At 39.3% G+C, this 144,179-nt stretch overlaps 3 protein-coding genes across 4 annotated transcripts; all 3 read right to left on the reverse strand.

Moving 5' to 3' along the window:
* Positions 1-2,219: 2,219 nt before the first annotated feature.
* Positions 2,220-14,059, reverse strand: golga7ba (golgin A7 family, member Ba). Of its 2 annotated transcripts, none has more exons than XM_067442584.1 (6): positions 13,938-14,059; positions 7,391-7,516; positions 6,716-6,868; positions 6,455-6,556; positions 3,966-5,482; positions 2,220-3,562 (listed from the first exon to the last, which is right to left on the reverse strand). In XM_067442584.1, the coding sequence occupies exons 1-5, from the start codon at positions 13,947-13,949 to the stop codon at positions 5,402-5,404; spliced, it is 474 nt and encodes a 157-aa protein (XP_067298685.1). In that variant the 5' UTR covers positions 13,950-14,059; the 3' UTR covers positions 2,220-3,562; positions 3,966-5,401. The 2 variants fall into 2 exon arrangements, with proteins under 2 accessions (XP_067298685.1, XP_067298684.1); XM_067442583.1 differs by lacking the exon at positions 13,938-14,059 and adding an exon at positions 12,177-12,384.
* Positions 14,060-14,370: 311 nt separating this feature from the next.
* zfyve27 (zinc finger, FYVE domain containing 27) lies at positions 14,371-29,528 on the reverse strand. Its single transcript, XM_067440753.1, has 12 exons — positions 29,320-29,528; positions 28,619-28,846; positions 28,338-28,408; positions 24,613-24,799; positions 22,926-23,021; positions 22,118-22,230; positions 21,812-21,933; positions 20,737-20,808; positions 17,147-17,288; positions 15,760-15,806; positions 15,587-15,668; positions 14,371-15,498 (listed from the first exon to the last, which is right to left on the reverse strand). The coding sequence occupies exons 2-12, from the start codon at positions 28,843-28,845 to the stop codon at positions 15,431-15,433; spliced, it is 1,227 nt and encodes a 408-aa protein (XP_067296854.1). The 5' UTR covers position 28,846; positions 29,320-29,528; the 3' UTR covers positions 14,371-15,430.
* Positions 29,529-37,957: 8,429 nt separating this feature from the next.
* Positions 37,958-103,178, reverse strand: LOC137072824 (NACHT, LRR and PYD domains-containing protein 3-like). Its single transcript, XM_067440780.1, has 13 exons — positions 102,972-103,178; positions 102,079-102,174; positions 92,604-92,702; positions 92,232-92,327; positions 88,039-88,137; positions 87,667-87,762; positions 76,471-76,560; positions 71,515-73,305; positions 58,017-58,187; positions 51,345-51,515; positions 49,230-49,400; positions 43,152-43,322; positions 37,958-38,132 (listed from the first exon to the last, which is right to left on the reverse strand). Exons 1-13 carry the CDS (start codon positions 103,157-103,159, stop codon positions 37,958-37,960), a joined length of 3,414 nt encoding a protein of 1,137 aa, XP_067296881.1. The 5' UTR covers positions 103,160-103,178.
* Between the last annotated feature and the right edge of the window lie 41,001 nt (positions 103,179-144,179).

A 144,179-nucleotide genomic window follows, 5' to 3' on the forward strand; every position in this document is an offset into this window, starting at 1 on the left:
TCACATTTTTTTTTTTTCCTTTTTTGTTTCCGGAATTCTTAGTTGACATCTCAAATCTTAATTTTTTTTTTTTCAGAATTCTCATTTGACATCTCACATTTATTTATTTTCCCCGGAATTCTTAGTTGACATCTCAAATCTTAATTTTTTTTTTTTCAGAATTCTCATTTGACATCTCACATTTATTTATTTTCCCCGGAATTCTTAGTTGACATCTCAAGTCTTAATTTTTTTTTCTTTTTTTTTCGGAATTCTCAGTTGACATCTCACAATTTTTTCCCCCGGAATTCTCAGTTGACATCTCACAATTTTTTCCCCCGGAATTCTCAGTTGACATCTCACAATTCTCAGATTTTGTTACTTTTTTAAACAAAAATGTCTCAGGATTCTCAGTTGACATCTTACAATTCTCTTTTTATTTTATTTTTTCGGAATTCTCAGTTGACATCTCACAATTCTCAGTTGACATCTCACTTTTTTTTTCTCGGAATTCTCTGTTGACATCTCACAATTCTCAGTTGACATCTAACAACCCTCAGATTTTTCTTTTTCTTTTTTTCTCGGAATTCTCTGTTGACATCTCACAATTCTCAGTTGACATCTCACTTTTTTTTTCTCGGAATTCTCAGTTGACATCTCACAATTCTCTCTTTCTTATTTTTTTCTTTTCTTCTCGGAATTCTGAGTTGACATCTCAAAATGATCTTTTTTTCTCTTTTTTCAGAATTCTCAGTTGACATCTCACAATTCTCAGATTTTGATACTTTTTTTTCTTTTTTTTTCTTGGAATTCTCAGTTGACATCTCACTTTTTTTTTCTTTTTTTTTTCGGAATTCTTAGTTGACATCTCAAATCTTATTTTTTTTTTCTTTCAGAATTCTCATTTGACATCTCACATTTTTTTTTTCTTTTTTTTTTTCCGGAATTCTCAGTTGACATCTCACAATTCTCTTTTTTTCTTGGAATTCTCAGTTGACATCTCACTTTTTTTTTTTTTTCCTTTTTTGTTTCCGGAATTCTTAGTTGACATCTCAAATCTTATTTTTTTTTTTTCAGAATTCTCATTTGACATCTCACATTTATTTATTTTCCCCGGAATTCTTAGTTGACATCTCAAATCTTAATTTTTTTTTTTTTTTCGGAATTCTCAGTTGACATCTCACAATTTTTTCCCCCGGAATTCTCAGTTGACATCTCACAATTCTCAGATTTTGTTACTTTTTTAAACAAAAATGTCTCAGAATTCTCAGTTGACATCTTACAATTCTCTTTTTATTTTATTTTTTCGGAATTCTCAGTTGACATCTCACAATTCTCAGTTGACATCTCACTTTTTTTTTCTCGGAATTCTCAGTTGACATCTCACAATTCTCAGATTTTATTTTTTTTCTCGGAATTCTCAGTTGACATCTCACAATTCTCAGATTTTGTTACTTTTTTAGACAAAAATTTCTCTGAATTTTCAGTTGACATCTCAAATTATTTTTTTTTCAGAATTCTCAGTTGACCTCACAATTCTCTTTTTATCTTTTTTTTTTCCGGAATTCTCAGTTGACATCTAACAATCCTCAGATTTTGTTACTTTTTTTTCTTTCTTTTTTTCTTGGAATTCTCAGTTGACATCTCACATTTTTGTTTTTTTCCTTTTTTGTTTCCGGAATTCTTAGTTGACATCTCAAATCTTAATTTTTTTTTTTTTCAGAATTCTCAGTTGACCTCACAATTCTCTTTTTATTTATTTTTCGGAATTCTCAGTTGACATCTCACAATTCTTTCTTTTTTCCCCCCGGAATTCTCAGTTGACATCTCACAATTCTCAGATTTTGTTACTTTTTTAAACAAAAATTTCTCAGAATTTTCAGTTGACATCTCAATTTTTTTTTTTTTTTCAGAATTCTCAGTTGACCTCACAATTCTCTTTTTATCTTTTTTTTTTCCCCCGGAATTCTCAGTTGACATCTAACAATCCTCAGATTTTTCTTTTTCTCTTTTTTCAGAATTCTCAGTTGACATATCACAATTCTCTCTTTCTTATTTTTTTCTTTCTTTTTCTTGGAATTCTCAGTTGACATCTCAAAACTTAATTTTTTTTTTTTTTTTTTTCGGAATTCTCAGTTGACATCTCACAATTTTCAATTTTGTTTTCAGGAATTCTGACTTGACAACTTGAAATTCTGACAAAGAAAAAAGTAAATTGAAAAAGAAAATGCAGAAGTGGCTTGTGTGACCATCATTGTTCATTTATTTTGCTACACAACAGAAAAAACATTCTCGACTTCTTTTTGTCTTTATCTTTGCATAAATAGGGGCCAAAGTTTCTCAGTAAGAAATGGAAGCTCATGATGAAGGATCATGTGAGGAAGCTCTGGCCCTTGGCAGTCACGTCATCAGGACTCGTTTCTGCTCTGAGTACGACGCGTTATGAGTACAAAGCGTGAACGATTAGCACACTGTGAAATAAAACAAATCAGAAATAAAATATAAATAGTACCCGTGGTATAAGATGGCAGTGTCTGGGGTCAGATATCCCGTCTTATCCTCTCATTAACTACTGTTCCTAGTCTAAAATATGACTTCTAGTCAATAAATCGAGTAAAAGTGCTCATCTCCAAATGCTCGAACAAAAGGTCAAAAATCACGGAAATGGAAGACTGTCAGGTGCCGTTTGGCAGCTACATCACATGGCGTTGTGAGTGAGATTGCATATTACAGTGACAGAAGCTTATGTGCGCTTTACCCAGAATGCTACAGTAGTATGGAAACTTGTGTCCGTCATGGAATAAGAAAGTGAAAAAGGTAATAGTGACTTTTTATCACGAAATTCTGACTTTTTCATCTGAATACTGAGTTTAAATCTTGCAATTCTGATTTTTTTTAATTCTGAGGCCCTGAACACGTTTTTGCAGTAAAGGGTGCTTTTTTGAAAGTTTTCAGTTGGCAGTGAGCGTTTTGCAAGCTGCTTATGCGCACTTCATGTTTTAGCGGCCTCCTGCGCCTTGTGTTTTTCTAGGGGAGCTCTGAGCGCCTGAAGTTGAAAAAAAAATCAACTCTGAGCAGAAAAGCGCCCGACTTTATTGCGCTGTGGTGACGGTTACCTTGATTAGACTGACAGGACAGCTGATTTGAGGGTTGCCTACCAACATAAAGAAACGCTGTGCAATGCTATTTTCTAAATTAAAACACGTCCATCAAAAAAAGGCAGTGCGGTGCGCTGCGTGTTTTTAAACCTGAAAAATGCCTTCTGTCTGATCGGGGCCTGAGCCGACATCTAACAAATCTGACTTTTTAAAAATCAGAATTCTGAGTTTACTCAGAATTTTGCCTTTTTTTTCAGAATTCAGAATTTTTTTTATTTGAATTCTAACGTTACATCTCGCAATTTAGACTTTTTTCAGTAAGTTTGAGTTCACATCTTGGAATTCTGACTTTTTCTCTGAATTCTGACTACTCAGAATCTCAGAATTGTGATTTTCTTAAATTTAATTTTGAGTTTACTCAGAATCTCAGAATTTAGATTTTTTTTATTTAATTTTGAGTTTACTCAGAATCTCAGAATTTTAACCTTTTTTTTATTTTGAGTTTACTCTGAATTTTGATTTTTTTAATTTAATTTTGAGTTTACTCAGAATCTCAGAATTTTTATTTTTTTTATTTTGAGTTTACTCAGAATTTTGATTTTTTAATTTAATTTTGAGTTTACTCAGAATCTCGGAATTTTAACCTTTTTTATTTTGAGTTTACTCTGAATTTTGATTTTTTTAATTTAATTTTGAGTTTACTCAGAATCTCAGAATTTTTATTTTTTTTATTTTGAGTTTACTCAGAATTTTGATTTTTTAATTTAATTTTGAGTTTACTCAGAATCTCAGAATTGTAACCTTTTTTTAATTTAATTTTGAGTTTACTCAGAATTGTGATTTTCTTAAATTTAATTTTGAGTTTACTCAGAATCTCAGAATTTTAACCTTTTTTATTTTGAGTTTACTCAGAATTTTGATTTTTTTTTAATTTAATTTTGAGTTTACTCAGTATCTCAGAATTTTGATTTTTTTTTCATTTAATTTTGAGTTTACTCAGAATTGTGATTTTCTTAAATTTAATTTTGAGTTTACTCAGAATCTCAGAATTTTGATTTTTTTTATTTAATTTTGAGTTTACTCAGAATCTCAGAATTGTAACCTTTTTTAATTTAATTTTGAGTTTACTCAGAATCTCAGAATTTTAACCTTTTTTATTTTGAGTTTACTCAGAATTTTGATTTTTTTTATTTAATTTTGAGTTTACTCAGTATCTCAGAATTTTAACCTTTTTTATTTTGAGTTTACTCAGAATTTTGATTTTTTTTTAATTTAATTTTGAGTTTACTCAGTATCTCAGAATTTTGATTTTTTTTTCATTTAATTTTGAGTTTACTCAGAATTGTGATTTTCTTAAATTTAATTTTGAGTTTACTCAGAATCTCAGAATTTTGATTTTTTTTATTTAATTTTGAGTTTACTCAGAATCTCAGAATTGTAACCTTTTTTAATTTAATTTTGAGTTTACTCAGAATCTCAGAATTTTAACCTTTTTTATTTTGAGTTTACTCAGAATTTTGATTTTTTTTATTTAATTTTGAGTTTACTCAGTATCTCAGAATTTTAACCTTTTTTATTTTGAGTTTACTCAGAATTTTGATTTTTTTTATTTAATTTTGAGTTTACTCAGTATCTCAGAATTTTAACCTTTTTTTATTTTGAGTTTAATTAGAATCTCAGAATTTTGATTTTTTAAAATTTAATTTTAAGTTTACTCAGAATTTAATTTTTTTTCTTTATTTTGAGTTTAATTAGAATCTCAGAATTTTAACCTTTTTTTTTAAATTTTGAGTTTACTCAGTATTAATTTATTTTTCTTGAAATTCTTGGTTTACAACTCACTTAAATTCAGAGAAAAAAGCCATAATTGTAAGGTGTAAACTCAGTTTGCATCTAAGAATTCTGACTTTTTCTTGGAATTCTTCTGCGTTTACACGTCTCTGTTATCAGATATCTCGCAGTTCTGTCCTTTTACTCAGAATTGCAAGAGAACAAAGGCGGATTGTAAAATAAAAAAGTCGTGATTACCTCTTTTATCTTTTCATTCTGTGGTGGAAACAAGCTTCCATAGCTAGTGACTCGGGATGTGCAACATCTGCAGACTGGTGAAGGATTGGAGGGTCGTGGTAACATCTGCTGAGATGACTGAGGTAATGACGTGCTGCTTTCAGCTCATGTGTCTTGTGGAGGCAGGTCATGTCAGGTGTGTGGCCATGCTGAGCGGTCAGCCTGTGTGTTCAGCAGGCGTCAGCAGGAAGGTGCCACACGTGGGCGAGTGTGTGTGTGTGTGTATGCGTGTGTGTGTGTGTGTGTGTGTGAGAGAATCATCGTCCGCTGCTGCTGGTTGTGCTGCTTCCTGAGCTTGAGCCGCTGGAGCCGCGATCCTCATACACACTGATCTCAATCTAACACACTCGGGTTAAGAGAAGACACACACAGTATTAAACAACCTTACATGCACAAACTACTAGAAATAACTTAACACATTCTCAGACTAGACTACCTGCCATGAATATGATAGTGTTATTTTAGTATCACTGATGCACTAATATAATAGTTTTTGATTTTAGATTTATTTTCTTTTTAATTTTTATTAAAAAGTTTGTAATTTTTTTTTGGTGTTTTTTCATTGCTATTAGTTTTTTTATTAGGTTTATTAAATTTTTAGTTTTTATTTTAGTATTTTAATAACAAAAAGTTGGATAAGGGAGAATTTCTTATTTTCATTTCTTTAAATGTTTTTGTGGTTTTAATTGTAATTAATGATAATGATAACACTTGTCCAATTACAATAAAGGCACAAACATGTGCTTATTAAATGAACAGTAAAAATATGAAATATATTTAAATATTACATTAAAATCTTAGAACTTAATTTGAACTTAAAAAAATACATTTAGTTTATTTGAAAAAACAAAACAATTATAATCTTAAAAATCTTAAATATTATATTAATATATTTATTAATATCAATTTATTGTAATATAATTTAAACAATATTTAGCATATCTGACTTGAAATACCTGTTAAATTGATATTCAATTAGTTTTTTTTTAAACTTAATTGATATATAAACCAAAAACAAATTTGCTGCTCAACATTTTGTTCTCAAACTTGTCATCAAGGTTGCATTAATTAAAAACGTCATACAAAATGAAAATAAAATATTGAAATAAATAATAATAAATTAATAAATAAATTGAAAGCATCATGAGAACATAATGAAATATTTCGTTTGAGCTCATAAGGTGGACTAACACACACACACACACACACACACACACACAGACACAGACACACACACACACACACACACACACACACACACACACACACACACACACACACACACACACACACACACAGTGTAAGGATACGACCCTCATGCCTCTCTCTATGGGGTCTGTGATGAGGAGCCCTCGCGGAGCATAGATCTTCTCATTCTGCTCCTGAATGTACCGCGAGATCTTCTTCAGCACCTGCACACACACACACATAACACACAAACACACATAACACACTTGACTATCAGCATCATTCTTACTCTGCATATTCTGCAAACATGTAAAGTAACTAATGAGAGTTAGCTTTCTGTTTACGTGTCATCTCGGGTGGGTTTATCTGAGCTGATATCGTACCTTCTCGTAGCGTGTCTCGATGCACAGGAATATGAGGTAGACCGTGAGGCAGGCCAGGCAGCCCTCGAGGTAGGACTGGCCTCCGATCTTCTCCGCCTCGGCATAGTAATTATTCAGCGTCTTCACCGTGTCCTCAAACAGCGTCCTCTCAATCTGAACAATCGGATGCAAGGACAAGATGAGTCAGCCAATCAGAGAGCGGCAGGGAGGTCATTATATGGCAGAAAACAGTGGGTTTTTGAATGAAAAACTGACTCATAATAGATAAAGAGATTGTGAGAATGGCCCTGACAGCTTCACGTGTTAATCTCTCTCTCTCTCTCCCTGCCTTTAACTCAGCAAGTCTTCAGTGGCCGTCTGTAACGTGATCTCACACCTTTAAACGGCTCCATTATCAGCTCTATTAGCAGCTCATTATGTGTGTGTTGTGTGGAGTGTGCCCACTCAGCAGTGCTTTTGCTGAAGAGCAGAGTTTCTCTGAGCCCTTTTTTATGGTCCTGTCCCTTTTTACTTGTGGTGTCTCTCTTTTGCTCTGCCACACACACACACACACACACACACACACACACACACACACACACACACACACACACACACACACACACACACACACACACACACACACACACACACACACACACACAAACACACACACACACACAAACACACACTTACCCTGCTGTCTAACTCGGAGGGGAACTTGGTCTGGAACTTGCAGATGGTGCCATCCGTGTAGTCTCTCTGAATGAAGACCTTGTTGGCTAGAGATGCGCTGTGTCTCAACTCCTGAAGGTTATGGAACTACAGCAGAGAGAGAGAGAGAGAGAGAGAGAGAGAGAGAGAGAGAGAGAGAGAGAGAGAGAGAGAGAGAGAGAGAGAGAGAGAGAGAGAGAGTTACAGTGCGCTACAGTCAGATCTAATCATTAATTACATTACCTTGGGCTGCTGGATGTTAAACAATCCATGAAAAAAAGGTTTGACGAATGCAGTTTTCTGTCCTCTGTTGTAGCCTTTTCTATTGAAAACAGAAGTTTGGGCATTGAAATTAGCCACTAGTGTTCAGTTACATAACTTCCATTCACTTACTTTCCAGTCAGTGATGCTAGATGGTGGCCTACAAATCTAGACGCACCCTAGCGGCAGCAAATCTGATCTGTCGCGAGTGTCGTCTAGCAACTCTCAATACCCTTCTGAACTGTAAACGCCAAACTCTGGTTGGGCCAATCACATTGTGTATAGAGTCAGTGGGCGGGGCTTAACATAATGACGGCCGAGTTGCGTTTGCGTGCTTCTAGTAAACACAGAAACTGGCGAACGGCGGCGGTCTTTCGAATCCGCTTTGACCGCGATTCTGGAAGACTTGGAGTTAAGCTTTCCTCTGAGAAAAGAACGGCACTGAAGTCATTCTTAAAAAGGGAAGATGTGTTCGGAGTTTAGCCGACCGGATACGGTGAATGTTTAATCAGTCAGCGAGCTCTGCTTCACCTTCGTTGCTCTGGTTGGTGTAGCGCTATCCTATCGCGTGCAGAGGGAGTTTGAAAGACAGCCGTTTATCCGCCCCTCAGATTGAGCTGTCAATGGGGAGTTTCCAGACCAAACATCTGGATGTGGGTCTGGCTTGTCAGGCTAGATCGACGTCATTTTCTTTCGTTCTTGAAGTGAACTTGTTTGCCTGTTTGGTGATTAGATTCAATGTTTTGCATTGATGGCTTCAAAATGATTATGTGTGTCTGGTGCGCGGCATATGGCACTTCAACAGCACAAACACAAATAGCAAAATAGCAAGTATCACAGTCAGCTACGTCTTAACAGAATGTAAGCAGGTGACAAATGAAATCGGGTGCGTGTCAGTATAGGATCCAATATTGTGCATTTGCTCTTAAAGTGACCACTTTAGCCTACCTCCTGCCATCATTTATTACAATACGATCGGTCAAAACAATGAAAACCAATATTACACATAATATTTTTTCAATGCACACCCTAAAGTAGCCTTGGCCACCCCCTGTATAACAGTCCCGCCACTGATCATAATGACACTGAGTTTTGATCATTAGCTCAGAAAAGTGCAGAGTAATGCCGTCCCTGATGTCATCATTAGTTCCTAAAGTAATGCAGCGATATTGTCACTAACTCATAGATTAATCCAGTGATGACCTCTTTATTTAATGGGCTGTTCATTGCCAGTGTGCACGGGCATGCACAAACACCAGAGACTGGCCATCTGTCACTGCCAACACACACACACACACCAGCAGGAGCTGTGGGTCCGTCCATCCTCCCACGCTTTCCCTGCCTTTTCACCGCTTCCTCTAGGCACCGATTCGCCGTTTTCACAAACCTGGGGTGCGTTTCCCGTACAACGGCATAACTCACTGCTTATCAACCTTAGTGTTAGGCATCGTTGAAGAAATCAACTAGCTAGTAGTTGTAATAAACCCTTGTGTTGTGCAAAAGAATGTAATGTCCAGTCTTGATTCTCAGCTCTTTGAACTTTTACGGCATCTTTTAGTGAACTCGTACAGCTGTGTTTGTAGCAGCTTCATTCACACACACTTCCTCTATACGTTCCCTTATGTCATATACGCAGGCGTCACTAACCATCATTCTATTACAGTGGTGATGGTGTCGTTCACTAAGAGCCGATTCTTTGTAGCAAACAAAAAGTGCTGACTCCCGTTGGGAGAGCCAGTCAGAGTCGGCATTGGTACAACATCAGTTCTCTTCAACATCTTCTCAAAAACAGGACATAAAATTGTCTGGCTATCACCAGACCAAGCTCACAGAATATGCTAATTGATGACTTGAAGATAGTTAACTCATAAATTCATCAACTACGTCTCATTCTACATGTGGTCACTTCTTCTTGAGTCTCTCCATCATTATCTGACTCCAGTTTGAGCACAAAAGGCTGTACAATTTCAGTGTGTGTCTACGTGAGGTCACCCCTTGAAGCTCCGCCCCTTGAGCAGCAGCTCATTTGCATTTAAAGGAACACACACAAAAACACCACGTTTTTGCTCACCCTCAAAAAGTGACAATTTTAACATGCTATAAAAATTATCTGTGGAGTATTTTGACCTAAAACTTTGACCTAAAACACACTCTGAGGACATCAGAGACTTACATCTTGTGAAAAGGGGCAATCAACCTCCCCTTTAAGAGAAAGCACCACCATCTTTCTCCAACGAAAGTGACTTGAACGCACTGACGTCGTAAACACGACTTTCCACCTCCTAAATACGAACTTCCCAGGAGGACTTGAGTTGAACGCACCATAATAACTGCTTTTAATGAATTAGTTTGAGATCAAATTCATGCTAGATCTTTTATTTCCAGATTCAAATAGGCTCGTTCTTGCGGACTAGAGCACGTCTGCACATGCGCACTCTTCAAACACGGTGCTTTAAATCTCTTGACAAACTAAAAGACATAAGTGACATCTGTATGTATTTGAAATAAAAGATATAGCTTGTTCTGAATGTCAGTTTGCTTATTTTGCTCCAGATAAGGATTTATTAAGTCCACATCATGTAAACAAGAAACTATGCTTCTAACCACAGGTCCAACCACACAACTCTGCGACGCTGTTTTAGAATGTGCGTTGGAGCGATGGTTTCGGGAAACACCGACTCATTTAAATATGTTGATAATGAAGGAACTTGCGATCCATAGTTGGCTAACAATGCTTGAAACGCACCCCTGAATGATCAAACCTATAATGACACATTGAAGAGAAACCACATTTCACGACAAACACAGCACAGCACCAAACTACACAAACACTGAAGCTCAGAGGGCAGTGTGTTTCTGCCATCATGCCCACATTTATAACACTACAGACACAAGGCCAACCGTATGTAACGCTTTATCTTTGGACATCTAAAGGTCAGATAAAGATTATTCAGATTGCAAAGGACGGTAGAATTACATGGGCAGTCCTGACAACCTGTTTATTTAAACACTGCCTCTGTTTTAGGAGCAGGGCCTGCCAGTTCATGACTCCCTCTGATATAGTAACAGGCTGAGACAGCACACACTGGTTCACACACACACACACACACACACACACACACACACACACACACACGGCTCTTCAGTGCAGAGTGGTCAATCTCTGGCACTGAACATTTGCACAGATCTCAAGAAATCTTGCAGCGCTCAGTTAAGAGGCAGATCCGGTGTCCAATAAATGCACAACAACACATTTACCTGTTGAAACACACTCAGAACGATCCAGAAGGAAAAGATCTAATGGGGCAATGGCCCTTTAATATAAACCAATGAGTGGAATAATTAGCCTAACACATTCATATACCACTGCCAGTGTTGGGTGTAACTAGTTACTAAGTTTGTAATTAAATTACTTTTCCCTTTAAGTAAAGTACGTGATTACCTATGTTTTCTGTAATTTAATTACAGTTACTTCTGTTCAATGTAATTTAACTAAATACTGTGCATAGACTGTAGAACAATTATATTTAATAATAAAATAGTCTAACTTGCTTTTATGTCACATTTGTAATGCTTTGTTCAGCTAATAGGAATAATTGATATAGTTTTATATTATTTATTTAAATTAAAAGAGCAATTTCATGTATATCCTTGAATCACTGAACTAGTAGAGTTTGATATAGTATTTAGAAAGTAATTAGTAATGAAATACTTTTTTTTGAGAGCATAATTTGTACAGTAACCGAATTACACTATTGAATATGTAATCAGTAACTAGTAATTAATTACTTTTTTAGAGTAACTTACCCAAAACTGACCACTACATGGTGCTTCAAAGAATACAATGGTCAAAACCCATGGAGCATGTGAAAGAATAGTACTTGGTAATACATTTTTATTATTATTTTCCATGGTGTTTGCAGTACTCGCAGTTCTACATAAATAGCATTGTACATGAATGAACGTGCCAATCATTCAGGCGTTTTCCTCATCTGATCCCACCACTGTTACGGCACTTTTGAACGGGTAAACCGAGACTAACCGCTCGGGGCTGTTGTTACTAAATGCTTTATTAATTATGCATGCAAGCCGCTCTCGGAAACTGTCTGAGAAAGATGAGAGACTCCCGCGAGCACAACCGATCGATCGCGAGGAGACGATCATTTAACACACACACACACCGCTGATACCAAAACCATCAAAACACAATCTAACCGGCCGGTGTAGCCTGTACAGAATGATTATTGATCGGTCCCGTGAGGAGCACGTTTGTTGTCGGCACGCACGAGATTAAACAAAGAGATCTCGCGCTCAAACATTATCACGCGCGCGTTCAAGGTTACTCGTCGGGACGGCGGACACACACACACATTTGACTCCTAAATAAACCTGAGAACAACTTGTCAAATCACATTTAAATCCCACACCACAGGAATGCACCGCAGGGAATCAAACACCGCCAGTTAAAACACTTTTTAAAAACGGGAAATGCAAATAAAACCCTTACAGACTCGTGACAGTACGGGAGTTTTGTTCGGTCCGTCGCTGTCCGCGGTGCTGAAATCATTCCTGAACCGGTCACCGACGAGAGAAACCCCCACACACACACAATATCTGCTTTCGCCAAAAGAGCTTAACGACCCGCGGACGGTCGCTTTTATCCTCTCTGATGTCCAGCTGCGCGCTCGGCCACGTCACAACACGCGCTGCTCGCGCTGATTTAAATACGGCACCAGATCCTTCTGCCTGTCCTGTCCAGTACACACACACACACACACACACAAAGCCTTCCTTGAGTGATGAACACAATGGTAAAGCAACCATCCAAGCAACAGCCTCTCAGACCAGCGGAACTACCTAATTAGCTAAAGAGGTCCAAATATTTGAGAGCACTTCTGTTTTGCACTCTTAAAACACTGTTCATTACAAAACTGTCTTAGTATCTCAACTGTCTAAGTATCTCCCTCTTTTGCACTCGATCTGACATTAACAAAACCTTCAATGAGTCACCTGTAACAACTTGGGAAATCTCAATCCTTTAAAATGGAGGTACCCAGCCAGTATAGTCAGTTTGATTCAGTCCTAATAAAAACATTGAGTGGAATAAAAAGAGTTAATTTAGATTACCACATGGTTACATTATCCATCCATCCATCCATCCATCCAAATTAGGTGGCTTTGACGGGCTTTGGCAGTTACAGATTTGCAAAATAAAAAGGCGGGAATAAAAAAAAAAACTAAACTCTAACACACAGAACCATTTCAGCTTATTAAGGATTCCTCAAGACCATAGGATGAATAGAATATAACTAGACGTGTAAAGAACCATTTCTATCTATCATCAATTGTTCTAATCCATCCATCCAAATCAGTAATGAGGTGCATTTTACAGTTGCAGATTTAAAAAACAAAAAGGTGGGAATAAAGAACCATTTGAGCTTAAAGTGTTCCATACCATGAACAGAACTGAAACTATGTGTAAAGAACCTTTAAAGAACCATTTTTAGAGTGGTCTATCCATCTATCACCAATTGTTCTATCCATAAATCCATCCATCCAAATCAGTAATGAGGTGGATTTGACATTTACAGATTTGAAAAACCAATAGGCGGGAATAAAGAACCATTTCAGTTTATAAAAGGTTCCTCAAGACTATGGTGAGTAGAATAGAACCGAAACTATGTGTAAAGAACCTTTAAAGAACCATTTTTTATAGTGATCTATCCATCCATCCATCCATCATCATTTTTATAGTGATCTATCCATCCCTCCACCTATCATCAGTTGTTCTATCTATCCATCCTATATCTAAATCAGTAATGAGGTGGCTTTGACAGTTACAGGCTTTTACAGATAAAGACAAAAAGGTGGGGATAAAGATCTATCTATCTATCTATCTATCTATCTATCTATCTATCTATCTATCTATCTATCTATCTATCTATCTATCTATCTATCTATCTATCTATCGCCACGGGCTCTATGCGCTTCACTTGTGGCTGGCCATGTCCATGTCTAGTTTACCCGGTGTATTGTATATTTAGTTTAATCATATGCATTACCGGTTGAGCAGTAATCATAACCGATTATGGTTTTAAAAAGCGACGCGTGAAAACAGAGACAGCTATTCGCGTTTGCCCGTAGCGTCACGTGATCTCCAAACCAGATATAAATCTCCAAAATGAAGCCGATTCAGAAGTGTCTTACAAAAACGACTCTACTGAACACAGCCGGTGCAAAAATGAGGTCGTATTAGGCGGTTTCTCACCTCTGTGGCCATGTTGCCATGCGAGGGCGCGACGCCTGTCCCGGGTGCTGAAGCGACCGGTTAACGGGAATAAACGTTTGGGCTCGGGGATAAAGAGGGGGCGGAGCCGGAAACAATCACACAGTGTGATGACGCGCGGGGGGGAAGGGGCAACGGAGATGCCGCTCAGATTCTATATGTCAGTCAGTCAAATGTTTTGGAGATATAGATATATTTTAACACACTTTTTATAAATCAAAGATGATTATGAGTTAACCAACAGACGCGCACGAAGAGAAGTTGTGTTCGCCTGAGGAGGTAACCATAGAAACAGTGCCTTTGCATGTCTTTAAGATAAATGGCAGTTGGTCAACTGTCATAACGGTTGCGGGGGAAGAACCTCAACTTTTAGGAACGGCGTAAAAATGATTCAATGAAACTCCACACGGCACAATTTATATCCAGATTATTTATTACTGTAACAGTATATTCAACCAAGGAAACCGATGGCATTATACGGATAACTTACCCAACACATTTGAATTTCATGTTTAAATAGCAGTAGTAGGACATTCATAGCTCTATAACCGTTAATACTCTGGTTTTACATTCAACCATAGCTTAAAGATAAACAGACGGAAAAATAAAACAATGCCACAAACATAGCTTGATGTGAACAGGAGAACTTGCGAGTGATGTGATAGACTAATATAGTGGCATTATGTTGATTATTATAAATGGTTACTGAGGAGGATGTCCCAAAAACAAACATTCATATATAAATAAAAAATCTTCCAGATAAAAACTATGCAAATAAATTATATAAACAACAATCATGGGTTAAAGCAGGTAAGCAGCTAGTAGAAGGTTTATGCATTGTATGGTTAAGTTATCAACAGGTTTATAAAAAAAAATTAATCAACTTATTTTCTTCATAAACCACTGATCAACTCAACTTATGAGATTTGACAGTACCTGAAACAATATGAACCTTCTGAAATGCTCAGAACCGTTGACTTTACCATCCTATGCAACAATGAAAAGGACCAACATCATTTACACGGCCTCGTTCTCTTCTATAGGATGATGTTGTCATATATAAACAGGGCCCTGGATGTTAACTTGATTTCCCACCAGGGCTCAAATTCTGGAAAGTGGCGTTATAATAAGGGTTGGTGAAACTACAGCATCTGATATCGCAGCAAGGTGAGGTCCAAGCAAACCAACTAAGAGTTGACTGGGGAAAGCAGCATATTCCAAGGAAAAGGTCACCATTTACCATAAAGGACCTCACATAGCAGGTCAGGAATATAAAACAGAAAAAATAAAACTCTGAGGACCCTTAGGAAGAGTGCTGAAGAAACCAAAGAGGAAACATAAGCTGCAGGATTTTGGTCCTCCATGTGAAATGAAGGAACCTCAAGAATCGCTGAAGCAGCCATCTTGTGGCCCACCTCTAGTTTCCCTTACAGGATTGCAATGGTGGAAGATTTTCTTCAGGATGATGGCCAATCCTACTTGGTGCTGAGGAATGTATTGCACATAGAACAAACAAACACAGTCTCTCTTTGGGCTTCAGGAGCTAAAGATTCAGAGAGAGTAAAAGAACAGGGTGTAAAATCGTCTTCAATAAAACATTATTTGCACAATTCACATTTTTCCACTCATACCTGTGGCTCCCATACTGGATTTGAACACTTTATACGAGCAACAGCGGGAGCAACAACTGGCACCACAGTTACTGCAGTTTCTCTAGAAAAATAAAATGATTATCGGTGAAACAATATCACGCAACAGTTAAACTGGAAAAGCATTATAACAGAACGAGGATCAGAAGCCATACCCTTTTCTTTAAAACAGAAAACGCTGAATTGCACTGAAAACAGTTTCCTGAAGAAAGACAAAAAGACGATATGGTTATAGAGAGATATACAGGCATGTGAAAAATAAAGGACACCAGTTTGAATTCTATGGTTTTGCGTATCAGGTCATAATCAAAAATCATCTGCTCCTTGGCAGGTCTTAATTAGGAAAATACAACCTCAGATGAACAACAAAACATGACCTATTCCTACATGTCATTATTAATTCAACAAAAACCAGGCCAAAATGGAGAGGCCATGTATGAAAAACACCCCTTACTGATTCCACCTCCATAAAAGCAGAAGTTTGGGCAGTTTGCTGGTCCGGAGCATTCAGGTGTGTGTTAACACAACGCCAAGGGGGAAAGACATGATCGTAGAGAAGCAACTGTTGCTGCCATCAATCTGATAATGGTTATATGGCCATTTCCAAACTATCTGCATGTTGGCAACAGTTAGCATGTTAAATATTAAAGTTCATGGCAGTACAATTAGAAAAAGACAGGACAATTACGCCATGTTTGGAAGGTTTACTAGGAGAAACAGTATTCGCTTGCATCTGAACAAATCTCAAGACTTCTGGAACAATGTTCTTTGGACAGACGAGAACAAAGTGGCGATGCCATAATACACAGCACCAGGTTTGGAGAAAACCTAACACCTCATGCCTCATACCAATGGTCAAGCACGGTGGTGGAGGGGAGATGATTTGGGCTGGTTTTGCACCCACAGTCATTGAGTCGACCTTGAACTCCTCTGTATACCAAAATATTCTAGAGTCAAATGTGAGGCCATCTGTCCAACAGCTAAAGCTTGGCCAAAACTGTGTCATGCAACAAGACAATGATCCCAAGAACACCAGCAAATCTATAACAGAATGGATGAAAAAGAAAAGAATCAAGGTGATGCCATGGCCCAGTCAAAGTCCGGACCTCAATCTGGGGCCTTAAGAGAGCTGTGCATAAATAAATGCCCACAAATCTCAATGAACTGAAGCAACATTGTAAATAAAAGCAGACCAAATTCCTCCAGAAAGAAGCGAGAGACTGATAAAGTCATACAGAAACGATTACTTCCGGTTATTGCTGCTAAAAGTGTCTATAAGCAACTGAATCATCGTGTGTACTTAGTTTCTCACACATGGCTTCTCCATTTGGGCTTTATTTTTGTTCAATAAATAATAAAAGTGTAATGTCATGTGTTGTTGTCATCTGAGGTTTCTTACCTAATTTTAAGACCTGCTAAAGACCAGGTGATTTTTTATTTTGTCCTGATATTTAAAGCCACAGAATTCAAAAGGGTGTCCTTTCTTTTTCACACGCCTGTATAATATGGTGAAAAACAAAGTATAAAGAGCTTTATAGTAACCGGTGGTGTTGGTAGGGACCCGCTTGCGAAGTTTTTCAGTAAGTTTGGACACTTTACTGCGGATGGGCTCGTTTCTGCTCAACAACCCGTTATCAGAGATGGTGTCAAACTCAGGAACAACTGAAGACACGTCCTCGTCATCCTACCGGAAATAAACACATATACACAGAGATAAATGAATCATATTCAACTTCTGAAGAGATGAGAAGTGACAGACCTGAACCCATTAGCTCTCATGTTCAGCTTGACACCAAAAGATCCTCCATCTTCCACCTTTACATGACAAAACCTGCCACCACCTTTAAAATACCACAATACTGACTGATATTTTTCACATATATATATATGGGTCAATGATATTCATTTTTTGATCAGACTGATTAGTTCATTAAGTTAAAAATCATCTGAATGCACATTTTTTACAATGAGCATACTTTAAATGTAAATTTGTTTGTTGGTCAAAAAAAAAAAAAAAAAAAAAATCAGTCTTATCTGTTCTGTTCAATGTTACTTTCATATTGAAGTTCATGGTTATAATTATTCATAAGTATGTAGTGTCATAACTACATCTCTGACATTTATAACAAACGAAACCGTTTGAAAATCGGTTGAAATTTTAGCAAGTTATGGTTATTTAAAAGTACATGCACCATTAAAACACTGTTACGAGTGCGCGATCTGCCTGTGACAAGATGGCCGCCAGTTGCGGACGGCAACCTCCATTGGCCAACAGCACAGCACGCACAAGACATCTAGCCTTTATTATGGATATCTATGATTTACTCACCTTCATGTTATTCCAAACCTGTGAGACTTTTGTTAATTGTCGAAACACAAATTAAGATATTTTTGATGAAGTCTGAGATTGCGGTCCCTCCATTGACAGCTACCCAGCTACCACTTTCAAGCCCCAGAAAGGAAGTAAAGACATCATTAAAGCAATCCATTTGACTCCAGTGGTTTAATCTTAATGTTATAAAGCGACACGAGTGCTTTGTTTGCACACACAAAACATAATTTACCACTTTATTTACAAAAGATGAATCTCTGATGCACGTTCACGGACCAACGTCTGCTTTCAACTCGACACGTGCGGTGCTCTTGTGAATGTGCGATGGAGATTCATATTTTGGTAATTACTTTAATGATGTCTTTACTACCTTTCTGGACCTTTAAAGTGGCATTGCATAGCTGTCAATGGAGAGTCGGAAACTTTCCGGAAACCTGAGTCTCAGATTTGAGTGAAAATCTCTTCATTTGTGTTCTGAAGATGAACGAAAGTCTTACGGGTTTGGAACGACATGAGGAAGAGGAATTAATGACAGAATTTTACATTTTTGGCTGAACTAACCCTTTGATTAAGTGATAAAAATATATTTCAGTCAATTAGACCTTTTTATTATTTGCACATCAAATAGCATGACCCAAAAAAACATGGATTCATGATTCTAATATTCACGATATATTTCATAACATTAAATGAAGATATTTCCAAGAACATATGAACATGAGTTTTAACCAATCAGATCATTTTTCAATGCATCATTGACCCACATATATAAATCAGTGCACTTTACTTTTGACGCTCACTGTCCTCGTGTGAGGGTTTTCTCTCGGTGTTAGTTTAGTTCTGTATGTAGAGGGCTCTGGATCTGGAGATCAGATTTACCGAAGTCATTACAAACAGAAAAATCCCTCCGCCTGTAGCGGCACATGTGACGACTCCTGTAAATCTGAGCCCATGTTTGTTGCTGCTGAGCTTCACTTCCTGCAGTCATCCAATGACTGGCGAGAGGTCTCAGATTTCTGTGCCGTACAGCACTTAACATCATTATAACACCACAAGCCCTCCAAATACAGACTCTAGTGAAGGTTGGGCACATTTCAGGTCAATCATTCCACTCAGATGCCAAACTGGACAAATTCATAAATGCATTTTGTAAGTCGGAGTACCTCATAAATGCACAATGAATCCGCCCAACTCCTCACTATGATTGTTAGTGGGCATTCCCAAACATTTTCAGCATGAGTTTGAACCTTATAAAGAAACCTTGACCCAAAGAAAGAAGCATTTCCTGTGACGTCACTGTTAATAGAAGCCACCGAAATGAATAAAGGCATGAGGGGGGCGTGGTTAGAGCACCATGATTGACAGGCGAGTGTGGGCACCTTACGGGCTCTCCATCTCCTCTGAATCTTTGGTAGCAAATAAGCTACAGGCCCCACCTACATTCAAAACACGGGCCGGACACTTTTACAACAGTCATGCCCCTTATAACAAGATACATTCAAGTATTATTCTTTAAAAAGAATTAGGTCTGGATAAGTCCACTACACATTTCATCACTTGAAACATTAATACTAACTTTTACTATTCTATTAATTATGTTTTAATTATTAAAAAGAAACCTTGCTCTGTGTATTGTGCTTGACTAACTGGGACGAGTCAAAGCACGTAGATATGGTTGATTTCATTACTATTATTTGTTCTCCTCATTTGTAAGTCGCTTTGGATGAAAGCGTCTGCTGAATGATTACATGTATTTGGAGTTCATGGGTTAGATGAGATGCATCTGAATTTAAATTCACACCTGAACACACACACACAGTCAAGACATACAGGTCAATCTCACAAACACATTTACAGGTCACATTTCACCCCATAATAAATCATATTCTGCTTAAAGAAAATGATGCATACATAAAAAGCATCACATTACAGTGAGTAAATGTGCATAATTATCATGGAAATAATGTCAAATACACTATTGGTCTTAAAAAGAGCATCTTTTTGGTTAAGCAAAATATATGATTTGATGTAATTTTATGGTGAAGTACGACTCGTTGACAGGTTTTGTGAGATGCACCCTACATTGGCCGACTAAAATCGAATAATCATACACTAATATCCACATCTTACATACATTAGCATGTGCACATGCATTCAGAGCATATACATTGATGCAAAAACATGCACACACACAAACACAGTTCAGTCCAGGATGTGTCTTCACTCGGTTAGAGCCACTGAATGTCAAAAGCTCTCAGTTACTCTATTACTCACCACTAGAGCCAGAGGAGGGTCCTTAGAGAGCAAAGTAGAGGTCAGAGGTCAGACATGTACACATACACACTACTAAATCTGTTTGGTTAATGAGAAGGCTGATATCTACTCATGTTCTCTCACACTCTCTCTCTCACACACACACACGCACGCACGCACGCACGCACGCACGGACGCACGGACGCACGCACGGACGCACGCACGGACGCACGCACGCACGCACGCACGCACACGCATACGCACACCCACACGCACACGCACACACACACAGTCTATGTTAATGATATGTCTCCATGCCACTAGAGGGAGCTACTTACCGGCAGCACAAGCTGAGATTCCTTGAGCGAGCAAACAGCAGAAATGAAAGAACATGTCAGAAGCAGAAAGCAGAGAAACAGACAGACAGAGAGATGCTCTCCTGACCTCTATGGCATCTTTAAACACATCGTCAGATAAATAGACAGACAAATGGATGGACAGATGATAGATAGAGACAGACAGACAGACAGACAGACGTTTTTCTGACCTCTATGGCGTCTTTAAACTCATCGTCAGGCTCCGCCTCCTCTGCCTCTTCAATGTTTCCAGGGGAAAGATCCTGAACAGGAAGTGCATTCACAGAATAAGTCGATCTGGATTTAGTAGCGCAGGCAGAAAATAATCTGTCATCTAAACAATTATCATTATCTGTAGGGGTGACCCCGAATAGTCGAAGATTCGATGCATCGATATGCGGAGCCTGATTCGACCACTGATCTCACTGTCGAATCTTCGCGGGTGTTATGAAACGAGGATCATACCATTTTGGCAATATGGGGGTGCTCAATATTTTAAAGACGTGTCGCTGCAGTGAGCTGAGCATCGGTGTGCGACCCCTTTAAGGGCGCTGAGCTTCGCACCGCACCTTTAGAACACGTTCAATAAGTGTGTGTACACACACCGGCGGCAGCATTCAGCGCCTGTCCGCGGCCACTCGGGAAGTTGTTTAAAATCCTGCCGCACCACAGAGCGCTTTCGTGCAGCTCATCTGTCAGTCAATACAAAATTGAGCTTGCGTGTATATAATGTGCGCGTCAGGTGGCGGAGTGAGATCCTGAGGCGCGGGGCTGAGCTTCGTGTCCTTCACCCGCTTTAGGCACGATCTGCTTCAGAACGAGCAGTAAACGCACTCAAAGTGTTCTTTTCCTCTCTAGGCAGGTATTTTTTAGGTTTATTTATCAAAATGTTCTTTTATATATTTGTGTGATGTTCTGTATTTCGATCGCGGCTTTAACATGTTATGAGAGAACGGTTTATGAATGTTTATCCACCACATTACCTTTTAGGCGATTTAAACCTAAATAAGAAAGCCATCGTCAGTTCGTCTGTCAGTTGGCAGGCAGTTTTGGTCACTTTATTAAAAGTTGTTGCTGTGTGCAGTGTGTAAAGGAAAATAAAAACAGTTTTACCCTTCTGCTGACAGTGTCGTGCTCCTCCCAACCCGCATTCAGTCGACCATATCAGTCTATCAGTCGACCATAGAGAGATTCTGATTCGATTGTCTAAATCCTTAGTCGAGGACAGCCCTAATTATCTGTCAATAATGTGCGGTTCTCTCTCACCTCTACACTGGATGGAGTGGGTGTGCGTTCCAGCAGGTGTGCCTGATCTGGGTCACACGGTTCGATCTCCTCCACGGGCTGGACGCGGCTCGGGTGAACAAACTCCTTCAGCTCCAAAACAACTAGAGGGAGAGAAAAGAAGAAATTAGGTGGAAATATCTAGCCAAATGAAACTGAATAAAAATACTGATGTGTAAAATCAGCATGACGTCTGGCCCACACTACGACACGCCGACTCAGACAAGAGCCCATCTGACCAGCTGTAAGGTTTATTACTGCCATGCCTGAGGCCTTGCCTTCACTGACCTCTGCAGAAGTCTCTGTTCCACAGAAAGAGGGCGCTGTTGAGCACACACAGACTCAAACCCACCGGGACCGTACACAGCAGGAGAAGCGCAGTCAGGAGGGAACCATAAAACCTACACACACATTTATCATATCACAAAAAACACTGCGCACACAATACAATAGCTGCATAAATAATATTACATTTATATGTAAACTGAAGGTGTCCATCAGTTAGTATTGCTGCACTCATCCCTTACACATGTATCATGGTAAGAATAATTTCTGAGAAATTCTCTATCAAATCAACCAAATTTAGAAAATGTTTTGATTTATTTAATATTTTTCCTGAAGAAAGACAAGCATAAACGAGGATGAAAGCGCAAATATCAAATGTCACTGATGAATATTTATTATTTTTGTTATGTAACTGAATAATTATTAAAATAATAATTAAAAATAATAATGTAAGCAAAATGTCAAACATGCTACTCATTTTTTTTTTTACTAAAACCTTAACATTTCCAGTTTTTCAAAGTTATTCTAAACGTTCAGACCTGGCTTTGTCAAACCACCGTCAATGTTTGTCATCAAACTTTACTCTTCAAAAACACTCAAATAACTTTTTTAATATTTTATGCCACATTATTATCATTATATGATCAATGTTTTTGTGGCTAGTGAGGTTAAAACCAAGTTATCACAGTTTCACTGAAGTAGCAAAGTCATAAAGTACAAAAAAAGTATTGATATTTTGCAGAAACTCTGATTACTGTGGCAAATCTCCCCAAAGGAAGATCTATACTTGTGTTTCTAGAGTGATACTCACATGGAGGACACGGCGTGGCTCTCCCAGTGCAACACTTTATACACAGACTCTGCGTACACACACGCCAGGTTCAAAAGGTCGTCTATTCGCTTCAGCCTGTAAAACACACACACACACGTTTGTTTTTGTGACATATGGGGACATTCCATAGGCGAAATGGTTTTTATACTGTACAAACCGTATTTTCCTTACACTGCCCCTAAACCTACCCATCACACTCACACTCACACACACACACACACTAGGCATGTGCCGATATCAATTTTTCATGTTGCGATTAATTGATGAAGTTTTATCACGATATACGATATTATCACGATATTGAAATAAGTTGCAAAAAAAAGTGTTGCCATAGCATAACAGCTTTAAGAACTATTATTGTAAGAACAAAAATAACTGAATGTTTAAATACAATAATGCACCAAAAATATATACAGCTCTGGAAAAAATTAAGAGACCCCTCATTGAGAAATCAATGTTAAGTGGTCTCTTGATATTTTTCAGAGCTGTAAAAGTACAATTTTCAAACAGATTAAAGTGCAAAAGAATTAGGCTATAAAGAACAACAGGTAGGCTTACAAATTGCAATAACGTCTCATTATTTAATGCATTAACTAAGATTGAGCAATAGCTACATTTGGTACAGAAAGTATAATGTTTTGGTAATGTTAGTTAAGAAATACTGATCATTGTTAGTTTTATCTTAGGTCCATTAAAAGTTATTTTGATTTTAATGTTATTAAACAGTAACTAAGAAATTAACATAGAATGATTCATTCTTTATAAGTATTTTTCATTGTCAGTTTGGTAATAATGAATTAACATGTTAACTAATGAAGTCGTATCTCAAAGTTTGACTGAACAATAACAAATAATCAGAACAGTTCTAATCATTAGGGCATGTTGTAGTCCAGATTAAAACATAAAAATGTTTAAGTTTGAAAATAAATAGCCTATTAAGTCTTTAAGTATTAAGTATTTGGTGCTGTGATGAACAACATAGACCTTTTAAATCTTTGATCTCAATGTTTGATCTCAAACCTCAGGTCTATACGGTAATTCTTCAACTGTGTGACAGCTGTTTTTACAAAAACAGCTTCTGCGGGGCGATAGTGTAAGATACAAGGTAACGGAGCCTTTTATGCATTGTCGTGTTTCTTTAAAAATAAACAATGGACAAATGGAGTCTTTAAACGTCTCAGATGTAAAGTTATTCACTGTCAAAGTGACTCAAAAATGAATGGGAGTCAATGGGATGCTAACAGCAGGTGATGGCTTGGTTAGCAATGGCAGCCCCTAGGGGTGGAACGCTTTCCGAGCGCTAGATTACCCGCTTGGTGCAAACGCACGTTGGGCTTGTTTATATCTGAGCTCGTGTCCCTTTGACGCAGAATACAGCGGTGTTGGGCATTTATACGGTTGATGGGCAAAGTATTCTTGAGTGCATTATAAAAAATGTATAAATTGTTAATAAATTATTATTTACGATATTTTAAAGTGCCCACGATAACAATATTGTGCATATTCATTATCGTAATAAATCGCATTATCGAAAATCGGCACATGTCTAACACCCCCCCCCTCACACACACACACACACACACAGCCACACCCACACACACACACAGCCCTTGATCTCTCAGTCTCAGTGCTGATGTAATCAGTCAGAGGTCACATGTCCACTCACATGCCCTTGACCTCCAGCATGGCCTCCTGTTTGCTCATGTGGACCGTCTGCAGGTCTCGCCGCTGGACCGCGTGGTGCTTCTTCTTCTGAACCGCCATCTCGCTGGTCGCGCCCTGGCAACGGTTGCCGAGGTAACCCAGCACAGCCGGAGCAGAGACGGCCAGCAGCAGCAGAGACACCCATGCTCCTGAGACAGAGGAGCGCTTGAGTTCATCTTCTCTTTATGATTACTGATGTTATAGCACAGCGCTTTCATGTTTCATGCTTTTTCTTGTTACACACAACACTTTTTCTTCTCAACTAATAAACTAATTTAAAGTTAAATCAATATTTAATGCACATTTATTTATTGTTTTGGAAAGCAGATATGTAATAAGCTTGATGAGATGTAGTCACATGGACATTATCACAAGAAATATATTCAGCTTTCCGTCTTAATTACCCTGTCATACAATTGTTTTTTATGTTTATATTCATAAACCACCAACCAACTGTACATGCATAACAAAAAGCAAACAAACGTCATGACTGACATTAAATTATTCAGATTTGACCATATAAAAAGGTTTAATGTTTGTTTGTTATTGAGCATCATATTTGATACATCAGGCTTTTATGATAATATGTAGGCAATAGGGGTGTCCATGGTTAACCGATTGACCGATTAACCGTTAAAAATTGCGTAACCGAGTGAAACATTTTGCTCGGTTAAGTGGTGTCAATGACGTGCTTTGAATTGAGTTGTAATATATTTTTGCACCCCTAGAGACCGCCAGAGCGCTCCCAGACATTTTTAATATCCACAAGAAGAAGTCATGAGCAGCTTTCTAAGCGGGCAAAGAAAGCGTGGGAGCACTTTAAAAATGAGAGTGACGGGGCAAAATGCAATAGGGCTGTAACGATACACCAAACCCACGATTCGATTCGTATCACGATTTTTGACCCACGGTACGATACAAACCTCGATATGGGGGGGACAAAACAGTTTTATTCTGTACAGTATTCTGTAGCCTATTTTGCCGTCAATACCATATATCTGTATGGTCAATAGGCTACTGCCGACGTTTTCTTTGCGGTACCAATAGGCAATATATATTTAACATGAAGTATAGGGCCTCCTGTACATCAATACCAACAGAAACGCCGCGTCAGACACGCTTCTGGTGTGCAAAGAAAGAGAAAACGCCACGCAGCCGCCCCGCGGATGACACGCAACAGAAACGCCACGCAACAGAAACACCACGCTCACACCACGTTGCCAGCCGGTTGGGGAAGCTTCTTGAAACACTTACGGCAAATTGTGTGGGTCTTGTCAACTACACGATTGCCATCCTTGTTCTCCACCGGGTTGCTGAAATGTTGCCATACTGCTGACTTAAAAGTTGGACCTGGACAGGAAGGATAATTCTGGCAGTTGGAAGGGGTGTGTCGCGATTCTGCCTCCTCACATCGCGATACAGGTTCGTGGACCTGCGTATTGCGATTTCATATCGCATATCGTTACAGCCCTAAAATGCAAGTATTGCAATGCAGTGCTTACCGCATTTTTCAGGCTATAAGTCGCTCCGAAGTATGAGTCACATCAGTCAAAAAATGCGTCATGAAGAGGAAAATAACATACGTCGCACTGGACTAAAAGTCGCATTAGGGCAGAAGCAGAGCGGGAGCAGCGCGCGTTGTGCATAATGGAGCAGAAGAAAGAAAGTTTGAAGTGAGAAACTTGTGAATGACTAGAGAAAAGCAGACGTTACTTTAACTGTAATGAAGAAAACAAAAAAGCTGATCGCGGACTGAAAGCAAGATGGCCAGAGCTGAAGGGACGAGTCCACAGATGCTTGAACTCTCTGCCGGGAGAGGCTCAGCCGCGCGAGTCAAACGCTGTGTGAAATGTGAATCATTCTCGGCTGCATATTTTACTACATGCCCTAATCGTGCAGCCGCCCTCGCAGCCACTCGCATTGCTCGTGAACTGGAGCGCATCTCATCCTAATTTAACGAAACTCAGCGTACGCCTCACAGACATGAAATAGATCTTAAGAAAGCTTGAAATGTCTTTTAACAATTTAAAACGAAAAGAAATAGGCTACTCTCTGATTATGTAGTCCATGATGTGCATTTCTCTCTATAGGCGCGTTCACTATGGAGATGGCGGTCGTCAAATTAATAAACTAAAAATAACCCTGACGCACACTATGGTTAACTGAGTATTAACCGCTAAGGGCCTCGGTTAACGGTTAATGAAAAACTTGAAAAAGTGCAGCCCTAGTAGGTAAAATACAGCTCAGTAATACAGATGAGAGAGAAAATGCACTTGGTGCAGACGCTGAAATGTAAATTTAACGAGATCTTTATGAAATGCATATAAATACCAGTCATCGCTCTGAGGGCCATGTCATACACACAGTGCAATGCGATGTCAGGTGTGACGCAAGTGTTTTGAGTTTCATAGTTTCAGCCCGATGTAGTTTTCATTTTCATGTTTAAAGAGCACATGCACCTGCGCCCATCGGTTCACCCATGGTTGTGCTGGTCTGAAAGCCAGGCGTGTTCAGGAGCATTGTTGGCATGTTGCTACTTTGAGGAACGGAAAACGACTGACCATTGACCAACACAAACCTGCTCTAAGGTCAATAGCGCAGTATTTTTTGTTATTTATTACAATAAATGAATCAAGTATTTCTGTGAAATACTTGATTCTGATTGGTCAATCACGCATTCCAGCGGTATGTTATTTCCAGATGACACCCGCTCATCCGGGTACTACGAGTTATCTTGACCGGCACTACTTCTGTGCTTAACGCTGGCGCCATCTTGTGGCTTAAACAGCCGTGGGTTACAATGGAAGACTTCAAGGCAGGTTTCCTTTATAACTTTTTTAATATAGATATTTTTCTCACACAAACGCATCGATTGGAATCAGAAGGCTCTATTAACCCATCGGAGTCGTGTGGAGCACGTTATTTGACGGACAGCTGCATTTTTTATGGACTTCAAAAACAGCTACAACTACTGCTGGGATTAACGTTAGCCTGGACTTTTTAAATATAACTCCGATTGTATTTGTCTGAAAGAAGAATGTCATCTACACCTATGATAACTTGAGGGTGAGTAAATCATAGGCTTGGTTTCATTTTTGGGTGAACTAACCCTTTCAGCATTCATTTTCAACATTTAGCAGCAATAGATAAAGGCTTAAAGCAGTCTGGAGCTGATTTTCTTCGTGGAAGCTTTGCGTAAGAGCTAATAAAATATTTAATCTCAAGACAATATTTTGTGTCTAATTTATTTGAGACTAGTAGCCGTGTAATAAGCAGGATAATGTACACCCAGCCGGTTGTTATCTCAGAATAAACCCCTTCAGAGTGATGCTCCGCTTCGTGTCGGGGTCCTGATCACTCTGTCGGGGTTTATTCTGCGATAACAACCGGCTGGGTGGACATGATCTCTTACTTAAAGGGCAACATACATGCACTCTGCTTATTACACACACACACACACACACACACACACACACACACACACGCCGAATATTAAAAATTAAAGCATTACAATGTAAAAGATTATTAATGTGTACACAAATGCCTACATGTCATAATGGATAGTCATTGCATGTATCAGAATTACCTATTTGCAGTAATGATGAATGACATTGGCTACTTATTTAACCAATTGTGGCGATACACACGTGTTTACACGTACTTTACGGCCATCTACTCGAGTCTCACCTTCACTCAGCGTGAGGAAGAGGATGTTGAGCAGAACGCAGCTCATCAGAGAGCACAGCGGCATCCTCCACCTGAAAACACAAAGAGCTGAACACTGGACACACACCGCAGCACAAATAACTCAGAGATTGGACACACACCACAGCACAAATAACTCAGAGATGCGTTAATCAGAACAGCACAAGCCTTCTGATGAATCACGATACAGTCACCTAAAGTACAGACAGAAGCAAAACATAAGCGAGATGTGTGTGTGTGATCAGTAAGGGCCGCTCTCTCACCCCAGCAGGTACCGCAGCACCTCCAGCGTGTCTGTGACGGGCTCCAGGAAGATGCCCATCCGCTTGAAGCAGATCACCATGTTCAGCAGGTCAAAGGTCAGAGCTCTGGGGCTGCCCAGCTCAGAGGCGCTGTCTATGGAGGACGAGTCTTTGGGCAGATGGGCGAGTTTGGCCCGATCGCCGCCCGTCTGCTGGAGCTCATGAGGAGAGGAGGCGGTGCACTGCATGCTGGGAGATCAGAGAACACACTTCAGGACTGAGTTTATCTCTACACACACACACAGACACACAGACACACACACACACGTGACAGTCAAGAGACTCACATCTGTGAAGCACATTAAACTCATGCCTGCAGAGAAAGCTCAATCAAAAGCTTCATCACATCAGCGATGTCACGTCCAGTTTATTATCATTCATTACTGAGAAGCTGCTTTGATACAATATAATATAGAGAGTTGTATTAATAAAAGTGACCAGATCTGACTGGATCACAATCAGATAAAACACACATGATGCTTTAAAACATTTGAAATTTCAATTTGATTTGAAGAGTCAATTCAACTGATGTTAAACTGATTATAGCACAGCTGATGATTGTTTAAAACACTGATATATTAACTTCTTATGACAGTAACAAAACGCAATTATTAATAAACACGTCAACATAAGAAGAAAACACGACAACGTCAACGACATACCTTTAAATCCTTCAAACAGTGTCTTCTGCCCGCTATAGAGTCATTCAACAGTCTTTAATGTTAATAAAGAGGGATAAATATTAGATTAATCAACTTACAAATATATAAAACGCTTTATTACCATTACAGCGGGTCTACAAATATCTACTTCCGCAGTTCGCAGGCAGGAGTGCAGATGTCAGAGCGCGAGGATTGAGTGGCAGAAAGAGGAGAAGAGCGCCGAGCACATCGATCGGTTTTATTCCCTTTTTTTCGTAAGGTTATCACAGAAAACAGAGAATATACTGTCAATAAAGTATTACACAAAATATTTGTGTGTTTGCCGTTCGGTGACTTTTTTAAAAGCTGAACTTATTTTCTTAAATAAATGTTAATAGTAGTGTTCACTCATGTTATTATTGCTCGGGTTATTTTTTGCGGCTACAATCTTAATTATTAAATTGACTGTTTTCTTAGTGTAGCCAAATCTTTCCTGCCATTTATTTACTAAATACAAACATCTACAATTCTGTGAATCCATTACTGCGAGTACCTAAATATCGCTGACGCTGACATGTAGTAATGTTCACTCATGTTATTATCGCTGACTTGTAGTAATGTTCACTCATGTTATTATCGCTGACTTGTAGTAATGTTCACTCATGTTATTATCGCTGACTTGTAGCAATGTTCACTCATGTTATTATCGCTGACTTGTAGTAATGTTCACTCATGTTATTATCGCTGACTTGTAGTAATGTTCACTCATGTTATTATCGCTGACATGTAGTAATGTTCACTCATGTTATTATCGCTGACTTGTAGTAATGTTCACTCATGTTATTATCGCTGACTTGTAGTAATGTTCACTCATGTTATTATCGCTGACTTGTAGTAATGTTCACTCATGTTATTATCGCTGACTTGTAGTAATGTTCACTCATGTTATTATCGCTGACATGTAGTAATGTTCACTCATGTTATTATCGCTGACTTGTAGTAATGTTCACTCATGTTATTATCGCTGACTTGTAGTAATGTTCACTCATGTTATTATCGCTGACTTGTAGTAATGTTCACTCATGTTATTATCGCTGACTTGTAGTAATGTTCACTCATGTTATTATCGCTGACTTGTAGTAATGTTCACTCATGTTATTATCGCTGACTTGTAGTAATGTTCACTCATGTTATTATCGCTGACTTGTAGTAATGTTCACTCATGTTATTATCGCTGACTTGTAGTAATGTTCACTCATGTTATTATCGCTGACTTGTAGTAATGTTCACTCATGTTATTATCGCTGACTTGTAGTAATGTTCACTCATGTTATTATCGCTGACTTGTAGTAATGTTCACTCATGTTATTATCGCTGACATGTAGTAATGTTCACTCATGTTATTATCGCTGACTTGTAGTAATGTTCACTCATGTTATTATCGCTGACATGTAGTAATGTTCACTCATGTTATTATCGCTGACTTGTAGTAATGTTCACTCATGTTATTATCGCTGACTTGTAGTAATGTTCACTCATGTTATTATCGCTGACTTGTAGTAATGTTCACTCATGTTATTATCGCTGACTTGTAGGAATGTTCACTCATGTTATTATCGCTGACATGTAGTAATGTTCACTCATGTTATTATCGCTGACTTGTAGTAATGTTCACTCATGTTATTATCGCTGACTTGTAGTAATGTTCACTCATGTTATTATCGCTGACATGTAGTAATGTTCACTCATGTTATTATCGCTGACTTGTAGTAATGTTCACTCATGTTATTATCGCTGACTTGTAGTAATGTTCACTCATGTTATTATCGCTGACTTGTAGTAATGTTCACTCATGTTATTATCGCTGACTTGTAGTAATGTTCACTCATGTTATTATCGCTGACTTGTAGTAATGTTCACTCATGTTATTATCGCTGACTTGTAGTAATGTTCACTCATGTTATTATCGCTGACTTGTAGTAATGTTCACTCATGTTATTATCGCTGACTTGTAGTAATGTTCACTCATGTTATTATCGCTGACTTGTAGTAATGTTCACTCATGTTATTATCGCTGACATGTAGTAATGTTCACTCATGTTATTATCGCTGACTTGTAGTAATGTTCACTCATGTTATTATCGCTGACTTGTAGTAATGTTCACTCATGTTATTATCGCTGACATGTAGTAATGTTCACTCATGTTATTATCGCTGACTTGTAGTAATGTTCACTCATGTTATTATCGCTGACATGTAGTAATGTTCACTCATGTTATTATCGCTGACATGTAGTAATGTTCACTCATGTTATTATCGCTGACTTGTAGTAATGTTCACTCATGTTATTATCGCTGACATGTAGTAATGTTCACTCATGTTATTATCGCTGACTTGTAGTAATGTTCACTCATGTTATTATCGCTGACTTGTAGTAATGTTCACTCATGTTATTATCGCTGACATGTAGTAATGTTCACTCATGTTATTATCGCTGACTTGTAGTAATGTTCACTCATGTTATTATCGCTGACTTGTAGTAATGTTCACTCATGTTATTATCGCTGACATGTAGTAATGTTCACTCATGTTATTATCGCTGACTTGTAGTAATGTTCACTCATGTTATTATCGCTGACTTGTAGTAATGTTCACTCATGTTATTATCGCTGACTTGTGTAAGATGCGATCTAATTGGCCTAATTTACATATAAACATGTCGTGTTTGTGCTGCTGAACGACAGATTCAATGCAAATACTCAGGTGTAGCACAAGCTGTTTCTGAAGAGATACAGGCTTTTTAAAATATTTTTTACATCAATGTCATACCATAACAGTGCAATAATACGCCAAATCCTTCAGGCAGCCACTGTCATAGCTTTTAAGATTTTAGAGAACCCAATGGATTCAAAATACATGCTTAAAAAAGAAAAGAAAAAAGCCTTGCAGATAGAAAATTTACATTTTTGAATATATTTGCTAACAGAAAATTAAGATTTTTCCATTTCAATAAATAAATCAAAAAGATCAATAAATTTAATTTTTCTTTTCACATTTACATTTACATTTACATTTACATTTATGCATTTAGCAGACGCTTTTATCCAAAGCGACTTACAACTCAGGAGAACAGGAAGCGATCCGTCAAGAAGAGGCAACGAAACACAAAAAGTGCCCTAAATACTAAGATTTGTACACTGCTTAGAGTAGCAAAGACCAGAAAAGGAAAGAAGAAAGGAGAAATAGAGGGGGAATTTTTTTTTTTTTTTTTTTTTTTTTTAATATAAGATTAAGTGCTCATGGAAGAGATGAGTTTTTACCTGTCTTTTGAACGAAGTGAGTGATTCTGTTGTGCGTATGGAGGACGGAAGATCGTTCCACCAACCCGGAACAATGAAAGAAAAAGTTCGAGAGAGGGATTTCATGCCTCTCTGTGATGGTACCACAAGCCTTCGCTCATTAGCTGAGCGAAGGCTTCTGGTGGGTGTGTAGACGCGTAGGAGTGAGTCGAAGTATGCGGGTGCTGCGCTTGTGGAAGATCCATAAGCAAGAGTCAGGGCTTTGAATTTGATCCGGGCAGCGAGTGGTAGCCAATGCAGAGAGATGAATAGAGGTGTGACATGAGCCCTTTTGGGCTCATTGAATACAAGACGTGCTGCAGCGTTCTGGATCATTTGCAACGGTTTGATTGCACAAGATGGAAGTCCAGCCAGAAGCGCGTTGCAATAGTCAAGTCTAGAAATGACCAGGGCTTGGACAAGAAGCTGTGTTGCATGCTCCGTAAGGAACGGTCTGATTTTCCTGATATTGTGCAATGCAAACCTGCATGACCGAGCCGTCTTCGAGATGTGGTCTTTGAAGGACAGCTGGTCATCAAAGATTACTCCAAGATTTCTGACCGACCCCGAAGGAGTAATCAGAGATGAACCTAGCTGGATGGTAAAATCGTGTTGTATGGTGGGGTTAGCAGGGAAAACAAGCAGCTCAGTCTTTGCTAGATTGAGCTGCAGGTGATGTTTTTTCATCCATGCCGAGATGTCCGCCAGACAGTTTGAGATTCGTGCAGCTACTATGGGATCATCTGGTTGAAATGAGAGGTAGAGCTGTGTGTCATCAGCATAGCAATGATAAGAGAGACCATGTGCCTGAATGATGGGTCCCAGTGATGTAGTGTAAATGGAGAAGAGGAGAGGTCCAAGCACTGAGCCCTGAGGAACCCCCGTGGTCAGTTGATGTGTTTTGGATACCTCTCCTCTCCAGGCAACCTTAAAAGACCTACCTGTGAGATAGGACTCAAACCAGTGGAGTGGAGTCCCTGTGATGCCCAGTGATGAGAGGGTGGACAGAAGAATCTGATGATTCACAGTGTCAAAGGCAGCAGACAGATCAAGGAGGATGAGGACTGATGATTTGGATGCAGCTTTAGCCAGCCGCAGGGCTTCAGTAACTGACAGTAATGCCGTCTCAGTTGAGTGGCCCTTTTTGAAGCCTGACTGGTTTACGTCCAGTTGATTAGACTGTGAGAGGAAAGATGAGACCTGGTTAAAAACAACTCTTTCAAGTGTTTTCGCAATGAATGGTAGGAGAGAAACAGGTCTGTAGTTCTCTACAAGTGATGTGTCTAATGTGGGTTTTTTAAGCAGTGGGGTTACCCGAGCCTGCTTGAATGTGGTGGGGAAGATGCCGGTGGAGAGAGATGTGTTGATGATGTGTGTGAGTGCTGGTAAGAGTGTAGGGGAGATGGCTTGTAGGAGATGTGAGGGGATGGGATCTAGAGGGCAGGTAGTGGGATGGCTGGAGAGGAGAAGCTTAGATACTTCGTCCTCAGTGAGTGTAGAGAAGGAGGAGAGAAGATGTTTGGCTGTGGATGTGGCTGATTCAAAAGTGTGTCTGTGTGGAGGTGTGAACTGACTGCTGATGAGTGTGGTTTTGTTTGTGAAAAAATTGGCAAGATCGTCTGCAGCAAGAGAGGTGGTGGGAGGTGGTGGAGGGGGACAGAGGAGAGAGTTGAAAGTTCTGAAAAGTGTGCGTGAGTCTGAGGTGGTGTTGATTTTGTTGTGGAAATATGCGGATTTAGCTGTATGGACGTCCTGTGAGAAGGAAATGAGCAGAGATTGGTACTTACTCAGGTCAGATGGGTCGTTTGATTTGTGCCATTTTCTCTCTGCTGCCCTAAGTTTGGTCCGGTGTTCACGAAGAACATCCGATAACCAAGGGTTAGAGGGAGTAGCGCGAGCTGGCCTAGAAGACAGAGGGCAGATAGTATCTAGACAAGTGGTTTTAATGAAGGTTTTCACCTTCATTAAAACCAAAAATTACATTTCTATATGTAAATTCAAAAGTAGGATTCAGATAGCATTTGATAAAATCACATAAATGAGACCAAAATGTCACTGTGAGAGCAAATCCACAATAAATGTAAAGTAGATTCAGGTTTCTCTAAACAGAAAGAACAGACGGTATTACAGTTTTTCTCAGTCGCTTTAAGTGCATTTCTCAAAACAATTTGTACAAATAGCAAAACACCACGGATAACCGGCAAAAGCCACTCTCTTCCTCAAAATCCTTCGTTCATATCTCAGAAGTAAATATCTGTGTCAATGAAGATGTCAGTGCCATCAGAATGACAAGTCCTTGTGTCCTTGTGTACGGATAAGACAGTCAAACTGTTTAGTCATGTTGTCAATATCCGCCTGGGACCCAGTAATAGACTTTTGTCCACTGTAGTAGACATTATATTTTAGTGAGTTTCTGTGACATCACACACGTCACAGTTTTGAGTCAGGATGTCCTTTATAGAGCACATTCAAGGCTTTGGACAGATACCAAATGTTTGGAGGTTTCACCAGGACAACAACAAGTTCTTGGTCTTTAAAAATGGCTGACGTTAATGTTTAGCACTCTTATGGAAATATGATAATATTTTGTCATTATATTTTAAATCTGATTAATTTTCTTATTGTTTGTTATAAATCAACATCTCAGGAAAATGCTATTGGGTTTCTAATCAAAATATGACTTTTTGTTAAAAAACATGGCATTAATTTTATAAATGCCCGCTGTAAAGGACACCAGGACATAAATCATGTTTATCAGCCATTTTGGAGACACAACAAGTAAATAGGGAAATAAATTACATATCAATATTCCTATGAAATATTACATATTATTAGGAAAACGTTGCCAATTAGTACTCCCATAATCACACTTCTTTTTTTCATTACATGTTGCACCAAGAACACAATAATATGCAAATGAGATGCAATATACCGATACATTGTATTGAATGGGAAGATCCAAGTATGGCCATTTTACCCACATATTGCATAAAGTAAGATGGTATATCAAAGCATTCAGTTATATCTTTTATAACATAGCTCAGAATCATCTCTAAAAAAAATGTGTTTTAAAAAAATCCTGAAACTTAAAAATGTATTCGTGAATTAAAAATAAATCCCATTGTTTTTGCCTATACATGCAATTTCATTTCATTAAAAAAATTTTGGTGTCTTCTGGTGTCAACTACAGAAGACATATCATAACATATGAATACAATATAATTTTCCCAAAAAAATTATGTGTCCATTTGTTTCTTATGCTCCAAACAATCTAATGACATGAAAAAATACAAAATTCGAAAAACTTTTTTTTTCTGGGTCCCAGGAGGAGGGATGTTCTGATGGAAACTATGGCTAAAGTTTTGTTGACAATTATTGTCAATTGTAAGTTACATCTTAGTGTGTGTGTGAGTGTAATTACAAGAGAATGGAAAATATTCAAATTCACACTCTTACTGTTTGTGCTGTATTTTATTGACAGAACATGTCATTGAGATACAGAAATGAAAAGACAGCACTGAATAGCGCTCACACACACACACACACACACACACACACACACACACACACACACACACACACACACACACACACACACACACACACACACACACACACACACACACACACACACACACGTATATATCTATCTGCTAGTTGATGTTTCATGAGAAGCACCTTCGTTAGAGAAAGTCAAGATTCACCTGGGAGCAATTTACCAATTCAGGACAAATTTAGAAAAAAAGTCTAATGGAAATATAGAAAGTATAGAAATATGCTTGACATATTATGATAACTTGTTCAACCATTTTGCATGTATAGACTTATGCTATGAGCTTGAGCCTAAATGTTGTGGGGGTGAGACTGTTCAACAGAGACCCAATATAATACATTTTGATCAACATGACATTATTCCTGATAATGTAGGAAACAACAGAGAATTGGACATAATCATTGGCATGGATGGACCAAAGCATTTGCAACTTGTTCAAAGAAATGAGAAACTGCTTTTTTGATGTGCACAAGTGACACAAGGATGTGAGAATTGAACAGGTAGTTTTGAGAATTTCAATTCTGATCTGAGAAAAACTGTAATATAATTCTTAAGTCTTTTGAGAGAGCACTCATTTCTGGGTCAAACCTATGAATTAACTTAAAGGTCATTTCTCTTATTTTGTCAGTTATCAGGCATTTGTGAGGCAATGTCCAAACTTTCTTCCAGGGAATATCACTTACAAAACCATTCCAGTAAGAAATGACACACGGCACAGAAACAGCTCCTCCTGAAACGAGACTCTAGTTTTCTTATTGATTTTGATTTAGATGTAGAAAGAACTGTTTACCAACAAATGTCTTCCACAGATCCACCGAGTGACAAAAGGATGAAAAAGAAAACCCTTTAGAAAGCACAAGATCTCCTTATGGCACTGCATCCGCCACAATGGCAAACTCTTTAGGAGTAACAGGAATCCCAAACTTTACCAAGAACTCAGAATCATTACAGATTGAACCATTTTGATACAGTTGAGATACAAAAATAATATAATTTTTAAACCAACTATCAAAGAAAAGAGATTTATGTTTATACAGTAGGTCCTGATTATTCCTAATTATCTATGAGTGAGATGTAAAATTGTGTTTAAAATGAGGGCTACGCTAATAACATTTGCCTAAGGAAAAGAGATAATTTGACAGGGATTTTACATTAAGTTATAATTACAGGTTAATAAGAATTTTAATAAATTAATGTTTTGTAATAATAAGAGATACAGACTAACTCGAGGTGATGTGATCATGTGATGACACACATTTGCACCTTAACCATTTCCCTTCACACACACCAACACAAAGACAGACAAATAATAATATGCAGATGGCAAATATCCTCTTCAGACGAATCTCAGGAGGACTTTTGACAGACATTAAAATCATCATAATCATCATTAAACCGTAATAAACATCCAGTTCCCTGAAACAGATGAAACTCAGCTCTGACGTTCATTGACTGTTAATGTAGTGATTGTGTTGAGCTGCTCACTTCACTGAGATGGCTGATCAAAAAAATCAGTTCACTAATGAATGAGAGGAAGACTTTATTAGATATAATACAGAAATAATGTACATTATATACAGTAAAGTCCAGTGAAGGTCCTGTGACTTCAGTGGTGATGATAATGTCTCTATAGTGGCTCCATATTCACCACCAGTCATATCTGTCAGTAAAATAAAACACAGTAACATATGCATTAATGCTGACACATCTGATCAGAGGATTGACTAGTTCATATGACATTATTATATCATATGATATGAATCAACACTTACTGCAGTGTCTCCAGTTTATGATGTGGATCATCTTTTAAAGCTGAGAGACTCTTCACACTCGCGTCTGTTAGTTTATTCCCAGTCAGATTCAGTTCTCTGAGGTGTGAGTTTGATCTCAGAGCTGAAGCCAGAGCAGCACAACCTTCATCTGTGATATTACAGCTCCACAACCTGCAGAACAACAACACACACTTTAATCTCTCAGTTCAGCAGGAACTACACAACCACAGAGAGACTGAGATATCAAATACTAAATCTGTGTGGGTTTAATGCTTTTATTACTTTTGTTGATTTTTTTCTGTATTGTGTGTTAACCCTCATGTTGTGTTCGGGTCATTTTCACCCGGAGAAGATTTTCTTTTTCTGTAAATACTAGTTAATGTTATCGCATCGGACTGAAACTCGCTGATGTTGTTCACACGGGTATAACTACTTACAATTTATTTAAAAATAATTGATCGAAAATGATCGACCTACAAAAAATTGCTTCTAAATCTCTCATTATGCTATATTATCACCAAATATTATATTCAATGTTTTTATCAACTTGTTTTCTTTCATTTAGGACTGGCTTTGTGTTTCTATTAGCATCTGATTAACCGTAGGCCTCATTTATCTGAGAGAAGGCTCTGGTCAAACGATGGACCGTTGTCCTGGTCTTCATTCCCACCTATGAGGCAAGGCAGGTTTTCTTCTGAAAATGTCTCTGCAAGATTCATCCTGCATTGCCTCCTCCTCACTAATATCTTGATCAATGATCTGATGAAGAACAGTTTAATCAAAAATTCTCTCTTTTTCTCAGTTTTTATCTTGCCCTGTCTCTTCATAACGCTGAGCTTTGACTGATATTTTGTCCCGTTTTTGTCAGTGAATAAAGTAAACATATGGTTTACATATTAACATACTGATATGTTTCATGAATAATATTCTTAGACACGTTAATTTCCTGTTTATTAAAGTTTTAAGTTTATTAAATTCACAATATGAACACATTCATTACTAATGCCCAATACAGGCTGAAAAAAGCCTCTATTGAATTTTTTATTTATTTACTGAATGTTACAAATAGAATTATATTAATTTACAATATATACACATTCATTATTAATCTTATGCCTAATCTGATGAAAATGGCTTTGTTAATATCTCTTGTTCGTTAAGACCTACATGAATCACATAGGCATATTTTCAGTTAAAAATGGCGAAATTAGACAAACGTTTATTTTTTTCTTTTGTGTAATATTTCTGAATTAACATGTCAAACATAAATGTTTAGTTTAGCAGCATATATTTATCTTGACGTCGAGTTGCTCTGCTAAAATTTACGCTCAGCCTCAGCAGTTTCTGTGAGACCATAAAGCCCGCCTACTCTGATTTGATTGGTTTTATCAAATAATTTGACATTGACGAGTGGTGACAGACCAATGACACTCAGATTTACGCATGCACGCGCACACACACACACACACACACACACACACACACACACACACACACACACACACACACACACCTCTGCTTCTGACGTGCACTGCGCTCTGCTCAGAGCCGCTGCGGATTGGAGACAGACTAAAAAAACGGGACGAAGCCGAAGCCTCCAGCCAGTTTTATATGTTTTAAAGGTTAATCACATATTTTTTTAGGGGGGCTGAAGCATAAGAAGCCTCCCTAAAAAGGGCCTAGCGACGCCCATGACACAGACCAAACATATATTGCCGCGATTGTGTGTTTATTGTCTTCAAACGTATCTATCTGCATGAAATAGCGATCTGACGATCTCTGGAAGCTGTTTTGGTTATGCCAGATACTTCCTGAATGTCACATGGTGTGTCTGTTCTTCATGAGCCATATATGGAGTGAATGTTCAGTAGTACAGCTTTCCAGCGCCCTCCGGCTGCCAGAATGAGCTGAAAACACAGCACATCACAGTCTACTGCGCTCATAATGATACATCCGCAGATTTTGAATAAAGATTGAATAAATAATACTTCTCTGTATAGAAATTTGACTCAAACATGTGAGAATCTATCAATATTTCTCCACATCTGCACACATTTAAAGTAAAAGCCCTGAGGGAAGTTAATTGTTTTGTCGAGAGTCTTCATGACGACCACAGAGGAGTTTTTTATGAATGGGAGCAAATGACGCGCATATTACAATCAAAAGGTAGCGACGCCGATGATCATATTCATAACTCCTGGCACATATTAACACATTACGGTCACTATAAGATTTTGAGAATAAAACAGAGGTAAAAAAATTAAACATTAGTCTTAGATCTTTTTAATGATGTATAGTTTGTCAAGGTAATTACATCTGATAGTAATTTTGAGCTAATTTAAGCAAAGAGAGCTTCAGAGCGTCCACATCCTCGTGAAGGTTAAGAGGTTTTTAAACAGTAACTAAGAAATTAATATTACTTAGAATAATTAATTCTTTATAATATATTTCATTGTCAGTTTGGTAATAATGAATTTGATGAATGTTAACTAATGAAGTCGTATGTCTCAAAGTTTGACTGAACAATAACAAATAATCAAAAAAAATCTAATCATCACAGCACCAAATACTCAATACTTAAAGACTTAAGAGGCTAATTATTTTCAAACTTAAACATTTTTATGTTTTAATCTGGACTATAACATGCCCTATGTTGTAGAGTCCAGATTAAAACATAAAAATGTTTAAGTTTGAAAATAATTAGCCTCTTAAGTCTTTAAGTATTGAGTATTTGGTGCTGTGATGAACAACACTGAGATTACAGAAAACGAATGGCAGTTTTAAAACTTCACTAGCAGCTGCTTTTGTTTGCGGGGTTTCCGGGGTAACCGCAGCATTCTGCAGTTCATCAGCGCCCTCTGCTGTCACTGAGCGGCACTTCATTCATTAGCATCAGTGCCGGCCTGTGAGGTTCTGGGGCTCTAGGCAAGATAAAAACATTGGCCCCATTGTAGTAAAAAAAACTTAAAACTTATCTTAAGATTGAGGGGCCCCCCAAGATAAGGCGGGGCCCTAGGCGGCCACCTATATTGCCTAATGGAAAGGCCGACACATGTCTAGTATCCACACATGCAGAAGTCTAAGGGCTCCATGTTTGCAAGCACACATGTACATATGTGTATGTGAACATGATCAACAAGCTCCTGAAAACTACATTTTTCTCTTATTTTCAGTCTCTCTCATTCACTTTCAATGGCCAGTCATTTTGGACCGTGAACACAAGTGTGACTCTGAGCCATTTTGTACAAATTAAAAGCATTTCAAGACAAACGTCCTGGTTAAACATTAAAGTAGACTAGTGTGAACAACAGTGCAAGTTTTATTATATTTTATTTCATATTTAGAGATTTCTTAATAAATAATGTTTATTTGCCTGAAAAAAATGAAGTGCCTACTGTCAGATAAATGAGGCCAATGATGGATCAGATGCAAATAGTTGACAAGTTGAAGGCTCTGTGTGGACATCCTCTAGCGAAAGAAAGAACTACAAACACCACGGAACAAACACACACACACGTCCGCGCGTGCTGCGGGACGTGAGAGCGTTTCAATGAGGTAGCGTTACATGGACGTAGGAAAATTAAGACCTGTTTAACATGGTTTAAGACCTAGAACGCAATGCTTCCGCGAATTTAAGACTTTTTAAGGCCTTATATTTTGATTCTGAAATTTAATACTTTTTAAGACTTTTTAAGACTCCGCGGGGACCCTGATAGTGTGGCCCCTTTAAGAGATGGAATATAGTGTGGCCCCTTTAAGAGCTGGGAAATAATGTGGCCCCTTTAAGAGCTGGAATATAGTGCGGCCCCTTTAAGAGCTGGAATATAGTGTGGCCCGTTTAAGAGCTGGAATATAGTGCGGCCCCTTTAAGAGCTGGAATATAGTGCGGCCCCTTTAAGAGCTGGAATATAGTGCGGCCCCTTTAAGAGCTGGAATATAGTGCGGCCCCTTTAAGAGCTGGAATATAGTGTGGCCTCTTTAAGAGCTGGAATATAGTGTGGCCCCTTTAAGAGCTGGAATATAATAGTGTGGCCCCTTTAAGAGATGGAATATAGTGTGGCCCCTTTAAGAGCTGGGATATAGTGTGGCCCCTTGAAGAGCTGGGATATAGTGTGGCCCCATTAAGAGCTGGGATATAGTGTGGCCCCTTTAAGAGCTGGAATATAGTGTGGCCCCTTTAAGAGCTGGAATATAGTGCGGCCCCTTTAAGAGCTGGAATATAGTGCGGCCCCTTTAAGAGCTGGAATATAGTGCGGCCCCTTTAAGAGATGCACATTCCCTCTTGAACTGCCGGTATTGTGTGTGTGTGTGTGTGTGTGTGTGTGTGTGTGTGTGTGTGTGTGTGTGTGTGTGTGTGTGTGTGTGTGTGGAGTCTAATAAAGTTAAGCAGAAAGTATGGTATCTTCTGTAGGCTAGGCTATAACTGCACTTGTTTCAGAGTAATGTTAATGTTAACTCTTTTCTTTCTCTATTAATGTTTGCTGCTCCATCCTTTACGTCTACGGCTGATCTCTTTTTCTCCAACTACGGGCCGCGGATCAAACAGAAAATGCGGAATATATATACAGTATATGTGACTTTTTTGTAATGAAAATGCGGGGATTATGAAATCATGCAAGTCCCGCATATTTTGCGCGCAGAAATCAGCAATTAATGCGGCGAAAGTGCAGCGTATTTGAAAAAATTCGGCCCCGCATAAATATGCAGACTTTGGCTGATTATGCATTGAATTCTGCGATCGCATAATCACGTTTTTCTGGAGGGACTGATCACTTATCTATTCTCATCAGACATCTTCGGCTCATAGGTATTGAAAGACTCTCTAACAAAATCTGCTGAAAATACCACAGGTAAAAAGCAATCAGCATCACAAGAAGTGTGTACTTATTATATCTGCAGACAATAAACAATACAACTATGAATTATTCTTATCATTAACATTACTAATCATAAACGTTGTCATCATATATTGAAAGGCTGTGATTATCTTTGGTGTTGGTGTGTTTCTTTTGTAGTGTTTGGAAGGCTGTGAAATATCTTTAGCACTACACATTCTTTGCTTGTTCGTATGTTTGGCTTTGGGTTTTGTATATTTCTGCTCCCTTTTGTCTTCCTTTACTATGTTATGTCATGTCTTTGGTCATTTACAATAAAAAAAAAGAAAACAAAAAGATGAATGTCTGATCTTACCTCAGTGTCTCCAGTTTACAGTGAGGATCCTTCAGTCCGTCAGAGAGCAGCGTCAGACCTTTACCTCCTATTTTATTCCCAGACAGATTCAGTTCTCTGAGGTGTGAGTTTGATCTCAGAGCTGAAGCCAGAGCAGCACAACCTTTATCTGAGATATTACAATCCCACAACCTGCAGAACAACAACACACACTTTAATCTCTCAGTTCAGCAGGAACTACACAACCACAGAGAGACTGAGATATCAAATACTAAATCTGTGTGGGTTTAATGCTTTTATTACTTTTGTTGACTTTTGCTTTATTGTGTGTTAATGTAAATTACAATCTGAAAAAAAATATATGGATATTAATCCCTTTTGTAGATTTGTTGTCCTGATTAGGGCTGTGTGATATATCGCTTTAGCGTCGATATCTTAATGAGCACATCCGTGATCGTCACATCTCAGGACGTGTGATGTCAAGCACAGGGAGTTGATCCGTGATCCGTACGGTTCAGAACGCATGTGATTCACGGATCGATTGCAAAGTTTAACCATCATAGAGTGAAAGTTTATCATCTGCATGTGTTGTGCTCGAGGGTCTGTGTGCCGCACTCACTGTTTTCTGTTCACACACACACACACACACACACACACACACACACACACACACACACACACACACACACACAGAGCTGCGTACATAGACATAGCTAAAAATGAGTATTAGTGTGTGCAAGAATAGTTGAATATTCGATCTGTAATTAATATATATATATATATTAGTGCTGTCAATCAGTTAAAATATTTAATCATGACTAATCGCATATTGTCACGAGTTAACTCGCAAATAATCACAATTTAATCTCACATTTTTATCAGTCCTAAATGTACTTTCAATTAATATGTTTCAAGTTTTTAACACTCTAATCAACATGGATATGGACAAATATTCATGCTTTATGCAAATGTACGTTTATTATTATTGAAACCAAACTCAGAGCATGAAGACTAGACATGTGTCAAAGGTCACAGATGCTTTTAAAAGAACTAGTTCATGTCTCTTAAACCGAAGCTTAACAATTCAGAATAAGCAGTGATTTCTCTCATTTTAAGAAGATAAATAAAGGGAGTTTTAACACTGGCAGTTTAATTCAGAACAGGGCACAGTTCATATGAAAAACTGGTAATGTGGAAGCTGTCATGCGGACCTGAGAGCGCACCAGAACCACACCATACCTGGAGGAGGAATATAGTGCGGCCCCTTTAAGAGCTGGGATATAGTGTGGCCCCTTTAAGAGCTGGAATATAGTGCGGCCCTTTTAAGAGCTGGAATATAGTGCGGCCCCTTTAAGAGCTGGGATATAGTGTGGCCCCTTTAACAGCTGGAATATAGTGCGGCCCCTTTAACAGCTGGAATATAGTGCGGCCCCTTTAAGAGCTGGGATATAGTGTGGCCCCTTTAAGAGCTGGAATATAGTGTGGCCCCTTTAAGAGCTGGAATATAGTGTGGCCCCTTTAAGAGCTGGAATATAGTGCTGCACCTTTAAGAGCTGGAATATAGTGTGGCCCCTTTAAGAGCTGGAATTTAGTGCGGCCCCTTTAAGAGCTGGAATATAGTGCGGCCCCTTTAAGAGCTGGGATATAGTGTGGCCCCTTTAAGAGCTGGAACATAGTGTGGCCCCTTTAAGAGCTGGAATATAGTGTGGCCCCTTTAAGAGCTGGAATATAGTGCGGCCCCTTTAAAGGGATCCCCTGGTGTTGAGACTTGTATGGCTTAATATAACATAAATGATGTCTCTTACTGAATTATGTAGTAGAAAACCCATGAAAGATCTACGTTATTTAAAAAATCGATTTTATATTTGGACCATGGGCGGCGCCATTTTGTTTGCGTTCTAGGTTGATGACGTAGAATGGTTGAACTCCTCAATCAGCTGGCGTTACCCGTAGCTATTTTTACCACAACGCAACTCGAAAATTGTTTCAGAGTTAAACAAAACCAATGAATTGCTTTGTAATTGTACTTAAAACACACTCAAACATACATGTGCACACAAACTCACCTACACAAGTCACAAACAGATCGGCGGCCGGGCACACACACCTGACAGACTACGCTGTCTCAATCGAGATTTTGGGCTGCTCAGTCTCCACGACAGGGGCTAAATCCGAAATCGACTCCCTTTACCTTGAAATAGGGCATTATTTGAAGGGACGGCCATTTGTAGTGTTGTCCGACACCATAGTGGACATGTTCGAGTGCAGTCATTCAGTCTCACGTTCACCGCAATAACGAGTGTACAGCCGATTTACACACAACAGCTGTCCGACTTCACGCACTCGATCGTCTTCATTCACTCCTTCAAGTTGTATTAGTGAACAAAAGTAGCGAAAGTAATTTGTGTCTTAAAAGTGAAAGTTTAAAGATTGAGGTTAATTCACTGAGCTTGTGCTCAAACTTTAATGCACAAACCAATCCCATGCATCATCACCAAAACATCCTGCCTCTCTTCCTCACGTTAACTTATCCCATCATCCTACCTAGATATTTCCCTCTGCTGGATACATTAGGCATTACAGTTAATCTACTGCATATCAACAGTCTAGATATCAACACAGGGAATAGTGATGTATGCGCGCACGCAGTGCGTGTGTGTTCGCGCCGATCTGTTGGGGTGTGTGTGTGTGTGTGTGTGTTCGCGCCGATCTGTTGGGGTGTGTGTGAGTCTGTGTGAGAGAGAGTTTGTGTCCACATGTTTGGGTGCGTGAAGTCGGACAGCTGTTGTGTGTAAATCGGCTGTACACTGCGGTGCAACGTGAGACTGAATGACTGCACTCGAACATGTCCACTATGATGTCGGACAACACTACAAATGGCCGTCCCTTCAAATAATGCCCTATTTAAGGGTATAGGGGGTCGATTTCGGATTCAGCCCCTGTCATGGAGACTGAGCAGCCCAACATCTCGATTGAGACAGCGCAGTCTGTCAGGTGTGTGTGCCCGGCCGCCGATCTGTTTGTGACTTGTGTAGGTGAGTTTGTGTGCACATGTATGTTTGAGTGTGTTTTTAGTACAATTACAAAGCAATTCATTGGTTTTGTTTAACTCTGAAACAATTTTCGAGTTGCGTTGTGGTAAAAATAGCTACGGGTAATGCCAGCTGATTGAGGAGTTCAACCATTCTACGTCATCAACCTAGAACGCAAACAAAATGGCGCCGCCCATGGTCCAAATATAAAATCGATTTTTTAAATAACGTAGATCTTTCATGGGTTTTCTACTACATAATTCAGTAAGAGACATCATTTATGTTATATTAAGCCATACAAGTCTCAACACCAGGGGATCCCTTTAAGAGCTGGAATATAGTGCAGCCCCTTTAAAGGGGGGGTGAAATGCTGTTTCATGCATACTGATTTTTTTACACTGTTAAAGACTTGGAATCCCATACTAAACATTGACAAAGTTTCAAAAGTTAAGGTGGACGTTTGATGGGAGTATTTCTTTGTCAAAAATACTACTTCCGGTTAGTCATAAGTTTCGGCAAGTTTTTTGAGATCATGCGTCCCCTTTGACGTTAACGGGGGCGGAATTTCCTTGTATGGGCCTTACGGACAATTCTACCGGAAGCGCGTGAGAGAGAGAGGGAGAGAGAGAGAGAGAGAGAGAGAGAGAGAGAGAGAGAGAGAGAGAGAGAGAGAGAGAGAGAGAGAGAGAGAGAGAGAGAGGGAGAGAGCGAAAGTAACAGGCTACGCCCATCAAAGCGCTGGCTCGTAGGCTGCGCTGCACAGGTGATGTGCACATAACAATGTCACCAAAAAGTGCGTTTTTGGTTGCCAGACCAAGACAGTCCTGCACAGATTCCCCAAAACCCCCGCGTTAAGGCAACAGTGGATGTAATTTGCTTTTCCGGATCAGCAACTGAGTTGCGCGAATGTTTATATCTGTTCACTGCATTTCGGTGCCGACTGTTTCATAAACAAGGCCCAGCTCGACGCCGGATTTTCCCGATCGCCTAATGCTGAAGGATGGAGCAGTCCCAACGATAGTACCACAGGCGGTGAGTGAGACTGCTTCAAATGTCTGTGTTTTTGCCTATGCTCATCAAGTAGCCCAAACATGATCACGTATAGTTAATTGATCAATGGAGCATGCGATGTGTAGTGCGTGTACATTTGTTTAGCTGGCCACTATATGTGTAACTTTATGTTTGTGTATTGTAAAAGCACTCCAAACAACAATACACAAAGAGGGGGGAAATATGTTGAACTAAATAAGCGCGCTTCTTCATTCAAATGCGCTACTATTCCGTGTCTTTCTATGTAAACACTAACTTAGCCTGCCGTGCAAAACCGGTCCGCTTACTGTCTACACAAACCACGCGTAAACACACAAACACACGTGCACAACTGCACTTCCCACATGTACACCTTCAAAGACAAAAATACGACGATATAATTCAAGTATAAATATGTAAATAACACAAGCCGCTAAGCATATTATATAGTTAGTGTATAACTTGTACCACATAGAGACGTCCTGCTCTAGTCGTTTTTGCTGCTGCTCCTGTTCAACTGCAGCCTCTGGGTCTGATTCCGGATCATAGATGTATGGCTGTATCTGATTAAAAGCCATATTTTTATTTTTATTAAAGTTTTTTTCCCGCTGTTAGGGATGACACAGCTTTACGACGCACTCGACTCAACACAATAGCAGCAGCGAGCACACGTCATTATTTAGCTCCGCTCACACGATACGCCCCCACCCGCTCGGCTTTTTTCGGAAAGACTCGGAACAGCGCATCTTTCTTATATAATTATTAAAAAAATTAAGACTTTTCGGAGATATGCAGGATGCAATGCTACTCTATAGGTACTCAAGATTGACATGACACTGACTGAAACTGAGTGTTTCACCCCCCCTTTAAGAGCTGGAATATAGTGCGGCCCCTTTAAGAGCTGGAATATAGTGCGGCCCCTTTAAGAGCAGGGATATAGTGTGGCCCCTTTAAGAGCTGGGATATAGTGTGGCCCCTTTAAGAGCAGGGATATAGTGCGGCCCCTTTAAGAGCAGGGATATAGTGCGGCCCCTTTAAGAGCTGGAATATAGTGTGGCCCCTTTAAGACCTGGAATATAGTGCGGCCCCTTTAAGAGCAGGGATATAGTGTGGCCCCTTTAAGAGCTGGGATATAGTGTGGCCCCTTTAACAGATGCACATTCCCTGTTGAACTGCCGGTATTGTGTGTGTGTGTGTGTGTGTGTGTGTGTGTGTGGAGTCTAATAAAGTTAAGCAGAAAGTATGGTATCTTCTGTAGGCTAGGCTATAACTGCACTTGTTTCAGAGTAATGTTAATGTTAACTCTTTTCTTTCTCTATTAATGTTTGCTGCTGCATCCTTTACGTCTACGGCTGATCTCAACTTCTCCAACTACGGGCCGCGGATCAAACAGAAAATGCGGAATATATATACAGTATATGTGACTTTTTTGTAATGAAAATGCGGGGATTATGAAATAATGCAAGTCCCGCATATTTTGCGCGCGGAAATCAGCAATTAATGCGGCGAAAGTGCAGCGTATTTGAAAAAATGCGGCCCCCGCATAAATATGCAGACTTTGGCTGATTATACATTGAATTCTGCGATCGCATAATCACGTTTTTCTGGAGGGACTGATCACTTATCTATTCTCATCAGACATCTTCGGCTCATAGGTATTGAAAGACTCTCTAACAAAATCTGCTGAAAATACCACAGGTAAAAAGCAATCAGCATCACAAGAAGTGTGTACTTATTATATCTGCAGACAATAAACAATACAACTATGAATTATTCTTATTATTAACATTACTAATCATAAACGTTGTCATCATATATTGAAAGGCTGTGATTATCTTTGGTGTTGGTGTGTTTCTTTTGTAGTGTTTGGAAGGCTGTGAAATATCTTTAGCACTACACATTCTTTGCTTGTTCGTATGTTTGGCTTTGGGTTTTGTATATTTCTGCTCCCTTTTGTCTTCCTTTACTATGTTATGTCATGTCTTTGGTCATTTACAATAAAAAAAAAGAAAACAAAAAGATGAATGTCTGATCTTACCCCAGTGTCTCCAGTTTACAGTGAGGATCCTTCAGTCCGTCAGAGAGCAGCTTCAGACCTTTACCTCCTATTTTATTCCCAGACAGATCCAGTTCTCTGAGGTGTGAGTTTGATCTCAGAGCTGAAGCCAGAGCAGCACAACCTTCATCTGTGATATTACAGCTCCTCAACCTGCAGAACAACAACACACACTTTAATCTCTCAGTTCAGCAGGAACTACACAACCACAGAGAGACTGAGATATCAAATACTAAATCTGTGTGGGTTTAATGCTTTTATTACTTTTGTTGACTTTTGCTTTATTGTGTGTTAATGTAAATTACAATCTGGAAAAAAATATATGGATATTAATCCCTTTTGTAGATTTGTTGTCCTGATTAGGGCTGTGTGATATATCGCTTTAGCGTCGATATCTTAATGAGCACATCCGTGATCGTCACATCTCAGGACGTGTGATGTCAAGCACACACACACACACACACACACACACACACACACACACACACACACACACACACACACACACACAGAGCCGCGTACATAGACATAGCTAAAAATGAATATTAGTGTGTGCAAGAATAGTTGAATATTCGATCTGTAATTAATATATATATATATATATTAGTGCTGTCAATCAGTTAAAATATTTAATCACGACTAATCGCATATTGTCACGAGTTAACTCGCAAATAATCGCAATTTAATCACATTTTTATCAGTCCTAAATGTACTTTCAATTAATATGTTTCAAGTTTTTAACACTCTAATCAACATGGATATGGACAAATATTCATGCTTTATGCAAATGTACGTTTATTATTATTGAAACCACACTCAGAGCATGAAGACTAGACATGTATCAAAGGTCACAGATGCTTTTAAAAGAACTAGTTCATGTCTCTTAAACCTAAGCTTAACAATTCAGAATAAGCAGTGATTTCTCTCATTTTAAGAAGATAAATAAAGGGAGTTTTAACACTGGCAGTTTAATTCAGAACAGGGCACAGTTCATATGAAAAATTGGTAATGTGGAAGCTGTCATGCGGACCTGAGAGCGTACCAGAACCACACAATACCTGGAGGAGGAATATAGTGTGGCCCCTTTAAGAGCTGGAATATAGAGCGGCCCCTTTAAGAGCTGGAATATAGTGTGGCCCCTTTAAGAGTTGGAATATAGTGTGGCCCCTTTAAGAGCTGGGATATAGTGTGGCCCCTTAAAGAGTTGGAATATAGTGCGGCCCCTTTAAGAGTTGGAATATAGTGTGCCCCTTTAAGAGCTGGAATATAGTGTGGCCCCTTTAAGAGCTGGATATAGTGTGGCCCCTTTAAGAGTTGGAATATAGTGTGGCCCCTTTAAGAGCTGGGATATAGTGTGGCCCCTTTAAGAGCTGGAATTTAGTGCGGCCCCTTTAAGAGCTGGAATAGAGTGCGGCCCCTTTAAGAGCTGGGATATAGTGCGGCCCCTTTAAGAGCTGGGTTATAGTGCGGCCCCTTTAAGAGCTGGGATATAGTGCGGCCCCTTTAAGAGCTGGGATATAGTGTGGCCCCTTTAAGAGCTGGAATATAGTGCGGCCCCTTTAAGAGCTGGAATATAGTGCGGCCCCTTTAAGAGCTGGAATATAGTGCGGCCCCTTTAAGAGCTGGAATATAGTGCGGCCCCTTCAAGAGCTGGTATATAGGGTGGCCCCTTTAAGAGCTGGAATATAGTGTGGCCCCTTTAAGAGATGCACATTCCCTGTTAAACTGCCGGAATTGTGTGTGTTTGTGTGTGTGTATGTGTGTGTGTGGGCATGTTTTTGTGAAATATGAGGACACAAATGTGTGTAATGACATATATGCGGAATATATATACAGTATGTGACTTTTTTGTAATGAAAATGCGGGATTATGAAATCATGCAAGTCCTGCAGATTTTGCGCTCGGAAATCAGCAATTAATGCGGCGAAAGTGCAGCGTATTTGAAAAAATTCGGCCCCCGCATAAATATGCAGACTTTGGCTGATTATACATTGAATTATGCGATCGCATAATCACGTTTTTCTGGAGGGACTGATCACTTATCTATTCTCATCAGACATCTTCGGCTCAAACAAAAAGATGAATGTCTGATCTTACCCCAGTGTCTCCAGTTTACAGTGAGGATCCTTCAGTCCATCAGAGAGCAGCGTCAGACCTTCATCTCCTATTATATTCTCAGACAGCTCCAGTTCTCTGAGGTGTGAGTTTGATCTCAGAGCTGAAGCCAGAGCAGCACAACCGTCATCTGAGATATAACAGCTCCTCAACCTGCAGAACAACAACACACACTTTAATCTCTCAGTTCAGCAGGAACTACACAACCACAGAGAGACTGAGATATCAAATACTAAATCTGTGTGGGTTTAATGCTTTTATTACTTTTGTTGACTTTTGCTTTATTGTGTGTTAATGTAAATTACAATCTGAAAAAAATATATGGATATTAATCCCTTTTGTAGATTTGTTGTCCTGATTAGGGCTGTGTGATATATCGCTTTAGCGTCGATATCTTAATGAGCACATCCGTGATCGTCACATCTCAGGACGTGTGATGTCAAGCACAGGGAGTTGATCCGTGATCCGTACGGTTCAGAACGCATGTGATTCACGGATCGATTGCAAAGTTTAACCATCATAGAGTGAAAGTTTATCATCTGCATGTGTTGTGCTCGAGGGTCTGTGTGCCGCACTCACTGTTTTCTGTTCACTCACACACACACACACACACACACACACACACACACACACACACACACACACACACACACACACACACACACACACACACACACACACAGAGCCGCGTACATAGACACAGCTAAAAATGAGTATTAGTGTGTGCAAGAATAGTTGAATATTTGATCTGTAATTAATATATATATATATATTAGTGCTGTCAATCGGTTAAAATATTTAATCACGACTAATCGCATATTGTCACGAGTTAACTCGCAAATAATCGCAATTTAATCGCACATTTTTATCAGTCCTAAAAGTACCTGTCACAGGGTAAGCCTGCGACTAGTCATGGACTACACACACACATACACATGCACGTAATGCGCACACACCGGCCTCATGTATTATCAGTCTGTTAGCTGACATACATTCATGTATGCATGGAACTGTGGAATATTTGATGTAACTGTGTGTTGTAAACTGTTGGTACGATGTCCTGTGTGTAGTGTTACCTGAGAAATGTAAACTAGCAATCAAGTGCAGATGATAGCATAATAAAACTGTTTTCTCATATAGAAATAAATCACCACCACAAGTATTTGCTTTATATAGTTTATTGAATACAGTGTGAGAGATACAGATGATGCTTACCAGATTTGAGTAGTCGTTGACCAAACCTGTTTGACAGCCAATCCATTTATAGTTGTTTGTCCTCCATCTTGTGCCGTCATTGGAGAGTCAACTCTCAGGGGTAGGAGAGAAAGGCTTCTCAAGTTATGTGTTTTCTTTCAATATGTATTTTTATGTATATTTGCAGATATGATTTCTTGTTTGCATCTTTATTTGTATTAATTATTATTGTTATTGTTTTGGTTATTTTTGATTATGTATTCCTGTGATGTGTGTGCAACATGTCACCTTCCAAAATGGTAGGTTCCAAAGTAGGAGGAGTCAGGCCTATAAAATGACTCCAGAAAGTTAGTTGGGCAGTTCAGAGATAGGAGGTGAGGAGAGGTCTAGGCAGACCATGGATAGTCTGAGTCTACAACTGGAGACTCTTAAGAGACTGTGTGAGAGTCTCTGGGAATGTGCTGCTTATGTAGTGCAGTTTGCACACACAGGTCAGGTTGTTTCCACTACTATATATTGTTGGTGCAGTTTATATTTTGTTGCATCTAAGTTTTGTTGTTGTTTTTTTTCTCCCACCTGAGTGTCTGTGACCCTGTGCCACAATAAAAACCACTTAACCCTGACCAACTGTTTCCTCTGTCCATTGGAGTCTCCAACCGCTCAAGGCGTTCATAACAGTACCTTATATTAATATGTTTCAAGTTAACACTTTAATCAACATGGATATGGACAAATATTCATGCTTTATGCAAATGTACGTTTATTATTATTGAAACCACACTCAGAGCATGAAGACTAGACATGTATCAAAGGTCACAGATGCTTTTAAAAGAACTAGTTCATGTCTCTTAAACCTAAGCTTAACAATTCAGAATAAGCAGTGATTTCTCTCATTTTAAGAAGATTAATAAAGGGAGTTTTAAAACTGGCAGTTTAATTCAGAACAGGGCACAGTTCATATGAAAAATTGGTAATGTGGAAGCTGTCATGCGGACCTGAGAGCGCACCAGAACCACACCATACCTGGAGGAGGAATATAGTGTGGCCCCTTTAAGAGCTGGAATATAGTGCGGCCCCTTTAAGAGCTGGAATTTAGTGCGGCCCCTTTAAGAGCTGGAATATAGTGTGGCCCCTTTAAGAGCTGGAATATAGTGCAGCCCCTTTAAGAGCTGGAATATAGTGCAGCCCCTTTAAGAGCTGGAATATAGTGCAGCCCCTTTAAGAGCTGGAATATAGTGCAGCCCCTTTAAGAGCTGGAATATAGTGCAGCCCCTTTAAGAGCTGGAATATAGTGCAGCCCCTTTAAGAGCTGGAATATAGTGTGGCCCCTTTAAGAGCTGGAATATAGTGCAGCCCCTTTAAGAGCTGGAATATAGTGTGGCCCCTTTAAGAGCTGGAATATAGTGCAGCCCCTTTAAGAGCTGGAATATAGTGCGGCCCCTTTAAGAGCTGGAATATAGTGCAGCCCCTTCAAGAGCTGGGATATAGTGTGGCCCCTTTAAGAGCTGGAATATAGTGTGGCCCCTTTAAGAGCTGGAATATAGTGCGGCCCCTTTAAGAGCTGGGATATAGTGCGGCCCCTTTAAGAGCTGGGATATAGTGCGGCCCCTTTAAGAGCTGGAATATAGTGCGGCCCCTTTAAGAGCTGGAATATAGTGCGGCCCCTTTAAGAGCTGGAATATAGTGCGGCCCCTTTAAGAGCTGGAATATAGTGCGGCCCCTTTAAGAGCTGGAATATAGTGCGGCCCCTTTAAGAGCTGGAATATAGTGCAGCCCCTTTAAGAGCTGGGATATAGTGCGGCCCCTTTAAGAGCTGGAATATAGTGCAGCCCCTTTAAGAGCTGGGATATAGTGTGGCCCCTTTAAGAGCTGGAATATAGTGCAGCCCCTTTAAGAGCTGGGATATAGTGTGGCCCCTTTAAGAGCTGGAATATAGTGCAGCCCCTTTAAGAGCTGGGATATAGTGCAGCCCCTTTAAGACCTGGAATATAGTGCGGCCCCTTTAAGAGCTGGAATATAGTGTGGCCCCTTTAAGAGCTGGAATATAGTGTGGCCCCTTTAAGAGCTGGAATATAGTGTGGCCCCTTTAAGAGCTGGAATATAGTGTGGCCCCTTTAAGAGCTGGAATATAGTGCGGCCCCTTTAAGAGCTGGAATATAGTGTGGCCCCTTTAAGAGCTGGAATATAGTGTGGCCCCTTTAAGAGATGCACATTCCCTGCTGAACTGCCGGTATTGTGTGTGTGTGTGTGTGTGTGGGCATGTTTTTGTGAAATATGAGGACACAAATGTGAGTAATGACATGGGTATGACACCGGTTTTACAGGAGAGGGTTTGCATTGGCCATGTCCTCACTTTTCAAAATGCTTATAAATCACACAGGATGAGTTTTTTTTAGAAAGTAAAAATGCAGAATGTTTCCTGTGATGGGAAGGTTTAGGGGCAGGGGGTAGAAAATACGGTTTGTACGGTATAAAAACCATTACGCCTATGGAATGTCCCCACATTTCACAAAACAAACGTGTATGTGTGTGTGTGTGTGTGTGTGTGTGTGTGGAGTCTAATAAAGTTAAGCAGAAAGTATGGTATCTTCTGTAGGCTAGGCTATAACTGCACTTGTTTCAGAGTAATGTTAATGTTAACTCTTTTCTTTCTCTATTAATGTTTGCTGCTGCATCCTTTACGTCTACGGCTGATCTCAATTTCTCCAACTACGGGCCGCGGATCAAACAGAAAATGCGGAATATATATACAGTATATGTGACTTTTTTGTAATGAAAATGCGGGGATTATGAAATCATGCAAGTCCCGCATATTTTGCGAGCGGAAATCAGCAATTAATGCGGCGAAAGTGCAGCGTATTTGAAAAAATGCGGCCCCGCATAAATATGCAGACTTTGGCTGATTATACATTGAATTCTGCGATCGCATAATCACGTTTTTCTGGAGGGACTGATCACTTATCTATTCTCATCAGACATCTTCGGCTCATAGGTATTGAAAGACTCTCTAACAAAATCTGCTGAAAATACCACAGGTAAAAAGCAATCAGCATCACAAGAAGTGTGTACTTATTATATCTGCAGACAATAAACAATACAACTATGAATTATTCTTATCATTAACATCACTAATCATAAACGTTGTCATCATATATTGAAAGGCTGTGATTATCTTTGGTGTTGGTGTGTTTCTTTTGTAGTGTTTGGAAGGCTGTGAAATATCTTTAGCACCAAGGTTATTTTCGTAAACGAAAACTGAAACTAAGACTAAAACTATTGGTCAAAAAACATTTTCGTAAACTGAAATAAAATTAAAAAATCTGAATAAATAAAAAACTAAAACTAGACGAAACTAACTACTCTTACTAAAAAAATAACTGAAATAAAATAATAATTAGCAAAAATAAGTATTCGTTTTCATTATTAATAAGCCCCTATATAATGTGTTGGAAATCTGACTGTGGCGGTTGAGGGAGTGTCTGTATATTGCGCTACTGCGCGTGAAGCGATCTGAGGAGATTAACCGCTGTCCTGTGACGGACGTGTGCAGACAGGCAACACATCCTAAACGGCAGTTCACAAAGAATCATTGCGTCCGTGGCAGTGAAATGGGAAATAACACAAGGTAATGAGATGCACGTTGAACTTCTTTTAACTTAAGCTCACGTGACGAGAGACGCCGGCGCAAAAGTCAGCAACTAACGTTAGTAACAAGTACTAGCCTACTGTGCGTTTGAGATTTCATGTTTGCATAATATTGACAGGCTCAAAGGTGTTATCATAATCATTTACTACTAATAATATTATTATCTGTGTGGAGACATTTCCCCACAAAGTAGGGAATACCAGGACACACACACACACACACACACACACACACACACACACACACACACACACACACACACACACACACACACACACACACAGCACAACAGTGTGTGTTTAGCTGTGGTCTTACGCTGCTAGCCTACATTGTACTACTGAAGAAATTAAAATAAGCTTTTAATTGTTTAACAATATTTCATCTTTGTTATGAATGAGTTTGTCTGGAATTTATAATTTTTACTTTTATATTTTACGTTGCATTTATTTTGTTCTTTAAGATAGATCCTCTGAGTATTAGCCTATGTCAAAAATATCAAGAAGATATAATTTTTTAATATCAAAATATAATGCATTTAATTTTTAATCTCCAGATCGTTGTTTGTATAGGTCAGAGTTTGACTCAAGCTTTTTTGCTCAAAGGTGAAGACCCAACTTTATGCATGTTTTGTAAGACCGTCCTGGGTTTAAACAATAATGCTCGTTTATCAAGTTTTTTCACTTAAGGAAGTACTTATAAACTCTAATCTGTGCAAACATTAAACTTTGCTGAAATTAAAAACCTTGATTTGGTCTCTACACTTCATTATGGTAACTCTGCTAAACTATAATTACTAAAACTAAAACTGAGGCCCTGTCCACACGAACACGGGTATTTTCAAAACCGCAGCTTTTTCTACGCGGTTTGGCTGTTCGTCCACACGCAAACGCTGTATCCGGTTACTAAAACCGGACTTTTTTGAAAACTCCGGCCAGGGTGAAGATCTTTAGAAACTCCGGTTACAGCGTTGTCGTGTAGATGGTGAAACCGGAGATTTCGGCTTTTTAAATTGAAGTGCGCGCCATTTTTTCCTTTGTGTGATATCAGATTTTCCACATCTCCTTTTGATTTACGTGAGTCGATTCTATGCGGTGGACTCCACTAACAGCGCTTATCACACGTATATAGATACATGTTCAGTTATGCAATAATGCAATAATACAAAATAGTAAAGCAAGTGTGTAAAGCTATTACAGTCCACTTCGGCCCTGCACCTGTGTATACGGTTACCTGTCACTGAGTCCAAAGTAAAGGAACTTGTAGGAAGTGTTTCACTTGAGCCCATGGCATCCCTCAGTCAGTGCAATGTGCATCGGTGCAGTGAATGGGACCCACATGGAAATCAGGCAGCCAATCATAGCATAGTTTTGCGTTCTCATGTGGACAGAATTTTTTGTATAACCGTGCTTGTGTGGACGCGATTGTTTTTTAAAACGGAGGAGGAAAAACTCCGGTAATAAAAATACCCGTGTACGTGTGGACTAGGCCTGAAACTAAATAAATAAAAACTAAATAGAAATGTATTTGCAAAATAAAAACTAAACTAAAACTAGCAAAACCATTTCTAAAACTAACTAAAACTAAACTGAAATTTGTAGCAAAATTGAAAACGATACTAAAATAAAAACTAATTTCAAAAAGCGAAACTATAATAACCTTCTTTAGCACTACACATTCTTTGCTTGTTCGTATGTTTGGCTTTGGGTTTTGTATATTTCTGCTCCCTTTTGTCTTCCTTTACTATGTTATGTCATGTCTTTGGTCATTTTCAATAAAATAAAAAATAAAACAAAAAGATGAATGTCTGATCTTACCCCAGTGTCTCCAGTTTACAGTGAGGATCCTTCAGTCCATCAGAGAGCAGCGTCAGACCTTTACCTCCTATTTTATTCCCAGACAGATTCAGTTCTCTGAGGTGTGAGTTTGATCTCAGAGCTGAAGCCAGAGCAGCACAACCTTCATCTGTGATATTACAGCTCCACAACCTGCAGAACAACAACACACACTTTAATCTCTCAGTTCAGCAGGAACTACACAACCACAGAGAGACTGAGATATCAAATACTAAATCTGTGAGGGTTTAATGCTTTTATTACTTTTGTTGACTTTTGCTTTATTGTGTGTTAATGTAAATTACAATCTGGAAAAAATATATGGATATTAATCCCTTTTGTAGATTTGCTGTCCTGATTAGGGCTGTGTGATATATCGCTTTAGCGTCGATATCTTAATGAGCACATCCGTGATCGTCACATCTCAGGAAGTGTGATGTCAAGCACAGGGAGTTGATCCGTGATCCGTACGGTTCAGAACGCATGTGATTCACGGATCGATTGCAAAGTTTAACCATCATAGAGTGAAAGTTTATCATCTGCATGTGTTGTGCTCGAGGGTCTGTGTGCCGCACTCACTGTTTTCTATTCACTCACACACACACACACACACACACACACACACACACACACACACACACACACACACACACACACACACACACACACACACACTCACACACACACACACACACAGAGAGAGCTGCGTACATAGACACAGCTAAAAATGAGTATTAGTGTGTGCAAGAATAGTTGAATATTTGATCTGTAATTAATATATATATATATATTAGTGCTGTCAATCGGTTAAAATATTTAATCACGACTAATCGCATATTGTCACGAGTTAACTCGCAAATAATCGCAATTTAAATCGCACATTTTTATCAGTCCTAAATGTACTTTCAATTAATATGTTTCAAGTTTTTAACACTTTAATCAACATGGATATGGACAAATATTCATGCTTTATGCAAATGTACGTTTATTATTATTGAAACCACACTCAGAGCATGAAGACTAGACATGTATCAAAGGTCACAGATGCTTTTAAAAGAACTAGTTCATGTCTCTTAAACCTAAGCTTAACAATTCAGAATAAGCAGTGATTTCTCTCATTTTAAGAAGATAAATAAAGGGAGTTTTAACACTGGCAGTTTAATTCAGAACAGGGCACAGTTCATATGAAAAATTGGTAATGTGGAAGCTGTCATGCGGACCTGAGAGCGCACCAGAACCACACTATACCTGGAGCAGGAATATAGTGCGGCCCCTTTAAGAGCTGGGATATAGTGCAGCCCCTTTAAGAGCTGGAATATAGTGTGGCCCCTTTAAGAGCTGGAATATAATGCGGCCCCTTTAAGAGCTGGGATATAGTGTGGCCCCTTTAAGAGCTGGGATATAGTGTGGCCCCTTTAAGAGCTGGAATATAGTGCAGCCCCTTTAAGAGCTGGGATATAGTGTGGCCCCTTTAAGAGCTGGAATATAGTGCAGCCCCTTTAAGAGCTGGGATATAGTGTGGCCCCTTTAAGAGCTGGAATATAGTGCAGCCCCTTTAAGAGCTGGGATATAGTGTGGCCCCTTTAAGAGCTGGAATATAATGCGGCCCCTTTAAGAGCTGGGATATAGTGTGGCCCCTTTAAGAGCTGGGATATAGTGTGGCCCCTTTAAGAGCTGGAATATAGTGCGGCCCCTTTAAGAGCTGGGATATAGTGCGGCCCCTTTAAGACCTGGAATATAGTGCGGCCCCTTTAAGAGCTGGAATATAGTGTGGCCCCTTTAAGAGCTGGAATATAGTGCAGCCCCTTTAAGACCTGGAATATAGTGTGGCCCCTTTAAGAGCTGGAATATAGTGCAGCCCCTTTAAGAGCTGGGATATAGTGTGGCCCCTTTAAGACCTGGAATATAGTGTGGCCCCTTTAAGAGCTGGGATATAGAGTGGACTCTTTAAGAGCTGGGATATAGTGTGGCCCCTTTAAGAGCTGGAATATAATAATAATAATAATAATAATAATAATAATAATAATAAGTTTTATTTATATAGCGCCTTTCCAGAGCTCAAGGACACTTTACAATAAACAAACAACAATAAAGCCAATTGACAAACAGAGTAGACAGAACAACAGTAGGCAATTGAGAGTGCAAGTATAATAATCCAGAAATCGGAGTGAAAAAAAAAAACAAAAACAAAAAATTTCTAAGACCTATAACATTCAGAAAAGAGGTGTGTTTTGAGCATGGATTTGAAATCAGAGATAGTGGCAACAAAACGGAGTGATCGGGGTAGGGAGTTCCATAATTTGGGTGCTATAACACTGAATGATCTGCCCCCCATTGAAGCCAGGCGATGCCGAAGGACAACGAGAAAGTTGGAGTCAGCAGATCGTAGAGAGCGAGTAGGGTTGAAGGGGAGAAGCAAGTTACAGAGGTAGGGGGGAGCAAGGCCGTGCAGAGACTTAAAAGTGAGAAGAAGAATTTTGAATTTAATACGGTAAGACACAGGAAGCCAGTGAAGATCATGCAGAATTGGGGAAATATGAGCAGAACGTTTGGTGTGTGTGAGTAGTCTGGCAGCAGAGTTCTGAATATATTGTAATTTGGAAATGGAGCTAGCTGGTAGGCCAATGAAAAGTGCATTGCAGTAATCAAGACGTGATGTGACAAACGCATGGATGAGTGTTTCAGCATCAGAGATACTGATAAAGGGACAGAGCTGAGCGATACGACGCAGATGGAAGAATGCTAATTTAGTGACGGAATTAATGTGAGAGTGGAAAGATAGAGAGGAATCAAAAATTACACCAAGATTTTTAACAGTAGTAGATGGTTTGATAAGAGTGCCAGCAGTCTCACAGGTGAAGTTGGTGGGAATTTTATTAGTGAGTGACGAAGGTCCAGTGAAAATAATCTCAGTTTTGTCCATGTTGAGTTTTAGAAAATTTGAATGAAGCCAATGTTTTATTTCATGTACACAAGCAGAGATTTTGTCAGTTGTGAATGATAAAGTGGATGTACAGGTAGTGTATAATTGAATGTCGTCAGCGTAAAAATTATAGTTAAAACCATGACGGCGTAGGATCTCACCAAGAGGTATTATATAGATTATAAATAATAATGGCCCAAGAATGGATCCCTGAGGGACACCTTGCTTCAGGGGGACAGTGGTTGAGCGGAAATTCTGAAGAGAAACGTAGAACAGTCTGCCAGAGAGATAGGAGGAGAACCAGGAAAGAGCAGCACCAGAAATACCCACATCCGAAAGGCGCAGAATGAGTAGTTGATGGGAGATGGTATCAAAGGCAGAGCTAAGGTCAAGCAGCAAAAGCATAGATAGAGAACCAGAATCACCAGAGAGAAGCAAATCATTAAGTACCTTAACTAGAGCAGTTTCTGTACTATGCAAAGGGCGAAAACCAGATTGAAAAGGATCGAAAGATTATTTTCAACTAGAAAAGACTGAAGCTGGGAGGCAACAGTATTTTCCAGTAATTTGGCTATGAAGGGGAGATTTGAAATGGGACGATAATTAGATAAAACTGTGGGATCAAGGTTGGGTTTCTTGAGAACGGGGGTAACAGCTGCAGTTTTGAGTGATAGAGGTAATGAAGCAGAGGTAAGAGATGCGTTGATGAAATGAGAGATGGGTGCAGAAATGACTGAATGGCAACGTTTTAGTAGAGTAGTAGGAGCAGGGTCAAGATGACAAGATGTAGGGTTAGATTTCAAGATTAACTCGGAGACAGAAGAGGGAGTAGACAGAGAAAAAAGCAGCAGGGATTGACCAGGTTGATTCGGCAGATTACTAGTGTTAGTGGCATCATTAAAGAGACACTGGTTTACGGCATCTGTCTTTTCAATCATGTGAGCTAAGAATGAAGTGCAGAGTTCATCAGAAGCTAGCGCAGCATGAGACGGAGGTTTGATAAGTTTGTTTATTGACTTGAACAATGCTTTTGGCCTGTTGCTTGATTTATTAATTGTAGCCGATACAAAACTGGAAAGAGCCAGATTCAGTGCAGATTTATAATTTTTCATATGTTCTTTGAATGCCGAATGGTGAACAGTAAGGCCAGTTTTCCTGTAGTAACGTTCAAGCCGTCTACCAATGGCCTTTAAGATACGGAGCTCAGGAGTGTACCAAGGAGACGAATGTGTGGAAGGGACACTTCTGGTCTTGAATGGAGCATGCTCATCTAAGATATCCGAAATTATGGAGTTATACTTGGATAGTATCAGTGAGGGTGAGGAGATATCAAAGACATCAGAGAGATTCGAAGAGGAAATAGAGGTACAAAATAATGAAATATCAACAGCTTTGAGATTGCGGTAAGATATGACAGTTGTAGAACAGTTTTTAGGGATAGGCAGGCTGAAACTAAAATCCTATATATAGTGCGGCCCCTTTAAGAGCAGGGATATAGTGCGGCCCCTTTAAGAGCAGGGATATAGTGTGGCCCCTTTAAGAGCTGGAATATAGTGCGGCCCCTTTAAGAGCTGGAATATAGTGCGGCCCCTTTAAGAGCTGGGATATAGTGTGGCCCCTTTAAGAGCTGGAATATAGTGCGGCCCCTTTAAGAGCTGGGATATAGTGTGGCCCCTTTAAGAGCTGGAATATAGTGTGGCCCCTTTAAGAGCTGGAATATAGTGCGGCCCCTTTAAGAGATGCGCGTTCCCTGTTGAACTGTCGGTATTGTGTGTGTGTGTGTGTGTGTGTGTGTGGGCATGTTTTTGTGAAATATAAGGACACAAATGTGAGTAATGACATGGGTATGACACCGGTTTTACAGGAGAGGGTTTGCATTGGCCATGTCCTCACTTTTCAAAATGCTTATAAATCACACAGGATGAGTTTTTTTTAGAAAGTAAAAATGCAGAATGTTTCCTGTGATGGGAAGGTTTAGGGGCAGGGGACAGAAAATACGGTTTGTACGGTATAAAAACCATTACGCCTATGGAATGTCCCCACATTTCACAAAACAAACGTGTGTGTGTGTGTGTGTGTGTGTGTGTGTGTGTGTGTGTGTGTGTGTGTGTGTGTGTGTGGAGTCTAATAAAGTTAAGCAGAAAGTATGGTATCTTCTGTAGGCTAGGCTATAACTGCACTTGTTTCAGAGTAATGTTAATGTTAACTCTTTTCTTTCTCTATTAATGTTTGCTGCTCCATCCTTTACGTCTACGGCTGATCTCAATTTCTCCAACTACGGGCCGCGGATCAAACAGAAAATGCGGCCGCCGCATAAATATGCAGACTTTGGCTGATTATACATTGAATTCTGCGATCGCATAATCACGTTTTTCTGGAGGGACTGATCACTTATCTATTCTCATCAGACATCTTCGGCTCATAGGTATTGAAAGACTCTCTAACAAAATCTGCTGAAAATACCACAGGTAAAAAGCAATCAGCATCACAAGAAGTGTGTACTTATTATATCTGCAGACAATAAACAATACAACTATGAATTATTCTTATCATTAACATCACTAATCATAAACGTTGTCATCATACCTTTCAATATATGATGACAACGTTTATGATTAGTGATGTTAATGATAAGAATAATTCATAGTTGTATTGTTTATTGTCTGCAGATATAATAAGTACACACTTCTTGTGATGCTGATTGCTTTTTACCTGTGGTATTTTCAGCAGATTTTGTTAGAGAGTCTTTCAATACCTATGAGCCGAAGATGTCTGATGAGAATAGATAAGTGATTTTTCTCTGGTGATTTTTCTTTGGTGTTGGTGTGTTTCTTTTGTAGTGTTTGGAAGGCTGTGAAATATCTTTAGCACTACACATTCTTTGCTTGTTCGTATGTTTGGCTTTGGGTTTTGTATATTTCTGCTCCCTTTTGTCTTCCTTTACTATGTTATGTCATGTCTTTGGTCATTTACAATAAAAAAAAAGAAAACAAAAAGATGAATGTCTGATCTTACCCCAGTGTCTCCAGTTTACAGTGAGGATCCTTCAGTCCGTCAGAGAGCAGCGTCAGACCTTTACCTCCTATTTTATTCCCAGTCAGACTCAGTTCTCTGAGGTGTGAGTTTGATCTCAGAGCTGAAGCCAGAGCAGCACAACCTTCATCTGTGATATTACAGCTCCTCAACCTGCAGAACAACAACACACACTTTAATCTCTCAGTTCAGCAGGAACTACACAACCACAGAGAGACTGAGATATCAAATACTAAATCTGTGAGGGTTTAATGCTTTTATTACTTTTGTTGATTTTTGCTTTATTGTGTGTTAATGTAAATTACAATCTGAAAAAATATATGGATATTAATCCCTTTTGTTGATTTGTTGTCCTGATTAGGGCTGTGTGATATATCGCTTTAGCGTCGATATCTTAATGAGCACATCCGTGATCGTCACATCTCAGGACGTGTGATGTCAAGCACAGGGAGTTGATCCGTGATCCGTACGGTTCAGAACGCATGTGATTCACGGATCGATTGCAAAGTTTAACCATCATAGAGTGAAAGTTTATCATCTGCATGTGTTGTGCTCGAGGGTCCGTGTGCCTCACTCACTGTTTTCTGTTCACACACACACACACACACACACACACACACACACACACACACACTAGGCCTGCACGATATTGGAAAAAAATTACATTGCAATATTTTTTCCCCAACGATATATATTGTGATATTGAGAGCCATCAATCCAGGCTAAAGTCAATAATTACCATTTCGTGATATTAATAATTTCCCTAATAGGCAAGTTTCATTACAAGTGACAAAAAGAAATGTTGGAAAGTATGTGCAAACATGAAACTAAACCTCCAGTAGGTGGCAGCAGGTGACCGTCTGAATGAGTGAGTCACTGAGTCGTTCATTCAAACGATTCATTCGAACGCTGAATCATTCACGCTTGTTGCTATGAGTGAGACGTGTTACGGGTATGCTGTGAACGATTTTCACTGCTGAAATAGAACAAAAACACTAAATATTGCATCTAAAATGTAAGCGTTCAGCGCCCAAGTCCCGCCCTCGAAAGTTCCTGAACTTTGAAAAAGTACTACCTCGCGAGCAGGGCCGTTTGGAGGGGGAAATATTTACCCGGAACTTCATTTAGACCCTGGTTCCTGCTGTCTAAACACACGAAGTACCACCCAAAGTTCCTGGTTCCTGGGTAAAGGTCCTGTGGTGGAAACGGGGCTCAAGTGATTGTTAATTAGTTGTTTATGGAGCTGTCATATGAAATCAGAGTCATTTTCAGTCGTGATGGTATTCAGGAAAACGCTCGTGTTGTGATTTCTCCTCGAGAGGCTGCACGAGCGTGAACAGCGCGACCTTATTATCGTCAGTTCATTATATATTATCCACTATCGATCGCCACTTACACTAAATAAATGCACAAACATTCCTGCATTTTGGTGATTCGCTAGTTATTTTTTTGTTTTAATCCGGCTCTTGTCCGTCAGGCAAGTAAAATTCTTTCACTTGTCCCTTCAAAACACCCACATGTCCTGGACAAGCGTTAATGTCGAGCCCTGCTTTGTATTCGTCGTAAAGAGCTTTGTGGTGCCGTTTTAAGTGATCAGACAAATTGAGCCCCGTTTCCACCACAGGAACTTTACCCAGGAACCAGGAACTTTGGGTGGTACTTCGTGTGTTTAGACCGCAGGAACCAGGGTCTAAATGAAGTTGCGGGTAAATATTTCCCCCTCCAAACGGCCCTGCTCGCGAGGTAGTACTTTTTCAAAGTTCAGGAACTTTCGAGGGCGGGACTTGGGCGCTGAACGTGCTGATTGGTTGAGCTGACGCAGCATTTTATTTCAACTCTGCATTTTTAAAAGTGTTTTGCGAGGTTCGGTCTACGTTCAGTAATAATCAGTCTTACACGCAGCGCTCATGTTGACAAGAGAGGAAAGTACATTTTTCTGAGGGGTTAACTTTTTATTTCGTAAGTTATGAAGATAATGTTGGAGTAATGACACAGCGTATATTGCCCCAGGCAGTTTTTACTTTAACTGCGCCTGATAGAAGAATTTTTTTTCTCTCAGATGATTATTTAAACAAATAAATAGCTTATAATATAATACGGTATTAGTCCTGGTGGCCGTTTAGAGTTGCTGTGGCTTCAGTTAACACACAGCTGCTGTTAACAACAGCGTTGACATTTTTGATGCGGCAGACAAACTGCTTATGTGACAAAATGATTGCGATTGAAAGTCATCACATGTAAACACCAGATCGGTTTAGATTAGAGCTGCAACTAACGATTATTTTTTCTGTCGACTAATCTAACGATTATTTTTTCGATTAGTCGACTAATCTAACGATTAATTTTTTTACCCTTTGAAATTTTTCAAAATTCTGTGGCACCCCCTCACATAAGTTACGCTAGAGGTGTAACAGTACAGACTGCTCACAGTTCGCTTTGTATCACAGTTTTAGGTTCACGTTTCAGTACAGTTTGGTATTTGCTATGTTCAGGGGAAAAAGGACTACTGTCAAATGAAAATAAAGAAAATAAGAACAGATAACTTAAATAGAAGCAGCAGCACAAATAAATACTATTGAGCAAAGATGAGAATAAAATAAACAATGCTTTTCAGGTAGGTCTAACATTAGTTTTTAGAGAAATTGAATGAAGTAATCAAAAGTAAAATAACCACACATTTAACTGTTTAATATAAAAAAAAAAAATCATTATTAAACTTACAAAAGCTATTCAGTCAGGAGCAGTGAGTGATGTCTTTATCTTTTGTTTGACATTAAACAGACAGAAGTGAAGGCTACTGCCCCTTTAAGACCCACGGGTAGTCGTCGTATTTTCTATATAAAGTTCACTTAAGGCATAGAGTAGGCTATGACATTTTGACATACTTTTTGTGAGTTTGTCCGTTTAAGCACAGGATTTGAAAGATAACTCAATATTTGCGCGCTTTGGGATGAGTGCACAAAGACAGATCTTCTCATTCGCGTCTTCTGGCTAACGTTACACGGGGGTGATGACGGTGAAAATGACTGCTCATACTCGGACGTACAGCAGCACTCGCATGCGTTTTATAAAGTTTACAAAGAGAGACCGTTTTGCCCACGTTTTTCTTTTATTATCGCTGTTGTTGTAGTGTATACCTGAGGAGTCAGCACGTATCCATCGACAGAAACATACATACAGCATTATTTTCAAGTTACAACCCATATTAAAGATGCGTCATCAGGTGTGAGATGAACCGAAGTGTAAGTGCGTCCCGGCATCTTTTGCTCGGGATCCCGGTTGGGAAACACTGGTCTGTATTGATTGACACCGCGCTGGTTTGTTTAGAATTATAATGAGCGCCGTGACCGCGCGCTGCCGCGTGATGAAGGCGTGTCGCAACTCTGTTATTCAACTGCTCTGGTTTTAAAAGCTATGTCACACTAAATGCGCCAAAATGCAATTAAACTTGTTTTACGGTCGATGCAACCCACGTGTGTGTGTGTGTGTGAGAGTGAGTGAGTAAGAGACGCGCAAAAGGGCGGAGACGGAGAGAGAACTTAAGAAATGCAGCTAAACGAATATGCGTGCGTCTTTTAAATAGCGTAAAAATGAATGAATGACGAATGTGGCGGCCGTTATTGATTATGTGGCAGTCGGCCACAAATTAGTCTATGTGTGGGAAAAACACTGTTTGGCCTCTGTTTAAAGTATTCCCATACTTTTGATATTCGCTGTCTAGGTTTTTGTGATAGAACCAGGAGCAGAAGCCAACAGGCTTGTTTGAGATGAGCAAAATCTGCGCAGAACCGATCACCGGTGATGTTTATTTTCATATAAAAGCAACAGAACTTAAATTACATCCAGTTTATCAGCAACAGAGCGCACGAGTGTGAATCCCGCGATATCCGCAACTGATCTCGCAGGTGTCTGATCCACTACGAGAGGAGAGAACTGTCCGGCTGGCCTGAACTTTATTCACTCCTCCCCTCACTGCAGCCGCCTAGTCTCGCCTTTTTTTCAGGCGAGGCAAGGCGCATCTCAAACAAGCCTAACATTACGCGTGATGAACGTCTGACACGACGCGTCGACGCATTTCACGAACGTCGACGTATTTCCGTAGTCGACGTCATCGATGACGTCGACGCGTCGTTGCAGCACTAGTTTAGATAACGTCTCATGTAAACAGTCCACTAAATCTTTCAATCGGTACACACACAAATGATTACTGTCCTTTAGGGCTGTCATTTTTGAAAAAAATCTAATTCGAACGGAATTAAAATATCAAGCAATGCATTCGAATATATTCAATTATCTACAACGCCGTCATCTCCAGCAGCTGGAATGTGTTTACGGATGCCATAGGTTTTATAAAAGCTATTCATTTGTTGTAAAGTGTAATAATCATCTCAGAAAAAATAAATTCTAATGTCAGGCGCAGTTGAAGAAGTTAATGATTGTTTGCTTACATAGGCTTAGGGACAGTGTCATTATGCCAACATTATCTTCATAACTTCTTATGAAATAAAAAGTTTATCCCTCGGAAAAATGTAATTTCCTCTCTTGTCATGCTTGGTGCATGAGCGCGACGTGTGCTCTTCAGTGGTGAAGGCGCGCGCTGTGTACATCACATAAGGACGCACACTCAAAAGTAATCCGGTCAGGTCATTTACATGGTGAAATGTTTAGTTTGATCGATTCATGAAAAGGTTTATCCACCCATCTCAAAACGATTACAATTTCATTCAGTTTGGGCATTTTTATTACGATTGATCAGGTGTTTATATGGAGCATTTTCCTTCAGATTTGACTTTTAAACAGATTACAGTTCTCCATGTAAACGCACCGACAGTAAAAACAATTGCGCTACATGGCACTTTAAAAACCGGATAGTTTATTTATAGTTCGATTACGGATATTTCACGTCATCTTCGAATGCATATCGAAAAGTGACAGCCCTGGTCCGTCACTGGCTTGGAGGAACAGTCGCGTGCAGTCCTACATCACCGGACTAATTTGCCTAATCTTCTCGGAACTTTATCGCGGTCGAAACGCAGACAGCTGCAGGTCTGGGGGGGAGAAAAGTTCCTGTAAAAAAGTTCCTGGTACAAATTGTTCCGGGTAATTTTGGTGGAAACAGGGCTTTGGTGGTGTTTTCTTGTTTTGTGGCCACAAGACACTCCATGCAAAGTACCTCTTTTTGTTCAACATCCTCCTTTATGTAGCCAAAATAGTCCCAAAAAGATGATTTCTGGTACGAACCTTTTTTTTCCCTCTTCGTCGCACATTTTAGCAGTGAATGTTTGGCCGTGAGCGGTGAGCAGCGGCACAGCGAACCAATCACTGTGCAGGCATGAGGAACGTGCATGTCACTCCAGCAACAAACTCGTGTTTACTGTGTGCTACCTTAATACACCATGGGCTACTACCATAAAAATACTACTACCCTTCACATCGCATGTTCCGGCGATGTGACTATCGCACACGCGCACATCGCGATGTCGATGTTAAAACAGAATATCGTTCAGCCCTAGCACACACACACACACATACACACACACACACACACACACACACACACACACACACGCGCGCACACGCGCACACACACACACACACACACACACACACACACACACACACACACACAGACATAGCTAAAAATGATACTATTAATTAGTGTGTGCAAGAATAGTTGAATATTCGATCTGTAATTAATATATATATATATATATTAGTGCTGTCAATCAGTTAAAATATTTAATCACGACTAATCGCATATTGTCACGAGTTAACTCGCAAATAATCGCAATTTAATCTCACATTTTTATCAGTCCTAAATGTACCTTCAGTTAATATGTTTCAAGTTTTTAACACTTTAATCAACATGGATATGGACAAATATTCATGCTTTATGCAAATGTACGTTTATTATTATTGAAACCACACTCAGAGCATGAAGACTAGACATGTATCAAAGGTCACAGATGCTTTTAAAAGAACTAGTTATCCACACTATATTCCAGCTCTTAAAGGGGCCGTACTATATTCCAGCTCTTAAAGGGGCCACACTATATTCCAGCTCTTAAAGGGGCCGCACTATATTCCAGCTCTTAAAGGGGCCGCACTATATCCCAGCTCTTAAAGGGGCCGCACTATATTCCAGCTCTTAAAGGGGCCACACTATATTCCAGCTCTTAAAGGGGCCACACTATATTCCAGCTCTTAAAGGGGCCACACTATATTCCAGCTCTTAAAGGGGCCGCACTATATTCCAGCTCTTAAAGGGGCCACACTATATTCCAGCTCTTAAAGGGGCCGCACTATATTCCAGCTCTTAAAGGGGCCGCACTATATTCCAGCTCTTAAAGGGGCCGCACTATATTCCTGCTTTTAAAAGGGCCGCACTATATTCCAGCTCTTAAAGGGACCGCACTATATTCCAGCTCTTAAAGGGGCCGCACTATATTCCAGCTCTTAAAGGGGCCGCACTATATTCCAGCTCTTAAAGGGGCTGCACTATATTCCAGCTCTTAAAGGGGCCGCACTATATTCCAGCTCTTAAAGGGGCCGCACTATATTCCTGCTCTTAAAAGGGCCGCACTATATTCCAGCTCTTAAAGGGGCCACACTATATTCCAGCTCTTAAAGGGGCTGCACTATATCCCAGCTCTTAAAGGGGCCACACTATATTCCAGCTCTTAAAGGGGCCGCACTATATTCCAGCTCTTAAAGGGGCCGCACTATATTCCAGCTCTTAAAGGGGCCACACTATATTCCAGCTCTTAAAGGGGCTGCACTATATTCCAGCTCTTAAAGGGGCTGCACTATATTCCAGCTCTTAAAGGGGCCGCACTATATTCCAGCTCTTAAAGGGGCCGCACTATATTCCTGCTCTTAAAAGGGCCGCACTATATTCCAGCTCTTAAAGGGGCCACACTTTATTCCAGCTCTTAAAGGGGCTGCACTATATCCCAGCTCTTAAAGGGGCCACACTATATTCCAGCTCTTAAAGGGGCCGCACTATATTCCAGCTCTTAAAGGGGCCGCACTATATTCCAGCTCTTAAAGGGGCCGCACTGTATTCCTCCTTCAGGTATGGTGTGGTTCTGGTACGCTTGCATAATTTAAACCAAAATGTGCAGTTACACAGTTTAACTTCTTGAACCTGATGTTGTTAAACTGAATATACAATATTCACATAAAAAAACAAATTGTCTACGGTATCTTTCTTCTATTGTGTGCAGATTCACTCCGCTACAAAAATCACAGATATTCTAGAATTATTCATTCTTTTCAAATAGAGCGATTCAAATAATGGTGAAATTGTATTTATAGCACAATATATATCGCAGAAAAACAAAATATCACAATGTACATTTTCCAATATCATACAGCCCTAATACTGATCCAGGTGTGACTTCAGTTTGAAAAAAAAAAATCAGGCCAAATTAGTATTACATTGACAACAAAGAACAGAAAAGCACATCAGTACACACACACACACACACACACACACACACACACGATCGTCTTCAGACTTACTGAGCTGATCTGGAGGCTTTAACCACAGGCAAGAGCTTCTGTAGTAATTCATCCGGTGTCGTGAGGTTTTGGCCTTGATTGTTGCTCATGTATTTCTCTAACTGAAACTCATCCAAACTCTCAGAGGTTAATAAAACAAAGACGACAGCTGACCACTGTGACGAGGACAATCTGGTGCTTGAAAGACCTCCAGATCTGAGACACTTCTGGATTTCATTCACGAGAGAGTGATCTCCCAGTTCATTTAAACAGTGGAACAGATTGAGGGATTTCTCTGGTGAGGGATTCTTTCTTATTCTCGTTTTAATGTATTCAACAGTTTTTCTTTTGCTGAGCGAGATGTTTCTAACATCTGTCAGAAGAGTTTTCAGGAGCTTCTGATTGGACTCTCGTGAGAGACCCAGAAGGAACCGCAGGAAAAGGTCCAGATGTCCATTTCTACTCTGCAGAGCCTTGTCCACGGCTCTCTGATGCAGGTCAGATATCGTACGACACTTAGGCTCTTGTTTTGAGGTGAGGTTTTCATTGAGCACATCCCTCTTGTCCAGCAGGAATGAAAGCAGCACATAAAGAGCCGCCAGATGCTCCTGAATGCTCAGATGAACAAAGCAGAAAACTTTCCCCTGATACAAGCCCAACTCCTCTCTGAAGATCTGAGTGCACAGTCCTGAGTACACGGACGCCTCTGTCTCATCAATGCCACACTCTCTCAGGTCTTCCTCATAGAAGATCAGGTTGCCCTTCACAAGCTGCTGGAACCCCAGTTTGCCCAGTTTGAGGATCATGTCTTCATCCTTCACTTTCTTCTCATAGTCCTTCTCATGCTTGATGTTGGACTGAATAATCAGGAAGTGTGTGTACATTTGAGTGAGAGTCTTAGGGATCTCTCCACTCTCTGCTTCACTCAAGATCTTCTCCAGAACCGTGGCTGAGATCCAGCAAAACACTGGGATGTGGCACATGATGAAGAGGCTCTTCGAGGACTTCAGGTGTGAGATGATTTTATCAGCCAGACTCTGATCGCTGATTCTCCTCCTGTAGTATTCCTCCTTCTGCGGCTCATTGAAGCCTCGTACCTCAGTCACTCGATGGACACACTCAGACGGGACGAGATCGGCTGCGGCGGGTCTGGAGGTGATCCAGATGAGAGCCGAGGGAAGCAGATTCCCTGCAATGAGGTTCGTCAGAAGCACGTCCACTGAGGCGGATTCAGAGATATTACACAGCTTCACATTAAAGTCCAGAGACAGACGACACTCATCCAGACCATCAAAAACAAAGACAACTTTATATCCATCACTGAATGGTTTCATTTCTTTGGTTTCAGGGAAAAAAACCTGCAGAAGATCTGAAAGGCTGAGTGTTTTGTCCTTCATTAGGTTGAGCTCTCTGAAAGCAAGAGGAAATATGAGCTGGATGTCCTGATTCTCTTTCTCTTCAGCCCAGTCCAGGATGAACTTCTGCACTGAGACTGTTTTCCCAATGCCAGCGACTCCCTTTGTCAGCACAGTTCTGATGGGTTTGTCTTGTCCAGGTAAAGGCCTAAAGATGTTAGTGCATTTGATCTGTGTGTCCTCTGTTACTGCTCTCCTGGATTGAGTCTCAATCTGTCTCACCTCATGCTCATTATTGATCTCTCCACAGTCACTCTCTGTGATGTAGAGCTCAGTGTAGATCTCATTCAGCAGTGTTGGGCTTCCCTGCTTCGCTGTTCCCTCACACAGACACTCAAACTTCTTCCTCACATTTGATCTAAATATCTTTACGGCTTCGGCATGTTGAGCGTCACGGCTGTAAGATTTTAAAAAAAGGAAAATAAATTATACATACATTGTATCAGGTTATTGTATTGTGTAAGGATCTAAAGCTAGTGTTATACTTTCTGCGTGCGCGAGGATCCACTAAGATCCACGTGAGGTAAAAATCGTCATTGGAGGGTGCCTCCTATTTTTGTCACTGAGCTGCAAAAGTACCAACTGCGCATGCGGTGGAAAAACAACATGGACTTTGAATTTAAAGAGAGACTGTGTGAAGTCTGTCACTACCCACACCTCTACAACCCATTGTTCAAACACTGCAAAGACAGCCAGATGTGCAATAATTTGTGTGGGAAGTGAAACTGGAAGTGTGTGAAAGTGTACACGCCGATCTACTGCGCCTGTGTGGAGCACGTCCACTGAGCCGACCCCAGCATGAACTTTCAGTAGTATAAACACAAGTAGCCTGCGTCCATGCTATCTGTGCGCTTCCAAACTGGAGAATAACCGAGGCTTCAGTCTCTTTTGATATATCTCAAATGGATAAATGTAAATAAAAACTAGGGGTGACCCCTAATAGTCGAAGATTCGATGCATCGATTTGCAGGACCGGATTCAACCACTCATCTCATGGTCGAATCTTCACGGGTGTTATGAAATGAGGATCATACCATTTTGGCAATATGGGGGTGCTCGATATTAGTGTTAAAGATGTGTCCTTTAAAATTCGAACACATACACAAAGTGGTGGCTGTGTGTCGTGTGTAAAAATAAAAAAAATGTAGTCTTAGCCTCCTGCTGACTAGTGTCCTGCCCTTCCCAACCCGTTTATACCGTTTATTTTTTACGGTGTATGGTTTATACACACACAGATGATTCTACTATCGGTCGACCATAGAGAGATTTGAAAATTCTGATTCGAATGTGTAAATCCTTAGTCGGGGACACCCCTAATAAAAACATGTATAAACAATAAATGTTTAGAATAGCGCTTACGTAATCTCATGATCAGTGTGTCCACTAACGTTAGGCAGAGGATCCATTGACCGGTCACTCTTCATGGACACACAGCTGGGTTCTGGAGGATCCGGTCTGTGCATTGAGATGAACACAAGTGAATGTAAATCACACACTCTTATTTTCATGATTTTTGTATTTAACTGATTCAGGTGTCTAAATAATCCCATTAACAGGGACGTGCACAGGGGGGTTGCTCAGGTTGCCCGGGCAACTGCCCATATGCCCTTCTCGACTCACGGTGCCCGTCCGAGGTGGAAAAAAATAAATTAAAAAAATCGTACAATGGATGCAGAATTTCACGTAGGCCAAGATACAAAAAAAAAAATCGCAAAGCCTCGTTCACTTCCATATTCGGGTACCCGTCCGAAAGTGAAAGTAAAGCAATTGCTTGGGGCACCGAGCTGGCCTGGGGCCTCAAGACAGCGACAGGTTAAGAATAAAATGCAACGACAAACTGCTTGAGCGCCCCTTTGATAGTCAATGCAGTAAAGTGCAATGACACTGTTATCGGAATCCCCCTCAAGGGGGCCCTCTCAGTCGTAGCTGACAACAGCCACCCAACCACGCAATCTCTGCCGGCAAAATACAAAACCTCCTCGGCGATAATGAAGCGGAATTATGCTTTAGGAAGCCAGAAAAGAAAAAAGAGAAAAAACAAGATAGTGGTAAGTGATAAATTACACTGTATAAAATAGCTTTATTTGTACAAAAATGGTGTAATTTTGCAGCAGGTAGGCTAGCAAAAATATGTTTATATTAGCTAACGTTACCTGACTGACGGCAAATGCTGCTTGTAACGAACAGTTAGTGCAACTTTGTTTTCGAACGGATGGAATACGGATGGATAAAGAAGACGCACATCTGTTCTAGAATAACTGTTTATCGTATTTAATGACATAAAATTGCTATAGCTTTGTAATAGGTTTTGATGAAAGTGGCATAGCATGCTATACTAACTATTTTTATGCTATGCATAAATAACCTGGAATAGTTAATATAGCATTAACTATTATTATAAACATTATTTAACCAGAAAGAGGCAGAGGAACATGATTTTTTCATAGCTTATCTTAATGTGCTAGAGTCGGGATATATGGTAGTAACAGTTTATGCAAATATGATATTATTTTTATAAGTTACCAATGGATCTTGAACAGTTACTTTATTCGGTGTGGCAATTTTTACACTGTTGCATTTTGAAGTACAGTATCAGGACAACCCACATGTTTTAACTGTTACTGTTTATTAACTATTTAACAGGTATTATAGTCATCTGTTGCAACTTCATAATAACCATACAGATGATGTTTATAGACAGTTTACAAACCAACTAGTAACCCTTAACAAAGTGTTAGGAATATTTGGTCTGTCTATCTATGCAATGTTTATAGATGTTTAAAAAATGGTTTCTTAAAGTTTTACAAACATTTTTTAATCATTACCCGTTTATCTGTAGAAAGTTAGCCATGTCCATTTTGCTTGGGACCCCCAAATTCCTTCTAACCGCCCTGGCTGAGCCTGCATGAGCGGCACTAGAAGGAGATTGTCGCGGTTGTCGGGTGAGACTTAAAGTTGTCGGAAAGGTATAACAAACGGACGATCATAAACTGTTGATGGCAGTTAAATTAATATTGTCTTTTTTTATTAGACTATTGATATTGACTGGTTTGAGTTCTTTATTGGTATAGGCAAGGGAAATGGCCTCAAACGCACCAAAATGCAGGAAATCACATCTACGAAATAAAAAAAATTCTTGGGGGAGAAACCCCCAGACCCCCCTGCAAAAAAATAGCACCACCTATAATATTTTTCCTGACCAGAACATAAATACCACTAGGGGGCATTGAAATAATAATGATAATGGCAATAACAATAATATGTAATTGGACAGATCATGGGGGGTGGTTTCGGTTGGGGGGGGGGGGTTCCCTTTTTTAGGTCAGAGCAACTGCCCCTCAAAAATCCTGTGCACGTCCCTGCCCATTAACATGTATTATACTGTTGAAGATTTTATAGCAAGTTCACATCCACATATCAGAGCTGATGATTAAGATCATTTAATTAACATCTGAAATGTGTTTCATACAGTCCCTTCAGACCCTTTACAGCATTAATGAACAGTTTTCTTAGTATCAGCACAGATGTAGTAAGATCAGTGGTTTAGTAAACTTACCTAAACCCATGACCAGTGTGTCCACTAAAGTTGCGTAGAGGATCCATTGACTGGTCACTCTTCATGGACACACAGCTGGGTTCTGGAGGATCTGGTCTGTGCATTGAGAGGAACACAAGTGAATGTAAATCACACACACTTAAAGGGATAGTTTACCCAAAAATGAAAATTACCCCATGATTTACTCGCCCTCAAGTCATCCTATGTGTGTATGACATCCTTCTTTCAGCCGAACACAACCAGAGTTATATTAATAAATATCCTGACACATCCAAGCTTTATAATGGCAAGTTAAGCCATGCGCTTTGTGTTAGAAAAATATCCATATTTAAAACGTTATAAACTAAAATAACTAGCTTCCGCCAGATGGCCTATACAATGATTTACAGCAAAAGAGTGACCTTTGACCTGACGCATATTGATGAATGCAGAAGCGCAGAGGATGAGCAAAACAAAACACCGGTCACGAATTAGACGTCCCATGAATTAGTTCATTTCATGACTGAATGTCTGTTTGTTTTATATTTAATACTGTAAAGATGTTTTCTTTAACGCAGTCTAATGTGCTATATTCTATCGAAACGCTTCTCAGCAACGCAGATGATGTCAGGATGTTAGCGAGCTCTCCGATTCAATGTTTCCCGAGTACTGGATTTAACTTGTCTATTTTGCAAACAAAATTACTCGTCGATTACCTTAGTGGCTTCTTTGTAGCTGAAGCCAAAATGAGTCCACACTTCAGCTCTGTTAACCGCAGGAGCGGAATAATTCTATCGTCTTGTGAGGTTTGCTAACGCTAATGCACACACACACATTCATTCACCTTGCGCTTCTCCGGCTCCGCGTCAGTTACGTTCTGAGATAACACTGCCATCTAGCGTTGCGTTGTATACAGTCTGTGGTTTAATTCGAACACAAAGCCACGAAATCTTGGATGTAAATAAATAAATAAATATCGATACAGTGTTTTTGAGAATCGATACAGTATTGCCAAACAAAATATCGCAATACTCACGTGTATCGATATCTTCTTACACCCCTAACTCCTACATCATATGCCATAAGTCAGGTCAGAGGTCACTCTGTTGGCATATGTTGACTTGCGTAGGCTGTCTGGCGAAAGCTATTTTAGGTTATGAAGGTTTAAATATGTGTATTTTTCTTACAAAAAAAACATTGCTTCACTTCAGAAGGCATTTATTAACCCACTGGAGCTGTGTGGAGCGTGTTTATGATGGATTGATGCACTTTTTTGTACTTCAAAATCAGCACCCCCATTCACCCATTATAAAGGTTGGCAGAGCCAGGATATTTCTTAAAGGGGGGGGTGAAACACTCAGTTTCAGTCAATCTCATGTCAATCTTGAGTAACTATAGAGTAGCATTGCATCCTTCATATCTCCGAAAAGTCTTTAGTTTTATTATATTTATAAAAGAAATATGGGCTGTACCGAGTCTTTCCAGAAAAACGAGCGCCTGGAGGCGTATCGTGTGGGCGGAGCTAAAGAATGACGATCGCGAACAAAGCGGTGACGTCCTCAAGCGTGGAAAAACCCATGGCTATCTCAGCTAATAGATACATGATCCAGAATCAAATTCGGAGGCAGAAATAAATTGAACAGGAGAAACGGCAACAGCAGGACGTCCGTCTCTGTGGTATGGACTGTATTTAGTGACCTGTCAACATTTGCGCTTGTTTACTCGCAGTTTATGAGGACATGATTCGGTTTATGGACTATTGTATGCGACTAAACCTGAGCAGTAGCAAGCAAAACGGTTTTGCACGTCAGACTAGTGTAACGTTATACATAGAACAGCAATAGAGTAACCGTTAGCGCATTTGAATGACGAAGCACGCGATTGTGTCGTTTACTGATGTTTACTCACGCGACGATAGCCAACAGCACAGACATTTGAAGCAGTTTTACTCACCGGCTGCTTCCAAAGCAGGACCGAACCTTTATCGCTGGGACCGCTCCGTCAAAAACACACTTCTTTGGTATGATTTGGTAAAGTCCTGACAGCAGTGGTGTGGAAATCCACTTTGAGACGCGACTGAAGCGATGTTGTGAAGCTTCCACTCATTTCTGCGTTCAAATCGGTTCAAATGCAGCGCTGCCTTCCCGGAATGCTGTGCTGAAGCGTTGAAGTCGCTCGACGTCACATAGGAATCATAGGAACCATAGGAATAAAGTGGAGCGCGGCGCGGACTATAACCGACATAAGTGTTCACGGACAACTGGATCTGCAGCTGAGTGTTTATGGGTGTGCATTTCCTCTCTCGCTCTAGTCACGCGCGCGCACCCTACCGGGAGAAGAGCCCGTACGGCCCACACAAGGACCTTCCGCTCTTATTAACGTCAAGCCAACCCATACTCGAAAAAAACTCTCCGAAACTTGTGAGAAACCGGAAGGAGTATTTTTAACACAGAAATACTTTAACAAACGTCCAACATTAGTTTTTGAAACTTTGTCTATGTTTAGGATGGGAATCCAAGTCTTTAACAGTGTAAAAAGCTCAGTATGCATGAAACAGCATTTCACCGCCCCTTTTAATATACAGTGGGGCAAAAAAAGTATATAGTCAGCCACCAATTGTTCAAGTTCTTCAACTTAAAAAGATGAGAGAGGCCTGTAATTTTCATCATAGGTACTGTGGCAAGCAGCGAGGTGAGGGACTGAGAGTGGGCCGTTGGCGAGTGATAATGAGCGCCAGATGTGCTCCACATCTGTCTCGTCTCTGGGAGAAGTGATGGGAGAATAAAAGGAGGAGCGACGACAGTGCAAGCCGAGAGAGGACCAGGCCTGGAATTTGAGTTTTGTGTGCAGGCAGTCATCCGTGAGAGGCTCCCCACGTTACTTTTGTTTTGTTTATTATTTGATTCAAGTTTTTTTGTTGAACGTTAGCCGGTTCCCACCTCCTTCTTCACTGAACATCTGAACATACAAACCTTGCTACAGGCACACTTCAACTATGATAGACAGAATGAGAAAAAAAATCCAGAAAAGTCAAATGTCTGATTTTTAAAGAATTTATTTGCGAATTATGGTGAAAAAAAAGTCTTTGGTCAATAACAAAAGTAAATTTCAATACTTTGTTATATAACCTTTGTTGGCAATTGCAACGGTCAAACATTTTCTGTAAGTCACCGCAAGGTTTTTACACACTGTCGCTGGTAGTTTGGCCCATTCCTCCATGCAGATCTCCTCTAGAGCAGTGATGTTTTGGGGCTGTCAATGGGCAACACAGATTTTCAACTCCCTCCAAAGATTTTCTATGGGGTTGAGATCTGGAGACTCGCTAGGCCATTTCAGGACCTTGAAATGCTTCTTACGAAGCCAATCCTTCGTTGCCCGGGCGGTGTGTTGGGATCATTGTCATGCTGAAAGACCCAGCCACGTTTATCTTCAATGCCCTTGCTGATGGAAGGATGTTTTTACTCAAAGTTTCACGATTCATGGCCCCATTTATTATTTCCTTTACACTGATCAGTCATCCTGGTCCCTTTGCAGAAAAACAGCCCCAAAGCATGATGTTTCCACCCCTATGCTTTACAGTAGATATGGTGCAACTCAGCATTATTTCTCCTTCAAACACGACTAGCTGAGTTTTTACCAGAATGTTCTATTTTGCTTTCATCTGACCATATGACGTTCTCCCAATCCTCTTCTGGATCATCCAAATGTTCTCTAGCAAACTTCAGAAGGGGCTGGACATGTACTGCCTTAAGCAGGGGGACACGTCTGGCACTGCATGATTTGAGTCCCTGGCGGCGTAATGTGTTACTGATGGTAGCCTTTGTTACTTTGTTCCCAGCTCTCTGCAGGTCAATCACTAGGCCCCCCGTGTGGTTCTGGGATTTTTGCTCACCATTCTTGTGATCATTTTGACCCCATGGGGTGAGATCTTGTGTGAAGCCCAGATTGAGGGAGATTATCAGTGGTCTTGTATGTCTTGTATTTATCTCCCAAGGTTTATTTTTCTCCATCATGCCCTGATGGAGTTTTGGTTCCTTGCCACTGTTGCCTTTGGCTTGGCTTGCTCAGTTGGGGACACTAAAATTATGATCTAAGTTATTTAACTGAATATTAGGGATGTTCCCAGCTAAGGATTTACACATTTGAATCAGAATTGTCGAATCTTTCTATGGTCAACTGATAGTCGAATCATCTATGTGTGTGTGTGAATTGGTTGGGAGGGGCACGACACTAGTCAGCAGGAGGGTAAAACTGTTTTTATTTTCCTTTACACACTGCAAACAGCAACAACTTTTAATAAAGCGACCAAAACTGCCTGCCAACTGAAAGACGCACTGACAATGGCTTTCTTATTTAGGTTTAAATAAAAGGTAATGTGGTGGATAAACATTCATAAAACTTTTTCTCATAACATTTTAAAGCCGCGATCGAAATACAGAACATCACACAAATAGGGCTTGACATTACATTTTTTGCTCACCAGCCACTGTGGCTGGTTTTCCAAAGTTCTAGCCACTGAGCAGTTTCACTGGCCAGAATTTTGCTGTTTGGAAATTACATTGTATATGTTTAAAGTTGACTTTGGCATGCTTAAATTACATGAGTTTGAGTAATTTCACTTTATTTAGAAGATTTAAAACCCTTTCAAACTTTCAAATACAGAGTGACCCCCAAATCAAGACTACATTATTTTAGGGTGCTTTCACACCTGCCTCATTTAGTTCGGTTGAATCGTACCAGAGTTCGTTTCCCTCTTTGGTGCAGTTCGTTTGGTCAGGTCTGAAAGCAGCAATTGCACTCGGGTGCGCACCAAAAGCGGACCAAACAAGCGTACCGAGACCTCCTTGAAGAGCTGGTCTCGGTACGCTTTCAAACGAACTCTGGAGCGGTTTGTTTGTGGTGAGAACGTGATCCGACCTCGAACAGAACCAGCTGCAAAAGTACTGATCATTTTTGGACTGAACCAGCTGCCGTAGTTAGCTGCGCTGACATTGTGTGCATGATATTATTACCTGATAGATCGTTGGCAATATTTTCGGAAGATGAGCATGTCAAGAGTTAATAATTAATGCAGGCCTACTCTTGAAGTGACGAGTGATGTGCGCTCGCAGTCTGCAGTTTTCCCACACGTAAATACTGACCAATCGAAAAGCAGTTTAGGAAATACGCCATGGCCAATGAGTGATGTGGATGTTGTAACGTGCCTGCGTTTTGGTTCGTTTCAACTGGTTCGGACCAAAGCAATCAGTGTGGTGTGAAAAGGAACCAAAAAATCTGAAAAATGCAACAATGTATAATTGTTTGCCCTTGGTTCGGACCAAATGAACCGAACTAGAGATGTGAAAGCACCCTTAGTTAGGCTATATAAAAAAACAAATTAGCAAATTACAAAAACAATAGTAAATTAAAAAAAAAATTCAGATACTAATACATATGTATTTAATATGTATACATTTATTTAACATTTGATTAACATTAATAACAGACAGGTAGCCTATATAATTGGGCTGCTGAATGCATGGATGTAATATTCTAACACATATCCAGTTATTACCCACCTGTTTACCCACACTTAAGCCATAATCGACTGTGTTCATGCGAGATACTCCATGCGATGGACTTTTGACATCAGTGTGCGTGTGTATTTGACTATTCAGGAGCAACGAGAACTGATCACGCCTATCTTTCCTTCACTAACTGATAAAGAATTTAAGTTGAATTGTAGCTCATTTTGTGATACGACGGTCTTGGCATTTTATTTGGCTGTAAATTACATTCAACCCACCAAAGTGGCTAGTGGGAGGAAAAATACCTGCCTAGAGAGGAAAAGAACACTTTGAGTGCGTTTATATGCACGTTCTTAAGCCGATTGTGCCTAAAGGGGGCCGCACACCGGACTGAAGCACCGTGTCTCAGGATCTCACACCAGACGCGCACATTATATACACGCAAGCTCAATTTTGAATCGACTTCTGACAGAAGAGCTGCGCGATGGGTGTATGTAGCACAGGGTGAAATCAGCATGTACATTGACGATTTGAGAAAAATTATAAAATACATTTAATATAAAACCTTTAAAGGTCCTATTCTTCGCGTGTTTTCGAAGCTTTGATTTTGTTTACAGTGTGCAATATAACATGAGTTCATGTTTCACGTGTAAAAAAACACAGTATTTTTCGGCCTGATGATTTCCTTGTTCTATGAAGTCCCTCCTTCAGAAACACGTAACGAGTTCTGATTGGGCCAGCGCTTCCCGCGCTGTGATTGAACAGCAACTTAGCACTTTGCCCGGAAAGGTCCCGCCTCTTACCATAACATGGAGATGCAAGCGCTGAATGCGCGCTCTTCTCCACGTGGGAGAGCAACGAGACCACGCCCCCTATTTTGCGCTCTTGTGGGCGGAGTCAACAAACGGTTCTAGTGACGTCATCACAGCAGGAAGTGCAGCGGTGTAGTCCAAACCGGTCGCTCGCTGTAGGCTTTGAAAGGGAACTTCTGTTAAATAAAATATCTCACTTGGCATTGAACTTTGAGCTTTATAATTTTACAGGTATTATTTATGCTCTAACAGCAACATTACACACTAACTAAAGTTTGAAAGATGGAATCGCGAAGAACGGGACCTTTAAATGGAGCTCTGTGGCGCGACAGGATTTTAAACAACTTCCTGAGTCGCCGTGGACAGGCGCTGAATGCTGCCGCGGTCAAATCCGGCTCTGCATATCAATTCATCAAATCTTCGACTATTCGGGGTCACCCTAACTAAATATACAAATACAATTAATTATAAACTATAATACTGATCTGCCAACATTGTCGCTATATGATCAATTAAAATAAGCTGATAACATCACTGTTTTCTCCAGTACGACTGTACAGCCAAATCAAATTCTGTTGCAATATTGTCCTGTTTAACCCTGTGAAGCTGCTTTGAAACAATCGGCATTGTAAAAGTGCTATATAAATAAAGTTGATTGATTGATTGATTGAATGTCTTCCATTTTTTAATAATTGCTCCCACAGTCTTCCCAGCCTGGTGCAGGTCTACAATTTTGTTTCTGGTGTCCTTTGACAGCTCTTTGGTCTTTTTTATGACCTTTTTAAGACCATTAAGAATTAAATTTAAGACCTATATTGCGCAATAAAAAAACCATGCATAGCAAATACAGAATCACTAAAGTACTTGCAAAGCGAATTCATTTATTTAAATTGAACAAAGTAAAAAAAATATATTCACACATTTGTTACTTTTTTTAAAATAAAAAATATTTTTTATTTTTATTTTGTGGTAGTCACTTCCATACATTTTTCATAATTAGGATGACACATTAACCATAAAAATAGTCACACATGGCAATAAAACAAACAAAATGCATGAATCTGGTTTGTATTACAAAACAAAAAAGGCTGGTCCAGTGGTGTGCTATCTATCTTTATAAACACGATCGCTTGGGCTGGGAAATATGACTAACATCTTACAAGTAAACCACAGCAATAAGCATTTGCTGAATATAAGCAAAAAGTTTTCAAGTAATTAAGTAATCAAGTAAACTGGTCAGTAATAAAATATATAGGCTACTTATAAACAAATGACAATAGACTATTGTCAGAATAGGACAAATTAATACAACAAATACATATCTACGAACAGTGTTTTAGTGAAAGTGCTGTTTTCCCCGTTTGTGTTGTTGTTAAGCTATTGTCAGCTATTGCTGCTTTTGGATGAATGCAGGGGAATGCGGGTGGAATGAGCCACGACAAGGAGATTCTTTCACAAGCTTTACTGAACTTCTTTTCTTCACAGATGTAAGTTTACAGCGCACTCACCAACAGTGTGACATTCATGAACACAGAATTGTTTAGTTGATGCAGCTGATATAGGCGCTCTTGCTCCGGCACTGACGGCAATGTTCAGACGTGCGATGAGCATGCGAGCTACCTCTCAAGCGTAACTTCACAGTATGGGAAGCCAAACAATCCAAAAGTGGGACGAGACAGCGGGCTGTTAAAAAGCTTGCGCCGCGTGGACATGTCATCTGCGCGGTTCAATAGGCCAAGCCGACTCGTGCGTTTACTAGCGCTACCCAATGGGCAGCTCGAACCATATACAGGGCTGGACTGGGGCTAAAAGTCGGCTCTGGCATACCCAGCACATCCAGCCCACGAGTTCCCCGTAAATGTTTTTGCTGGGGTTGGGGCCTTAAATTGGAGTATATAAATAAAACTAGGACAAGGACAAATAATGATAGATATTATCGTATTTGCTGCAAATGTAGATAAACTTAATATTGCTTTTTTTCACACAGAAATGCCCTTGGCAGTAAATCACTGATGGTTTTGAGCTAGGATGCAGTAAAGTAAATTTACTTCTTTTAAATGCTGTCATCATTTACTGACTCTCGTGTCATTCCAAACCTTTATGACTTCTGTGAAACACAAAATAAGATGTTTTGAAGAATGTTGGCAACCAAGCCATTTTGGTTAGGCTACCCTTTGAATATTGTATGAACAAAAAAACAGACTCAAATTATTTTATTTTATGCTACACAGAAATAAATTCATTTAGGTTTGGAATGACATTAGGGTGAGTAAATGATCACATTTTTGGGTTGAACAATCATATTTTTCAAGAGTTAACACATCATTTAAGTAAGACACATCTATCTTTCATGAGGCTATTAAATTTCATTAAATCTATTAAAAAAAGTTAATAAAACTTTTAAAGAGGAAAAAAAAAGCTTTGTCCTTAATTCATGGGATCCAGACTTTAAAAATGTTTTATAGACTGTAATTTACCAGATTCAAAAATGTAAGATCATGGTAGGGTAAAAAACATAGACTGTAAAAACCTGTAACGCCACGCCAGCAGAGGGAGCCCTCTCCCGAGTACTGACTTCGTGCCACTCCCTCTGCTTCATTGATTACTTGCTGTTTGGTGGACATTTAAGCATGGCCATGCCATCATTCCTGTGCGAAGTATTGCCAGTTAACCTGCCTTACCGAGCGGTTCTTTCTATATTGGTCTGCTATCTTGTTATTGACCATTGCCTGTTTATTCTGTTTCTGCCTTTTGGATTTCCCTTTGTATAGTTGCTTGGATTGGACTGCCTTATTGTGTTTGAACCTCTGCCTGCCTCATGTTTATGTCCATTGCCTGTCGATTTGGAATTGCTTGCTCTAGCCTATAAATAAACACTGCATATGGATTCTAGCGCCGCCTCGGCATCCTTACATAATACTTCGCCAAAGATGAATCTAGCACAAGTTGCCAAGCTACAGGCCGCACTCACCTATCAAGGCGATATGCTCAAACAGTACAGAGACCAAATGGCTAAGGCTCAAGCGGCTAATGAATATCTTACTCAACACCAACAATCGCTACCACTGCCAACGCCTCAGAAGATAAGCCTTGCTTTACCAGATAAATTCGATGGTTCAGCGGAGCAATGTAAAGGATTTCTCCGGCAAGTTGAAATCTATTTTATGCATCAAGGATGTGATTTTGAGTCTGATGAGAAGTGTGCATTTCTCATGTCTTCGCTAACTGGTAAAGCGATCGAGTGGGCCGCGGCAGTCTGGGAATCTGACCGTGTGTTTCAAACATCTTACACATATTTTGTGAAACAACTTAAAGAGGTGTTTGAGTATTCAGCAGGTGGCAAAGATATTTCTACCCGCCCCTGCAACTGACCCAGGGCCATAGGACAGCCGCTGATTATGCCATTGAGTTCAGAACGATCGCTGCCAGAGTGGCTGGAATGATGTTTCACTCAAGGCCATGTTTCAACGCAGTCTGAACTTACAGCTACAGACAGAGCTTGCTTGCAAGGGTGAGGATCTCTCTTTTTCAGACCATGTCAATCTTGATAGCTAGTGCAACAATCTCATGCGTAGCAACCTTGCTCAAATCAAGTCAACCTCTTTGAGAAACATGCCTATCCAACCAGTAACGCAGATTTCCAGCTCTAACCAATCTAATGATCATGCCAGTCCTGAACCCATGCAACTAGGATTCACCAGGCTATCTGATGAAGAAAAATCACGACGGCTAGTCCACAACCTGTGCTTCTACTGTGGAGAGACAGGCCATCGCAATTCTGTTTGCCCACTCAAAGCCCAGAGGAACACCATTACAAACAGCCGGGTGAGTGTCGGCAGTCTTTCACTGACTAACATCAAGTCTCTCACTATCACAGTAAAGATTTCTACTGAAAATGACTCCTTTGAATTTGCAGCGCAGATTGACTCGGGTTCAGCATCAAATTGAATTCATCAAGACCTCATCACAACATTCAATATCCCCACGCAACCCTGCAATCCTCCAATCATGGTTAACGCTGTCAATAACAAACCCATCGGAGACGTTATCAGTCAACAAACTCTGTCCATGCAACTTCAAGTAGGACTGTATGACTTTTTATGCCTTAGATTTGTTTTTATGTTTTTATGACCTTAAATTTTTATTGTTAAATTTATGACTTTTTATGACCCCGCGGAAACCCTGCATGGTGGAGTCTGGTGTCTGACTGTTTGAGGTTGTGGACAGGTGTCTTTTATACTGATAATGAGTTCAAACAGGTGCCATCAATACAGGTAACGAGTGGAGGACAGAGGAGCCTCTTAAAGAAGTTACAGGTCTGTGAGAGCCAGAAATCTTGATTTCTTGTAGGTGGCCAATACTTATTTTCCACCATAATTTGTAGATAAATTCTTTAAAAACCATGTGATTTTTCTGATTTTTTTCCTTCTCATTTTAGCTCTCATAGTTGAAGTGTACCAATGATGAAAATTCCAGGTCTCTCATCTTTTTATGTGGGAGAACTTGCACAATTGGTGGCTGACTAAATACTTTTTTGCCTCACTGTAACTCAGGTGGTTGTTTGTCTGAAAGAACAAAGTCATATACACTTAGGATGACTTGAGGGTGAGTAAATCATTCTTGGATGAAATATCACTGAAAATTGAAAATTCACATGATGAAAATTCATGGCTCTTGTAATGAACTGATCCAGATGACCAAATTATTCCATTAACATGTATTTTGTTGTTGGAGACTTTACAGAAAGTTCACATCCACATATCAGAGCTGTTGATTAAGATCTTTTGATTAACATCTGAAATGTGTTTTTTATACAGTCCCTTCAGTCCCTTTACAGCATTAATGAACAGTTTTCTTTGTATCAGCACAGATGTAGTAAGATCAGAGGTTTAGTAAACACTTACCTAAACCCATGACCAGTGTGTCCACTAAAGTTGCGTAGAGGATCCATTGACTGGTCACTCTTCATGGACACACAGCTGGGTTCTGGAGGATCCGGTCTGTGCATTGAGAGGAACACAAGTGAATGTAAATCACACACTCTTATTTTCATGATTTTTGTATTTAACTGATTCAGGTTTCTAAATAATCCCATTAACATGTATTATACTGTTGAAGATTTTATAGCAAGTTCACATCCACATATCAGAGCTGTTGATTAAGATCATTTAATTAACATCTGAAATGTGTTTCATACAGTCCCTTCAGACCCTTTAATGAACAGTTTTCCTAGTATCAGCACAGATGCAGTAAGATCAGTGGTTTAGTAAACTTACCTAAACCCATGACCAGTGTGTCCACTAAAGTTGCGTAGAGGATGATCCATTGACTGGTCACTCTTCATGGACACACAGCTGGGTTCTGGAGGATCTGGTCTGTGTATTGAGAGGAACACCACTGAATGTAAATCACACACTTAAAGGGATAGTTTACCCAAAAATGAAAATTACCCCATGATTTACTCGCCCTCTAGTCATCCTATGTGTGTATGACATCCTTCTTTCAGCCGAACACAATCAGAGTTATATTAATAAATATCCTGACACATCCAAGCTTTATAATGGCAGTGAATTGGGGGGGGGGGGGGGGGGGGGATATTATGAAGCCCAAAAAAGTGCATCAATCCATCATAAACATACTCCACACGGCTCCAGGGGTTAAAGGGGGGGTGAAATGCTGTTTCATGCATACTGATCTTTTTACACTGTTAAAGACTTGGAATCCCATACTAAACATAGACAAAGTTTCAAAAGTTAAGGTGGACGTTTGATGGGAGTATTTCTTTGTCAAAAATACTACTTCCGGTTAGTCATAAGTTTCGGCAAGTTTTTTGAGATCATGCGTCCCCTTTGACGTTAATGGGGGCGGAATTTCCTTGTATGGGCCTTACGGACAATTCTACCGGAAGCGCGTGAGAGAGAGCGAGGGAGAGAGCGAAAGCAACAGCCTACGCCCATCAAAGCGGGGCTTGTAGGATGCTGGACAGGTGACAATTACACATAGCACATAACAATGTCACCAAAAAAGTGGGTTTTTGGTTGCCAGACCAAGACAGTCCTGCACAGATTCGCCAAAAACCCCGCGTTAAGGCAACAGTGGATGGAATTTGCTTTTCCGGATCAGCAACTGAGTTGTGCGAATGTTTATATCTGTTCGCTGCATTTCGGTGCCGACTGTTTCATAAACAAGGCCCAGCTCGACGCCGGATTTTCCCGATCGCCTAATGCTGAAGGATGGAGCAGTCCCAACGATAGAAGGGTGAGTGAGACTGCTTTTAGTCCGCTTACTGTCTACACAAACCACGCGTAAACACACAAACACACGTGCACAACTGCACTTCCCACATGTACACCTTCAAAGACAAAAATACGACGATATAATTCAAGTATAAATATGTAAATAACACAAGCCGCTAAGCATATTATATAGTTAGTGTATAACTTGTAACTTACCACATAGAGACGTCCTGCTCTAGTCGTTTTTGCTGCTGCTCCTGTTCAACTGCAGCCTCTGGGTCTGATTCCGGATCATAGATGTATGGCTGTATCTGATTAAAAGCCATATTTTTATTTTGAATAAAGTTTTTTTTCCGCTGTTAGGGATGACGCTCGACTCAACACACAGCGCGCTGCTGCACACGTCATTATTTAGCTCCGCTCACACGACACGCCCCCACCCGCTCGGCTTTTTTCGGAAAGACTCGGAACAGCGCATCTTTCTTATATAATTATAAAAAAATAAAAACTTTTCGGAGATATGCAGGATGCAATGCTACTCTATAGGTACTCAAGATTGACATGACACTGACTGAAACTGAGTGTTTCACCCCCCCTTTAATAAAGGCCTTCCGAATCTGAAGTTAAGCCATGTGTTTCTTCTTCTTCTTTCGGCTTTTCCCTTCAGGGGTCGCCACATCGAACCATCTGCCACAGTCCTGACACTTTTCTCCACCCATTCCAACCTGCCTGCACACGCTTCTTCACCTCTTTTCCACACTCCCCATTGCTCTGGACTGCTGACCCTAAGTACTTAAAATCCTGCACCTTCTTTACCTCTTCTCCCCGTAACCTCACTGTTCCACATGGTCCTCTCTCATTCACACACATGTATTCTGTCTTGCTGCGACTAACCTTCATTCCTCTTCTCTCCAGAGCAAACCTCCATCTCTCTAGACTTTCCTCCACCTGCTCCCTACTCTCACAACAGATCACAATGTCATCCGGCGTCAAAGCTTTTGCTACTCCTACATCATACACCATCTGTCAGGTCAGAGGTCACTCTGTTGGTGTATGTTGACTTGCGTAGGCCGTCTGTCGGAAGCTAGATATTTTAGGTTATAAAGCTTTGAATATGTGTATTTTTCTTACAAAACACCCATTGCTTCACTTCAGAAGGTGTTTATTAACCCACTGGAGCTGTGTGGAGTGTGTTTATGATGGATTGATGCACTTTTTTGGAATTCAAAATCAACACCCCATTCACTGCCATTATAAAGCGTGCAAGAGCAAGGATATTTATTAATATAAAGTGGGGCAAAAAAGTATTTAGTCAGTATTTTATTTTAGCCGATCACAAAGCTCTCCTGTCCACCGTGGCGTGAATAAATCACAATCCGAATGCACGAGTTTTAGGTTTTTTCCTATAGTTTTATCACTGAGGTGGCATGCACAAGTGCACTTTTATTTTGTCGGATTTCCATGAGTGAAACAAGCGAAGGGCGCATGACATGCGTCACGACCAAACGATAGCGATTGGTTATGGCAGATCGAGAGTGGCTCAGGGCAGATCCAATAGTTTTAAACCTCAACAGGGTGCCCACCTTCACGGAAATAAACCCTTGTCAATGGAGAGTGGCCATACTCTATGTACAAATGAAATGTACGAGAGTCTGGTAAAACCAGGCTACCTCATTCCTGGGATACAGCATCAGCTATCAAGGTGTGGAAATGGATAACTCCAAGATCACAGTGGTTACGGAATGGCCACAACCCAACACAGTTAAGGAACTTCAACGCTTCCTGGGTTTCGCCAACTTTTACAGACGTTTCATCCGCAATTACAGCATGACAGTCGCACCACTAACATCATTGCTCAAAGGTAAACCGTCAAGACAAAAATGGACTGATCTAGCCTCTCAAGCATTCACTAATCTAAAGAGTAGCTTCACTACAGCACCCATCCTGAAACATCCAGACCCTAACCTACCATTCATTGTGAAAGTAGATGCTTCTGATTGTGGGATAGGTGCAGTGCTCTCGCAACGCCATGGACAACCAGGCAAGCTGTTTCCCTGTGCATATTTTTCTAGGAAGCTCACCGATGCAGAGTGCAATTATGATGTCGGCAACAAGGAGCTTCTAGCCATGAAAGCGCCCGTTGAAGAATGGAGACATTGGCTGGAGGGTTCCATTCGAATTTTAGCCCCAGTCCAGCCCTGTTTATGGTTCGAGCTGCCCATTGGGTAGCACTAGTAAACACGTCCGCACTGCACTGACGAGTCGGCTCGGTTTATTGAACCGCGGCGCGAGCTCTTTAACAGCCCACTGTCTCGTCCCACTTTTGGATTGTTTGGCTTCCCATATTCACGCTCTATAGACGAGTTTTCTGAGCGTGAATATGGGAAGCCGAACAATACAAGATGCATGCTGGTCTCATTTGTAGTTGTAATACAGCGAACAATAGTTGGATTAGCAAAATAAAGAACTACAACACCACGGAAACGTGCGCTGCGGGAGGCGAGAGCATTTCAATGAGGTAACATTACATGGAAGTAGGAAAATTAAGACCTTTTAACATTTATTTAAGGCCTAGAACCCAATGCTTCGGCGAATTTAAGACTTTTTATGCCTTAGATTTGTTTTTATGTTTTTATGACCTTAAATTTTTATTGTTAAATTTATGACTTTTTATGACCCCACGGAAACCCTGCATGGTGGAGTCTGGTGTCTGACTGTTTGAGGTTGTGGACAGGTGTCTTTTATACTGATAATGAGTTTAAAACACTGTTTTTTTTCCTTCTCATTTTAGCTCTCATAGTTGAAGTGTACCAATGATGAAAATTCCAGGTCTCTCATCTTTTTATGTGGGAGAACTTGCACAATTGGTGGCTGACTAAATACTTTTTTGCCCCACTGTAACTCAGGTGGTTGTTTGTCTGAAAGAACAAAGTCATATACACTTAGGATGACTGGAGGGTGAGTAAATCATTCTTGGATGAAATATCACTTTAAATTCATGGCTCTTGTAATGAACTGATCCAGATGACCAAATTATTCCATTAACATGTATTTTGTTGTTGGAGACTTTACAGAAAGTTCACATCCACATATCAGAGCTGTTGATTAAGATCTTTTGATTTACATCTGAAATGTGTTTTATACAGTCCCTTCAGTCCCTTTACAGCATTAATGAACAGTTTTCTTAGTATCAGCACAGATGTAGTAAGATCAGAGGTTTAGTAAACACTTACCTAAACCCATGACCAGTGTGTCCACTAAAGTTGCGTAGAGGATCCATTGACTGGTCACTCTTCATGGACACACAGCTGGGTTCTGGAGGATCCGGTCTATGCATTGAGAGGAACACAAGTGAATGTAAATCACACACTCTTATTTTCCTGATTTTTGTATTTAACTGATTCAGGTGTCTAAATAATCCCATTAACATGTATTATGCTGTGGAAGATTTTATAGCAAGTTCACATCCACATATCAGAGCTGTTGATTAAGATCATTTAATTAACATCTGAAATGTGTTTCATACAGTACCTTCAGACCCTTTAATGAACAGTTTTCTTAGTATCAGCAGAGATGTAGTAAGATCAGTGGTTTAGTAAACTTACCTAAACCCATGACCAGTGTGTCCACTAAAGTTGCGTAGAGGATGATCCATTGACTGGTCACTCTTCATGGACACACAGCTGGGTTCTGGAGGATCTGGTCTGTGTATTGAGAGGAACACCACTGAATGTAAATCACACACTTAAAGGGATAGTTTACCCAAAAATGAAAATTACCCCATGATTTACTCGCCCTCTAGTCATCCTATGTATGTATGACATCCTTCTTTCAGCCGAACACAATCAGAGTTATATTAATAAATATCCTGACACATCCAAGCTTTATAATGGCAGTGAATTGGGGGGGATATTATGATCATATTATGCATCAATCCATCATAAACATACTCCACACGGCTCCAGGGGTTAATAAAGGCCTTCCGAATCTGAAGTTAAGCCATGTGTTTCTTCTTCTTCTTTCGGCTTTTCCCTTCAGGGGTCGCCACATCGAACCATCTGCCACAGTCCTGACACTTTTCTCCACCCATTCCAACCTGCCTGCACACGCTTCTTCACCTCTTTTCCACACTCCCCATTGCTCTGGACTGCTGACCCTAAGTACTTAAAATCCTGCACCTTCTTTACCTCTTCTCCCCGTAACCTCACTGTTCCACATGGTCCTCTCTCATTCACACACATGTATTCTGTCTTGCTGCGACTAACCTTCATTCCTCCTGGGGGTGGCTTTCCCCCATTCACTGCCATTATAAAGCGTGCAAGAGCAAGGATATTTATTAATATAAAGTGGGGCAAAAAAGTATTTAGTCAGCCACCAATTGTTCAAGTTCTCCCACTTAAAAAGATGAGAGAGGCCTGTAATTGTCATCATAGGTACTGTGGCAAGCAGCGAGGTGAGGGACTGAGAGCGGGCCGGTGATGAGTGATAATGAGCGCCAGCTGCGCACCACATCGGTCTCGTCTCACGGAGGAGTGACGGGAGAATAAAAGGAGTGCAAGCCGAGAGAGGACCAGACCTGGAATTTGAGTTGTGTTTTGTTTATGTGTGTGCAGGCAGTCGTCCATGAGGGGCTCCCCACATTACTTTCGTTTTGTTTATTATTTGATTCAAGTTTAGTTCAACGTTAGCCGGTTCCCGCCTCCTTCTTCCCTGAGCATACAAACCTTGCTACAGGTACACTTCAACTATGAGAGACAGAATTGAGACAAATATATTCAATTTGTGTTATCTGAGGAATTTTTGTCCAGAGGCTAAAGACTACAGACAGTAGAGGAGCTATTTCCGCATGTTTTCAACCCGTGCATGGGCGGTGGGATCTCACTCACAGCTCATTTTGCAGCCGCGGGCATTCAAGTAAACAGAACGGTGCAAAGTGAGTGTTTCAACTTTTCAAATTAATTCCTATGAAAGTTAAGCTTCCAAAGGCATGAACTGAAAACACACCAGACTGAACACACACTGAGAACGACTGCCTCGGACACGCTTATCTCAGCTCTCGTGATGAATGTAATTTGACTACTGCAGCATTTGTCAGGGTATCTGCAGGTTTCACCAAGTCAAATTTAAGACTTAAGACCTTTATGAATTAAATTTAAGACCTATATCACGCATTAAAAAAAAAACATGCAAAGGAAATGCAGAATCACTAAATTACTTATTATACTTATATTATTTAATTTATTTAAATTGAACAAAGTATTATTAAACATATTATTCATGGCTCAATCCCACCAGAATTAGCGTACATATAATTAGGGCTGGACGATATGGCCAAAATTGATATCACAATATATTTCTTAATTTTGGTCGATACGATATAATTTCGATATCGATATGAACTAGGGCTGGGCGATATGGCCAAAATTTCATATCCCGATATAGCTCATTTGATATCCCGATAACGATATACATAACGATATAGCAATTTTTCTGTTAATTTAGTTTATGAATAGTCTATACAAAATTGCAATGTGGAAATGCAGTTTGAAATGATATACAAAACAAATAAAGGTAGTATGGACTACATTTTTATTTTATTTAGAACCTTTTTTTAAAGCAAGACTGTTGGTAAAGTTAACACCTGCCTAGGGATGTTAACCGATGACCGTTTGACCGATGGCTGACCGTATCAACGTTAACCGATCAAAGTTGTCGGTTAAAATAAATAAAAAAGTGATCTCTAAATTAGGCTATTATAGACAGTGGACTAAACGCTACTACAGTTGGCCGTCTCATTCCAAAATCTTTTTGTGTGATTGAACATCCCTCGCACTCAATTTTTCATAACTCGCCTGTTTGTACTTAATAAACCATTAAAAACATTTGGCGCGAGGTCACAGCGTTTGGGTTTGCGCGCTCACAAGGTTTGCAAAAAGTAAACACTCGAGGTTAGAGTCAGGGCAGACGACAGGATGAAGCGTGCATTTCGCTTAAGATGGGCTTACATTTGGAAATATATTACATCTACATTTCAGTGGAAACACATAAGGTGTTGATCGTCTTTCTTTATTATTGTTAGCACTACCTCAAACTAAAGCGGCGTCTCTTCGGAGCGGTCATTTTCTTAAATGAGCCGCGGCAATGATTCAAATGAGCTATAACGCTGGACAAACCACAAACGCCTTTATTTACAATGCGCTCACCTTGTACCTATACCATTTCGAAACTAAGGAGCCATTTGTCCTCTGATTACAAATAAGCTCCTCTGCGGCGCGTTTGCGGGACTCGTGTTTTGTGCTGTGGGGGATTTTAAAAAAGTGACGTGAGTGGAAGGGAGGCGGCAGCGCGTGCGTGTGTGTGTGTGTGTGTGTGTAAGAGCGAGAGAGAGACAGAGGGAGCGCGGCTCGCGGCTGTTATTTTAAATAGCGCAGCATATTTTAAACTAATCGGTTAACCGGTTTCAACCGGCTAATGAGGCTCGGTGGTCGGTCAAGAAAATGTTTAGTTTTCGCCATCCCTACACCTGCCATTAAAATATTTCAATATATGGCTATATGGTGTGCCACGCGTAAAAGCCCGTTGCAGCGTCTGTGTCTGAAGTTTGTTTTGAGCGCTTATGCCACTATTCTGGCATAATTACTCTGAGAATTGCCCTGGTCTGAACCGCGTCTACTACCGTCTTCCTCCATGTTTGTTTATGTATTGCAGCGTGCATGGGCAAGCCGTGGCGTGAGGTGCATCTTGACGTAAAATTCTGCCATAAACGCCTTATCGTGGCATAAGCGACAGAGCCTTATATAAAACGATAGACATTTTCTATCGTCCAGACGATATATTTCGTCATATCGCCCAGCCCTAATATGAACTATATAAAAGCTTTAGAAAAACTACCAAGAACTGCCACAAGGGATTTCTGTACCTACAAACTTCTTAAAAATTAATTTGCCAAGTCTATGAAACCTCCTCCTATAAAACTATATAATATTTTAGAAATAAAAACGGTACAAATAAATGAATGTTCACCTTTTATTTGTATTTAGCCTTTATACGAACAAGAAATGTGAAATCACCATCAAATAAACATAAGACTCTCACTTCGCAGACACAGTTTATTGAGCATTTTCTTTTAAATTTTAAATTTCAGTGAAGAACGATTCATAGCGCTATATTCTCCTTTTATGCAAAACTATACCTTTATCTACTGATGCACAAAAAATAAATAAAAGAAGACTCAATTCAGTGGCCTATTTGTGCTCTGTTTGAGATGAGTGCACGCTGTTTTTTTCAAGGCTTTAAACACGAGCAAATGATACATTTTCGTGAAGCCATGTCTGACCGTCTTTCACAAGCTTTGAAAGGTTATATATCTGAGCTCAGATCATGGCGTCTGTTCACTAACTGAACGAAATTATATTTATTTATTAGGCTACTGTAAAATAATCAAAACAATATCGATGCCTGTTTATGATTTCATACAGCTATATATCTATAACGAAGTCTTGACATCATTTCCGGGAGAAGTCAGTAAATTCGAGTAAAATCACTGGCTTTGCTTATCCCGTGCGAATGCGCCACGCAAAACTCAGATGTGGAGGAGTAATTTCTAAATCACAGAGGTCCCTAGATAATACTAATCATTCAGTCACATTTGTGTTGCGGTCAGGGAAACTCTTTGTAGCTAAAACGTGCCGCGTTGGATCTATCAGCCTACTACTGCTGAGCACTGGCTGTGTCCGTGGTGTACGTCATCGCGCAAGAAGCCAATCGTGTTCTGCTCTTTCTGATGGCTGCGCCCTGAACGTCAGTCAGTGAGGAATGCTGTAATGTATATATCGAAATATCGGAAATGTGTTTAAAAATCATATCACCGTTATTGAAAAAAATTATATCGCGATATATATTGATATTGAATTATTGTCCAGCCCTACATATAATAAATATATAAATGTGTATATGTATATATGTTAGTGTTAATTTCGTCAGACGAGACGAAATATGTTCGTCAACAACCTTTTTTTCCATGACTAAGATGAGACAATAACGAGACTGCACCAATGTCCAAAAAGACTGACTAAGACTAAATTAACACGCATTATTGTTGACGAAAAAGGACGAGACTAAAATGTTTTGCATAAAATAAAAACTAAGATAAAATCTCTCTTTATTTTCGTCAACAATCGTCTCTGCTTTTTTAAATCTGAGACAAGAGCTGAAATGCCTTGAGAATATCCCGAATGAGTTTGCCCTGTTGTTTAAAGGTGCCCTAGAATGAAAACTTTAATTAACCTTTCCATAGTGAAATAATAAGAGTTCAGTACATGGACATCACATACTGTGAGTCTCAAACATCATTGCCTCCTACTTCTTATGTAAATCTCGTGAATCCAAAACACAATGGGAAAAAAAGTGCTTCTCAACATAAACCCAACAGTGACGCAAGCGTTGGGAATCATTTATATGCACGCCTCCAACATTTGCATCTGTTTGCGTCACAAAACTACATGAAACAGAAACCATTTGCCATCTGTCGCACATTTTGTGTGAGGCATACGCTTTCAGGCTCTGACCCTATGGCTCTGACTTACGCTCTCACTCTGGCCAAGTAATCTCACGCCAAATTTGTAAAGTTTTAATACAAAATTCAAACAATATATAGAGTTTTGGTGGACTTAAAGCAGCACTAGGTAACTTTTCAACCTTCATAATATATTTTTTAAGACTCTTGTGATGATAAATCGACTTACAATAGGTTGAATGACACGTCTGCCATAGCCTGATGGGGTCTGTATCGTTTTTAATCGTACTTTTAAACTTCGGGTTTCGGGTAGTAACCCGAGAACAAAAAGAACTACAAAATTCGACTGCTTTACGGCATATACGTCACTTCCACCAACACACACACTTCCTTAAAGGGGGGGTGAAACACTCAGTTTCAGTCAGTGTCATGTCAATCTTGAGTACCTATAGAGTAGCATTGCATCCTGCATATCTACGAAAAGTCTTTATTTTTTTTATAATTATATAAGAAAGAGGTGGGGGCGTGTCGTGTGAGCGGAGCTAAATAATGACGTGTGCAGCAGCGCGCTGCTATTGTGTTGAGTCGAGTGCGTCGTAAAGCTGTGTCATCCCTAACAGCGGGAAAAAAACTTTATTCAAAATAAAAATATGGCTTTTAATCAGATACAGCCATACATCTATGATCCGGAATCAGACCCAGAGGCTGCAGTTGAACAGGAGCAGCAGCAAAAACGACTAGAGCAGGACGTCTCTATGTGGTACAAGTTATACACTAACTATATAATATGCTTAGCGGCTTGTGTTATTTACATATTTATACTTGAATTATATCGTCGTATTTTTGTCTTTGAAGGTGTACACGTGGGAAGTGCAGTTGTGCACGTGTGTGTGTGTGTTTACGCGTGGTTTGTGTAGACAGTAAGCGGACTGGTTTTGCACGGCAGGCTAAGTTAGTGTTTACATAGAAAGACACGGAATAGTAGCGCATTTGAATGAAGAAGCGCGCTTATTTAGTTCAACATATTTTCCCCCTCTTTGTGTATTGTTGTTTGGAGTGCTTTTACAATACACAAACATAAAGTTACACATATAGTGGCCAGCTAAACAAATGTACACGCACTACACATCGCATGCTCCATTGATCAATTAACTATACGTGATCATGTTTGGGCTACTTGATGAGCATAGGCAAAAACACAGACATTTGAAGCAGTCTAACTCACCGCCTGTGGTACTATCGTTGGGACTGCTCCATCCTTCAGCATTAGGCGATCGGGAAAATCCGGCGTCGAGCTGGGCCTTGTTTATGAAACAGTCGGCACCGAAATGCAGCGAACAGATATAAACATTCGCGCAACTCAGTTGCTGATCCGGAAAAGCAAATTCCATCCACTGTTGCCTTAACGCGGGGGTTTTGGGGAATCTGTGCAGGACTGTCTTGGTCTGGCAACCAAAAACGCACTTTTTGGTGACATTGTTATGTGCACATCACCTGTGCAGCGCAGCCTACGAGCCAGCGCTTTGATGGGCGTAGCCTGTTACTTTCGCTCTCTCCCTCTCTCTCTCTCTCACGCGCTTCCGGTAGAATTGTCCGTAAGGCCCATACAAGGAAATTCCGCCCCCGTTAACGTCAAAGGGGACGCATGATCTCAAAAAACTTGCCGAAACTTATGACTAACCGGAAGTAGTATTTTTGACAAAGAAATACTCCCATCAAACGTCCACCTTAACTTTTGAAACTTTGGCCATGTTTAGTATGGGATTCCAAGTCTTTAACAGTGTAAAAAGATCAGTATGCATGAAACAGCATTTCACCCCCCCTTTAAATTCAGACGTGCGAGCCCAACTTTGTTCGTCGGATAATATAGTCATGTCCGAAGCAGCAAAGCAATAAGAGGAAACTTATTGCTTTTTATTATTGCGGTGAACGTGAGACTGAATGACTGCACTCAAACATGTCCATGATGTCGGACAACACTACAAATGGCCGTCCCTTCAAATAATGCCCTATTTCAAGGTAAAGGGGGTCGATTTCGGATTCAGCCCCTGTCGTGGAGACTGAGCAGCCCAACATCTCGATTGAGACAACGCAGTCTGTGTGTGCCCGCCCGCCGATCTGTTTGTGACTTGTGTAGGTGAGTTTGTTTGCACATGTATGTTTGAGTGTGTTTTAAGTACAATTACAAAGCAATTCATTGGTTTTGTTTAACTCTGAAACAATTTTCGAGTTGCGTTGTGGTAAAAATAGCTACGGGTAACGCCAGCTGATTGAGGAGTTCAACCACTCTACGTCATCAACCTAGAACGCAAACAAAATGGCGCCGCCCATGGTCCAAATATAAAATCGATTTTTTAAATAACGTAGATCTTTCATGGGTTTTCTACTACATAATTCAGTAAGAGACATCATTTATGTTATATTAAGCCATACAAGTCTCAACACCAGGGGATCCCTTTAAAACAATAAAAGACCTGAAATATTTCAGCTGGTGTGCAATAAATCTAAAATATATGAAAATTTAATTTTTATCATTACATTATGGAAAATAATGAAGTTTATCACAATATGCTAATTTTTTGAGAAGGACCTGTATATGAAGTGTTTCATTAAACAAAAATCATTCATCAAGTGTAGTTTGTTTGTTAATTATGACATTTAACCAATATTTGAGATGTGTGAAACACTATTTGACTGAAATGGTATTAGAAATAATTTGTGTAAAAAAAAAAAGACTAAAATGTTTTAACTTAAACTTGACTAAGAAATATTGAGTTCTTTTGACTAAAACTAGACTAAATAAACAAAGGACATTTAGCTCAAGACTAAGACTAAATTAAAAATAGGGCGAAAAAATTAACGTGTTTATATATATATATATATATATATAAATAAATAAAATGCACGTTACATTTTTTAAATTTTTTTATTTTATGGTGGTCACGTCCATAAATTTGCAAACATTTTAATTTTTTTCATAATTAGGATGCCACATTAACCATATTATGTTAGATGCACAATAGTCACACATGGCAATAAAACAAACAAAATGCATGAATCTTGTTTGGTAGGCCTATTACAAAAAAAAGGCTGGTCCAACATCTTAAAAGTAAACCACAGCAATAAGTGAAATGTTTTCAAGTAATTAAGTAATCAAGTAAACTGTCAGTAATAAAATGGCCATAAAACTTATAAACAAATGCCAATAGGACAAATAAATACAACATAAAGATGCATATCTACAAACAGTGCTTAAGTGCTGTTTTCCACGTGTGTGTTGTTGTTAAGCTATATTAGTTTGCTTTCACTTTGAGAACTTGCTAATGCGCAGATCCAGAACTTACTGACACGTCCCAAACTTTTTTTACTCAAGTCAGGATATGGACATATGCATAATGTGTGTATTTGATCGTTCAAGAGTATAGCTAGTGAGCCTAGAAAATAAGACATTTGATACACTCGCGTGAGCGCTGACAGGCAGCAAACACGCAGTCTGACATCAGAGTTTGCAGTTTATATCACTGTTATTAACTCTTTTAGTGCAATCGGTTATATTATACTTTTATTTGGTCATTATGTAAGATGGTGAGAAAGACTCGCTTTCGCTTTCACGATCGCAGAACTGGAAGAACCGTCAGCTGAAGAATAAAATCCGTTTTACCCCTGTGGAGTTCAATCTGAAAGAGGCTTGTGCCAATAACATGAAAGCTGATTGGCTGAAATACAAGATGCATGCTGGTCTAATTTGTAGTTGTAATAGAGTGAACAATAGTTGGTCTAGCGAAAGAAAGAACTACAAACACCACGGAACAAACACGCGCGCTGCGGGAGGCGATATCGTTTTAATGAGGTAGCGTTACATGGAAGTAGGAAAATTAAGACCGGTTTAACATTATTTAAGACCTAGAACGCAATGCTTCCGCGAAAATAAGATTTTTTAAGGCCTAACATTTTGATTTTGAAATGTAAGACTTTTTAAGACTCTGTGGGGACCCTGGTTTGTGCCGTGACGCTCGCTCAGCGGCTACATCATATTATGTTGAACGGACATCCAGTTTTTAGTTGTAGTGTCTGTTCTCTAACTGAACTGATTTTATGAAAATGAACGTGGTGGGCAAATGATCCAGTAATCTAGTAGCGGTGGCTTTGGGAGTGGCCTCGTAGGGCAGCGAAGCATTCTGGGAATTGTAGTCTTTCATCCCCATGAGACAAAAATACATTTTCTGTCTTTTCTCAGTTTAGAAGGCACCAAATTTAGAAATTATTTCACATTTCTACTACATTAATGACCCAGTTTAAATACAGATTCATCTCCCCAGCGCTGAAGTACCCCTTTAAGACTTTGAATACCTGCCAACTGTTTGCATGGCAAAGTTTTGAGGATGAATCTATGATCAGAAATGGCCTAAACTAGCAAACGTCGTCGCACTGCACCAAATTATTTAGTCTCTGTGAACAGTGGCCCTCCAGGACTGAGTTTGGAGACCCTTACTTTATTAATAATGAAGAATTATCTTTGTTTCAACACAGATGTAATAAGATAAATAGTTTAATACAGTGTTTACCTAAACCCATGACCAGTGTGTCCACTAAAGTTGCGTAGAGGATCCATTGACCGATCACTCTTCATGGACACACAGCTGGGTTCTGGAGGATCCGGTCTGTGCATTGAGAGGAACACAAGTGAATGTAAATCACACACTCTTATTTTCATGATTTTTGTATTTAACTGATTCAGGTGTCTAAATAATCCCATTAACATGTATTATGCTGTGGAAGATTTTATAGCAAGTTCACATCCACATATCAGAGCTGTTGATTAAGATAATTTAATTAACATCTGAAATGTGTTTCATACAGTCCCTTCAGTCTCTTTACAGCATTAATGAACAGTTTTCTAAGTATCAGCACAGATGTAGTAAGATCAATAGTTTAATACAGTGTTTACCTGATCCCAGGATCAGTGTGTCCACTAAGGGATAGTTCACCCAAAAATGAAAATTACCCCATGATTTACTCGCCCTCAAGTCATCCTATGTGTGTATTCTTCTTTCAGCCGAACACAATCAGAGTTATATTAATAAATATCCTGACACATCCAAGCTTGATGTGAATGATGCGTTTGTGTCAGGAAAAAAAAATCCACATTTAAAACGTTATAAACTCAAATAACTTTATAATGAGCCTAGAAATAAGACATTAAATACACTCGCGCGAGCGCTGACAGGCAGCAAACACGCAGTCTGACATCAGAGTTTGCAGTTTATATCACTGTTATTAACTCTTTTTAGTGCAATCGATGCGTTTGCGTCAGGAAAAAATCCACATTTAAAACGGTATAAACTAAAATAACTAGCTTCCGACTAACGGCCGTACAAAACGGGCCTGTGGGACAGAGCCGTAGAAAAACACAAAAATAACATTTAAGCGAATACTTAAACTTTAACTGCAGACTCACCTGTGTGGAAATGTATCTTTGACCAGGTCATGCGGATCATATTGATGTTCCATTAAGAAAATCCCAATTATTTTTGATGTTCTCATAAAACGGCTGCGTATGTCGATGAGTTTACTTTCACTTTGACGGACCGCCTCAGATGAACAGGAAAGGGGCAGAGTCTGATGGGCTGGCGCAATAAAGTTCATTTTCTGCTTTCTTATGAGGAGGAACAGTTTAAACACACGATTGGAGACTGTCATTAAAACAAAAGACAACGAATATATGGAATCAACAACAACCTGCGTTTGGACTGCTAAGTTAAAAAAGTAAAAGAAAGTTCGTGCTGCCCTCTGCAGGTCAGATCAAGAATCACACAAGCAGGAGCAGTGAACATCCTCATCAAATAACCATTATAAATAACCGGTTTTCAAACCTTATAATGCAAAGGAGCCCAAAATATGATGAACCTTTATGAGGGACCCCCTTCCTATAAAATCTATCTATTTTCATGTAAGAAAAAAATTAAGAAATTTTGTATGTAAGAAAAAACTTTTTTGTGAGAACATTTAAAATGTTATATAAATAGTAAGTGTGACAGTACAAATGCAACATATTGTTTCCCAACTTAAATTGGCTATAGTTAATGTTGGATGTATAAGCCGGAAGAAGAACATTTTCAATAAAAAATAAAAAAATAAAAAAATAAATAATAATAAAAATAATAATAATACATTTTATTTGTAATGTGCCTTTCTCAAACTCAACGCTGGCGCAATAAAGTTCATTTTCAGCTTTCTTATGAGGAGAAACAGTTTAAACCATAGACGGTAAAGGAAATGGACACAGCGACCCAATAGACTTCAACGGCGAAAAGTGAAGCAATTTAGAAGCACTCATTCCTGATGGCTAAGCGAACTGTGCAGGCTTATGGAGCTAGAAATGTGACAGAATGATCTGAATTTGAATTGTATAAATCTGAATTATTGACAAGTGTAATCTAACAAAATTGAATATTATGTTGCATTTTACATAGTAATGAATTTGAATTTTTTTAAATGTTGAATATAGAACCTTTGAAATTGAACACATCTGAAATGTTTTTATGTCAAAATTATTTAGACATGTATTTTCAAACAGCAGAAAATTTGTACTGAATTAATAGACTGTAAATATTCAGTTTTTGAAAATACAGATTCAAGATTTCAGATGAAGAAGATCATCAAATTCAATATTCTAAAATTTAGATCATCAAATTCAATATTCTAAAATTCCGATCATCAAACCAACTTTTAAAAAGTGAATTAGTATAAATTAGTTATAGTAATAATCAGTATTCATCTCCTCTCCGCTTCTGCCGTTACTGTTTTCTGCATCTTTCATTTAGGAGCAATAATATGCCTTTAAACTTTAAAGAAATAATGATTTTACATTTATCAGGATATTTATTGATATCGATTGATATGGAAAATTTTATCATGAGAATTGTTTTGGGCCATATCGCCCAGCCCTAACCAAGAAGAAAGATCAGTCTGTTCCATGATTTCAGTGACTCGATTAGCTACAAAAACTTTATAATGGCAGGAGAGGGAATGCAGCCAGGACCAGACAGTTGTTGAGTCAGACCATAGTATTCAACAAAGTGAGAGTCAGTTCCAGATGTAACAAGTGTTATGCTCGAACACCGGTAACACAAACTATCGCAGCATGCCTATTACCAGTTATTATCAATCTAAATGAATCTACTGCGAAATTACTGGGCCGTAACAGACCTTTGTGTTTTGCATCCCTAGTGCAGTGTCCGTTTTCTGAGCATATAAGCCCTGCCCACGTGAGGCATGACGCGGCGCTTCCCAAGATTCGTCTTTATTAGAGAGAAGAAAATGTTCAGCCCCCTCCCTCCAAAGCTTCCAATATTCTGCGTTGATTACTACCGAAGCTCAAAATGCTCAAAAATGGTATTTGGTATTAAATGGTATTTACTGCTAGCCTAGAAATCTAGACACACCCTAGTGGCAGCGTCTAGGCACTCTCAATACCCTTCTGAGCTGTATTCCTCAAAATCTGGACGGCCCAATCACATCGTGTATAGAGTCGGTGGGCGGGGCCATAATGACGACGGCAGAGTTGCGTTTGCGTGCTTCTAGTAAACACAGAAACTGGCGAACGGCGGTCTTTCGAATCAGCTTTGAGCGCGACTCTGGAAGACTTGGAGTTAAGCTTTTCTCTGAGAAAAGAACAAAGAACGGCACTGAAGTCATTCTTAAAAAGGGAAGATGTGTTCGGAGTTTAGCCGACCGGATACGGCGAATGTTTAATCTGTCAGTGAGCTCCCCTTCACCTTCGTTGCTCTGGTTGGTGTAGCGCTATCCTATCGCGTGCAGAGGGAGTTTGAAAGACAACCGTTTATCCGCCCCTCGGATTGAGCTGTCAATGGTGAGTTTCCAGACCAAACATCTGGATGTGGGTCTGACTTGTCAGGCTAATTTACTGCTGTAACTGTGTTTGTTTGTTATGCCAAGGAAAGCCACAACAGAATGCATCCAGGTGATGTTGGTTTGTTATTAAAAGGATAGTTAATCCAAAAATGAAAATGTGATGTTCCCTTTCGAGAGAGGTTCCTCGTATTACGTATGGGAAAAACTCGTTCCTCTCTCTCAGGGAACCGAGGTTACGAAAGTAACCGAGTACGTTTATCTGCTTACCCCCATCCAACATGTAGGTGTGTTTGTTTCTTTAGCAGAACACAAATGAAGATTTTTAACTCCAACCGTTGCTGTTTGCCAGTCATAATGCATGTGAATGGGTAACAAGGCTATGAGAGCAACAAAAAAAAAAAAAACATGCTTAGACAACATGCACAAAAACCTTGCTGCTCATGACAACTGCTATATATATATATATATATATATATATATATATATATATATAGATAGATAGATAGATAGATAGATAGATAGATAGATAGATAGATAGATAGATAGATAGATAGATAGATAGATAGATAGATAGATAGATAGATAGATAGATAGATAGATAGATAGATTCATCATTAGTGCCTGTGGTCGAATGAGGCATCTACATAATATATATCTATGAGCGTGTCGGTTTGACCTTCTCTAGCAGAAGTAACGACAGATGGGAACACTAGATGAGATTCATTTGGATATGAGGTAAAAAAATAACATAAATACTGTTGGGTTTCTCACAGAAACCGATCGGTTCGTGTTTTAAGACATCAATGTGTCGCCACGAGCAGCAGGGTTTTTGTGCATGTTGTCTAAGCATGTTTTTTTTTTTACTCTCATCTAATTTTTACCCATTCACCCATTTACATGTATTATGACTGGCAGACTGCAACGGTTGAAATTAAAAATCTTCTATTGTGCTTCAACCTCCACAAAATACCACATTTGTCCATATTTGATTTAATATTACCAGTTGTCTGTCACTAACGCCAGTGAAGTTTCCACCAGCGGCCACCAGAGGTCGCACTTTCCAGAGTGCTGAGCTCATACAGACTACATTTCCCATGCACCCACATTCTGGGAGTGATTTTTATTATTTTTTTATTTTTTTATTCAACATTATAAAACATTACAATATCAAAGCATTACATATAGACATGGAAACACACATAAACAAAAAAAGACAAAAAGATACAGAGACAAATAAGCTGCCAGGGTAATATTAAAAAAATTAGGCCTACATTAAAAAAACTTACACCTTAAGAGGACAATAAGGCTGAATATAGAGATAGTTTTAATTGCTTTGGGATTAACAGAGCTTTGGATAGTTTCCATATACTTCTCTAGATCATCTTTGAATAGAAAAAAGAGAGGTTTAGCCAGAACATTTTTGTTTATGTATATGGAATTTAGCTAGTAAGAAAATGAAATTAATGATGTCAGTTTTTCCTATGCTCTCTTTTGAGTAGTCAAACAAACCAAAAAAAAGTCTTTAAAACAGAAAGAAAAGTCACTCACAAAATAAGATTGAATAAACACAAATCTGACCAAAATTTCTCTGTGTGGGTACATTGCCAAAACAAGTGAATGACATCTTCCTCAGAAGAGTGACATAAACTGCAATCCATGCAATATTATTCCAGTATGGTATTACATAAGGAATTGTTATTATCTCTCTCTGGAAGAGAGCTCTGATTTTACAATTCTTTTTTTGTTGCTCTAGAGAAGCATACATTTCCGACCATTGTGTCAGTTAGGTTTAAAGTGTAAGTACATGCCCATGGAAATGCAGAACCTTGCAGAAGAAAACTCACTCCAGAGGGAATACCATTGAAGACAACAGCATATTCAGTAGCAGTTATAGGAATGTTATATGTCTGCAAGAAATCTGAATAATTATAAAGTCTGTCCTGTGAGTTAAAAAGCTGTCCAACTAAAAGAAGGCCATTTTTGAACCAGTTGTCAGAGTAAAGGGATTTATTCTTGTAGAGAATATCCTTATTGTTCCATAAGTAATAACTGTGTGGAGAAATGTTATGTTTGGACATTAGGGACCATGCCAAGAGCATCTGCTTATGAAAATTAGAAAGTTTGATACTCTTTGTAACATTGTAGTTACAGAGTAGAAGAAAATTCAGGCCACCAACTTTCGAGAAAATATAGTTGGGGATAATATTCCAAAGTGAAGAGGGATTATTATTATGGGTTTTATTTTTCCAAACAATATTATTTAACATGCTATGAACCTTTTTTAAAGTTACTTTATCAACCTCCAAGGAGAGAGCCGCATACGTTAGTCTGGACAATCCTTCAGCTTTAGAGAGTAAAATTCTTCCTCTTATTGACAAGTCTCTCTGCAGCCAAGAATTTAGCTTCTTTTGGGTTTTCAATATTAGAGGGTCAAAATTTAGTTTACATCTTGTTTTTTGGTCTTTATTAATTAAAATTCCTAAGTATGTAACTTGATCTTTCACAGGTATGTTGCATATTGAGGGAATATTACAGCCCTTAGTTGCCATTAACTCACACTCGCTCTGGAAAAGGAATAAAGCAATTCCAAAGCTAAAGGTATTTGTGAGGAATCATTCAAAAATAAAGTGGTGTCATCAGCCAGCTGGCTAATAATAATTTCCCTATCGTCAATTTTGATACCTTGTAAATTACTACTGGAAATATGCAAAGCTAAAAATTGAGAGGCAAGCAAGAATAAATATGGAGATTTAGGACAGCCTTGTCTTACTCCACGTGACAAGTCGAATCTTGGTGAGGTTCCAAATTTTAATTTAATAACACTATTATTATTTCTATATAATGTCCTGATGGCTCTACAAAACGGATCTCCAAACCCAAATTTGGCAAGAGCTTGAAATAGGCTTTGTAGAAGTCTAAGAAAAGCAAGTAGCTGTCGTTAGGGATGAGTTCCTCGTAATCTAAAATATCTAGAATTAATCTTATATTATTCGAAATGTGACGTTTTTCCATAAAACCTGATTGTGATTCATCAATAATACGATTAAGAACATTTTTAATTCTTTTTGCTAAAATTAAAGCTAGAATTTGGTAATCATTATTTAAGAGGGTAATTTTTTTCTAAACATTCTTTATTTTTATTGGATTTGGGTATCAAAGCGATGACCCCTTGTGTCATGGTTGGTGGAAGCGCTTCCGATTCTAAACTTTCCTCAAACACTTTTAGTAAAAAGTGAAGGCGATAAGCTCTCAGCAAACATCTTGTATAGGTCAGAGGTTAACCCCTCACAGCCGGGGCTTTTATTGTTCTTTAAACTCTTAATAGCCTGTAGAATTTCCGACTGGGATATATTGTTATCACAAGCTACTTTATCTTCCAATGAAATTACTTTATTGTGATTAATAGATTCAAAAATGTTTTGGCTGAATTTTTTTAAATATCTTGAGGTTACAGATTGTTATAGAATTTAGAGCAAAAAGAAGCTATTTCTCTAGGATTATCCAGAATGCCATTATTTGTACTGAGACGATCAATAGAAACATTTATTGCATTGGATCTTTCCAACCTAAAAAAATAGGCTGAATTTTGCTCTCCTTCCTCCAGCCATTTTTTTCTGGATCTAACATAGGTTCCTTTAGCTTTGGATCTATACAGGTCATCTAATTTACTTTGTAATTTCGAATATTCAATTCTTTGAATATCTGTCAAAGGTTCCTTAAGTGATTAGGCAGATAGTTGTGAAAGAGCTTCATCCTCTATTAATCTATTTTGCTTTGCTATATTACTTCCAAATTTTCTTAAGAATTTCCCTTATTCATATTTTAAGAGCTCCCAGTTACGTCCATAAGCTTTTTGTGATTCGGCCCTTTCCCAATAAGTTTGGATTAGTTCAGTTATCTGTTGCTTGACCTTTACATGTTTAAGGAGGGAGTTATTTAATTTCCAGAGCAACGGTTTGGAGGTATTAGTTGCAATATTTTTTTATACATTTACTAAAATATAAATGGCATTATGGTCAGAGAGTGGACTGTTGCTAAAATTAATAGAGATATTATTTTTACTTAATGTTTTAGAAATCAACCAATAATCAATCCTAGATTGCCTCGAACGGTCTTTGTTGCTCCATGTATACTGTATTACATCCGGATACATCATCAACTTTTATTCAAGACACATAGGTCCATAAAGACAACACAATACAAATAATAATACAAAAAAAAAAAATTGTTAAAAATGAGCACATCAGGAGTCATTTCTAAAACATATACAGACTTTGGGTCCAATATTTCCAAAAGCAAGATGTGTACCTTGTATCACTCTTAGAAACATAATTAATACATTTCTCTCCAGATGTCAATCAAGTCAAACTTATCCATAAGTGCAACAAGATTTGAGTTTGAAGAAACTGCTTTCCTTGGAGGGTGCCTATCAAGCATGTCATTCATTGCTATATTAAAATCACCACCTAAAATCAGAAAGGCAGTAGGATATTTGCCTAATGCATACGAAAGTTTTTGGGCTAGTGTGTTAAAGAAAGTGCAGTTTTCTGCAACAGAATTGTATCCATAGACATTGATAATAATTAATACAAATTGATTGACAACAACTACCATTAGTAAGAAGTGTCCTGAAGGATCAATACTGTTTTCCAAAATACTACCATTGAAATTATACATCATAATCCCTACTCCAGCTGAGTGTTCAGACCCATGTGATAACCATATATCATTGCCCCACTGTGACCTCCAAAATTTGGCATCTTTAGATGTGGAATGACTTTCCTGGAAAAAACAAAAATCTACTTTGTGCCTCTTCGAAAATAAAAATAATTTTGACATAATTTTTCAGACCCCTGGCATTTAAAGAAAATAAAGACAAAGACATAAAAATTAAACAAGAGTGTAATACCTGAAGAACTAGGTATATAACAGGATCTTAATTAGAACAGAAGAAAAAAAAACTGCAATAATTCGCCTGACTCTGCAACATAAATTAATATAGAACAAATAAAATATAACGAATATAAGGGCATGAGTAAAAGTCTTCTTCGTTTTCATTTCTTTTAACCCTTTGTTTGTTATTTTTTTGACTTTCTGACACCTTACTTCTTCAGAACGAGCGCCCTCCTCAGCAACGGTTTCAAACGTAAATGTTCTTTATAAACATTGTCATAAAGTTCGCAAAAAATAAAACAACTGCGTTAAAGATCCAATGTGTGAAATAAAAATAGATGTGTAACGCTTAAGTCTATTCTGTCTGATAGAAAATGGCGCAGTTCGTGCCTACCCGTGAGTACCACAGAAGTCATTAGGTGTGCTGAAACTTTGACGAGGATGCCACAGCATCATTCAGCCTTTCTGATAGTGATGGGCAGACCGAGGCTTCGTGAAGCACTGAAACAGTTGGAGCAAATGTGCCGAAGCTTCGAAACAACACCCGACACCCGTCTCCATGCCGCCATCTAGTGGACACTTGCGTGTTTTTATCTGAAATAACCTTGACAGTGATCTATTACTAACAAAACAAAACAAAAAACATGTTTTTAATATCTGTCTGACAACTACTTGGCAATTTGCCTCCTCATTGTAAATAAATTTAGTCTTTTGTTTTTTGTCATGAAAAATTAAGATTATTAAAAGTAATAAATTGTGTCATTTGTTACATAACATTTTTATTCAAAAATATGGAATATATTCCATAATATGGAAATATGGTGAAGGATTTAGTCAACATATATATATATATATATATATATATATACAAGGTGGGACACTTGTTGATGGCATGCACAAATATTTTTTAGCAAGTACATACAAATGAGGGAAAATTCCTGAAAATTAAGTTAATGGATCATGCATTCTGGGCCAATAAAATACACACTACACACATCTCACTTTATGTGGTGTTTCCAAATGGAAACGCTCCCACACCAGATGTAGTGTCTATGTGACATCTCTTATGTGGAGCCTCCATATCTAGACTATCTATATATATATCACTTAAGAATATCTTCTATATCTATATCTTCTATATTATATATCTATAAGTCTGACGTAGCCTATCTGAATGCGTCACTATATCTATCCTATCTGTCGCTGTCTATACCTATCAGTCAATATATCTCATTTAAATCTAGCCTAAATATAACTAACCAAAGTGCACTATAAATCTCACTTATATCACAAAATGTATCTTCTCTCACAAAACCCATGAGGTGAAGATGGATTAACTTCACTTTTAAACTGTGGGGAATGAGGTTCATTCAGATGTGTGACTGTGTGGTTTGTTCCCGCCCCTTTTAATCAAAGCAGTTTCGACAGGCGCACCTGATGAAACACCTCGGTGCTTCGTTTAGCTGTAGTCACGTGACATGGGTGTTTCGAATCAGATCTCGGAGCAGTGTTTCGAAACATCTGCGCTTCGGGATCTCGACACAGCGTCGAAACGTCAGGTTCGCGTCAGCCATCCCTACTTTCTGATCGTCTGTAGAGATCCTTTTACCGTCGATATAAGCAAACGGGCCTCTGAAGCCTGCTCTCTTCGCCTCCTTTCTTGCTCGCTCCACAAGTGGCCAAAGTTTATTCCTGGCATTTTTGGAGCTTTGCATCTTAAAAAATCCGGATTTTCCGTTCTTTGAGAATGTTCGCGGTTCTGGCATCCCTCCAGATCTTATCTCGGACATTGCGTGACAGAAACTGCACGATAATGCGCCGGCTTGCGCGAGCTCCCTCCGAGTGCGGGCCCAGTCTGTGGGCGATGTCGAGTGCGTACACGAGCTGGTCTGCGATCTCCGGAGAAACTGCGCCGAATAGATCGATTAGAATTTTCTGTACATCTCCTCGCTGCTCCTGAATACCGGACACGCGTAGATTCCACCTCCGTTTGTAAGCGTAAAGCTCCTTGCATTTGTCCCGTAGCACACCGTTCTCCTTCTCGTGACTCCACGCGGTTCTGTAGCGAGCTCACCTTGACTGACACTTCTTCTCTTTGGTTGCTCATAAAGCCAAGCGCTTCAGTCACACTGTTTAATGTGCCCGTGATGTCTTTCACTGTCGCTTCGAGGGACTGCATACGATGCGTAAAGTCCAGTTGCATTTTTTCAACTCTCTCCAAAACTTCCATCAGTTGCAAATTGGATATCGCCTGATTATCCGACGGCGATCTCTCGCCAAATTTTGACTTTTTGGACGGCTGTCTAGGAGTTTCAGGCAGGGGAACTTTAAATCCTGAGGGATTCTTAGCATCGTTCTCTTTCAGCACGGCATCCAGAGATTTCTTTGCGTAAGAATGCATGGCACCTCGAGTGGGCTTATCTTCGTCCATCGCGCTCGTTGAAAGTTAGGAAAACGAAAGAACGAAAAAAACTTACTCAAAACAATAAAAAAGTAATTATTTTGTGCGTTTTACATATTAGTGTTAAGTAAATGTGACGCCCCAACTGATGGTTCTTCACAGTTTAAGTATGCAATATATTCCCTGTGTGTGAAAATGCATTGACGGAAACAATAGTACTTCCATGCTGCTAGAGGGCGCTATGTGAGTGCGGTGGATCGCTATATAGTCTGCTGCGAACTCTTCTGAACTCTGAGCTCTGAACTCTTCTTTATCGCTAAAAACATCGAACAAAGCCATGAGGGTGAGAAATTGTAAGTAGAACTGGGGGATGAAGAGGGGTGTTAGGAGTTTGTAAATGGGTTTTTGTGTCGTAAGAACCTGATGTGTAGAGAGGATGAGAGAATGGCTGTGTTACTTCATCTGAGAGACAAATTTCACAGATTACTCAATCCCAACATGCAGCAGTACACGAAGACAAAGCACATGTCACAAATACAGGCCAAACTCAGGCTCATTATGATCACATAACGCCTGACACAAACACAATGACTAGTCACACTGGCTCAGACACTACAGACACTGAATATCAGAAGATGCTGAAGATGTATGACGAGCTAGGCCGGAAGATTCAAGCTACAAGGCCGTATGCTGCACCACCACAGCCCAGCTCTCTCCCACATTCTTCTCAAACTTATCATACCCTGCATAATACTGATGATCATATGTTTAGAAGAGACCTTCCATACCTCTCACGGAGAGAGTTTAAAGTTCATGGAGGTCAGATTGGCAACTCTTCTTCCGAAATTAGCTTTAATAGCTTATGTAGAGGGCGGACAAGAGCATTTCAGTGAGTGAAATTATCAGAGGAGATTGAAAATCACTAAATTTGGTAATTTTAAGGAAATGTAAATGGAGAAAGAGGATTTGACCATGCAAGATGTGTGCACGTCAAGGAGAAAATGAGAATCCACAGCAGTTTCTGTATCATGTCATTGGTCTAAAACAGAAAATCCAGTTTGCGTCGAAACAAAGCACAGTTGATATCAGATACGATGTGAAGACCATTCAAGAAGTGTTTCTTTACACAGTTTGTCAGGGTCTGGGGCCAAAGTATAATGAGATTCGTCATGAGTTTAAGCAACTTATCGCTGCAGGTGATGTAACTGACGGCGTGCTTCTCAGACAGCTTGTAAAAGTTACAAGTGAAGAGGAAGAAAGACAACGTCAGCTACAGTCACTGGCACGTAGCAAAATTACTCATGCTCGTTGTGCTCAGGTTGAAAAGGATCCAGAAAATAAAGCTGCTGCTACAAATGATCAGACTGATCGAGAGATTCGCAAACTGATAACTCAAGTAGAGACGCTGACAAATGTTGTTAATTCCTTACAACAAACTAAAACAACAAAACGACAGTGTCAGTGTATATCAAAAGTTCCTGAGAAAAGAAGACGAGGTTGTTTCAACTGTACTGAACGAGGGAAAGAAGAGACTTGCAATCATTGTTTCGTGTGTGGTGAAGAGGGCCATAGAGCTTTTGGCTGCCTGAAAAGACAAAACAGGTCAATGCTGAACATCAGATCAAAGAGCACCCCACAGACTGCAGTTTTCAAGCCAGGGTCACACAGCCGTAATTTTACAGTTAATGCTGGGTTGTGGAATCACACAGGTTGTACATCAAGGAAACCAAGTGGACGACAAACACAGGACTCTGAGGAGAAGGTTGTTCAGTTTGTTGGAAAGAAATGCCTACTGGAAGGGGAAATTGGAGGCCATAAAGTGAGCATGCTTCTCGACACCGGGGCACAGGTGAGCATCATTGATCAGAGCTGGAGAGAAAAATACTTACCAACATGTGATGTTTGGCCCTTATGTGAAATAGTGGGAACTAATGCTGGTCTGGAGGTGTTTGCCATCAATGGTAATGCAATTCCATTCAGTGGATGGGTCGAAGCAGCCGTAAGCTTATCTGGACAGGATGGGAGTCGCTATTCTGTTCAGGTTCCATTTCTGGTGAGTCAGATGAAGTTGGAGAGGCCACTATTAGGATTTAATGTAATTTTAGAGTTGGTTACAGAACCAGGGGATAGCACAAGCATTCTTATCACTCTGCATTCACTGATGAGTAGTACTGGAAACACTCCAGATGAGTTTGTTGAGGTGTCTGTTGGGTTCATCCGTGCAGATAAAGTATCTGCAGACACTGCTCGAGAGAGGGTAGGACCACAGAGATACATTATTCGGCCTGGGCTAGTGGCTAATGTGAAATGTAGAGTACCTGCTAACTTCAATGTTACAGATTCCACAGTGCTGTTTGAACCAAGTGATGAGGCTTTACCTATGGGAAGGTTTGACTTTGGAGAAGGATTGATGGAGATTCAGAAAGCAGGTCAGTCCTTTATAAGAGTTCCAGTTGGAAATCATACAAAGCACAATGTGACCATTCCAAAAAGAGCTATACTGGGAGAAATAGCAGCTATTGCTAAGATCATTCAAACTGACCAAGTTGAAACAGGCAGTTCAAACAGTTCAAAGGGAGTGACTTCATTGCAATTAGGGCAATTGGATGACAGTGGTATGCTGTGGAATCCTCCTGTAGATCTGAGTCATCTGAAATCCAGTCATCAAGCAGTCGTGAAACAACTACTTTACAAAGAGTCTGCTGTATTTGCACGTGATGAGAACGACATTGGGAGCATCCCCAGTCTTCAGATGACGTTGAATTTGAAAGATAACATTCCTGTTCAGAAAGCTTACACTTCAATACCCAAGCCACTCTTGAAATAAGTGAAGGAGTATGTGCAGGATTTGCTAGCTAAGGGTTGGATAGTGAACTCAAAATCACCTTATGCTGCACCGGTAGTGTGTGTTAGAAAAAAGGATGGTGCACTACGATTGTGTATCGATTACCGACAGCTTAACAAGAAAACTGTAGCTGATCGCCATCCTTTGCCACGAATTCAAGACCTCATGAACACCTTGGGTGGGTACCGTTGGTTCTCCATACTGGACCAAGGAAAGGCCTACCACCAGGGGTTCATGGCTGAAGGACCAAGACACATGACTGCGTTCGTGACGCCTTGGGGATTATTTTAATGGTTACAGATACCATTTGGACTTTCCAATGCCCCAGCCGCATTCCAGCGAAGCATGGAAGAGATGTTAGATTCCATCCGTGATGAGTGTTGTCTACCTTACTTGGATGATGTACTGTGTTTTGCCAAAACTTTTGAAGAGCATGTAGAGAAATTGCGAGTTGTGTTCAGAGCTCTGCGACAACATGGAGTAAAGCTACGTCCAGCTAAGTGTGAATTGTTTAAGCAGGAGGTCCGGTACTTGGGTCGTCTTGTGTCTGAAGATGGAGTAAGAGTAGATCCAAAAGATTTGGAAGCTGTGAGAGTACTCCGTGACAAAACACCACAAAACGTTGGAGAAGTCCGCCGTCTTGTAGGATTCCTAAGCTACTATCGAAGCTATATTCAAGATTTTGCTAGGCTGGCAAAACCAATGAGCTGCTTCAGGGCAGTGCGTCAGAAAGTCCATTACAAGTAAATCGGCAGAAGGAAAGAATCAGTCAGAAGGTCCCGCCGAGAAAGAAGGCCTGCTCAGAGACAGACTTACCCATACCTTGGACAACCTACATTCCAAACACTCCCTACACTACACACAGTAACAGTAAATTCATCTTAGTCACTACCACTGATACACACAACTACACCCAGATGGTTAGGCCATAACAGTAATGCATATTAAGTAATGCCAATCACGGTTATGGTTCTAACTTAAGTGATGTTTAGAAAAAAAGAAGAAAAAAAACAGATTCACCTTTTGTGGTGGGGAGAGTGTGACGCCCCAACTGATGGTTCTTCACAGTTTAAGTATGCAATACATTCCCTGTGTGTGAAAATGCATTGACGGAAACAATAGTACTTCCATGCTGCTAGAGGGCGCTATGTGAGTGCGGTGGATCGCTATATAGTCTGCTGCGTGGCACATCAAAACACAGCAAGACCGGAGCTGATCATACACAACTTTTGTCTGTCTTTCTTTCACCTTTGCATAGGTTAGTCAAGTGTTTTAATGTTTCAATTGAACTTGATGTTAAAAGTATGTTAGTCCATATTAACAGGTGGAAGTTGAGTATATTTGGTAGTTTAACAACCATTAACATTCTCCTGCAATTGAATGCTATGTATGTATGTTTTGTGACACGTGTTGACGGTGAATGTTTGAATATGTTTCTTATGAGTCAATACTACTTTGAGATGCTGGTGAAAGAGCTATAAAGTGAAGAAACGTTGTGTTTGAACATGATGTTGTGAGTTAATTTAATTGTGAAAACAATACAATGATTGATTAATTAATTAATAAACAAATTTTCATCGATGCATTATGTAAAAACAAGGAGATTGAACCAATGAAGATTTAAATATAGGAAGTGGTTTATTGAGACTTGTATTTGTACTACTGTGAATATTTTTGTGAAAATATAAAACACAGCAATACCGGAGCTGATTATACACACAATTTTGTCTGTCTTTCTTTCACCTTTGCACAGTTTCTGGGCGCTGAACATCTTAACTGATAGCAGATGCAGAGGTCCTGTACCCGCTACATAAACTATAAAATGAGTGCAGAGCCTCGGCACATGGATGTTACTCAGTCGCCATCTTGGCCCGCACTCCTTAACACTCCTGGGAGTGATTACCACACACCTGTTCTTCATCACACAGACAGTCAGTTTGAAGTCTCGTTTGGCCTGGCTGCATTACTAAGCGTTATTTTCCCTGTGTTACCGTTACCTGTTTACTGACTCTGCCTTGGTCTTCGGTGACGATCCTGTAGTGCCTGCCTTTTGTTCATTGTTTGCCTGGATTCTGAACTCTTGATTGCTTGCCGCCTTGACCTCATGCCTGTTTTGACGATTCCCTCTGCCCTGTCTCTGACACTGCTTCTCTGCCTGGTGCTTCAACCTATAAAATAATAATAACCTAAATAATAATTATAATGAATAAATTGTGGCACAATGTGAAGGGGGAGGAGAATGAATGTGTGCATGACGTTTAGTCGCTAAAACACTTCTGCAGAGTACACACCTGAGTATCCTCGCTCATGACTCCTCAGGGAGTTCCTCACTCCTCCATCCTCGCAGTGCAATTAGAGAATTGAGATGTCATACAAGATGGCTGAGCTCCATCGGTTTCCGGGTCATAGGATGGAGGAGGGATATTGAGGAGCACCCAGAGAGGGTGCTGTGAGGTCACTGAGATCAAATTGTTGACTAGTAAAATTATGGCACTTGGCATTTCAGTTTCAATGTGGAAAAAAATAATGGAAATTCATGTAATTAGCAAAACAAAATGGGCCTGGGGTGGGACATAGCAGTAGAAAAACACAAAAGTAAAATATAAGCGATTACTTAAACTGTAAGACTCACCTGTGTGGAAATGTATCTTTGGAAAGGTCATGCGTAGTGATGTTACGTCTGACACCGATGCTCCGAAGCTTGCTTCAAACTCGAACGGTCCTTGAAATGAACCACTAGACCAATAGAATTTCTGTGTTGGTTTCCAGCTTTTAAGGCTGGTCTGATCTTCTGTCCTTGTCTAAAGAAATAATTACACACGCACACATCATTAATGTTTTATTATCAAGGTGAACACATGAAATTCATCAGTATCTGTAAAGTTCACCTACATAAATGAGTTTCACAGCACTAACACTGTTTCAGCTTTGATCGCCTCGGTAAACACGTAATAAACAGGGCGTGAACAGAAGCCTACTTGCATTTTATGGTTGTCAGCTTTGTTGCATTACATTTACTTCACCAGGAGATGGTGCTGCAAATTCTATCTGAATGAAGCTTCGAGTAATGAACCATTTTTGACACAATTGTATCAGAAAGCAATAATGCTTCGAAACGCTTCATTGATGAATTACTGATGAATTTCAGCCCATACAATTGCAAGCCCTAAAAACAAGTGGTTAATGCAATGCATTTATTTATCAAATAATTTCATTTTTTTTTTTAAATAATGACTCATGCGGATAATATGGATGATAAAGAAAATTACTTTCCCTTTGACGGACGACGCCTCAGACGATGCGCTGGAAAACTGCGGTCAGATCCTGGTGGGCTAAAGCTAAAGCTAAAGATAAGTTTGTGCTGTCCTCTGCAGGTCAGATCGAGAATCACAAGCTGGAGATGTGAACATCATCAAACAACTATAGGCTAATACACAGTACAAATAATGCATCAAATATTTAAGAATAGTATGGAAGAAAATTAATGACAATTGTTTTTGAAACAAAAAAAGCTTGAATTGCAAAAAAAAAATGCAATTATTTGAAAAATAAATGCATTGCATTAACCACTTGTTTTTAGGGCTTGCATTTGTATGGGCTGAAATTCATCAGTAGTATATTTAAGCGGTGAATATTTAAATTCAAAACATTTTACACACATTTTCATTATTAAGATGCAATAATCCATATTTACCTTTGTTAGTTCACTTTTTTCACTGATGGAATCAATAGGTTTGAAAATACAACATATTCAACAAGCATTTTCGGTCCATTTTCCTTTGCTTTACAAATTCAGCGGTTCATATTTGGTTCAGAAAATTCGACATTTAATATTCGGTAACTGCAGGAATATTAGTAGAGTACAGATGCCCATTGAGCTGCTATTCAGGACTCTACCTCATGCACTCCGGCCCTGCTCATGTTGGGTAGAGAGATTAGGACAGAGCTGGTCTTTGGTGAGCCCCCAGATGATCCACCTGTTCCTGCGGGATTATGCTAGATTGCCATCATGCATATGCCAGGGAGCAGCAGTGACTGCGGGGATGCAGCAAAAGAGGGCTTATGACCTGCATGCCCAGGGGAGTGACTTTAGGGTGGGAGAGCTAGTCTGGTTTACAGCCCAGTGAGGAAGAGAGGAAGGTGCCTGAAGCTGGACAGCCACTGGGTGAGACCATACCCAATACTGGAAAATCGGGGAGGTTGTGAATCGGTGCAGTTTCCTCTTTGGGGTGCAAAGCGGTGCTGTATCGGGATAGGCTGACACCTTACCCGACACTCCTCAGGGTGGTCGTTCGAGAGGCTCAGAGGAATCAGTACCTGAAGGCCAAGCTCATATGCTCCTCAAAGGGCGTCCAAAGACGAGCAGGAGAACCCCAGTCAGATTTAGAGACTTTGAGACTGACTAGAGCAGGGGTCCCTAAACTCGTTCCTGGAGGGCCTATAAAGGCATTGATTAGCTGTTTCCGGTGTGTTTGATTGAGGCTGGAGCTAAACTCTACAGGACAGTAGCCCTCCAGGACTGAGATTGGGGACCCCTGGACTAGAGACTTCAGTAAGAGCGGGGTAGTGTAACATGTTCAGAATGTTGTGTTGTGGAAAGCAATGTGTTTAATGATAATGTTGCTCTTTATTAATTTTTGTTGCAATATTGTCCTGTTTAACACTGTGAAGCTGCTTTGAAACAACCGTCATTTTAAAAGCGCTTTATAAATAAAGTTGATTGATTGTGTTGGGAACTGTTATTAGATGTTCTGGTTGAATATGGAAAGAAGCTCGACCCCTGGTGTGTGAGTAAAGGAAAAGGAGAGGAGGAGGGCAGAAGAGTGCCTCGCTGGGTTAAGAGCGGTTCTCTTACAGGTCGGGGTGTGTGTAGTCTCGTGTAGCCAGAGCTTCAGACTGACAGCAGATGGTCTGGACTCTTTCACAGCTTTCACTAATCAAGGACCGCCCAAGAGGACGTTTGACTGACATGTAACGCAACCAATCACAGTTTGTTTTGTTCTGCGTCATGTTTAGGGGCGTAAAAATATAAAGTCAATATCCCACAATAACAGACGAGCATGCATCTATAATTATTCATTAAAGAACATTGTGCAAGTTTACTGCAACAATAGAGCCGGAAACTTCACATACTTCTGAAGATCAAGCGTTTAGTTGATCCTGATAAGCGCTCGTTGTCACAGTTGAGACAAACACAACGCTTTCTTCTTCCTTGAGGGACTTTGGCGTCACTGCATTTGTTTCCAGGCGGACGCTCACAGACATCCTGTAGACCAATCAGATGACGACTTCAAAACTCCTGAAGTGTTTCCAGATATGTGTGCCTTATGCATCAGACCTTCAGCCAACAGTCCATGAGCGCAACATCTGAGGCTGAGACTAGGGTGTGTATAGTGTGGGTTGTGGACAACAACAGCGCAAATAAACACCCCTTTTTGACCAAAACGCTCAAAAGCTAAAAGATATTAGGCGATCCCATTACATTAACTCTATCATTCAGTTTTGATGATAATATCTCTTTGGCCCCAAATTCAGTATTATTTAATATCTCAGTCAAATTAAACACACAAATATGCATTATGGTAAATTACTGCTGACATATCATCTAGTTCAAATAACATTATATGATATGAATCAATACTTACGGTCTCCAGTATAAAATGTGGATTATCTTTTAAAGCAGAGAGTCTCTTCACACTTGCATGTCCCAGATTATTCCCAAAGAGTTGTCTCAGGTGTGAGTTTGATCTCAGACTCATCCAGCAGAGAACACTGTACGATCACAAACACTTCAAACAGTTTTCACAGCAAAAAACAAACGGCAGATCTTGCATATTCATTAGTCTTCAAAACCATATGTGTGAAATCAAATCTTTGGAGTTTTTGTAAACATGATTTTATTTCAGAGCAAAAGATGAAGAACTATGCTCTAGTGTACGGTTTAAATAAGGGTGCGTTCACACTTGTCATGTTTGGTTCGATTAAAACGAACCCTGGTGCGGTTGATCGGTTAGTGCGGTTCATTTGAACATATGTGAACGCTGCCACCCGAACTCTGGTGCGCACCAAACAAGCGGACCGAGACCGCTAAAAAGATGGGTCTCGGTCCGCTTCCAAACGAACTCTGGTGCGGTTCGATTGATATATGAACGCAACACGGACCAAAGACATGTAAACGGACCAAAAACCGGACGTATAATGTCACAAGATGCCACGCATAATGCAGCTGATTTGACGACGCGGAAAGATCGGTGTACGTTATCCAAAATGAGTAACTTTAACATTAGAGGGCAAACGTAGAGCAACGAGGAAGAGCCTCATCAATATTTGGTCTGACGAGCATGTTTCGAAAATGCTAGAAAAAAACACACAAAAAGCATACCTGGCTCTACTCCTCAAAGTTCCTGTGTTGCCCATTATCAGCCGGTACAGACGACAGAACGGCCGTCTCTTTTCTGCACAACGGAGGAAATCCTGCTGCTGTTTAGAATGTTTTGAACATTTTATGAGCTCTTCATGAGTTCTCAGCGGGTAAAAATAATGCCACATGTACACGCATAAAATGATCGCGTTTAATCCAGCACACAGCGTTGTTTTGAACATTTCATGAGCTCTTCATGAGTTCTCTGGTAAAAATAATGCCATATGTGTTACACGCATAAAATGACCGCGTTTAATCCAGCACACAGCGTTGTTTTGAATGTTGTGAACATTTCATGAGCTCTTCATGAGTTCTCTGGTAAAAAATAATGCCATATGTACACGCATAATATGCCCGCGCGTGTAATCCGCACACAGCATTGTTTTGCATGTTCGGTAAACGAGCTCCTACGTCATATAAGCCGACCAATCAGGTTGTGAGCGTCTCCCTGTGCCTTTGGTTCGATAACTTTAGGTTCGCTGTTAAAAATGCCCGTGTGAACGCTAAGCGGACCAGGACTATTATGTTTGTTTTTGTTTTTTGGTCCGGACCAAACTAACCAAACGAACCGAACTACAAGTGTGAACGCACCCTAAGGCACGCAGTCCTGTGCATTTGGGGTCTTTCTTTCACACCTATGCCCAAAAGCTTGAATAAAAGCAGCAAACTGTAATGAATCGCCATCAAAGATTGGAGTTACTCAAGGAGGTAAAGAAACCATATCCCCTGATGAACAAGCTGGGCCGTTATATTCGTTTGTTGCTGCATGATGTTGTGCAGTATATCTTGTCTATCAGTTTGCGAATAAGACTGTGATGAATGCTCTTGTGATTGAGGATGAGAGATTGTTTTGAACAGCAGATATGCCATCCTGAATTGTTAGGGTGGTAAAAGATGAGGAATCAGTTGCAGGGATAACAGTTTAAGAGACAAGAGCAAACTAAATCAGGATCACAGAGAGAAAAAGAGAGTCCTTGGTCAGAAGGGGAGTCAGGGATGATGCCAGCCAGGTACAAGGAAGTGCTACGTCTGCCCAACAGGGGGCATTAGGAGAAAGCGTTCTCAGAGCAAATGGAGAATTGAGAATGGAGATAGTAATGAGTATGGCCCAAAGCCAATGAGGTAGGCGAGTTCACAGACAAACACTTGGTGATGTAGCGTCACAATGGCAGGGGGAGAGAGAAAGAGTAAACCTGGAGAATGGAGGTAGGGACCTGGCAGTGGAGGCTGAAATCTTTGGTGGCAGACAGGCAAGGGGAGATCCAAAATGGAGTATCAGGAAGGTCGGGATCTGGCAGCCGACATAAACAGGAAAGCTGGGAGCAAAAAGAAAAGGAGAGGGAAAACAAACTGAAACTGAACTAGCCAGACAGGAGCTCAAAGCAAGATTAGAAAAAACAGGGGAAAATAACAACATAAAGAAACAACCAAACTGCAGAAAGAAGGCAGGAAAACAAGACTAGACTAAGACTAATAGTAATAGTACTGAAGTAAAGGCAAGATCACGGTCTCAGAAACAACAGACAAGAGCAGGTGACTCAGCTAAGCAGAGGCTGCGTCTGAAAACCTGCTGACTCGTTGCCTCGCTGCCTCATCACACAGTGACTTGTAAGGCAGCGTTTTGTGCATGAAGGCATCTCATGAAACTGATTTCGGACAGACTTCTAAGGCAGTGTAACACTTTAATGATCTACAGCAAAATAGAGAGAGCTTTTGGTTTTTGTTTCTATCTTTTCTATGTGTACTTTCCATGTACCCTTTTGATCTAACCATATACCTAGATATTTAAATTGATCTACGGCTTCCACATTGTGTCCATATAATTTCAAGTTTTGTTTGTCTATCCCTTTCTTCCTGGTAAATAACATACGGCAGGATTTACTTGCTGGAGAAAGCTTAAAGCCCCAATTGTACGACCATTGTTCGACTTTCTTTATTGCTTCCTCGATTTTACTTCTCACACCTATGGGATCTCGTCCTCTTGACCATCATCTGCATACAAAGATGATCCAATCCTTCTGTCCAGATTCATAAAAATATCATTAATCATAATATTAAATAAACCTGGACTTATAACGCTTCCTCCAGGAATCCCATTGGTTATTTCTGATCCCACTTTAACTCTAAATCTTCTTTCTGGTAAAAACTCTAAGACCAAATTATAAAACTTACCTCTAATTCCTATCTTATTTCATTTAATTAATAATCCTTCTTTCCACATGGAGTCATACGCTTTTTCAGTATCAAAGAATATAATATTCATTATTTGTTTCATTTTAAATGTTTTCTCTCATTGCTTACTTTTATAACCGCATCCATCGTAGAACGTCCTTCTCTGAAGCCCCTTTGGTATGATGCCAATAATCCTTCACGTTTAAGGAAGTCATTTCATCTTCTAACTAGGGCTGGGCGATAAATCGATTTTATGAATTAATTCGAGTTTTTAGTTTACGACGATTTTTGTGAATGAAAATCGGTTCTCTCTTTCAAATCCGCCGACGCTCCCCTCTGAGCTCCCGTAATGGCTCAGCCCTCCCCGCGCGCGTTTGCCACAGAGGTACACAAACAACAAGGATCGCGTCTAACAACATACCGTGTCATTCGTAATTAGTTCAGTTTTTCACAGAACAATTAACAATACCCCGCTGCAAAGTGTGTTTGAAGTCTGAACGGAACCGCGGTAGGCGCTATACTAATTTAAAGCTGCGCTGACACGAACGCAGCGCGAGCTCACACACGGGCCAATCTCGTGACAGACACGATACACTGCAGCGCTGGTGATCCAGTGAGAGACCGTTTAAATCAACACACCATCGCTACTGTGATCTAGTGGAAGCGGTCGGCGCAGAATTCTGTTATAAACCACAGATATCAGATCAAACAGAGCTGAGCGAAGGTCAGGGATTTCAGTCACAAAACACCAACATTTACCACGATTGTACTGTAGTAAAACCACATGGATTTAATGTTGTTGTTGTAGTCAGTGCCGTTTCTAGGCATAGGCAAACTAGGCGGTCGCCTAGGGCGCCAACAGCTGGGGGGCGCCAGTGAGCCCCCGCCCCAACAAGATTTTTTAGTTATTGCATATATATTTTATTATTAATATTTCGTACTTTTGCTATTTCAAGGCATTATGATTAGTTGCGATTATTGGAGTGAAGTCGCCATGGTGATATTGGCGCTGCTGTAATGAAATGAGATCATGTAGAGGGCGGCAGGGAACGTCGTCATCCGTGGCGTTGTAACGCTTGTGTCCGAGTGAAAAATGCGGATAATGTAACTGGAGTGGATGCAAACAAACACGGAGGCGATTAACATCAAACAGATCGCACTTTATTCCCGCTGAACTCTCATCACAAACTTAAGAAAACAAAATAACTGACTGTTAGCAACAGAAAACGGAAAATAATCCCCACACATGGGAGCTCAAGCCTCAGTGCGCACATACACAAAAGGCAGACTTCGTTTGCAGGGAGCGCGCGCATCTCTTAAAGGGGCCACACTATATTTCTACTCGTTACAGCGTGCTTTAGTTTCATCATCATGAAAAGGTCAAAGCCATCAGGGGCTCAGTATCGTAAAAAGAAAAAAGAGGAAATATAAAAAAAGAAAGCGAAATATACAGGTATGTTAGCCTACTCATTGGTTACTTGTTCTCTATAAGCTGGTCTCTCTATCATAACGTTGAGCAAAACATTACACTGAATATTAGTACTGGACGGACCACGCGCCATGCTCATTTCAGGTGCAGAACATTATAGCATAGTTCATTTGAATAAAAAAATCTTTACATCAGAGATAGCTGTTTAGTGTAAATTGATCAAGTAGGCTAACACTGTCATAACCATGGGTGTCACTAGGCCCATTTTTATGAACTTATGCCTCAGCCCCCCCCTAAAAAAATATGTGATTAACCTTTAAAACATATGAAACTGGCACGAGGCTTCAGCTACGGCTTCGTCCCGTCTTTTAGTCTTTGTGTCACTGTGTTCTTCAATCCGCAGAGGCGACGAATGACATGGTTTTCAAGCTATTATCTAATTTTTTGGCCTTCAGAACATCTTAAAATACACATATGTAGATCATAGAAATCAAAATTTTCTCGGGGGAGCATGCCCCCCCCCCCCCCCCCCCCCCCCCCAACATCCGTAATCTCAGTGATAATAAACCTAGCTACATTATTGGATTAATGCATGTACAATATGCCCATGAAATAAGGAAGTCATATTTGCTTTATAAGTTATAGTTTGGGGGGGGGGGGGGGGGGGGGGGGGTAACATATGAATCTTGCCTAGGGTGCCAGAAAGGCTAGAAACGGCCCTGGTTGTAGTCATTATTTATCTCAGGATTCGTACAACCTTTTGAGATTTAAAATTCAAGCACTTTCCAATAGTTTTCAAGAGCTTCACACTTATTTCCAGCACTTCAAAGCTCTAGATATCCGATTGTAATGTTATTTTTAATGTGATGGTTTGTAAAACTAAAAGTTTAAAGGGGTCTTGTGAAAGAAATAGTCGAATGTTTTTTTTAGTTTATTTTTTTTAAATGTGTAATCACATTTTGTAGCATTTTTATTTTAAAAAAGATATGAAATGCCCACCACTATAACCAGCAGAAGAGCACTTATTGATTTATTAGCGATTTTCACTCCCTAATGTATGGAGAAAAGTACGAAGTCACAGTCTCAGGAAAAACTAAACTTTTCTTCAAATTGTGACTAAATTACAGTAAAGTAAAGAGCTCCTTTAATAATCAATGAAGCTGTCGATCAGTTCAGTGTGAGACTATTGAAGAACAATGCTAATCTATATTTAAATAGAGCATTACATTTAAATTTTCCCTATACTTTTTTTGCACATTACTGTTGTTAATAAAAGTTAATTTTATCTGCATATCAATTCATAAACCTTTGATATGTATACTGTTTATTGCAAAAGATATGGTGCCCATTAATACTGTGGAATAGTCGGGGGTTATTCACATGCTGAAAGTTTTGCACCCCAGGTGGCACTTCTACCAAGCTGCAAATATTTAATTTTACCTAAACAAAATAAAGTTAAAACTTGTTTTGAACAATTTCTTTGTCATCTGCAGACTGATTTTAAGTAGGAGGGGAAAAAAATCGTTTTAAATCGTAAATCGAATTTTTGGTGAAAAAATCGGGGATTTTTTTTTTGGGCCATTTCGCCCAGCCCTACTTCTAACTAGTCTCTTCTCCATCCACTTGCACAGGTGGGATGTTAGACAATGAGTCTGTAATTACCAGCATTATTTGCATCCTTTCCAGGTTTTCTAAAAGGCAGTATTAGTGCACTCTTCCAACCTTTTGGCATTTTACCTTCTTCCCATATCTTATTAAATACATATAATATTATTTCTAATATTTTTTCAGGTAATTTCTGGAACATGATATAACTCTGCTGATCTTCTCCTGTAGCTGTATTTCTGACACCATTTAGTACTATTACTAAATCCATGGTATTCTCCTCATGATCTTTTTTAATAAACACATTCCTATTTTCACATTGGAATTTTTCCTTTATTTTGTCTGTGGATATCATCTGAATGGTCTCCACTATGCACACTGGCAAACTTCTTCCCTAACAGATCTGCCTTTTCTTTATCTGTTATCGCTCTTATTCCGTCCTCCTCTAATACTGGTATTTTAACATACCCTTTATTCCCACTCATTTTCTTCAGCATTGCCCATATTTCTCCTATTTTATCTTCCCTCCCTATAGTAGAACAGTAACTCCTCCATGCGTTCCTTAATTACTCGTCGAGCGAGAGCCTTTTTCCTCAGATAATCAACGAGGTTTTCTTATTATCAACGAGTTCAAATTATTCCTTAATGTTCTCAGAGCACTCTTTCGTTCTTTTATGGTTTCTGTACATTTATCATTCAACCATGGGACCGTTTTCCTTTTCCTCCAACTGTCTTGAGTGAAATGCTATTCAATGATGCATTTAATATTAAATGTGAAACGTCTGATATATATTCCTCAACATCTCCCTCCACTGAAATTAAATCTGCTGATTCACAACATATTTCTTTGCCAGTCAGCTTTTTCAAAGTCCCACTTCTTATGTCTAGGTCTTTCTTGGATATCTATTTCAACATTTACAGAGTAATATTATTGGAAAGTGGTCACTACTGTAAGACTGAAAAAACTAATAGATGCCGAAATGTCTGAATGAAGAACAAGGACTCTCTGAGAAAATAATGGAGATTAACATCTGAACTGTCCCTCACACACCACTGGAGACGCAAGTCTCACCTCACTATCAGCTAATCTACATCTTTCCCTGTTGACCCCCTCTCCCCCAATTCCTTCCCTGTCTCATCCTGAGATCACTGAAAATACACCCAGAATATCTATATTACAATGTCAATCCACACAATACAGTATTATGTGTTTGATATCGTTTGAAATGTTTCAGTGTGACTGGTACAAAGATCTCATCCTCAGAGAAGTTAACCAAAAGATAATCAATGTTTTAAGAGTTTAGAGATATCTTGTTTTAGTTTGGTGGGTGTGGCTTTCAGCCATTTGGCCTTTGCATCAATACAAGTCTTGATCAACGCAAATTCCCATTGTGAACTGGTGTTTACACTTCAAAGAGTTTCTACATTTGTTTCTGGGTATTTAAGGGAATGTTGCAAAGAGCTCAGGGCTTGACACTTTAAACCGGTCAGCCCGTAATGCTGGATGTCTCAAGATAGCCAGCATTATGTAGTTTTCAGAAGTCAGGTATATATTTCATTCTTTACTTCAGAGTATTTGATGTTATATATGGATTACCTTTGAATTGACTATGTAATTGGCTTTATACATTTACCTGACTGTAAATAAATTGTTACACTTTGATTGATTCTGACTTGCTCTGGAAATATTCAGGTTGGGTATAATTTCAACAAAGGGTTAAACGGAATAATTAAATGTGTACTTAAACTATTAAACATAATGACCAAATAACCAATTGGCATTCTAACCTAAATTCTAAATTATGATTAAATGGAGTCAGATAACGAGGGATTGGAATAAAATCCCCTTTGCCCCGCTGAAAAGACCGAACCCGCAGCGACCTTCACCCGCCGATCGTTAGCCTCCATTGGGACGATTTGGGCGGCCTTACACTACCAATACTTGTACTGTCTATAATTTTCCACTCACAAGAATTTAACAGATTATTAGAAACTACGGTAAGATCAATACAAGATCATTTGTTGGAACGTATATCAATTCTTGTACCATTTCCATTATTTAGACAAACTAGCTGTCTAGCATCCATTAATTCTTCCACTACGTCTCCATTATTATCAGTGTATCTACTTCCCCAAAGACTACTATGTGCATTGAAGTCTCCGCACCGTATTTCTTTCTTTGTTCCTTGTCTCCTAATTATGTTGTTAAAGATGTCTAGGCTAAATGATTTACAAGGGTTATAAAAACTGATTACTATCAAATTCCCATCTGATTCGTATACTTCAATCACTACACATTCTATTTCTACTAAAGCTATTATTATTTTAAATGATATCTGATCCCTTACAAATGTTACACAACCTCCACCTCTATTTCCACCTCTATCAAACCTGACAGACTCATACCCAGGTAAAAGAAAGTCAAGGTGAGGGCGAAGCCATGTTTCTTGAATGCAAACAATATTTGCAATCAGACGTCTAGCACTCCACTGCAAGAGACGGAAAACCATTACAGGATCAAATAACACTCTGAGACCCCATCATTTTTAGCAGTCCACATACTATGGATATCTTCAGCTTTTAGATCTTTAATGCCTAGAAACTCCTCTTCAGCTTCCACTACTGTCCTGATTCGATCACTTTTTCTTTCTTGCCGCGTAGCAACATTAACAACTTTACATATAAAAGCTATAAAGCTCTTTTTTTCTACCATCAAGGTGTTCTCCTCAGCTTTACATTTCTGATTGCGTGGCTGCTGTGGAGGCTGTGGCCTTCCTGACTGGGATCTCCTTATACCTGAACTCTGGGGTACTGCACGCCTCTCACTGTCACTTAGATTGTCTTGATATTCTATTGGTCTGTTGTTTTGCTTGATTTCATAATTGCCAATACTCTTTAATGCTTCTGCATACGTCACCTTATTCACAACTTTGTATCTCTGTACTTCTTTAGCTTGTTTCTGGACCACACATCCAGCATATGCAGCGTTATGTTCACCTCCACAAATACAATATTTTAATTTAGCATCCTTTTTACATTTGCCATAGTCATGTTCTCCTCCGCATTTTGCACATCTCTGTTTCCATTTACCCTGTTGTGCTGTATGGCCCATTCTCTGACATTTGAAACACCTTAACGGTTGTGGGATGTATTCCCTCACTTTGTAATTGATCCAGCCCATTTGGACTTCAGAAGGCATTGTCTTTTCAAAAACAAGCAGTATATACAGACTGTCAAGTTTAACACCACTTTTATGAGTTTGAAGTCTTTTTGCCTCTATTGCTTTCCCACCTTGTATTTCTTTCTTCACATCCTCTAGACACATTTCTAGAGGTACATTTGAAATCACTCCTCTTAACTTTGCTGCCATCCCTGGTACATGCACTTTAATCTTTCCACCATCAAGACCCCTCCTTTTCAGAACCATCTCCTGCTGCGTCTTATTTAATGCTGAAATTAGGATTCGTCTGTTACTCAGTAATTTAGCATATTTGATTTTCCCCATTTCCTTCTCAGTTGCTTTAGTTACCTGAACTGGGTGAAAATGGTCTTCATCGTTCCTGAAAGTAATAATAACTTTCCACTCGTCCTGCTTGTCATCATCATATCTTCTGCCCCCACTAGGTTTTGCTCTTATCTTTTTGGTTGTTTGTCTTGCAGTACTCTCGCCTCCACTACTCGCTTCAGACCGTGATTTTTTCCTTGCCCTTTTAGTTTGGCTAACCTCCATATCTAAAGGCCACCCATCATCATCATCAACTGAACTATTACCCATTGCTACACTCACGGTACAGTTTGATTGCAATCCGCCGTCTCTCCAAGTCCGATCACCGTCCAGATCCCTACCCGCGCTGCTCTGAACCCTAGCACAGGATAGAAGACAAGAGGAGAATATAAAGGGTGACAAACGAACTACAACAGGTGTGAGCCCTAATGAGATAACAAGGTAACAAGAGGGTCGGAGTAACAGCAGACAACACAAACCAGTCCAGAGCTGATCAGACCGGCCCTCTGACATGCATGCCTGCAGCTCGTGTGGTTGAACAGCGCAGGCATCTTCACTTGTGATTTGTGATTCAGTGAAAGTGATTTTTTTTACATTTTGAATCATCAGACAGTGCTCTTTTATTACTTCCAGCATCACTTGGTTTTTATAACTGACAGCCTTGCATCATTGGCTGCTATTTTTTGCATTCATCATTCATCTTGATTATTAATTTGACTGTTTGCTGAGATTGTGTAGGCATATCTTTCCCAGCATTTATTTAATTACTGACTGATTGTAAATACAAACATCTACAATTCTGTGAAGCCATTACTGTGAGCAAATATCGCTGACTTATGTGTAGAAGATACGATCTAATTGGTCTAATTTACATATTAACATGTCTGCTTGTGCTGAAAGAAATTACATATTCAATGTAAATACTCAAGTGTAGCACTCGCTGTTTCTGAAGAGATACAGGCTTTCTTAAACATCATTGTCATACCATAACAATCAGAGCCGGCCCTTCATGGGGCCCTAAGCAGAATTTATTTGGGGGCCCCGTACTGATTGACTATTGTCAATTTTTGATAACAATTGCACACCCATTATCAATTTAATTTTTTGTAGCGGTGTTGCTTACATCATGTCTCTCTGTAATGTTTTTACCCTTATACGGTTTTTAATTTTAACAGTAGCAAACCCAAAAGAGTGCTCAGGTGTTCATTTGCACTTTAATATTTAAAGTCTTACATTACGGTTGAGACTGGGATATGTACAATTATTATTAATATATATTTTTTTTAAGTCTCTTATGCTAAATATGCTCACAATTCTTTACCCCAGGATTCTTTGATGAATAGAAAGTTCAAAAGGACAGCATTTATCTAAAATAGAAAGCTTTCAAAGAATCATAAAGATGTTTACACAACTTGTTTTCAACATGATAATAAAAATAAATATTTCTTGAGCAGCAAATCCTGATCTCCTGATGCTGAAAATTCAGCTTTAATTACAGGAACACATTACAATTTACTTGATGTATATATATATATACACTGTATTTTTGATCAAATATGCCTTGGTGAGCATAAGTATTATTTTAAAACAAGAAATGTTGGTGGATTTCTTTCAAACATTGAATAGAGCTTTTATTTTGGCGGAAATTCACGCAGCAAGACATTAGTAGACCAACTTCTATTTGTTGAAACTGGAAGGTATGCTGTACTCCGTCCAAAACACGCTGAATGTCAAATAAGATATTTGCACTAAACCAGATCACATTCTCAAATCCATCCATTCATAAAAAGGTTACCGGGCAGCTGACTAGCTAGCACCTTTTCCATGCCGATTTTTTTCTCGCACCTTGGACTTTGACCCCTGACGAACAAGGTATAGTCCGCAAGCTCGTGCAGAGCTGTCAGGATCAATCTGTGCATATATTAGAAAACGTAACATATTGCACTTTATTTAGTAATTGTTTTAAGGCCATTTCCCGATTTCAAACATAATGTAACATGCAGCGGCAGCAAGAAGTCATTTCAAGTGCTTTTGGGGCCCCCAAGCAGCCGCTTCGTTCGCTTATGCCTTGGGCCGGCCCTGATAACAATGCAATAATACTCCAAATTCCTTCCGTCTTTCAGTCCAGATTAAATGCCAAGTCCTTGAACAGCCGCTGTTCTCATAGCTTTTACGTTTTTAGAGAACTCAATGGATTCAAAATACATTTTCATCTCAAGTGTAAAAACTCAAAAAAAGAAAGGAATGCAAAAATAAGATTTATAAAATAAATATAATTTTCCTTTTCACCTTCATGAAAATCAAAAATATATGTTTTATTTGTAAATTCAAAATTAGGATTGACATAACATTTGATAAAATCACACCAAAATGTCACAGTGTGAGAGCAATTGCTAAATAAATGTAAAGCAGATCCAGGTTTATCTAAACCGAAGAACAGACGGTATTAATATCATTCTTAAGTCTTTTGAGAGAGCACTTATATCTGGGTCAAACCTATGAATTAACTTAAAGGTCATTTCTCTTATTTTGTTAGTTATCAGGCATTTGTGAGGCAATGTCCAAACTTTCTTCCAGGGAATATCACTTACAAAACCATTCCAGTAAGAAATGACACACGGCACAGAAACAGCTCCTCCTGAAACGAGACTCTAGTTTTCTTATTGATTTTGATTTAGATGTAGAAAGAACTGTTTACCAACAAATGTCTTCCACAGATCCACCGAGTGACAAAAGGATGAAAAAGAAAACCCTTTAGGAAGCACAAGATCTCCTTATGGCACTGCATCCGCCACAATGGCAAACTCTTTAGGAGTAACAGGAATCCCAAACTTTACCAAGAACTCAGAATCATTACAGATTGAACCATTTTGATACAGTTGAGATACAAAAATAATATAATTTTTAAATCAACTATTAAAGAAAAGAGATTTATGTTTATACAGTAGGTCCTGATTATTCCTAATTATCTATGAGTGAGATGTAAAATTGTGTTTAAAATGAGGACTACGCTAATAACATTTGCCTAAGGAAAAGAGATCATTTGACAGGGATTTTACATTAAGTTATAATTACAGGTTAATAAGAATTGTAAACCTCCTCATTTGGAGAAAATAACATTAGGGATCAGATTTCAGATAGAAGAGGGATTATTAATAAAGTTCTTCATCTGATTTATTTTAAAGGTGTTGTTTAAAGCGGTAAAATCAGGAAAGTTTAAACCTCCTCAATGGCGTTCATAAGTACAGATTTTCTAACAAAATGAGTTTTTTTCTTCCAAATAAAGTTGAGGAGCATTGTATCAATTGTTTGAAGAATGGCGGTGTCGACACGTAAAGAAAGATCAGCGAATGTTAACCCTGACAGGCTCAGCTTTGGTCCTTTAATGACAGATCTCGCTGGAGCCATTTATAACGTTTATTCTGTGTACTCTCAATTAATAGATTAAAATATAAGGAGCATCTTTCTAATAATGTTTTGTGTTATAATAAGAGATACAGACTAACTCGAGGTGATGTGATCATGTGATGACACACATTTGCACCTTAACCATTTGCCTTCACACACACCAACACAAAGACAGACAAATAATAATATGCAGATGGCAAATATCCTCTTCAGACGAATCTCAGGAAGACTTTTGACAGACATTAAAATCATCATAATCATCATTAAACCGTAATAAACATTCAGTTCCCTGAAACAGATGAAACTCAGCTCTGACGTTCATTGACTGTTAATGTAGTGATTGTGTTGAGCTGCTCACTTCACTGAGATGGCTGATCAAAAAAATCAGTTCACTAATGAATGAGAGGAAGACTTTATTAGATATAATACAGAAATAATGTACATTATATACAGTAAAGTCCAGTGAAGGTCCTGTGACTTCAGTGGTGATGATAATGTCTCTATAGTGGCTCCATATTCACCATCATTAATATCTGTCAGTAAAATAAAACACAGTAACATATGCATTAATGCGGACGCATCTGACCAGAGGATTGACTAGTTCATATGACATTATTATATTATATGATATGAATCAACACTTACCGCAGTGTCTCCAGTTTATGATGTGGATCATCTTTTAAAGCTGAGAGACTCTGAAGACTCGTGTGAGTTAGATTATTCAGAGTCAGCTCCAGTTCTCTGAGGTGTGAGTTTGATCTCAGAGCTGAAGCCAGAGCAGCACAACCTTCATCTGTGATATTACAGTCACTCAACCTGCAGAACAACAACACACACTTTAATCTCTCAGTTCAGCAGGAACTACACAACCACAGAGAGACTGAGATATCAAATACTAAATCTGTGAGGGTTTAATGCTTTTATTACTTCTGTTGATTTTTTTCTCTATTGTGTGTTAACCCTCATGTTGTGTTCGGGTCATTTTCACCCAGAGAAGATTTTCTTTTTCTGAAAATACTAGTTAATGTTATCGCATCGGACTGAAACTCACTGATGTTGTTCACACGGGTATAACTACTTACAATTTATTTTAAAATAATTGATTAAAAATGATCAGCCTACAAAAAATTGCTTATAAATCTCTCATTATGCTATATTATCACCAAATATTATATTCAATGTTTTTATCAACCTGTTTCCTTTCATTTAGGACTGGCTTTGTGTTTCTATTAGCATCTGATTAACCGTAGGCCTCATTTATCTGAGAGTAGGCTCTGGTCAAACGATGGACCGTTGTCCTGGTCTTCATTCCCACCTATGAGGCAAGGCAGGTTTTCTTCTGAAAATGTCTCTGCAAGATTCATCCTGCATTGCCTCCTCCTCACTAATATCTTGATCAATGATCTGATGAAGAACATCATGAACAGAGACCTTCTTTGCCATTGTGCTGCCACAAAATGAGCTGTGAGGCCTTTATATGTGTCTGTGCTATAACATCTATATCTGCACATATCCGTCTGCTTCTGTGAGAACAAAGTCTCAAAACACAATGTCATAATCTTTCGTCTGGAAGCTGTGATGAAACAGAACATGAAAGAAAGAGTCTTTACAATCAGGGTCACTGCAGACTAAAGCCACTTCACGCATACGTGTGTGTGTGTGTGTGTGTGTGTGTGTGGTAATGTCAGATAGATGAATGCATATTAGATGCAGTTCAGGGTAGGATAAAATTAATCTCTGTGAAAAACTATGTGTGTATTAACGTGTGTGTGTGTGTGTGTGTGTGTGTGTGTGTGTGTGTGTGTACGCATGTATGGGGTGTCAAGTAACGAAATATAAATACTTTGTCTCCTTACTTAAATAGAAATTGTGGGTATCTATACTTCACTGGAGTAATTATTTTTCAGCCGACTTTTTACTTCTACTCTACTTACATTTTCACGCAATTATCTGTACTTTCTACTCCTTACTTTTAAAAATAGTCTCATTACTTGTTTAAAAAAGGAAGTAAAACCTTTCCAGATTAATCGCATCATCCGGATAGAGTGACTTTGATTGTGGTTGGATGAGAAGTGTAAACATTTACAATTCCAACACCCTATTGGTTACTACGCTATCCACCGCGCCTGCACGACACAAATCACACACAGTGTTGCCAGATTGGGCGGCTTCCCACCGACGAGCCCACTTTCAGCCAATCAGCGATCAGCAGGAAGACGTGATCATTCATGACTGACAGGTGACAGACAGATGTTTAGTGCGGTAACTTGTAGCTGTATATTCAAGGTGTCGCTATGCTAAAGTGGCACACATACAGTCAGCTGTATCTACAGTAAAGAGTGTGAGAGTGAACCAACTCTTAAACGTGCATTACACCTGTGACTCGAAGACTCTTTATAACTATAACCATGACTGTCCATCATCATACACACTCAGGACATCTGCAGTTAGCAACCCTAACAGCTGCAGAAAGAGGTCTGAATCAACAGTTCATCAGGTTTGACCGGGCTAAGTGTGTTATGTTCTATGAACTTCAGGAAAGACGTACTGTAGTTTCGTCAGAGCAAAGCGCAACACAAAGCTAAGCGGATGATTGTACAGTATCAATGAATGACGCATTTTGCCAGTGGTGTGTGCATTAACGTGTGAAATGCCTGCTCATTAGGTTGCTTTTTCCGATCTCGTATATTGGGCACTTTTGGCCCTTAAAGTGGCTTATTCTTACTGTTGATATTAAAAAATTATGCACGTGTTTTTCCTTTTTTTTTTTTTTTTTTTTTTTTTAGATAAAATGGCACTTATCAACCTTGATTATTATGGCAATAAAATAATAGCACATTATTTTGGCAGTTAAAGTTTTGGCCTTTTTTTTTCCTGGAGTGAACGGGTTTTGGTGAGCTTTTGGGCTGGAAATCGTCGACCCAAACTGGCGACAGTAATCACACACGTACATTTACATCACAATAAAGGTTATTGATAACCTTGATAAGTTAGACTTTTTGCCGCATTAGATTACAATACTTGTAGCCAACTAGTCGTCATATCTCCCGCTCCATGAAACACATGTTAATGCTCAGGAGTAAGCTACACATACAGTATGGTTCTTTAAAGGATTTGCATTGTACTGAAATGTGTTCATTTTCAATGGGCATATATGCGGCTGAAACAGGTAGCCTAGTGCATCCCAATTCTTCAACATTAACATTTCAATTCATCATTATAGTCATTATAGCCTTTAGAAAAATGTTTTTTTGAGGAGGTGGTATAGTGCACTATAGGCCCCTAAGCTTTTGTCCTTAATGCCATTTTTTCCTTACATTACTTTTACTTTTATACTTTAAGTAGTTTTGAAACCAGTACTTTTACACTTTTACTTTAGTAAAAAGCTTGAGTTGATACTTTAACTTCTACAGGAGTATTTTTAAACCCTAGTGTCTATACTTCTACCGGAGTAATGAATGTGAATACTTTTGACACCTCTGTGGATGAATCCACCAGGCATGTGCCGATATCAATTTTTCATGTTGCAATTAATTGCTGAAGCTTTTATCACGGTATACGATATTACCACAATATTGGAATAAGTTGCAAAAAAGTATTGTCATAGCATAACAGCTTTAAGAACTATTTTTGTAATAAAAATAACTGAATGTTTAAATACAATAATACAATGCACCAAAAATATACAGCTCTGGGAAAAATTACGAGACCACTCAACATTGAGAAATCATTGAGGAATCATTGAGAAATCATTGAGGAATCATTGAGAAATCATTGAGAAATCATTGAGAAATCATTGAGGAAAAAATGGGGAATCATTGAGGAATCATTGAGGAATCATTGAGAAATCATTGAGGAATCATTGAGGAATCATTGAGGAATCATTGAGGAAAAAATGGGGAATCATTGAGGAATCATTGAGGAATCATTGAGAAATCATTGAGGAATCATTGAGGAATCATTGAGGAAAAAATGGGGAATCATTGAGGAATCATTGAGGAATCATTGAGGAATCATTGAGGAATCATTGAGAAATCATTGAGAAATCATTGAGGAATCATTGAGGAATCATTGAGGAATCATTGAGGAATCATTGAGAAATCATTGAGAAATCATTGAGGAATCATTGAGGAATCATTGAGGAAAAAATGGGGAATCATTGAGGAATCATTGAGGAATCATTGAGGAATCATTGAGAAATCATTGAGGAATCATTGAGAAATCATTGAGGAATCATTGAGGAATCATTGAGGAAAAAATGGGGAATCATTGAGGAATCATTGAGGAATCATTGAGGAATCATTGAGAAATCATTGAGAAATCATTGAGAAATCATTGAGGAATCATTGAGAAATCATTGAGGAATCATTGAGGAATCATTGAGGAAAAAATGGGGAATCATTGAGGAATCATTGAGGAATCATTGAGGAATCATTGAGAAATCATTGAGGAATCATTGAGGAATCATTGAGGAAATCATTGAGAAATCATTGAGGAATCATTGAGGAATCATTGAGGAATCATTGAGAAATCATTGAGGAATCATTGAGAAATCATTGAGAAATCATTGAGGAATCATTGAGAAATTATTGAGAACTCATTGAGGAATCATTGAGGAATCATTGAGAAATCATTGAGGAATCATTGAGGAATCATTGAGAAATCATTGAGAAATCATTGAGGAATCATTGAGGAATCATTGAGGAATCATTGAGAAATCATTGTTAAGTGGTCTCTTAATTTTTTCCAGAGCTATAGTAAAATTTTCAAACAGATTAAAATGCAAAAGAATTAGGCTATAAAGAACAACAGGTAACAAATTACAATAAGGTCTCATTATTTAATGCATTAACTAAGATTGAGCAATAGCTACATTTGGTACAGAAAGTATAATGTTTTGGTAATGTTAGTCAAGAAATACCTAAATATCTTAGGTCCATTAAAAAGTTCTTTTGATTTAGATTTTAATGTTATTAACCTAAGCTGAGTCCCAACTTTTGAAAAAATCCTAAGAAATGCATACTAAAAAAGTGCAGACTAAAACAAATACAGTTTGTGAATCCTTTGCACTAAAAGCATAATTATGGTCTCATTTGAAAGCAGACACCTGGCAGTTTACTGTAAATTTATATATTATAATATTAATATTTTTAATAATCAAAAATAGTTATAAAAAGCTTCAAAGTTTTCCCAAGTTATTAGAAATTAATTTGTATGAAATATCTTTATAAAAATAAAATTGAAGTTGGCCTTGGAGGAATCTAGAAATGCACTACAGCTAAAGCCACAAGTCTGACCATGTTATATTTCAGATCTGAAGATGATCAGTCTAAAACTCTGAATTTTATTAAACGTTTAAATGTTTTACATGTGATTTCTTCTGAGCCTATCAACTGATGTTTATTGCCATGTCTTCTGAGATTTCATTCAGTCTATTGCCTCTATTGTTTAGAGGTGCAAACTGCCCCATTCAGTTTGTCTCCCAGGCACACATTCACAGTTCTGCGGACTGGTTATGGCTCTAATTATTATTCTTTTGTCTGCATTATAATTACTAACGATTCTCTATTCAAACTGTTCTATTCAAACCTCATTTCTTAATCAAACCTCTCACTTTACCCTCACTGAGACTCTATCAAATGCATTTCTTGCGAATAAACATTTCAGTAGTTTTACATTTAGAAAATGTTCATAAAAATTAAGTATTTACTCAGTGGCAGGTGGATCTAGGGCAAGCTATCATGTTAGCTTAGTACACCAGCAAAACAACAATTTATAAGTTTAAAATCACGTTTTATTCAGAACTTACTTCATATCACTTTATACTTTATAAGTCGTGTGTTTTATATAACAATCTGTGATCTCATGTAGCCTCGGCTCAAAAAATCTGACAGAAAATACACAATGCTAAAAGCTACGTGGAATAGCATTGCATTATAAATATAATCTATTATGAAACCACCCAACATGGCATAAAGAACACAGACCAGGGACGTTTGTAGGATTTTCATTTTAGGGGGGCTCAGCCTGTAGAACAAATGGTAACACTATTTAGTTTAGGGTCCAAATTGCGCTATTAACTAATAGCTTACAAACATGCATACCCAGAAGATATTGGCTGTTTACTATTACTTATAAAGCAAATATTAAGACCTTACTGCATGGCCATACTGTACATGCATTAATCATACCCAATAATGTAGGCAGGTTTATAGATCCCAAATGTTAGGGGGGTTCGGGGGCGTGCTCCCCTGAATTTTAGTTTTGATTTCTATGATCTACATATGTGCATTTTAAAGATGTTCTAAAGGCCAAAAAAATAATAGATAACAATAGCTTGAAAACCACATCACTGGGCAGATTATTTGTCTTTCTTATGTCCACATCTCTCTTTTTCTCAGTTTTTATCTTGCTCTGTCTCTTCATAACGCTGAGCTTTGACTGATATAGTTTTTCCCGTTTTTGACAGTGAATAAAGTAAACATGTGGTTTACATATTAACATACTGATATGTTTCATGAATAATATTCTTAGACACGTTAATTTCCTGTTTATTAAAGTTTTAAGTTTATTACATTCACAATATGAACACATTCATCACTAATGCCCAATACAGGCTGAAAAAAGCCTGTATTGAGTTTTTTATTTATTTACTGAATGTTACAAATAGAATTATATTAATTTACAATATATACACATTCATTATTAATCTTATGCCTAATCTGATGAAAATGGCTTTGCTAATATTTCTTGTTCGTTAAGGCCTACATGAATCACATAGGCATATTTCCAGTTAAAAATGGTGAAATTAGACAAAAGTTTATTTTTTTCTTTTGTGTAATATTTCTGAATTAACCTGTCAAACATAAATGTTTAGTTTAGCAGCATATATTTATCTTGACGTCGAGTTGCGCTGCTAAAACTTACGCTCAGCCTCAGCAGTTTCTGTGTGACCATAAAGCCCGCCTACTCTGATTTGATTGGTTTTATCAAATATTTTGACATTGACGAGCGGTGACAGACCAATGACACTCAGATTTACACACACACACACACACACACACACACACACACACACACACACACACACACACACACACACACACACACACACACACACACACACACACACACACACACACAGACACACCTCTGCTTCTGACGTGTGCTGCGCTCTGCTCAGAGCCGCTGCGGATTGGAGACAGACTAAAAAAACGGGATGAAGCCGAAGCCTCCCGCCAGTTTCATATGTTTTAAAGGTTAATCACATATTTTTTTAGGGGGGCTGAAGCATAAGAAGCCCCCCTAAAAAGGGCCTAGCGACGCCCATGACACAGACCAAACATATATTGCCGCGATTGTGTGTTTATTGTCTTCATACGTGTCTATTCTGCATGAAATAGCGATCTGACGATCTCTGGAAGCTGTTTTGGTTATGCCAGATACTTCCTGAATGTCACATGGTGTGTCTGTTCTTCATGAGCCATATATGGAGTGAATGTTCAGTAGTACAGCTTTCCAGCGCCCTCCGGCTGCCAGAATGAACTGAAAACACAGCATATCACAGTCTACTGCGCTCATAATGATACATCCGCAGATTTTGAATAAAGATTGAATAAATAATACTTCTCTGTATAGAAATTTGACTCAAACATGTGAGAATCTATCAATATTTCTCCACATCTGCACACATTTGAAGTAAAAGCCCTGAGGGAAGTTGTTTTGTCGAGAGTCTTCATGACGACCACAGAGGAGTTTTTTATGAATGGGAGCAAATGACGCGCATATTACAATCAAAAGGTAGCGACGCCGATGAACATATTCATAACTCCTGGCACATATTAACACATTACGGTCACTATAAGACTTTGAGAATAAAACAGAGGTAAAACAAATTAAACTTTAGTCTTAGATCTTTTTAATGATGTATAGTTTGTCAAGGTAATTACATCTGATAGTAATTTTGAGCTAATTTAAGCAAAAAGAGCTTCAGAGCGTCCACATCCTCGTGAAGGTTAAGAGGTTTTTAAACAGTAACTAAGAAATTAATATTACTTAGAATAATTAATTCTTTATAATATATTTCATTGTCAGTTTGGTAATAATGAATTAACATGTTAACTAATGAAGTCGTATGTCTCAAAGTTTGACTGAACAATAACAAATAATCAAAATAATCTAATCATCACAGCACCAAATACTCAATACTTAAAGACTTAAGAGGCTAATTATTTTCAAACTTAAACATTTTTATGTTTTAATCTGGACTATAACATGCCCTATGTTGTAGAGTCCAGATTAAAACATAAAAATGTTTAAGTTTGAAAATAATTAGCCTCTTAAGTCTTTAAGTATTGAGTATTTGGTGCTGTGATGAACAACACTGAGATTACAATGGCAGTTTTAAAACTCCACTAGCGCAGCTGCTTTTGTTTGCGGGGTTTCCGGGGTAACCGCAGTATTCGGCAGTTCATCAGCGCCCTCTGCTGTCACTGAGCGGCACTTCATTCATTAGCATCAGTGCCGGCCTGTGAGGTTCTGGGGCTCTAGGCAAGATAAAAACATTGGCCCCATTGTAGTAAAAAAAACTTAAAACTTATCTTAAGATTGAGGGGCCCCCCAAGATAAGGCGGGGCCCTAGGCGGCCACCTATATTGCCAAATGAAAAGGCCAACACATGTCTAGTATCCACACATGCAGAAGTCTAAGGGCTCCATGTTTGCAAGCACACGTGTACATATGTGTACGTGAACATGATCAACAAGCTCCTGAAAACTACATTTTTCTCTTATTTTCAGTCTCTCTCATTCACTTTCAATGGCCAGTCATTCTGGACCGTGAACACAAGTGTGACTCTGAGCCATTTTGTACAAATTAAAAGCATTTCAAGACAAACGTCCTGGTTAAACATTAAAGTAGACTAGTGTGAACAACAGTGCAAGTTTTATTATATTTTATTTCATATTTAGAGATGTTTTAATAAATAATGTTTATTTGCCTGAAAAAACTGAAGTGCCTACTGTCAGATAAATGAGGCCAATGATGGATCAGATGCAAATAGCTGACAAGTTGAAGGCTCTGTGTGGACATCCTCGTGCCTCACTCACTGTTTTCTTTTGTGTGTTAATGTAAATTAAATCTGAAAAAATATATGGATATTAATCCCTTTTGTAGATTTGTTGTCCTGATTAGGGCTGTGTGATATATCGCTTTAGCGTCGATATCTTAATGAGCACATCAGTGATCGTCACATCTCAGGACGTGTGATGTCAAGCACAGGGAGTTGATCCGTGATCCGTACGGTTCAGAACGCATGTGATTCACGGATCGATTGCAAAGTTTAACCATCATAGAGTGAAAGTTTATCATGTGCATGTGTTGTGCTCGAGGGTCCGTGTGCCGCACTCACTGTTTTCTGTTCACACACACACACACACACACACACACACACACACACACACACACACACACACACACACACACACACACACTCACACACACACACACACACACACACACACACACACACACACACACACACACACACACACACACACACACACACTCACACATACACACACACACATACACACACACACACACACACACACACATACACACACACACACACACACACAGAGCTGCGTACATAGACATAGCTAAAAATGAGTATTAGTGTGTGCAAGAATAGTTGAATATTCGATCTGTAATTAATATATATATATATATTAGTGCTGTCAATCGGTTAAAATATTTAATCACGACTAATCGCATATTGTCACGAGTTAACTCACAAATAATCGCAATTTAATCTCACATTTTTATCAGTCCTCAATGTACCTTCAATTAATATGTTTCAAGTTTTTAACACTTTAATCAACATGGATATGGACAAATATTCATGCTTTATGCAAATGTACGTTTATTATTATTGAAACCACACTCAGAGCATGAAGACTAGACATGTATCAAAGGTCACAGATGCTTTTAAAAGAACTAGTTCATGTCTCTTAAACCTAAGCTTAACAATTCAGAATAAGCAGTGATTTCTCTCATTTTAAGAAGATAAATAAAGGGAGTTTTAACACTGGCAGTTTAATTCAGAACAGGGC

The sequence above is a fragment of the Pseudorasbora parva genome, chromosome 4 (genome assembly GCF_024679245.1).
Source record: "Pseudorasbora parva isolate DD20220531a chromosome 4, ASM2467924v1, whole genome shotgun sequence".
Classification (NCBI taxonomy): domain Eukaryota; kingdom Metazoa; phylum Chordata; class Actinopteri; order Cypriniformes; family Gobionidae; genus Pseudorasbora; species Pseudorasbora parva.

What these genes read in the sequence shown, in the direction of transcription:
- golga7ba (XM_067442583.1), bottom strand. Translation starts at nt 12,236, where the DNA reads ATGATTTCAGCACCGCGGACAGCGACGGACCGAACAAAACTCCCGTAC. An exon ending in CCTCCGAGTTAGACAGCAGG is followed by an intron (nt 6,869 to 7,390) that starts GTAAGTGTGTGT and finishes CCGATTGTTCAG; the next exon opens with ATTGAGAGGACGCTGTTTGA. An exon ending in TAGAGAGAGGCATGAGGGTC is followed by an intron (nt 5,483 to 6,454) that starts GTATCCTTACAC and finishes CGAGTGTGTTAG; the next exon opens with ATTGAGATCAGTGTGTATGA.
- zfyve27 (XM_067440753.1), bottom strand. Translation starts at nt 28,845, where the DNA reads ATGCAGTGCACCGCCTCCTCTCCTCATGAGCTCCAGCAGACGGGCGGC. An exon ending in AGCCACGCCGTGTCCTCCAT is followed by an intron (nt 22,231 to 22,925) that starts GTGAGTATCACT and finishes ATGTGTGTGTAG; the next exon opens with GTTTTATGGTTCCCTCCTGA. An exon ending in GGTCCCTACCAACACCACCG is followed by an intron (nt 15,807 to 17,146) that starts GTTACTATAAAG and finishes GTCTTTCTTCAG; the next exon opens with GAAACTGTTTTCAGTGCAAT.
- LOC137072824 (XM_067440780.1), bottom strand. Translation starts at nt 103,159, where the DNA reads ATGAACTTTATTGCGCCAGCCCATCAGACTCTGCCCCTTTCCTGTTCA. An exon ending in TGTAAACTGGAGACACTGGG is followed by an intron (nt 49,401 to 51,344) that starts GTAAGATCAGAC and finishes GTTGTTCTGCAG; the next exon opens with GTTGAGGAGCTGTAATATCA. An exon ending in TGTAAACTGGAGACACTGAG is followed by an intron (nt 38,133 to 43,151) that starts GTAAGATCAGAC and finishes GTTGTTCTGCAG; the next exon opens with GTTGTGGAGCTGTAATATCA.